This window comes from Ursus arctos, unplaced genomic scaffold (assembly GCF_023065955.2).
Source record: "Ursus arctos isolate Adak ecotype North America unplaced genomic scaffold, UrsArc2.0 scaffold_10, whole genome shotgun sequence".
In the NCBI taxonomy this organism is placed as follows: domain Eukaryota; kingdom Metazoa; phylum Chordata; class Mammalia; order Carnivora; family Ursidae; genus Ursus; species Ursus arctos.
In genome coordinates, this window is record NW_026622764.1 from 37453480 (window position 1) to 37597658 (window position 144179).

General features: G+C 34.9%; 1 long non-coding RNA gene and 1 pseudogene across 1 annotated transcript; both read right to left on the reverse strand.

Moving 5' to 3' along the window:
* Window positions 1-19168: 19168 nt before the first annotated feature.
* On the reverse strand, window positions 19169-102412 carry LOC123000708 (uncharacterized). Its single transcript, XR_006408882.3, has 3 exons — window positions 102287-102412; window positions 52315-52383; window positions 19169-22608 (listed from the first exon to the last, which is right to left on the reverse strand). It is a non-coding gene; the product is annotated as an uncharacterized LOC123000708 (long non-coding RNA).
* Window positions 66054-66168, reverse strand: LOC113251566 (U4 spliceosomal RNA; annotated as a pseudogene).
* Window positions 102413-144179: the final 41767 nt, after the last annotated feature.

Here is a 144179-nt window from a genome sequence, read left to right on the forward strand (position 1 = left end):
GTGTAATGGCACTTAAATATACCAATTAAAATATAAACAATTTGTGGGGAAGTGATAAACTTATTGATATGACCAACCACATAAGTAATGTAATCCACTTTTCAGTGTGAAAATATGGACAGTTAAGGTAAGCTAATTTAATACCAAGAAACAGAATAGATTAAACTTAGTAAAATAGATACATTTAAATAAAGGTTGGTGTGGAAATCATATGCATGTTATTCTGTTTGCGGTAACCAGTTTCTACAGACAATCAGAACTGTGTCAATCTCATCATTACAGTGATTGTTAACTTGGTGTTTTTACATAGTTTAAACTTTTTGCTTATTATGATTTTTGTAAGTGACTATACATTGCTTTACCAAAGAAAATGAACCAGTAGGGGTTATTAAAATAAATAGATTTTCCAATTTTTAAAACTTTGATACTTCTTGCTTGCTAATTTTTGGCAATAATCTTATCTATTCAAAAACAGTTAATACTTTGCTGAAGTTTCACTTAGCATCTTGAGAATTAAATTTTCTCATCTGAAAATTAGATCATCGGATTCAGCCATTTTTTTCATTTCTATTAAAAATTGAACTATGGCTTTAATTAATACTTAGGCATCCTCTTTGGCAGATTTCCTCATACCACCCAACATCCGTCTGGCCTACTTCTTTCTATCATTTGATATATGTTCAAACAGTGCAAATCAGTGTTGACATTGACTCATGAAAAACAATTACAAAATAAACTGTATGGTTCAGTCTCTCCTGACAATGAACAATTCGCAATATCCCCATTGTTTGTATGATCTCTGTTATCACTCTCTTGCCCAGTGTTGATAACAGAGCATTGCCTTTATCTTCTGTGAGGTCTCTGCCTGATTAATTTTTTCCCTTGTGAACTAGAAAATTAACTTTTTTCCTCCTATATCAGAAATCACAAAACAGAAGAACTCTAAAATCTCAATCAGATTATTGGTGTTTATAGTCTGATTAGAAAATTATCCACTTAAAACAGTATGTAGCTACCCTATTTTTATCAGTAATACTACTCTGAATTTTTTTCTGTAGTAAAGCATGAATTTTACTATTTTAACTTTTGTGAACATTGCAGACACATAGTTTTGGGATAATGTGTAAATAGAATTTTTGAAAAGTCAAACAGTGGTCATTTGGAATGATGGTGGTGTTTATTATCAGGATACGTCTTAGAAAAGCTAATTAAATCTAATGCTTATTGATTTTACTGGCAGCCTGTACATTCAAAGACAAAATTGGGTTAAATCGAAGAAATAATGTAAATAATCAGAACTGTCAATCTATTGCTGAAAGAAAATCAAGTTTGGGATTAAAGAGATTGAATTGCAAATTCGCTGACGTAGCCCCCAAATATACCACCTGAGTGGCAGACGAGTGCTATTTGCTCACAGGAATATAAACTAGAACTAGGTTTTGCCACAGCAGAGCAGCTTACCACATTCTCTCCAGAATAGTGCAGAAACGGGGCCATTCAGGATCCTTCTGAAACCTGAACGGTAGCCAAGGAATGCTTATTAGGATATCTAATCCCTCAATGATTGCTGACCCTCAGATATGCTTGCATTTATCCTGACTGACTGCACTGGGCTCTGTCGTCTTATAAAAACTTCAGGAAAGAGCTGCTGTATCAGTGTTTTTGCTGGAGGTATTACAAAAAGACTATTTTACACCATAGGTGGATGTGTCTCGGAGTTGACAGAGATGGGGGAGGTGTAGTTCTAGAAATGCCACATGTTGGCCACAAGACACTTTTTTTTGGTTTTGTTTTTCATATGAAGCAGCCTCATCCAATGCTCACGTCTTGAATGTGCAGCACTCGAGATGCCTTTCTTAACCATATGGCTCTATGGACCTGATGTTTAAAATTTTTTCTTCCATGGATATAAGGTCATTTGGAGGTCATTCAAAATAAAATCCCCAAACTATTTAATGTTACTAATTCAGGCAGCAGCAAATTATAAAGAATCTAAAAGTAATATAAAACAAAATAATAAACCCCATAGATTAGGTGTCAAATGAATAGCCTATGATTTTTGCCTAAGAGGCATCTTAGCTATTTTGAGCGGTAATTGATGGAATGAGATGTAAGCAGTCACTGGCAAGGTGAGAAGCTGGACAGGCCAAGTCTTAAAATCCTGTGAGTTCATGGAGCATTGTCAGTGTGAGCCGTTCTGGGGACAATACGGTGAATCACAGCTATATGATTAATCAAATCAGTCCTCTATTGTAAAAGTACAAAGAGAATGATGTCCATTGGCATCTGATTTGGAATTGGATACTTGTATATTAATGAATTTGTGTAGACTGTGCCTTCCAATGTTTTGCCTGGAAAAGAAATTCATTAGGAATTTGGACGAAAGCAACATTAGATAACCATAATAGAGTTAGAGTAGCCTATACAGAGGAAAAGCTAACACTAAGAAGAATAAAATCATTAATCCAAATAGTATGTTATTGAGGTTGAAACTAATTATTGAGTACTTTAACATGATTAGTCATTACTTCATTACTAAAAGATGTAAACATGCTTTAAACGTGTGTAAAAGCAACTGGCCAAAATAAATCACAGTAATTTCAGCTAAATAGCAAACAGTTTCACAGGAGGAATGGGGGAAATTTGGGGCTCTGAAAGACAAGATCACAATATTCACTTTGGCACCATTATCTCTTTATTTCTAAAACCTGGTTGAAACTAGATTTCCAACACCAGATAATGATAATAGCCGCCATTTACTTGCGTGTTCATTGTATGCCTGGCCTTCTTCTCAACCCTTTACATGTATTAACTCCTTAAATAGGAACAGTGACCTTGTGAGTCAGGCACTATTATTAATATCCCTCTTTTACATCTGAGAAGTGGAATGGTTTGCTCAAGGTCACAGTTCTTGTAAGTGAAGAGTAGTTCAGGACTTGAACCCTCCCAGTGTTCTACGAGAGGCTTTGCTCATAGTTGCTAGGCAATACTGCCTCTTGATTGAACTTTAAGTTAAAAAAAATAAAATTGTGGTGCCATCACCAAGAGTCAGTTATGCCAAAAATAAATTCTTTGTGTGATGGTAAAAAAAAAAAAAAAAAGAAGGACAAAGTCTAACGTGTTTTGTTTGTAATCCCTTTTGTGTACACATTTTGTGTACACATCTTGCCGCTGAGCACATGGCACGACGACGCAGTCGTACCTGAGGCCTGGTTCTTTCCCGTTTACAGAGAACCTTCTTCACAGACAGTACGGAGCAAGAGTAGGAATAACATTTGTATCTTTTCGGCAGTAGGATTCTGAATACTTTTCACCAACAGTAGATTTTAGCAGTGAATTTAAAACATTCTGCTAATCTCAAAATAGAATAAGAGTTTTTTGATTATCCTTTTTTTAAACTACTCCTATCCCATAAGAAGGGAAGTAGAAGAGGGGGAGGTCAAACTAGAATGATAACAAAAAGATCTCTCTTCTGCCCTGGATTAGAATGATGCTTTCTGACTCCTTCAACAATTTTTAGTCCAGCCCCTATTGCTGAATGGGTCAGAAGCGTCATCCACCATCCAGCTCTGCACAACTTGCCAGCTCAGATCAGCAGGGGCCTCTCCCAGCCTGTTTGTAGTGCACGGGGAGAACGCATAGAAACATGCATATAAGTAGTGTTTATTCAATTTTAGCCCTTTTCTCAGGTTCTTTAGTTTTGTCGCCCACAACCACAAAAATTATCCATTAATTTTATGCAGTTCTGTATATATATAATATTTTATTACTGGCTTAATACCTTCTTGCTTAAAATTCTCACAGTAGCTGGTAAACACTTGTCAACCACACGTTGGACTTTCAAGATCCCCCTTCAGTCTGAGAACTGGAAAGAATGATTTCAGCCCCATGGTCAAATAAAATTTCTTTACCCCTGATTCTTATAACGGATGCATTGTGATGAAACTTCTAGGTGAGAAAGTTGCAGTTTTAATTTCAAGTACATTGGAAGGTTAAAATGAAATAGCTAGGATTTAGGCACACACGGCTTTCCTTATTCCATCTGGCAAAGGAGAGTGATTCTTGGAACAACGTGCTAACCTTTCCATCCATTGTGTCTAGTGCATGTGGGTCACCGAATAACTTTCATGAATGCTATTCTTATTTAGAACATAAATTCTGTCACATGCCTAAACAATAAAAAAAAAAATTGGCCCTTTGAAAAGTTCCTTGTTATGAGACAAGCAAATTGACTTATACTTCTAAAAACCTATAGTTTGGGGGCTACAGTTACATTTGGATTGTGTGGACTCAGTTATTATTTAAAGCTTGGTTCGATTTTGGGGCAGCAGCTTTTTCTTGATGACCCTTACTAATAAGCTTTAATTGGCAGACAAATTTCAATTATTCTAATTAAGGAGCAGAATCGAACATGTTGACCGAAGTAGATTCATGTTTCTAGTTAGACAACAAGAATTTGGTAAGGGCATACTTTTAGATTAACCATTGAAGTAAGAAACCTAAGTTTACCTGTTAATTTGTCAGTGAACTAGAGTGGCAAGATTTCTTTAGTTTAAATGATTAAGGTAAGATATTGGAAAAGCATAATTCTTAGATATGAATTCGAAGACATACAGGCAAGTTTACTTTGAACTCAATAACATATGTAAGAATAGAAATCAATTTGTAGTAGGAAGGTGAGGAATGGCTTTTGTATATTTGTTTAAAGAGTCATTTTTAGAGAAGTAATCTTTCTTTAAATTATACTTTTTTAATAATAATTTTTTAGTATGTTACATTAGTCACCGTACTGTACATCCCTAGTTTTTGGTGTAAAGTTCCATGATTCATTACTTGCGTATGACACCCAGTGCACCTTTCTTGATGTAACTCATGTTTAATGAGACCAAACATACAAGCAAACACTTTTAGTAACCTCTATTTATCAGGTTCAGGTAGAAGACTGCCAAACTGTTTTGGTTTTACAGTAGGTTATGGTCTTATGATGGAGTTCCCAATTTGGAACTTGGTTTGGGAACTAGAACCCTGGCCTGCAGACACGACGTGCTGCTTCAGCTTCCTAGGTGACTTAAAAAATGGCCGGCGTTCTCCTTTATTCAGAAACTAAACAGACGAGGCCTCGTGAGGAACTAAATTAACATTGCATCGACATTCTGGGTGTTGGTGATAATTTGTAGTGACATTATGCCTATTGGTTATGATTGTGATAGGCAAGCTCCATCCAAATGGACATTATAAGAGCCAAATTTAATAGTCTTAGTATTGGAAATTTCTGCCTTGAGGAGAGCAGAGTCTCTCCAGCATGAACTTTGCTTTCTACCTCCACAATTATGTATTAATATACATCAATTCTTCGAAGCTGAGGAAGAGCATGAGGGGATGAATGGAACTGGACAATATTAAAGTAGCCAAGTGAAATTTCTGTGGTGGTTTTCCTGTAGGGATGTAGTAGAAAAGACACAGGGACACCAATTCCCAGCCTTTGAACATTCAAGAAAATTAATTAACTTTCCAGAAAATGAATAAAAAGGGAAGTGGAAAACAGCTATGTAACTTAAATAAGTAATTTTTCACAAATATCAAGAATTGATTCAACAAAGAGGTCCAATATTATACGTAGTGTATGCTTTTGTTCATTTAATTACGATCACTTTTATCTCTTAAAAATATTCACAGGAAAGGTATGCTTTACCTGACCACAATAAGAAAATTAGATACAATGAATGTACACAGCAAATCTATTCAACCATATACATATTGCTGTATGAAATGTCTGAAGTGAAAAGATTTTTCCATACCTTACCAAAAGTTTTAATGAAAATATTTTAACTAGAACATATTGAAGCCTTCCTTAATTTCAGCCCCGTTTCCTGCTATCCAGCTTATCTACAATGGCAGTAGAATTATGGCAATATACAGTTGACCCTTGAACAACATGGGTTCGAACTGCACGGATTCACTTACATGTGGAGTTTTTTGATAAATACAGTACTGTCGACTTATTTTCTCTTACGATTTTCTTAACATTTTCTTTTCTTCAGCTTTATTGTAAGAATACAGTGTATAATACATAGAACCCACAACATATGAGTGAATCAACTATTTATGTTATCAGTAAGGCTTCCAGTCATCAGAAGGCTATTACGTTTTGGGGGAGTCAAAAGTTATACACAGATTTTCGACTGTGCCCGAACTCCTGCGTTGTTCAAGCATTAACTGCCTACACTGCCTAAGGCTGTGTATGTTTTCAAGTTATCTGAGAACTTTTTAGCCGTTCTTATTGCAAATTGATAAAATTACCGTTTTAAAATTACTGTATTAGTTTGGCAAGCTCTTGAACCTATTTTTTCATAGATTCCTGATGGGGTGCTAATCTTTAGATTTTTGACAGTATGACTTTTTGGAAAGGATTAATGCAACTGGACAACAGTATGGTAGCAGAGTAAAAATTCTGTAGTGGTTTGTCTGCAGTGAGGTGATAGAAAAGGCAAATGGATGCCCATTCGTAATTTGAGATATCTATTCAGTAGATGATTTATTTTCCTTGATTGCATGCATTTGATTTTTTTAAACTACAAAATGTATTTGAATGCTGTGCACACGTTGGCAGAAGTGAACTGTGGCAACATGAAAATAACTTACTTGGTATCTCTTCTATAGATCAGGCAGTGGATTGTAGCAATTCATCGTATTTTTTAAAGCTTTTAAACATTACCTCTTACAATAGTAATTATTAAAGCCGAAAGGATCAGGAATATGCCAAATGTAAGATCATTTGTAAAAAGTGATTCACAAACTTGATAATCATATGACAATTGAGTGATTGTCATATGGTGATTTTAGGTGAGTTTTTGATATACAGAGTGGCATTAAAATAGAAGTATAAAGTCAACTATAATGATGGAGTTCTAGATGTAGACAAATAAGATGATTGTTTTTAAACTTTCAATAAATTTGTTACCTAATTTACAGATATCCGTAGCTTATGAACCCTTATTTACGTTTATTTAACTTAAAAAAATGAAGAATTAAAGAATATTTGAAGTTGTTATTTTATTTCTAGCATTCTGAGAGAGTGGCCAAGAGACTGGAAATGTCTTAACTTGGTGTGAATGTAGTTAAATGAATCATTGCTATGCTACTGTCCAGGTCTTAAAGTGCAAAGTGTTGAGAAGACATAGTAATTTGCTTAATTAACCCCTGTTCATTTCACAGGGCAAGAAATAAGATTACTCTTTGGCAATCACATGTTACTTGAATTATATTTTATTTTTATTAACCTGAAAGCGTACCAACACACTCACACACACAACCCCTAATGCAAATATGGACGGAAGGAATCCCCCCCCCACTCATAAATCAGTCTGCTTCTTTCTAACATACAAGAAATGTTAGTAGCTCTGACGAAAAAATACGGTGTCATAAAGCTCATGCTTTACAGTTTATGGCCTGACTAAAAGCAGATGACGTCTGCATTTGTGTGTTTCCTCTGCATAGCCTCCCAAATAATATCAACCGACTTCTTGTAGAAAATGTACATGCTTTTCATCCTGACCAATAAAAGGCAACTTGGTGAGTTACGGAGATTGACTGGGTGCTTGACATGTGGTGCTGCTCCATTGAAACAGTGGGCACTTGGTACCGGGGAGGTTTAGGAGAATTTAACTTGCTTGCTCGTTTTTCGATATGTTGATATCCTAATATTCTAAAATTATAAAAATGCAAGTTTAGTTCACATACAATAGGTTTCCTTATATTGCTTTTGTAGTTCATATGTAAAATAAAGAAAATAATGTGCTCCTAGTCATTCTGTAATTGTGTTCTGATATTACCAGGCAGTTTTTGTAGACATAGTCAGATAAACACATTGTTCATTATTTAAATGCAAAATGCATCTTTTCGATCTTATTGCCTAAGTAAGTTTTAGAGAATGATCATTGAGGGGTCCCTCCTCCCACTTCACCACTTTAAGATGGGTGGGTGTGTTCGATTCCTTTTCCGTCCTTCTATTATTAAAAGAACCCTAGGGAAAATATAGCATTTGTTCTCAATTAATAAAAAAAAAACCACCCTGGTAATTATATTGTTTTACTTCTACAAAATAGCCACATTTTTACATACTCCAAATAAATTGTCACATGTAACTATAGGCTGAAAACGGTGAAATGTGGCTGAAAATAATTTCCCTTGTTGTACTACAATGTATGAATAATTATAAATGTAAACACTTAACGTCACATTTACCATTATTCTATAGGTACCATTCACAATACGGTATATTCTATTGCTACTTTGTGAAATGAGTTCTTGAGATTCATAGTAGGGCACTACACAAAGCATTATTATTAAAGAATTATAGGGAAAACTTTCCCAATTGAAAACTGATAACTGAAGGTATTATTTAAAATAAATATACTGCAGAGTAGATAAGTTCAGTGTAGCAATACCTTTCTATTTTGGTCTCAGATTAAGTTTTTATATACACAAAAACAATTTGCCTCAAGAATTAGGTGATCTATTTTAGAAGATTTAAAATAACCAAAATAATGTTGCCGTGTGTTACATTAGTAATTTATCAATAAAAATTATTACTGTTAATAATTGGTAGAATTTTTTCCTCCCTGTGCTAGTGATTTAAGTTGATGGGGATTTAGTAACATGTATAGGGATGCATCTTAATATCTATATTTGCTGAACAGTGTAAAAACACAAAACTGTCCTCATTAAAATGGACTTTTGTACACTATAATTTGAATTAAGTAATGAATATATAAAGTATTTAAAAAGTTGTATATCAAAATGTATAACATTCCATTTTTGGCTATATTTTGTAAAACATTTTTGGTGTAATCAGTATGACTCTCACATATGTCAAATCAAGTATTTTACTATTTATTTAAACAGATATATACCTAATGTATTTGGAAGCTTATTGCACTCATATAATTGTATATATTGTGGCTTCAAAAGTCTGTACTTATCCTTGCTTTAAAAAAGTAGTATGTGCATTTCTTTCCAATTTATTTTAATTAATTATATTAAGGAAAACATCCTTTACTAAATGTATCTTAAAATTCACAATAAAGTTTCAGAAATTGTTTTGTACAATGTTGAGATTTTGTGTTGAATTTGTTTGTGAGCATTTTTTGAAATTGTTCTCTGGTTTTCTAATAAGGGTTCCCTGAACTTAACCGTATTGATAAAATGATGAGTGGCAACACGTGGTGTGGTGAATAGCCAGCCCCCGGTGAATCGGGAGGCTGTTCTCCTAAGTGGTGAAGTGCTAACACCTGTGGAACCTTGGCTAAAAGACACCAAATGTCCCCCCCACCTCAAATTTCTAGTAACTCATCATGTCTAGATTTCTGCATTGGGATGTCAAGCAATTTGGACTCTGGTGCCCTAGAGGGCAGAGAAGCAGTTACATGGAGGTAATGTGGAGAAAATATATGCAGGTCTGCTCATCAAACTTGTTAATTTCTATTTACAGAACTTAAATGGATATTTAAGAGTTCAAGTTTGGCGTGTTACCTTTGACATCCCATTAAAAAGATAAGGCTAGACCCCCCCAAATACAGTAAATATAAATATCCATATTTGGTTCAGGTTAGTTCACTGAGGGACAGACTCACTCATTTTGCTAAGAAAATTCAGGTTTCTGAAGCGAGGAAAAGGCCTTTTCGTTGTGAGTTCCCCACAGTCCTCCGGTCACCCTTGAGGTCTGTTACGACACAACCAGTTGGCTATTTCCACATGAAACACATAATTTTCTACCTTGCTGGATGGGGATAAATATGCGTTTCATGTTTAGATTTCCTACGATTGGAAGTGGGGAGCGGAGCGAAAATTTCATAACCACTTTCCCAGTTGCATGTTGATTGTTTTACACATACTTGTTAAAGACAAGCAAAAAAATCATGAATGTCCTTAAAAGGTCCCGGCATTCTTCACGTGAAAGGACTCCATTTTGTAATGATACTCATTTGAAATAGCAGAGATGAAAACTTTCTAATCATAAATATGGAATGAGTATTACAAAATTGCTGTTGCTCTTAAATTTGTGTTTTAGCCCAGAGAGACTTAGCCCATCTGCCCTATTTGCAGGTTTTGTTTGTGCAGATGTTTGCCCCTTCAAAAGAGTAAGTTGGTCAGGTCCATTCATCAAATGGAGTTGAATGAAAATAGTTTTGCCTGTGCTGACATTCCAAAGCTACCCATAAAACAGAACACTGTTTTACTTTCCATTCATGTAATGAAAAATCTTTTGAATACTGAAGTAGTCAAATGTGAGGACTAGGAGCTGGGCAGGTGGCTTGTTGGTATCTTAAATATTAAACAGCCAGGGGAAACGGGGTCCTTTTTCCATAGGAGAAGTGAAGTGATTCCAAATATGCCTTTTCCTCTTTGCAATTGTTTCCTGTTCTAATGCTATCCAGCAGTTATATCCATTTCTTCTTTTATATTTTTTCAGGAGATACAATTCCTTACAACGATTTTACTCACTTTTTAATTCATAAATAGTGCATGTTCTGTTAGTTTATTAAAGCACATTAATACAGTACATTATTGCAAACCATTTTCACCACTTAATTTCACCTCAAACATGCATTCTGATATTAACTTGCAGGGTTAATTAAGAATTATTGGTCATATTTTAGAAGATGCAAGTGATTTTTAACAAGAATCGGTGGGGAAAAAGGAATGAGTATTATTCCGATACATTCTGACCGACAATACCAGCTAATGTAGTCTATACTTTTAAGCATTTGATGGCTAGAAATAAAGAGATGTATTTGGGTATATGTTCATACATTTATATATAGATAATTTGTGCATATATGTATGGAAGAATATATATGTTTTTTATTTTTAAATTTTTTTTATTTAGGTAGATTGAGAGTGATTGGAACATTAATTCTTCTATACTGTAAAACCTAATTTTCGTTGTTTATTAAATGATATAGGCTACTTATCTATTATACAATCCGATTTTAATACATATTTTAATGCCAGAAATTACTTTTGACATTATTTAAATAAACCTATCAGCTTTCTGTTTTAAATTTTTGAATAGAGCCTTTGGCATTTTTATTAATATTTTTATTAACGTAAGCACCAGAAGCTGAGGTCAGTATTTTTATATAGCTGCTTTTGATATTTAAACATATTTCTTTTAGTAAATCACAACACCCACTTAGTTTTTGAAAATGGACAAGTAACCACTCATTCATGAATATATAAATCAATTCAGAGTTTTCCAGCTAGTGTAAATGAATCCTTTATTTAACTTTTTTTTTTTTTTGGTGACTTTAAAATGCTATGTCACCAAGGATGATTCCACACTTTATTTAATACATACCTCCTGATCACCTATATGATGGTCAATGTTTTTGCCAAATGAGTCTTTACGCATAATTTGATGTGTTTCACATGCTGTACTTAACAGCCTTCGTTTGTAAGGTGTCTAGGTTTTGGGGGGTGAAGGGGATAAGACAGAGTTTTGTATAGCAAGTGGGACTGAATAATATGCTGCATATTGAAAAGAAATCTGGCAGAGTTCCTGGTTTATAGTAGGAACTCAAATACATTATGGATAAATGAATGATGGAAGACTCCTGATGATGGAGTTGTTTTTATTAATATAATAATTAGTTATACCTTTTTCAAGTAAAATTTCGGTTAATCTTGTTGATAGCAAGATGCATGCTAAGATTAATTTTATTTCATTTCTTTTTCCTCAATCTACTTGGAAGATAGAAAAAGTCTGTTCCGTATACAATGGGAAAAATAATGATTTTTTGTTTTGTTATACACAGTGCACACTTGGTATTTAAAATAAGTATTGTCCTTACAGCCCAGAAAAGTTATCATCCAACTATTTGCCATGTTGAGTATAAGTCTATATTTAATAAAATGGTATTCTATTTTTAAAATATTGAAAACAAATACTGGTAAACTTTTGATAAACCAGTGTTATTTGCATTATTACGTCATGTCTTATATGGAAGAGTAAGGGTGTTCAAGTTAATCCATTTATACGTCATAACTATTAATTGGTACAGTTAAGGGATTATTCTTAAATATATGGATTAAATGCATACATGTGATATTGTGCCTTTTAGCAATTACTTATTTTAGTCATTTTGGAAATATGCAGTAGCCTCAGCATATAAATGGTTATTAATATAACAAATATATTTATTAGTTTAAATATTTCATTTTATAACCAGCAGTGCTTAAACTTTCTGTGTTCTGACTCCATTGAGTATCATTTAAAAGCTGTAGGCTCAATCTCCAGAAAAATTCATATATATATATATATATTTTTTTTTTTTTTTTTAAATTGTAAATCATTCAGAGTTTCCACAGACCCTGTGAAGCCCATCTATGAAATCTGTCAGGGACCTATGGCCCTGGGTAATAACCAAATACATGTAAATTATTGGACTCTCTATGCAACTCCTACTAAATATTCTTTGAAAATAGTTTGAAGTATTTCAAAGAAAAAAATGTAATATTCTTTTTTCAGCACTATTTCTTAGAAAATGAACTTTTTTGGGAACAGTTGCTCCTATAAAAATGGATAGAGCCTAGAAATATATTTCCTTCTTTGTACAAAAAAAAAAAAAAGATAAAATGTTAAAAACATACAGTTTTGCCATAGGAATACATTGATCACATTAATAAAATGGTTTTCATTGCATATATAATTGATGCTGTTAGCAGACATGCAAATAAGCAGCTAGACAGCCAGCCAAATGGAATAGGGCAGCTTTAAATTTAAGCTCCCTTTGATGTATGCAGTCCTCACAATTTGTTAAATTTGGTTTCTTTTTTATATTTTGTCCGTTGTCCTTTTGCTGTTGTAAGGTGCACAGAAAATTCCTACAGAGTGACATCACACAGGTGTAATTTCCTGTTCACCCTCACATTTCTAACCTAGATTTTGCCTGTCATTTTCTTTCTTCTTAAAAAGGGAATAGTAAAAACAATACTTTTTTTGCCTATAGCCATATAAATTTATAAAGTAATTTCACATAAAATAGTGTGTTTGAATTCCACAAAAAATGTGTGAATTTGGTTTTTATCCCCAATTCTGAGAAAATTAAAGCTCAATGTTTGAGTCGTTTTCAAGGCCACACAGCTCCTATGTGGCTCAGCTAGGATTTTTTTTTTTTTAATCTTCCAACACTCATGCCAAGAATCAGGATCGATTTGAAAAAGAGTCAAAAGTATGTTAATGACAGTGATATGAAACATTGCATATATATACATCAAAATGTATTTGCCCAGAATTCATCTTTGAAGATATGTTCAAAACTTTAAGGAATTTATTTTAATATTTTAATAGTATTTGTCGCATATGCAGAGAGACTTTTTACAATACATTTTCACTATCCTCTAACCCTGTCAGAGACATTTCAAACTTGGTGAAGTCATAAGGATTTCTGTCTTCTTGTCTGTGTGTCTGTCTCTGTCCCTCATCCTTCCCCTCTCCCTCCCTTTCTTCCTTCTTTCCTTCCTTCAAGTGTGTGTCTTCTGCCAGAATTAAGAGATAAATGTAGTTTCTCATCTTTCATGGGTAAGAGGTCCTGAATGAGAATACTAACCAGTACAAACTTATTTCCATGTTCTGAGTAGGATTCTTTATCAGTCCATTTTTTAAGATGGATTTCTTTCTTTATTCCCCTCCTGTTATGATTCCTCTTTAGTTTTGGCAAATTGATATTAGTACATGAACTGCTATATGTAATAATTATTATGCATTAAATACATTCCACACATTTTTTTTCAGGGATTTTTTAAACCCTCAAAACAACCCTATGAAGTAAATGTTACTCATATCCTCAATTCCATTGATGAGGAAATGTGAGTTTCATAGACATTAAGTAATGTATCTAAAAAGTTTGTTTCAACTTAAGTAGTAAATCACTTCAACTTTCCTTTAAAAGTTAGTGATCCTTTTATTTTTTTATGATTTTACTGAGGCATATTATACATATCATATTATTCACTATTTATATTGTACAATTCCAAAGTTTTTAGTAAATTTAGCAACTTGTGCAACTACCATTATGTCACTTTTATAACATTTTATCAGTCTACTGAAGTCTCTTGTGTCTATTTACTGTTGATCTCTTCTCCTCAACCCCCAAACCCTGGCCCCAGGTAACCACTAATTTACCAGCTGTTTTTGAGATTTGACTTTTCGGGACATTTAGTATACATGAAATCATATCATACGTATGATTTTTCTCTTGTATTTTGCTTTTTAGTGATTATTTTTGACACTTTTAAAATAAATACATCTTTATTACAATTATTAATACTGAAAATATAATAACATCTACCTATATTCCCATGAACATGAACCATTCCCCCCTAATTGGACTCGATCCTTATACTTCTCAAAAAGAACTGATAGGGGATAATGCTAAGTGAAATAAGTCAAGCAGAGAAAGACAATTATCATATGGTTTCTCTCATCTATGGGACATAAGAACTAGGATGATCTGTAGGGGAAGAAAGGGATAAAGAAAGGGGGGATAATCAGAAGGGGGAATGAAGCATGAGAGACTATGGACTCTGAGAAACAAACTGAGGGCTTCAGAGGGGAGGGGGGTGGGGGAATGGAATAGACTGGTGATGGGTAGTAAGGAGGGCACGTATTGCATGGTGCACTGAGTGTTATATGCAACTAATGAGTCATCGAACTTTACATCAAAAACCAGGAATGTACTGTATGGTGACTAACATAATATAATAAAAAAATATTATTATAAAAAAAACAACAAAACAAAAAAAAACTGATAAAATCAAATAACAAATTATCATTATTGCACCCAAAACTGGTATTTACATCGTTCATTACCTATTAAATAAATAATAGACTACCTATGAAAAGATTCATTAAAGGATCTCAAAACGTATGAAATTAACAATATCCAAAACATTATTAATTTACCAAGTGGGGCTGTACTTACTGCATTTTTATAAGCATTTTTTGGTAGTGGTTTGGATGTGGCTCTGATGACCTCCTGTTATGGAGATTCCTAAGTTGATACAAAAGATCCACCTTCACTGAAACTGGCAATACTTCCTTGATACATATCACACCATTGTAATTACAACCGGCTCACGGTAGACATTCCCTCCTTTATATTAATGGTGTCTCTTCACTATGTTTTTGAGATATGTTGGTTTTTACCATATTTCTGCATGTATTCGAACTGCACAGTGGTTCCAACTATGCCACTCTTGTCAAAAAAAGTTATAGAACCATAAAAACTATCAGTTCTCCCTCAGGAAGTTTCATGAGTAGAAACAAACTACTTGCTATGTCCTTGCAATTATTTATAAAGATCATTAGAACAAAAAACTTCAAATTTAAAGGGCAATTTAATAAAATAATAAATAGGAATATTAATATATTTGAGAAGCAATGATAATATGTATTACAAAATAGCAAATAATCCAATTATATGTGCTTTTATCTTAAGATGGCATTCCTGGGTTTTGGTAACAAATTTAATTCCTCACTTGTAATTTTTGAGCAAATATTTCAATGATTGTATCCTCAGCAAATATTAAACAGGTGGTAATATGAGATGACCAGAGATAGTCACTAACACATAAATAGTTCACTGAAGATTCATCATACCTATGAAGAATGAAGTACATAAAAATAATGGAGAGGAAAGTGAAGTTACAGAGTTTATTTTTGTCTTCGTGCTCACTACTGAATTTTTGTCTTTGTCCCTTGTTTTAATTTGGAGCCAATGATTTGTGAGTGTCTTAATATTTGTGAAATAGAGAAATATTAAATGTGTTAACGTTTTTATAATGCTTATATGAGTGCAATAATCAATAAATTAATATTTGAAAAGGCTTAGAATAATGCCTGGGACATGGTGAACATCATAAAGTGTTTAATAAATAATATTGCTAAAGAAAACAAAGTTTTCCTCTCAATTTAACTTTAACAACTATTTTTGTTTTAACAGTACTCTGTCCAATCAGTTTTTTAAAAAAGATTCATCTTGACTCCTGTGGGAGAAAAGAACAAAATAATCTAAATGTATAAAATTTGGAAGTTACATTGTTTCTCGTTCCTGTGTGTGTATGTGTAACTTAAATATCAGTGACACTGGAGTTAAATGCTAGCCCTGTTTGTATAATAAAATCTGATTTAACAGAAATATTTAAAACTAGCTTCACTTCCATATAAATGTGGACAGAATTAGTAGAAGGTTGTTGCCATGGGGATTTAAAGGAGACTATCAAATTGAAAAATTAAAAGAGCCTCTTTCTGAAACGTCCATAAACTCAGGTGTAAGCTGCTCTTTCACCATGACTTGTAATTAAAATTTTTCTTTTGTCACTTATATGGCAGTGAACTGAGAATATATATCCAAAGTGATCTACAGAATATAGGCTTTGCATGAAAGGTTACTTATTTTTATGATTGATTTCTTTTGGAAAAAACTCCTGTTTTGGACTTTAACAGATAGGAAATAGAGTTTGGGATTCAGGTTCACTTCCTAACTTCATTCAACATCAGATCGGAATTGAGATACTGTGTTTTTCTGCATTTACTTATATCAAATATAATGAAACGTAAATAGAGGAAAATGTGATAAATGACTATGCAAAAGGAATTGTGAAATGGAAGGGATGAAGTCGTAAGGGAAGTGTGACAGAGACTTTCTTTTTTCTTCTGTGTGTGTGTGTGTGTGTGTGTGTGTGTGTATGTGTTTTCAATATCAATAGCACACAGCATGATGCCTTAAATACAGTTGACCAAGAACTAAAGCTTCAAGGAAATGGAAGATCTTAGGATACTAACCACTCTGGTATGGGATTAATTTATCAGATACCTTTTTCACCCAGTTGAAGAATTTATCCTAGAAATAGTCTGAATCTGGTGTGTCACTGGATATATGCTTGATTATAACCAAATGCGAATTTAATCAGGCATATATGAGCGCACTCATAATGCCTCCTGCTGTAATTGGGTTTCATGTGCATGCGTTCAGTTTATCTCTCTAGTTTTTACAAGATTAAATTGGGTGCTAACAAATTGGGAAAGGAGCAATATGAGGAAGGAGCCCACAACAGAACTGGGCAGAGAAGATGGTTCCTGCTAAAGAGTCTTCCCTACTAGCTATTTGATGGAAGATATTAGAATTTTGCATAAACCTCCTTACAAACACATGGAAGTCATATATGCTTCTGGTAATAAATAGTTCAATGACCAGGGTATTTAAATTTAGTGGTTGTAAAAGTCACAGCTTTAAAAAAAAGTTGCCGCTTTGTACACAAAAGTAAGGCAAGGGCTATCCCTCTTATAGAATATCTGCTTTATTTTATTTTATTTTATTTTATTTTATTTTATTTTACTTTATTTTATTTATTTTGTGGTGGGGAGCAAAGCATAGTTTATTGAGTGATAGTTATTGAGTAATAGTACAAAGCTCCCGAAGAGGGAGGGAACCCAAGAGGATTGTCCTATCTGTGTTATTTTAAATGGCATCTCCTGGGGAATCTGCTTTCCTTACAATGATTTCTACTTTTCTGAGTTTAGCCATTAATGCTTAGTTATTCAGCTTTCCTTCCATTTCATGAGAAAGCCCAGGACCCTTGTGATACATTTTTAATTCTACCCCTCTAGTTTTGAATTCATTTTCATTAAGTCAGACTGGGTTTGTTGTTGTCATTTGGAATCCAAGGATTATAAAAGCCTTATCAATCTGGGGAGTTTATATTTATAAGGTTAGGCAACATATGATGGCCAAAGGTTCTATAGTCCACAGGTTCTGTTATTATGACTGGGATGGTCAGGAAACCCTCACAGAAGAAACTTAAGAAGCGTCTCAAAGTTTAGGTTGGTAGTAAAGTATTTGTTTAGTTTTTAGTCTTTTTATATCACTTTTTTTAAAAAGATTTTATTTATTTATTTGACAGAGATAGACAGCCAGCGAGAGAGGGAACACAAGCAGGGGGAGCGGGAGAGGAAGAAGCAGGTTCATAGCGGAGGAGCCTGATGTGGGGCTCGATCCCACAACGCAGGGATCACGCCCTGAGCCGAAGACAGACGCTTAACCGCTGTGCCACCCAGGCGCCCCTTTATATCACTTTAATATTTATTCTCTCAGTTATACTTAACACATGGGCTTGGAATGTCAGGTATTTTTTTCCCACATCTTATCGTTGACAAAATTAAAGTCACTGATGGGATGCATGGTGGAAAAGGAATATATATTATATTCTTAATATGTACTAAGAACTGTGTTAATCTCTCTTAAGTCTTCCTTTTAATCATAGTTTGATTTGACCCAATTTTTACAAGTAAGAAATCAAGGAAGTGACTTGCCTAGGGTCACATGGAAAGCAGATAGTTCAATTCCAATAAGAACCCCTTGTTTCTGATATGACTCAGATACGTTTTTTCTTTCTTATAGTTTCTAGAAGGAAAATTAGCAGAGGGGGAAAAAGGGGGAGAGAGAAAGAGAGAATGCTCTTGGGAGATGCCTGAGGAGAGATAATAGAGTACAGAAATATATTAACAGAACTGAGGGCTTCAGAGGGGACGGGTGGGGGATGGGGATAGGCCAGTGATGGGTATCAAGGAGGGCACATATTACATGGTGCACTGGGTGTTATACGCAAATAATGAATCATGGAACACTACATCAAGAACTAAGGATGTACTGTATGGTGACTAACATAACATAACATAATAAAAGATTATTATTAAAAAAAAAAAAAGAAATATATTAACAGTCTAGGTGAGGGGCTGCTGGTTTGGCCAAGCAGAGATTTGTGCAGAAAAGTGGTTAGAGGTGCCCCTGAAGTAACACACTGGTGTTAAATTACAGTGAGCGGCAGAAACTCTCTAGGTGTTTCTATTGTTTCCAGTGTTTTCAAACTGAAGTGTGGGGATATGTTCCTAACATGTAAAATTATATATTGTTTTCTTCAAAAACACTGGAAATAGTTTGGGCCAGTAGAAAGCAATTCAGGATTGTGAGCAGAAGACAGGGACAGAGTAGTAGACTGTGGAGATGAACTCTTCAAATTCATTCAAACACGTATCAAGTATTGTTATATGCTTATCAAGCCTGTTATATGCTTGAATCTGAGACAACAAAATGAGCAAGACATCCTCCCTGTGTTCAAGGACTTTCTATTTTTCAAGGCACATACATTTTCCCAGGATTTTACATTCTAGACAGAGAAAAACAGTGGTTATATAATGTGCATATTAGGTATACATAGGTATATATTTGTTTTACTTATGGAATTAGGACTTAGCTCATAGTAAAGATTAAAACCTCTAAAAGTGAATTATTTTCCAAAAAAGGAGTATTTTCAGAACATTCACCAAGTATTAGTGGTTATTAAAACATCAAAAACATATTTCATTGCTTCGAGAGATTTAGTCTTCAGAGATCATGTATGAGTGGAATAGAGGCCAAGGCCTTGAGAACTTCTTGTGCAATCATTTTGCAGTATTTTTTAGTAAGACAGAAAATAGAAATTACCAGTGTGACATTTTCCCCCCCATTTTCTACTTATCTATAAGAAGGCCAAATGAAAAATTAGCTTTCATTTGACATTTTTAAATATTACTGAGAAGAATCAAGAAGTTAAGGGATATAGAACACTAAAAAAGTAATGTGTATTCTAACTAAAAGAGAAAAATTGAGTTTTCTGCTGTTTCAAAATATATCATTTAAAATTACAGAAATTTTTGAATTATAAATAGTAACACTATTCATATTTTAAAAACTTTGTTGACCAATCTACATTAGTTAATGCGTTTGAGCACTTCTCCTATCTATAATTACTAATTTTACATGAGTAGATTTTTACTTGATTCTGACCACCCAGTATGTGGGATTGAGCATTTTTAAAGTAATCCAAAATTCTGTCTTGGAAACTACAGTATTCAATTTGCTAGTTTATCTTTCTCAAAAGGATACACTAATTACTCAATTTCCTCTAGATACTGAATTCATTATATATACAACAAAATAAAACATTTCTTCCTAATTTAAGTTATTAAAGTCTTAGTGAACTTACTGGAAAGAAATCTGGTCGTTTCAAATCTGGGAAAAGTAAAAGTTAGCCCTACGACCATTCATCCATTAACTCATTAACTTAACAAACATTGATATTTTGTTCACAAGTAGTGTCTTTGCCTGTCTTATTTTTTGCTTATCTAATGTCTGAGGCATTAAAAATACCCGGCTTAGCACTATCATGTAATAAGCAGCAGGACTGGAGGTCGAAGGGCCTAGTGGCAGGAATGACATCGTATCTTTACACCTCGGGTTCTTTATCTGTACAATCAGAAATTTTGAGTAGAATTTCCAAGATTCTTTGGTTATTAATATTCAATGAGGACCTCTTCAAAAGTTTTGAATAGCATTAAGCCTTACAAAACGAGATTGGCAAATAAGTTTTCAGTTGATAAATGTCAATATCAAGAATGGCAGAAGTGTTTGATGGGCCTTTGTGGCAGTATCTAAAGTTGCATCAGTTTTGATCATGTTACTTTAAGAATATTTCATTTCATCTTATTTTAGGAATATTAGTTTCAGTGGATTAGTTTATATCCACTAATTGCATTTATAGAGATAAATTAAAATCTCATGCTTTTCTTTTGAAGCTAAGTTACTTTTTCCCTGCCGTATTAGCATAGTAACCCCTTTTTCTCTTCCTAAGTTCCTTATCTCCACTTGGAACTTTTCATTTTTTTTCCCCAGATTGCCATGTGGCTTTCTCCCTCACTTGATTCACATCTCTGTTCAGTAGTCCCCCAATGCTATCTATCCTTTAAAATTATTATCTTTCATAACATTGCAATTTATTTTTTTTAACTGTATGCATTTTTGTGACTAATGAGAAACAAGCTTTATGAAGCTGTTTTTTTCTTTATAGCAAAGCCATATCCCTATTGCCTGGATTTGCTTTGCTGTCCAGTAAAGTTAGATTTAGTTAAGAATAAATAATATGAGAAAAATATTTCCCCAGTCACAGTAGTCACATATCTGCTCCTCAACAGTCTGACGTGGCCAGCGGCTACAATATTGCAGAGTGTAGACACAGAACATTTCCATCAGCCCAGGAATTGTTATGCTCCACACCACAGTGACTGATATACAAAAGATGCACAAAAAGTGCATGGTCAAAACACAAATCTGAAATTTTAGTGTTTTGAATTAAAACCTATCATTTTTTGTTTTGTTTAGATGGAATTATTCCTAGGCAGTGAAAGATAATATAAAAGTGAAAAGATGAAGCCTATATATCCCAGGCCCTTGTTTACCAGTAAAGTCAAAGATTTCCAGGGCAATTCACTCGTTCCTTCTTCTTTTCAAGTGTGATTACAAGTATTTCATTAAAAGAAAAAATAAATTTCTTTGTAGATAAATAATTTGCTAAGATTAGCAGAAAATTAATTTGTTAGGAAAACAGAATTAGTGTTAACAGACATGATCACGTGAGGAATTATACCTCTCTTGCCAATTAGAAAATACTTTTAATAAAATCATTTATTTTATGAATAACAGCATTATCAAAATAAAAATCCCCAAACCTTTAGCTTTAAAAAACTACATTTGCTTCACATTAGTAGGCTTAATAAAGATTTAGACAAAATTAAGAAGATCGTAATGGGAGGGCTGAGTATTTATGACAGCAAATAACCTCTTTTATAATAATATTACTATAAGTTTGGTGATATAACAAAGTAATGAGTAAAGGCAGTAAATTATTATCAACCAAAATTATTATCACAAAAGTAGTAATCTTACACGGATGCATAGAAATTGGTATGATAAATATAATGCACAGATTTTTTCCAATTCTGTTTAAAATTCAACTTCATTAGTAAATCATAACATATAAACTGGCTTGTTAGCTTTAATACCAAAAATTTCTTATAAGCTTTTTACGATGAGATTTTACTCTTGAAATTGACTTGTTCATGTGAAGAACATGGGCTTTGAAATTGCTGTATTGTGGATACAGCTGCATTTTCCCTTAGCCTATATCAATAAAATAAAATGGATGTGATTTCTAAATTTTATTATAATTTATAGGCATATACGTGTGATCACATTATAATGATACATATTTACAGATGAGGTCCTATAAAATCTGTGATGCAGCCCAGGAACATTTTCGATCAGCTGTCCATTAGAAAAACAAAATGTTATAGATACACCATTTAAAGACGTTGGAAGGTCTTCTGCTGGAAACAGAAACTTTATCTTGGAAAACCCATTATCTAATCTTCACAGGTTATAGCAGACCATACTGTGTAAATCAAATCCATCCGTGGACACTTTGGTGTACATTTCTATACACTGCCTTTCCTCTATCCCCAGAGGTTCAACAAGATTCAGGGAAAGACAGTTATGATTGTTTTCAGTTACTGAAGAAAGCAGCTTTTATATTTACGGGGAGGATCAGAGAGGCATCGTGCAACCTGGAGAGCTCCCTTGGCTCCAGATTTTAAGTTGTTGGGGTGTGTTTGTTCTTTTGTTTGTCTTTCAGGGCTGCATGGAACAGCATGACCATCATGTTCAGCTTTGATGCCTGTGGGAGGGATAGGTTAGATATAAAACACAGTACAGAGGAAGACAGATGCTTGCTGCATTTGTATTGAAAAGTTTAGAGGAAAAACATTAAAAGCATTTGGGTCCACCTAAATTGAAACAAACAAACAAATGAACAAACAAAAGTACTTATAAATTGCTGGTCAAACTATCAGTGGTTCCTCTCTTTTAATTATAACATATACTATAGAAAATGGCCTTAATAGTTCAGATATTGCTTTGTAATACCATTTTTTTATGCAGGCTTAAACTCAGCCCAAGCATTTACCATGTCTGAAGCTTAGTGTGTGTGTTCTTTTTGGGTTGTACCAAACCCATGAGGTAAGAAATAAGCATTAGTATATCTAACTATTGTTATACATCAGTTAATGTTATTATCCAGCTGATTTTTGACCAGATCTTTCACTTTCTCTTTCTTTTCTTCATCCTACTCTTTTCCCTTTGTGGTAGTTCATTAAACCTGAACTAATTCTATTTAAGGTCTTGCTACTAAAAATGCAGACCTCGCATGGATGAGAAACATCTGCATTACCTGGGAGCTTGTTTGAAATGCAGGCTCCCCATTCCTACTGAACCAGAACCTGCATTTCAGTAGGATTTCCAGGTGATCTGAATGCATATTTAAGTTTGAGAAGCAAAATTTTAATGTATACATTATATTGCAATAGACATATCCTAATCCTAATAAAGTTTTGATTCCTGAAACGAAATTATACTTTTCTATTATATAAAATCATCAAGATAGGAATTTTTAACTTCACTGTTACTCAGCGTGCTTGAAGGTTAAGTCAACATAAATTATTTTAATAGTATACTTATCTGTTAGGATCTAGATTGTTAACTTAAGTATATGCTTTTAGGATTCAAGAGAGAGTGTGAAGTATAATTCATTCCAACAGCAGATTATTTCATTTCTCTTGGTACCTTATTATGTTTTTATACACTAGAACAAATTTTAGCTTTTGAAATTCTTATTAAAAATATTTCCAACTAGTTAAAGAATATCAATGGTAGAGTGTCCCCATGATACTAAGAAATTTTTTCAGAAGATTTGAGATCTGTGGTCTCAGTGTCATGTCTTTGAGCCTTAAAAATAGTAGATTAAATATCTGAGCCAATTAAATATTTCAAATGATTGATTTTGGATTATTAACTACAGCTTGTTAGCCTCATGTATAAAGATTTCTTGGCCTATTGATGAAGTACATTGTTTTAATGTATCCTTATTTCATATACTGCAATCACTTATACCATATGTTACATATTTATATATTAATATATCTCGCATGGACAGCTATAATCCTGATTCATGACATCACGTCTGTCCTCTCACACCCAAAATATGAACTTTGAACCTATATTCATCTCTTCTCTTTGTTCTAACTTATTCATTTTATATAGTTTGAGTAATATTTCCTCCTGTCATTTTTAGCTATTTTTTTTAGTTTGAAGTCATCTACACATTCAACTACTTTTAATCTGTGAAAACAATTTGGAGAGGAATACCATTGTAATTTGTTTATCAAAGACCTCATCATTATTTATAAAGCACAATGCACTTAATAAACATTTATTTTAAGTTTAACAAATCATTTACTTCTTTCTGGGCCACATGTCTTCAACTAGAAATCAGAGATATGTTGGATTCTCAGAGTACAAGATGAAATTGTATAGACATTTTCAGAATGTCATAAAACTCTTTTCATAAATCTATTCTATGTATTACATAAAGTAATACATAGTTCTATATTTTAAGAAGTTTAATTATAAATAGCTACTAATTATAACACTAGCTAAATATTAATGTATTTTATTTATGTGCAAAGTAAAGTAGACAATTTAATTTTTAAGTTATTATTTTATATTTTTCATTTAGAGTTGGTGATAGATTTTCACTATTACCCAGTAAACACATAAAATACATAAAATTAGGTACTGAGAGTAGAAATATGTATGTTAGAAATATTGTTAAAGAAAATGTCACATAAATTGTCCTTGGTGGTGGTGATGGTGTTTCCTTACTGTGTGTGTGTGTGTAGTTATGGTAAGAAAACTTAACATGAGATCTGCTCTCTCATTGTGCATTTAGTACCAAATACTTTGTGCTGTGTTCTTTTTAAAAAGTGAATTACAAACAACACATTTATTTTAGTTGACAGTCTCTCTAATGGATCAAGAAATTAGTATAACATTCATTCACGGCTCTCAAGGACACTGGTAGGTATTAGATAGAGAAAATGAGTGGACAAGTAATTATTGTAGAAGGTAGTATACGACAATGCCATAAGGGAAGTCTTGATTATGTCATATGGACATTCTGTAGAAGGAGTTATTGTGGTCAGCTGAGAAGACCAAAAAGAAATGCATTAGGATGAGGTTTCAAAGATGAATCACCCTTTGACAGGTCAGGAAAAGTCACCCTAAATGAGTGGAAAATAGTGAAAAACTGTTCTATTTCTACGATTCATGGTTTTATTTGCCAAGGTAATAAAATTACTTTCCCTGATAACACAAGGCATGAATTTTATAGGGTAGAGTTGTCATTTACAATTTATGAACACCCTTCACCCTGCCCATGCCTTAGTTTTAAAGTCCTGTACCTCCACAAATTCAGAGATCTCAATGGGGATCAAATTAGATTATCACTTGGACAAAGGGCATAATTTGTTCAGAATTAGCATAGAATCCATTGCATGAAAAGGACCTTGACCTCTTTTTCCATTATAACTTTCATCTTCACATTTTTTGCTCTAAAAGAAGCTGTGTGATTTTTATTTCCAGTTTGTTCCCTGTGTCACATAATAGGGTGTTCAAACACCAAACACCTGAAGGAAATTTTATCATGCATTTCCACTGATCAGGTGGTTGTGAAGTACTGAATAAAGAAAGAGACACTGTTCTCTTTGTCACTTGAGCATGAAACATGGAAAATTTAGCTACCCGTGCAAATTACTACATGTTTTAGAAAGTGGCAAATACAGCACTGGGGCACAAGTTTTCTCACTAACACCAGCCAGTAAAGTAAGAAAAGTATCAATGCATCGTAGAATGATTTACAAATATAGACATGAAAAGATACTGCAGATCTATATCTCATATCTTCATTTTAACCACTTACACAGTGTTGTTATTTTGTATCTTTACTCAAATTATTATTTCAAAATGTAATAATAACTCGTGATAATGTTAAAATTAGTCAAACTGCTTAGACTATTTCTCTTTTACCTCAAACATTAGTCGTAAACTTTTTTTGGCTTTTGAAAAATAAAATATACAATGTATGGGAAATTTTGTAATTAAAAGTGATTGCCTTTATCCTCTGAGGCACCCTGCTATAACAATGTCCCAAAGACTTAAGAGAAACATAATAAAAACAACAACTAAGATATTTGGAGTGATGTTTGGATAAGAAAGAAAGAAAGAAAGAAAGAAAGAAAGAAAGAAAGAAAGAAAGAAAGAAAGAGGCAAACAGACTATGGATTCAGGGACTTGTAAGGGATCTATTTTCAAAAATATATTTACCTACATGGTCCAAAGTTCCACCTGACATGCTAACTTTGTATTTTTTCCTAAGTAGTTAGGAATTCAGGCTTAGAGTCAGTAGAACTAGATTTCATTCCTGCTAATTGTTTGCTCTCTGGTTTTAGGCAAAATTTTACCCTCCCCCCCCCATACTTTCTGAAATGCATTGTACTAAGGTTCAAATGGTACTCAATACATAGTAATTATTTTTATTATCATTGATATTAGCTATAGTAGTAGTAACCATAGTTGTAGTGATCATTCAAATCTGTGGATAAATTAATTGAACCCAATTAATTCCTCTCAACATCTAGCTAAGAAAGCTACACTGAGGAAACAGAGACATTCTTTTTGTTCATTTTACAGTTTCAAGAGACTGAAAGGAGAGTCATTTTAGAATTTAGATCCTTCCTGCCAGGGCACCTACCAAACATTCTAGAGAAGTTGGGGGTAGTCACGAGGAGCTTGGGGTATGAGGAGAACACGTCAGGACAGGGACGACTAAAGTAGGAGGCTCCTTCAAAATAAATTTTATCTATCTCCTAACTTTTCCAGGAAGGGCTAGTAAGCACTTTGACTTGCTTCAACCAGTGGTTCCTTAGTCAGAATGGTGAAAACTTCCTCTCTCCATGTATTGAGGGATGTTGACGAGTTGAGGAGTAGGCAGAGATCAATTCATCTAAGGTCTAATCAGCAAAGATTGAGATTGTATTCTGAGTGGGAGGAAGAGTGATTAGACATTTTCAGCAGAGGGATAGCTTGATGACATATGACTTAAAAAAAATCATTCCAATTACTATGTGAGAACTGACTTTAGTGGGGAAAGAATGAAAACAAAGCTAGAGATAATGGTAGTTTGGACCTGGGTACATAGCCAAGGAGGGGTAAAGAGTGGTAAGATTTGGGATGTTTACTACATAGATAGTAGAGCTGATATGTTGACAGATTAAATATAGAAGTTCGAGGAAAGAGACGATTTGTGTCTAACCTCTTGATTCCTTGGTTTTTGGCCTGAATGAAAGGGGGAATAGGGAATCCTGGCCTAGCGTAGATTGAGGATGGAAACTAAGAGTCCTGTTTTAGTTAGAAGAAGTTTAAGATGCCTATTTGATATCTAAATATCAATACCAGGGAGGTAGTTTAATTAATGAGTCCTGAGAGGGGAGGGAGGTTGTATCTGGAGCTATATACTGGGAATCCATCATTGTATAGTTTAATGCCCTGGTAGCATGTGGGAGAAGAGATTCAAGGGCAGTGCCCTGAGACATGCCCACATTCAGAAGTGGGACGAGGGGAGCCACCAGAGTACACAGAGAATAGGGTGAGGGACAAATCGAGGACAGTGGTATCCTAGAAATCAAGTACTGAAAGTGTGTCTGGCGAAGAGGGTGATAAACTGGTAAAATTCTGCTAAGGGTGCATGGGTACATTAAAAGACAGAAGGGACCATCGGAAGAGAGGTGGTGATCTTCAGACGAATGGTTCTAGAACCTGTTTCGTTGCAGTTTTTTCATATCTTGCATTTTCAGTCACTTCCCTTTAATGACTTTGAAAGAAATAGCTCAGTTACAGTGTCCCTACATTTCTCCAGGCTTAACCCACATTATTCTGATTCTACACCCAGATATAGAGCTGGCACACACTGTTATCCTCACCATTTTTAGGATATTAATGTGGAATGTTTATATTGCCTCTGTTACACTATTGCCTACGAAGATTCAAATGCCATCCCAACTTAACGAGTTAAAAAAATTATCTTAACCTCCAAATGCTTTCCAGTTATTTTCATATTCATTTTATAAACCTTTTTTGAGAATGCTCTGTATCCTTTTTCTACCATTTCCTCTCTATTCTCTCTCTCTCTCTCAAACCTCTCGCAATATGAATTTCCTCTACAGCTCTCCTGAAATTGCTCTGCTTAATGACACCAATGATTTCTTAAACACTGAAACCAGTGGCTTTTTATGATTGTTCTCTCTATGCAGCTACTTTAAGTAGGAAGTTGAAAAAAAATTATTTGTACTATTTGCAAGTTTGATTTACCATGACTTAAATTTCAATAATAAATCCCCAGGAACTCCTTTTTGACTTAAGCTTTTCATAGACCCTAGTTTGAAAGCCACTGATCTAGAAAACAAGCATTATGCTAATGTCTTCTACAGAGGACAACACCTAAGGTAAAGGCCAAGCTGATTGTCTCTGGGTTCCTACACATCTCCCACGGTTAAATTTCACATTAATTTGAAATTGATTTTTAGTAATTAAAATCACAGTTATATTAGCCTCTTGACACAAATTTAAAATGAAGAGCTTTAACTTTATAAACGATAATGCTTATTGCAGTTGATGGTACTAAAAGGTAACAATACAACTCTGTAAACACATTTGGAGTTGCTATCCCTGAACATGAGCCAGCATCATAATCTGCTTATCAGTGAGAAATGTGCAGGGAGTGTGAAATTCAACAAGACAAGCCAAAGAAAATTAATTCAGACTTGCCTTAGAAATGCCAATTGACCTAATCTTCTCAATCTATTAATTCTGAAGGTAGAAGGAGCAATAGATGGAAAAGCCTAGGGGGTAATCATAATGACACAAGACCTAGGAGCAGCTCACAGAGTCAGCCCTGCTCCTGAACACCAACCAGGGAATTCTGAATAGTTATTTTAAATGTGCATAGGCCATTCAGAGTCTTATAGGTCAAAAGCAAAATCCAAAAATCAATAACAAAAAGTGAATTAGGAAACTTGAAGACATAAATAATGTGATGGGGTTGATTTAATACAAGTGACTCTCAGAGTTGAAGGCATCCTATAATAATAGCGGTGAGACATGCAGAAACCCAACCGTGAGCTCGATAGTGAGCTTCAGTAGCAGATTCGTAGATAATAAAAGCTTTGAATCATAATACTTACAAAATGGCATAACTGTAAAAAAAAAAAAAAGTTCCTGCAAAGTAGTGCCAGTTACATAGCGTGCAGAGTGTGGTTGTGAGTTAAAGTTTGTAGGTTTCACGCTCCGTAGCCTGTCCATTCTTTTATTTTCCAACACAAATAATAAAGCAGAAAGCATCTGTAATTAAGAGATGAAACTGATCTTCAAGGAAATATTACAGATTGTTAAAAAGCATCTCAATATATCATACTTAAATCAAATATTCATTACCTATTTCATCTAACCTTCAAGCAATCAAGTTTTGTAGGAAGAATTTCAAAGAAATTATATCAATGGGTTGTTTGGAAATTTAGAAGAAATTCTGTTCTAGGTGTCTAACTGACCATAAATACGTGCACTGATAGATATATTTTGGTTTGGAGTTTTCTTGGGTCCCTGAAATACAGACCATGGATTTCTTAGCAAACCATAGTTTTAAGTCTGTATCTTAATCAATATTTGGTTTCCTGTTCTATTTCTCTTTTCCCTTCCCCTTAACCTTGACTTTGAAATAGATTTTAAAAAGATGATAGAAACAGATTCCCAAGAGAAGTAATGAGAGCACATCTAAGAAACTGGGAAGAAATGTTGTAGCCTAGCTTAATTTTTTATCATTTTTCTCCAAAATAACAACTCTTGGTTAAAGAAGATCTATGAAATAGTTGCTTCATAAATGATGACCTCAAAACAACTTCTGGTGTTTTTAGCTTTAATTCTAATAGAGTATGACAGGCATAAAAACTAGATTTAATACCAGTAATTATTATAATTATTATAAATTAAATAAACAGCAGTTAACACTAGAAAGCTGTTTTTGCTTAACCTGGTTTATTTGATGTAGTCCCTGTAGTTTTGATTTGACCTATAACCTAGTTACTTTAACAACCCACTTCATGGTCAGCAGTTGTGCGCTGAACAGGCTTCGCTGCACGGTCTGTGGCTAGATTGCCATGGGTGTATCACAGCCGCTGTCTTAAGCCTCAGCAATCCCCTTACAAGGACTACTCATGCTGATGCTTAAATAAAGAAAATAAAATTTCTATATGGACTTTTGTTTCTGACAATTTTGAGCGAGTGCTGGCTCTGACAGTTACTATGGGCATTAGGCAATAAATAGATGTTCTCTGAACCTCTGTTTTCTTTTCTATAGAATAGGGATTTTACTACCTCACTCATAGGAGTTAAAGGACACAAACTCAGTACATGGCCTGGGATGTAGTAATAAGCGGCCCCTTATGTCTTCAGGACTCAACAGTGTTTACTGTGCATTACTGTGTACCACAACTCTGTTTCACTGGGGATATGGGCATACGTGCACAAGCTTATATTTAAGTCTCTGTCCTTGTGCACTTCAGAGTAGGACTGGGGAAAATATTAAGCAGGTCTTTGCATTTTGCTCTTTGTGATCTGTACAGAGTACCAGCGGGTTTTATACCGAGGGATCTGTTTGTCACTCTACTGGAGCTCAGGAAAGTCCTTCTCTAACGTGACATTGTTTTGAGGAATTTAAAATGAAATTATTTGTATAAATCTTTATTCGGTACCTAGCATAAAATAAGCACGCAGCAAATATTACCTGTCATCAACGTGTTTAAGATGGACCTAACTGGCAAAGACGGAGGAGGGATGGGTGATTCGGGAAGATGCAGAAGCAAGTGCAGAGACCTGCAGTGAATGAGACTGGCACTTGGAGGAGCTGGGGGAAAAAAGGCTACTGCACGTAGTAACGAGGTCAGACTAAAAGGGGTGGAGTATAAGGCTAGAGTCATGAAAAGGCCAATGATAAACTAAGTTAAAAAGTGTAGACATCAAATTGTAGTGGAAATTCATGAAAAGTTTTTAATATGAAGAGTTGACATAATCAAATATAGACAAAACAATGATAAGGAATGGTTACTAAATATTAGAATGAACGGTGACTGCATGCCAAATATATCATTTTATCCTCCCAATATTCAATGCCCTTATTTTACAAGTGAAGAGATTGAGACATTAAGAAATAAGTCATTTGCCCAAGATCATACAACTACACTGGTGAAAATGGAATTCTAACCTATTTTAGCCTTGTCTTTAACTGCTATGATACATTTTTCTTCCATCTTAGTGATCTTAACAAATCTCTTTCTGTTTACCGAGAGGTAAGATAGGATTTGGCAGCAGTAAGAATTGAGGAAATACTGTCACATGGACTAAGAGAGTAACAGCAAAATAAGAGAAAAGGACAGGCTTGAGGGAGTTCAACAGCATTTGATACCTGAGTGTATATCGTGTTTGAATGAGAAGGAGGATTCAAGGATGAGCTCTAGGCCTGGCTTTGGCATTGGGTGGGTATTGCTTCCATTGAGTGTACTAGGGAAAACATGAAGAGGACTGGTTTTAGGGGTGGAGGTTAAACATTATGGGTTCATGTTTGGACATGCTGAGGTTGGGACATATCCAAGTTGAGAGGTCCAGTGGAGTAAAGTATGTCTTCCTGTCTGAAGGCTGAGATTTGAGGACCATCAGTAGTAAATGGTAACAAATACTAGTTGAAGTCATGCTCTACAAGAGGTTGTAAGAAAGAAGAGGACAAAGGGGGGGAAACATCAACACAGGAGATAAACACCAATACTTAAGTGTTATACACAGAGACAAGATTGTGGAGCTGTGTTTTCAGACATGGACAGAGGTATGGAGTGGGAGGGGGGAGGGTCTAAGGTCAAGAAAAGGAATGAGGATCAAGGTGCCAAATGCTGCCAAGATACTAAATAAGGTAAGGCCTGGAAAATCAACCGATTGGGTGCAAGAACTCCTGTGAGAAATTTCGGCATAGTGGTAAATTCCAGACGGCAGTCAGGCGCTTGAGCAGCAAGTGGTGGTGACAAAATGGGGAGGGAATGGAGATAGTTTTTTGTTCAAGAAGTTTGATTCTAAAGGGTGGAGAAAATATAGAAGTTTGGAGCAGTGACAGGTGGCAGAAGATTTTATTTAAAGACAGAAAGTGTTAATTATTTAATAACAATAAATGAGAGATACTCTCAATTTTAATTTAAAAAAGCAGACCTAGGTTTTGAAAGTAGTTTCAATATCTGAAACTTTTATGACTTATAAGTAATAAATCATAATAATTCAAAGGAATAATAAAATAATAAGGCAATAATAAAGGCACTTAATCAAATGCTTACTATTTACTAGACACAATATTTCATATTAACAATAGACTAATTCTTATATCAGCCTATTAAGAATGTGTGACTCTTGCTCCCATTTTTAGAAATGGAAACATTATAGCTATGAGAAATTACAGTTAGTAGTTCAAAAACTGCACTGTCTTTCCAATAGCAAATTGGTATAGGGTATTTTTCTTTAATTTTTTTTGAAATAGGATCATAGGAATAAGGTCTTACGAGGGTAGAAAAAAGTATCCTCACACGCTCTTAAAAAAGGGAATGCCTATGTCAGTACAAAAAAAAAAAGTCCCACGAACGAACCAGGTATGTAGTAAAAGAGATAAAACTAGATAAAGGATAAAAATAATCTATTCTTTTTTAATGTTGTATTATATATATATATATATACATATATAAAATATCATATATATTCTATACATATATATACTCAATGTTATATATATATATATATATATATATATATATAATAAGTGAAGCCGGGTAGCACTGTCAGTTGAAGCTTCTCTGAATATGTTTTCAGTCCTAATAGAGACTTTTATTTTTGCTTTTTGTTTTTATTTCTGGAAACCATTCAGTAGACACTTTAACAATAGTGCTTTGATAGTAGAGTGATTTTAGTCAAAAACTTTAACATTGAACGGAAAGTGCCTTTTAGTTGAAGAGAAAATAAATGAAGAGAGTGGGGCAAGATGCATGTGCAAAGATCTAGGCAGATCAGCTGGTTAAGCATGGGGGACTGGACCTGAAAAGATTTACGGGACCCTGAGCAATTTGCTTTAGGCTGGTAATAATTGCAACGCCGCTTCCTCCCCACTTCCCTTATTCACTTTCTCTGCATCACCGCTCTTTTTGAGTTCATCCATCTTAATGAAATATCCATCTTCTGTCTTTCTTTCCCGCTTTATATTTTAGACCTTATAGGGGATTGAAAGTTGTTTTCTCAGCTAGACCCACTCACTAGCCAGAGGCCAACTTTGCTTCCAAGTAAGACTCCATGCAATTTCCCCCATTAGGCATTTGTTTCATTGTCTACATGAGAGCAATAAAACTTATCAGCTAGCTCAATCAAACACATCAGCTGGAAACATCTTCTCGCTGTGAATGAACAGATCAGTTTGAAAAATTAAAAAAAAAAAGTTTCCCTGGATTTTGTTGTTAGAACAGTGTGGATCTGTTGTTTGAGTATTAGACGTGGTTTCTATGTCTACATATTTGTGCATTCCTAAAATCTGGTGCTGGTATTTTAAAGTACTATCATAATTTGCTTTATAATTAGTTAAGATGTGGGACTGGAGGTCTAATTTTAGGTGAGTTTTAAAAGTTATAGAAATAAGTACTTTATTCTATCTGTAACAAATCTGAATACATAACCCCTCTCCAGCAACAATTAAGTTTCCATTCTCTCTTATAATAAGGGATAATATATTTATGAGATCTCTTTCACTTATCTAAGATGCTCCCTGAGCTTTGAATGGGAGGATTGTTGGTGTGGGTGGTAACAAGTGAGGGCTTAGGAGAGACAGTTGTGGAAGCAGGAAGCTGGGTTTCACAAGAAACAACCATTAGTGTGTGTGTGTGTGTGTGTGTGTGTGTAAAAGATATTTAATTTTCTCACAAATAAGTATTCTTGTTATTTTAGTGAGTGTTTTATCTTGCAGATTCTATGGTCTATGGTCTATGGGATATTAAATATATATATATATATATATTTTTTTTTTTCCCCCCCATTTTATAGCCTGTTTGTTCCAGGCCCCCTGCATATGGTAGTCTCATGGATAGTTAGGGTGGTTTATATGTGAGAGTTCACATCAGATAGCTTACATATTAAGATCATTTATTTATAATGAATCTTGGGTTGTGGTAGGTAGAAAACAACCAAAACCCCTTTATTTCTGGGGTTGTGAAAATTACTTTTCTATGATAGTAATAATTACTTTTCAACATTAAAAAGCTAGTTTCTCTGAAGAATATCATAAATATCTCAGGCACAAGCACCATACTGTCCAAGCTTAGAGGATCATTAAAGACATATTGAGTCAAATAAGAATGAATGTTTGCTTATGTTCATATCTGGATATATCATGCAAAAGTGTTCAAAAGCAAACTTCCAGGGCACCTGGGTGGTTCGGTGGATTAAGCACCTGCCTTCAGCTCAGGTCATGATCCCGGTGTCCTGGGATCGAGTTCTGCACTGGGCTCCCTGCTGAGCAGGGAGCCTGCTTCTCTGTCTCCCTCTGCCTGCCTCTCCCCCTGTTTGTGTTCTCTGTCAAATAAATAAATAAAATCTTTTTAAAAAAAGGCAAACTTCCAATCAACATTTCAATAAGTGGAAATGGCTCTTTATAAAAAAGAGCATTTCACTTTATTTAGATCAAAGTCAATGAATAAGTATTTTTCTGATAGATGCTTAATTTGTTTTCAAATATATAGTAACTTATTACACATAAATTTGACATTAACACAGATAAATAAATAAAAGACCAGTTTAAGATGGAAATAAGAAATCTAGGATGGACACATCAGCCTTGCATTTAATGGTGTGGGATCTCGCCCACAGAGATCCAGCCTACCTTACCTTCTGCTTACCCGAAGGAATGTAGCTTTAGCTATTAATTCAATGAACAGATAAATTTATTATTAACAACGTTTATAATCCATAATAAAAGGGCTATTCATACCTGGGCTTTCTGTACATAGGACCACCATAATAAACAATAAATTTCTTTCCTCCTTCCATACCTTCCATGCATATATGTATGTACACATGTATGTATGTATTATCTACTATCTGCAGTCAGTGGTATATTTCAAAATTAATATTTTATATATAAGTACACAAGAACCAGTTGTATGTATATTTGGAGTGTGTGCATGGGTGCGTGTGAAAGAGATATTTAATTTTCCTACAAATAAATATTCTTGTTAATCAATGTTTTGTCATGTAGACCATATGGTCTATGGGATATTAAAGATGCTTTTTTCCCCTCCACTTTAAAATATAAAATAATATTAATAACTTAATTATAAATTTTAATGTCTATAAATTATATGGATTATTAACCTTTTGTCCACTTTAATGGGTAGTTTCATTTGACAAGGAAAACCTGTCATCTAAGTTGTTGGGATAAAGTTAGCTTTTGGTTCTGTACAAAGTGATTTTTTTTTAAAGCACAAATAATTCATGCATACAACTCTACAAATCAAGCCTCTTTGGAGGAAGTTTATGGTTTGATAAGAGGGTGGTGGGGTTCTGTTTTATTTTTGTCTTATAGCTGGAGGCATAAAACAGCATTTTCTGCCTGTAAAGAGTACTTAGAATTCGAAATTCAAAACATATCGAGGCACACACTTCCTGCTGCCTTGCTAACCTATTTTCCAGGGTCATTTTCTTTCAAGTGCAGTTAAATTTTTTCTCTGTCGAACTGAAGTATGTACCAGAGGCTCTTGGGATTTGAGTTCGCCATTCCAGACTTTTATCTAGAGCAGGTAGCCTAAGTGAATTTTCCATCTTGTGAAACTCCTGCAGTGAGGCCTCAGAGGGGAAAATGGAGCTAAGTACTGACAGATGTGCCACAAGGCCCCAGATTGTGAATCAGGGTTGCAGTTGGAAAAAATACATATAATTTGCTGATCTTACAGGATATATCTTTCAAAGGGCTAAGCTATTCACCCTTACATTTTCCACTTTAATATTTTTCACTGGAAGGTTGATTCAGTGCCTACACTTCTCAGGTGACATGGTTCTCCACCCTCCACCTCTTCCCCCAGTTGTTTTTATAAAGCAAATTGCAAAATCTATTTATTCAAGAAGAGCACTATGGGGGGAGGGGGACCCTTCATATGGATAACTTTCAGTGTTCCCAACTCCTGCTCTAGTTTTTTGGTCTGTCTGTATAAGGTAACCATAGTGATCTAAAATTCCTCCTCTTGGATTCTTCCTTAAAGATGTTTTTATTATTATTCTTATTTTGAGTTTACTGAGCTATAAGAAACAGTTTCAGAGAGTTGAGTGACTCTTTGTTATTCAGATTTTAGCTGCTGTGGCTGCAAAGGTATGAGTTTCTGCTTGAGGTCTGAATACAGCCCATAGATTTATTTTAGTTGGACTTGCAAGTGTTTTACATTTGAATTAGCTGCCAACATTTAAAAATTAACACATGTTAGCTTTCCTTGAATGCTTGCATGAACCAGCATCATCACTCCACTCTTTTTTTTTTTAAGATTGATTGATGATTGATTGATTGATTGATTGATTTCACAGAGACAGCCAGCGAGAGAGGGAACACAAGCAGGGGGAGTGGGAGAGGAAGAAGCAGACTCCCAGTGGAGGAGCCTGATGTGGGGCTCAATCCCAGAACGCTGGGATCACGCCCTGAGCCAAAGGCAGACGCCTAAGGACTGCGCCACCCAGGCGCCCCAACACCACTCCACTCTTGAATGGCCACAAAACCCTTCAAGAATTGATCCCCAGCTACCACTTTAGAAAGCACAGGCTCCCTCAGATTTATGGGTCCTACACCGCAATATTACTCCCTCCACTTGAGGCCACATCCCCACTGCCATTTTTCTCTTTCTCCCTGTTTTAGCTTCACTTATTTACTTTAACTACCTGCTCATTGAAGTCATTTGTGTTTTCTGCTCATTCTACAAGGGAGGGCAGAAATGTTACAAATTTTCTACCAACTCTTATGAATTAGGATGTGCTGCCTGGAGGGATGTATTAAGAATAATGCTGGGGCTCTCGCCTAGCAGCAAAGTATGCCTTCCAGAATTACACTACCTGCCAGGGGAAGCCAGGAAAGTAACCATGTCAGACATAGTTGACACACACGTGAGATGAAGGACAGCAGGGCTGCCTGAGAGAGTTCCATTACAGCAACTGGAAGAGAGGCTGGTGCTTACTGAACATTTTGCTTCAGACAGATGAACACACAGTCACAGATCTTGGATGCATAATAATCTTGTTAGGCCCAATTTACAGATAAGAAGCTGAAGTCCAATGTCTCATCTGATGTGATAAAACTAGTAAATGGTAGTCTTACGTTTTAAATGTACATCTCTGTTTATTACATTGTACTTCCTTAGTATTTTGAAAAGTTTAACTTTTTTTTTTTTTTCCAGCAGCCAGTGAAACCCACATACCTGTAAGCAGAGAATTAGATGCTAAGAGTAAGGCTTTTTAGAGAAATCAATTCCACTGCTCTCATTTATTGAGGGCTTATGCCGCATCCATCACGCCGCTAGGTACTTTATAAAGGTTATCTCATTTACCTCTACAATTCCTCAGTTTGTAGGAAAGTATAATCATTACTTTATAGAAGAGGAAACGTGGCCTCAGGCAATATATCTAAGATCACAAAACTAATAAGTCACTGAGGCAGGATTTATATCCTGAGGGATAATTTCTTCAATGCCTAGTTTCTATGCACTATACCATTAAAGGTCTGTGTTGAAATGTATAATAAAATGAGGATATAACTATATTACCAAAGATAAATCACTACCATCACAGTGTTGCCCATATCTAGTTCTTAAGATTTTGGATGAGATCATAAGTAACTCAGTATCTTGGTTCACTTCTGACAAATAGGGAAGAAGTATATCAACTTGACGCAGGATTGAATAAATAGAGTTGAGTTTTAATGATTGATGACAGTCTAGTACCCACAAAGTCTTCTGCTACGAATGGGAACAGAACTCTAAGATGTAACCCTAAGCTAGAAAAGTCAAGTTACCCTCATTTTAAAGTTTTACCTCAATTTGTAAGTATTTATGCTGGCCTTTACTTAATGTAGAGGCCCTATCTTCACTTTTATCTTTTAAATATTTTTTGGGCTGGAGTACATACAGTTAATTTAAAAAATCATTCCCTGTAGAAAAATTTACTTGGCAAAATTAAAAATGACAAAAATCACTCATTAAGAACATGGAACCAGTTCATGGTAAATGGATTTGGGTATGCTTTTTTAATGTTGGAGAGATAAGTTGCTTGGGCCAGGAGTGGTCAAACTTCATGACATCACTCCTTGATACTTCCAGGGATATGGTGGCCATATTTCTCCCTCACTCATGATCACATATGACTTTTAAATTATCTTCCTGGTTCTCATTTCTTACTTCTGGTAAGTATATTCCAAGATGCATCCCCATTGTTGCTACATTATAATATTCTAATGTTATATTGTAAAAGTTTGATTCTTAAGGGAGGACCTCTTATAGAGTTTCCTTTACTATGGCAAGTCAAAATGGTATTTCTCATTTTAGACTTCTTGTTGTCCTTTCTGGACAGCCACTCTCTATATCTGGTATAAAAACAATCCTTTTACCATAGATTTTACTCAGTTTTAAAGTAACTTTCAGCAAATGTTTTTTTGAAACCACTTATGTGAAATGTAGTCTTCTGTATTAGGAAAATAATCATGATCTCCCTTCACAAGCAAATAGTTATTATCTAGAGAAGTGTTATATGTATTGCCATTTCTTTCCAGTGGACACTAGGATACATGATTATGTAAGTTTTACACTTTCTTAATGAAGCATTAAATTCAAATATGAATACCAAAAAGAACTTTGCCAAAGAATGTAAATAAAATAACCTGATACCTTTACCATACCATAGCACAGATACCTCTGAGTAACATGAAACAATTCTTGCCCTTAAAGAATGTAGCATCGAGAATGAGAGACCAGCCTGTAGATAGGCTGATACCTATTATGTAATAAATGCTGTAAAAGAGGAACGGGATGATAACGGGATGCCCTACAAGCATATAGTGGTGTACCTAATCTAATTTCTGAGATTTGGGGAGCGGGATGTGTTGCTAGCATTATAATTCAATATAGTGAGATACAGCAGAAAAAGAAGCAGAGACCCATGTGAGATGTTCGGCAATGAGCTAACTGGACAAAAAGATATAGAGGGGAAAATAAGTGCTAAAAAGATTAATTTACTTGTTCAAGAGCACTTACAGGGTTAATAGAAGAAGTTTTTATTAATCATAAAAAATGTCATTTTATATATCTTGTCAGGAAACTACACAGATACTTTGTTGTTGATGTTTTTCAGTAGCATAGGGTTACTAAGATTCTGTGAGTTGACATTGACATGATCATTTCAACAGCTAAGGATAAGTCTAAAGTTTAACTTACAAAATAATCTCTTAGTCCCTTTAGAGCTTTTTGGTGATAATAATTAAGAAATGAACACTTCACAATCTGCTATAAGATTCTATTTTAAAGAAGCCAAAAGAAGTGTAAACAGCAATAATGTTATGAGTAAAATCTGTCAGAGCTTTCCTTAACAACAACAAAAACAACAAAATGGAAGAAATTTTCTATGGTAGAGCATTGGAACACATCAGTGTGTAAGTTTTTAATTTTCTTAATGAAAGAAAGATTTAAATACAAATACCACAGTGAGCATTGCAAAATAAATATAACTAATTTGAACTGATTTTAGAATGTTATAGCTTTGATTTCCTTAAAATGTGAATTTTCTTTTTTTAATAATAATTTTTATTATGTTATGTTAGTCACCATAAAATGTGAATTATCAATAGTTGCACAGTTTTTGCCTCATATTTGCATTCTTGGTTTTTATGTCAAATGCAATAATCTGTGTGAAAAATATAACTGTGGTCTTCATTTACAAACAAGCATTGATTTTCTACAATGACTCTGATGACTGCCGGTGTCAACAATATGAATAGAATACTATCTCCACACTCGAGTTTGCAATGTCTTGTGAATGTGTGAGGAGTAGGGAAGAACAGATAGAACATATATTAATAAGTACATGTTCAACGAAGATTTGTTTATTTATTTATTTTAAAGATTTATTTATTTGAGAGAGAGAGAGGGAGAGGGAGCAAGAGAGCACAACCGGAAGCGGGGGAGGGGGGTGGAGAGAGAAAATCTTTCTCTGTGCTGAGCACGGAGTCCAGCGTGGGGCTCAATCTCATGACCCCAAGATCATGACCTGAGCCAAAACCAAGAGTCGGATGCTCAACCGACCGCGCCCCTCCACAAACATCTATTAACCATCTACTGGAACTAGTGCTTATCCTCAGAAATACTAAAATGATCCAGACTCACTGATAAAAGGTGTCCTAACAGTCATTTAAAAAGTGTTGTATAGGTTCAGAGGAAGTTGAGCTCGTTCAATTTAGAGATAACAAAAGTTTAAAGACTGAGATAGCATTTTATATGAATCTTGAATAATGGTTGACAATTGGCAGTCTTTTTTTTTTTTTTGTATTTTTCTTCTGTATTATTAATATTCATTTTTATAGTCACTGAAGACCTTTTTAGTATTCTTGGTATAGATCTGTTTCTCTCCTCATATTTCCTCCTGTTTCCTGTTTATTTCCCCATGGTTATGAACATTCTGTATCAGCCTTTAGAATCAATGTTCTTGAACTACAGCAATAGAAGATGGTGATATGATGCCAAAGCTTAGCTGAGAGATTATATATTGAAATCATTTTCAAATCAGATATCCTACATTAGAAGAAAGCTGCAAGAATAAAGGTTTTGTCACAACTTGTCATAAACGTGAATATGGATTGCCACCTGCTTAGGATAACAAGTGATTTTCTAGAGAAGTTGTCTACAACATGGTTGCCTTTATCAGTATGTTTTCTTCTCTCCCGGCATTGTATTTGTCATTTTTAATATGGGCTTTTGTTATCTATTGCTGTAAAGCAAACAATTTGTTTCTGCATGAACTAGTAAGGATGTGACCTCAAGTTCCCGAAGACAGCCCTGCCTCCTTTTATTTTTCCTTGGGTGTATTAGGAGAAGCTTCATTTCTGACTATTTCATGTAAATCTAAATCCCTCTATACATTAATTTTAATACATTTGCTAATAAATTGGATTATGAATATAACTCCAGACAGCTATTTGTTCTAAGTTTGGGCATAGTGTGGTAACTAGTATTATGGCATAGTCATGAAGAAAAGGAAAAAAATAAATGTTTCAATATATATTTATTTATTTATCTCACTTTTTTTTAAGTTTATTTATTTATTTTTTTAAATAATCTCTATATACAGCGTGGGACTTGAACTCATGACCCCAAGATCAAGAGTTGCACACTCTTCTGACTGAGCCAGCCAGGTGCCCCGAAATATTCCAATACTTAGATGGAATGGGGCTTAAAAATATTTAAAAGGTTTTTGAAAATGAATTGGAAATGGATAGATGCCAAAGCTGGGCCTGAATCCGTTATTTAAAGCAAGTGACTCAAAATGTTGATTTTCCTGCCACAGGGGAATGTCAACACTTGTAAAGAAAAAGATATTGACTTAAACCAAATGAGTTAGAAGGCTACATCAAAAGCTTTTCCATGGTTAAGTGAAAGCTTGATGAAGAGTGGCTTTTCTCCTTATGAAACAGTGAATTTGACTTTATGTACTAGAGAATTATATGATACAGTCCTTACCAAAGTCAGGTACTGTCCTTATTGTTTTTATATTAACATCTTAAATCCTCACAATCACACTATGAAGTAAATATAGTTATTAGCCTTATCATTTTATGAAAGGGGAAATAGAGCCCCAAAGGGTTTAAGTAATTTGCTGAGAGCTGTGCAGTTATTAAGTAGTAGAAGCAGATTAAAACTTATATAGTCTGGCCACAGATTCTCTCTGCTCTTAGCCATTTCATTATGCTCTCTAATGATACACATGGTCCCTTTTAAAGTTAAATAACGTAACTTAATATTTTACACTTAGATAGGACAAAGTCTTAAAAAATCATAATGAATTCTTATGGATTTATTATGTTGAAGTAGAATAAAGAGGGGTATTGTTCTAAGGCAAGAAGCCTGTATTAATCACTAATGACATAGTTTTTAAAACCCTTATTTTTCAGTGATCATTATAAAATATGTGATTATTAATGTTATGTAAAGACCTTTTCAAGTTAGTTTATCAAAGAAAATATATTTACCAGATAGTGGAAATAAACGTAAAGTTGTGGTCTACTGGTCAGAAATGCTGTCAGAGATAAACATGGACTTGGACCACTCATTGCAACATTATGTATTTTTTTATCCTGATAGGGAAAAGGAATTTTATTTCTCCTATTACTGTTATAATAAGATAGCACAGAAAAAAAAAAGCACAACAAAACAATCAAACTAAAACAAACTCAAAATCCTTAAAAATTCTTATTGGGTACACTTTCTATATGAGTCTAATAAAATAAGTAGACACTTCCATTTGCCAAAAAATATCAATTATGTTGTGTTACCAACTTTAGTTTGTTTTAACAATGTACTAACCAAATAATTTATATAAACTCATTACACTCATAGTTTATGTACATACCTAAATATCTACATTTTGTATAATATGAAATTAAATTTTCAAAGAGGTGAAGTGACTTGTTCAAGATTATGTAGTATAGAGAAAGTAGGTTTTCAGTTCAAAGGGATGCCATGAGTGCTGTGACTCAGTCTATTCTCTTAGCCTCCTGCTCTAGGCAGCCATCTTTTGGATGCCTGATCCATATGTATCATAGGTGGTGGGTACAGCACTAGCAAACCGAGACTCTGCACTCATGGCACTTATCTGTATTTGATAGAAGAGAAAACCAAATAATTTATTGTATGTCATGTGCTCATAAAGGTCAAAGGTGAATTAAAGAAGTATAAAGGGCCAGAGAGTTATGGCGAATGTGGAAATTATTGTATATGGAGTGGTCAGCGGAGGCCATGCTGATAGGAAAATCCAGAGAAAGCCATTTCAAAGCCCCTGATCTTAACCATTCAGACAAATTGACGCCACCTTACAGCATTTTCCACCCAGGAAGAAACAGATTCAGAAAGTCTAATTAATCATATTGGCTTAAATGTGGTTAAGCCATTACTTGCAATATGTGTATGTAAGTCTGCAAAATGGGTAGAATTATGGAGCTTCTAATTAACAGAACGTAATAAGCTGTTAAGAAGTAATCATAAATCAACAATCTTCAAATAAGATTTATTACACTAACAAAAAAATGCAAATGCCAAAACATCTTGGAAAATTATTCAAATTTACTAAGAAATAAAATTATATTAAAAAGGTAAGATAATAATTAATGCCTACCTACCGGTCAAAAATACAAAATGAAGTATCCAAAATTGACTTAGATTCCAAAAACTTAGATTCTCTGAAAGGGCTGATGGCAATATAAATTAGAATAACTTTCTTTTTCCTGGAAGGGATGGCTAGATGGATGGATGGCTAGATGGATTGATGGCTAGATAGAAAGATAGATAGATGATAGATAGATAGATAGATAGATAGATAGATAGATAGAATAAAACGTTCTCTTTGAACAGGGTTCAATCTGAATTCTGCCATTTAATTTTAAGGTAGTCTTGATAATTTATAAAACAGAACAATATCAGACTTACTGAGAACATAGATGAAGTAATTAATGTAAGGTTTTAACCCAGAACATAGTGTAATAAGCACCCACGAAATATTAACTAATACTATTGTAAAATAAATAATTATATTCTGCTGCCATAAAATTCAGCTATGAGTTCAATGGCATGCTGAAATTTTTATTAATATATTATGGATAAATAAAAATTGCAAGTTACAGAACAATATTTATGGTATGATTTTACTTTGTAAAAATAATTATATTAATTTTTATCATGTATAACCACATTTGTTTCACTATTTAACTAGATTAAACTCTTTTATTTTTTTATTATTTTTTTTAAAGATTTTATTTATTTATTCGACAGAGAGATAGAGACAGCCAGCGAGAGAGGGAACACAAGCAGGGGGAGTGGGAGAGGAAGAAGCAGGCTCACAGCAGAAGAGCCTGATGTGGGGCTCGATCCCATCACTCCGGGATCACGCCCTGAGCCGAAGGCAGACGCTCAACCTCTGTGCCATCCAGGCGCCCCTAAACTCTTTTATTATCATAGTTCCCTAATGAAACAAAAGGAATGAGAGAAATAAATAATACCAAAGGAATTAACAGAATTTATTTCTGAGTGATAGGATTACATGCGATTTTTAATTCTTTTTTCATTTATTCCTTCACATATTGTTTTTCAACTCACATTATCAAGTACCTACACTTTGCTAGGGCCCTGTTTCAGATGCTGTATTGCTGTGGTCAGTCAGAGGGTCAAGGTCTCTGCCTGATGGGGCTTTCACTGAGGGGCATAGTTGACAGGTAAAGACATTCATTTGTAAGATTATTTTCACAGGGTTAGTGTTACAGGAACATGAAACAGAGTAAGGAGGCAGAAAGTGACTGGGTAGGGAGTGGGAGGCAGAAGTTCCTATGTATAAAGCGTGGTTACAGATCTGAGGAGTAAGAAATAAACCGAGACCAGGATGAGGAGAGGAAGACACAGGTGAAGAGCAATCTGGTCAAAGGCCTGAAGGGGAAAAACAGCGGAGCTCTGCCCAGGTGACAAAGGGCGAAGGGCGTCACAACAGAGGGCCCATCTTGGAGGGCGGTGGAGATCTGACGGCTGGAGCCAAATGCTAGTTCTTAATACTCCTGTTGATTTTAGTATTTTTCTTTATAGACATGTTACATATTTCCAGATATTTTAACTGATAGCATTTATAGATCTGTGCTGTTATAAGGGGCAGACATAACAAGGATAAAACCGTTTACAGACAAAATGAAAACGGCAGAAAGTGAACTTGGAGATGTATTCTAATGGCATGGCGTGCAACTGCCCATGCGTCTGGGCAACGGCTAAAAGATATCAAAGCACATAATTATGTTTGAGGGATTAATAACTTTTTAAAAACTAAATCCTTTAAGCTTTTAGCTAATTAATTTTTTACAGTAAGGTAAGGGAAAAATCATGTCATTTATTCCCTTCACAAACTTCAGGAACCCCTTTTATCTTTTACTTCAAAATTCCTGTAGGCTGTCATACTTCTCCTTATTGTAAATGGCCTGGTTTCAGATTACTAATAAACAAATCTGGACATATTTATTGATAGTATTGTTCTAAAAAATAACAATGTAAGCCACTGATTATTCCATAAAGAATTGTACAGTTTGGCCACCTCAGTATAAGTGACGAAAGGGACGCCTGGGTGGCTCAGTTGGTTAAGTGTCTGCCTTCCGCTCAGGTCATGATCCTGGAGTCGCAGGAGCGAGTCTCGCATCGGGCTCTCTGCTCGTCAGGGAGTCTGCTTCTCCCTCTGCCCTTCACTCCACTCTCTCAAATTAATAAATAAAATCTTAAAAAAAAAAAATAAGTGACGACATATCTTTGCAAACTATTATGCAGGGTTTAAATTCAGTTTAAATTCAGCAAGTTTTAGGATGAAAAATAAACTTTCTTTGGTCTTCTTTGACATATTAATAACTAAAACCAGAAATTATAATTACCGCCTGAATAGCTTCCTACAAGATAAAATGAAATGTCACCAGATTTGAAGTTAGGGAGTTTAATGTTTTTGATGTGACCTGCTACAATAAACTTGCACTGAAATTTTAAATGGTTGGAATATAATGAGAGAGAGGCAACTTTAAGATAGAAAAGTTAGAGCACACGTAGAGGATAATTTTAATAACTGCGTTTGACAAATGAGATTAAAGTACCTGATCTATCTTCTGAAAGCACTATTCGAGATTCTACATATTACATATTTTTAAAATATGGGTTTTAGATATTTTTAATACATATTATAATTGAAAGTAGCTTGATTCCTATCTGCTGAGGATTGACAAATTCATGAACAATTGTTGTATGGCAGGTTTCTATAACTTTGTCCTATGGGTAACAATACTATACTGTACCCTTAAAAATCTGTCAAGAGAGTGGATATGCTAGGTGTTCCTACCACGATACCATTTTTAAAAAGAATATAGATGGATTTTTATAATACCATGATATTAAAATAAGAAAACAGATTGATTCAAAAAAGAAATTATGAGCAATTAGTGCAATTTTAATTGAGAGCTGTGGTCTTCCACATTTTTATTTATTAGGGCTCAGATCTGTGTGCACTTCTTTATATGTGATTCCTTTTGATTCTCATTCATGCACATGGAGTTGCTACAGTAACGAAACATTGGAAAGCCCAGAGTTGGTTACCTCTTTGATTTCATATGCGGGAACTTAAAAGTGTTACTATTTATATATGGTAACTAATTAATTGTCCTGGCTACTCCGCGTCATGATCTGAATGTGAAAGAAATGGAGAGTGATAAAAGACTGTGAAAATACACATACGAGATCTCGCCCATGTTTTCTCTTTAACTTCTACGTTTCCCTACTAAATTTAATGACATACTTAAGAAAGATTTTCTTTTAGCAGCCTCAAACCAGAGTGCCGTTTTCTCAGTTTAGAATAGTGCAGGTAGTTGTATATTGGACAGTTAGCTTTTTTTCCGAATACATTATGACCGAATACAGTCATGTCTAGGGGGTGCTTGATCAGTTTTCCTTTCTCTCTGACATGAAAAAAGATGTGAAAGACTCTGAAGCCCCTTATCTTCTCCCCTCACTTGGGAGTTTTAGAAGAGGGCATTGAAGTACGGCCGATTTTATTTTCTGTTGCAGAGTCCTGCAGGCCAGGAACTGGGTCAAAAACTGCTGACCTTCCGTGAACAATTTCTTCTGGTGATCAGATAGGAAAGGCTTTTGATGCTTGTTCTGTGAGTTAGGAGTCCAGCAAGTGGAAGCCAACGCTGCTTGTGGTCTTTGGCATGTGAACTTTAATAAAAATATTTCACACAGAAAATCCCGAGAGAATCTATGTAGTCCACTTTAATCAACCGAAATTTTGAGACTAAAGTTCTAGAGAGAAGCTTTCAGACAGTCAGATGCTTTCAAAGTTAACATGTATTTTGAAATTGTTGTATTTTAGGAGAAATCCAAACTGTAATTCAACCTGAGAAAGAGACTGGCATATCTTTCTATTTTATCAAAAGTAATAATTTACAAATGTTAGTTTTGTGCAAATGCACATGATTTAGGGTAGCCAATAAGTATTAATAAATGGAAGGAATAGAGCCAAGGAAAATTTAGCCTGAATATGAAAAATTAATAACACTAAAAATTATTGGCTTTATAATTGCTTCCCAGAAGATGTGGCAAAATCTCTACTCCTAGGATCATTTAAGAAGGCTGACTTGAACAAAATGCTTACACTGTGGGCTAGGCCAGCTAATAGGTTTTGGCCCTTTCCAATTCCCAAACACTGTTGACTGTACACAGACTATCACGGTTATCACTTTAGGAAGTCCAGAGAAGGGCAAAACTCTCTATAATCCTTGGAGGAATTGTGGTGTTGCTATTATTACAATGTCTTCTCTAGTCGTGAAACTAATGGAAGAGGCACAAATTACAGACATTTGGCAAGGGGAATAGTTTCATTTTCTATTATTCTCCCCTATTAGCTCCCAATTCCCGCTCCCTACTCACATTAACCCTGCCTGACAGTCCCTAGAAATTAAAGTGTTTATTAGGTCCCAGGCTTCTATACACTGTCAGTGGTACTTTCTACAGTAAACAGTTCCCCACCATAAATAATAGCTCCACATGTGGGGCTGTGACCTGCGGAAAGTGACTTACTCCTCTTGGAGTTCAGTGGCTCTCTTTGGAGCTTACCCTCAGATAAGCTGCAAAAGCCTTGGGCTCTGTGGATAAATTACGTTGAGACCAAGAAGAAAGAAAGAGATGTAGCTATTCAGAGGAGGCTGGAGTCAGTGAGTCCCGAGCCAGGTGTTTCTGTCATTGACGAGCTTTGAGCATGGAAACAGCAGCATGGCAGCAAAGCAAGACCTCCTGAATAATTCATCACTGCCCCATGCTCTTTTGAGCCTGTACTCTTATTTATGAACATAGATTATACTGTTATTGATTGCAATCCTCATGGAGGCATTTCATTAACTAGGAGGTTTGTCTGTTTGCATATGCTTTGTTTCCCTGAGAGTTTCCTTGTATTTGAACAGAAATTTAGAGCTGAAGTAAAATTAAAGAGAATTGTCTAACAATTCTGGCTCATTCTGCAATCAGGAAGGGGATTGGAAATGGTTTCCTCTAGATACCCAGGGTGTTAAATCATTTTATTCCATTAATTGTACTGTGATCTAAAAGTGTGATGAAAAACACCCCAAAAAAGTACTCTTCCCAACAATCTCTCTACCTACCTCATTTACTACTGTTGTTCCAGATAGATTATCTGAAATTTCAAATAAATTTTCCCATGGTATTTGGATTTCAGAGATGCTTAAGATATCTAAGTGACTAGACAAATTGCTCGAATGCTCCACAAACTAGCTCCTAACCACATTAATTCAAAGCGTGTGAGAATTCATTTGTTCTCAGCACTGCATGAATGCTCAGAGGGAATCCAGAATCTGACTCAGTAGACAAATTGTTCTCTTAGGTGCCTCTGAGCAGAAGCATCCTTTCTTAAAGAGGAATCCTGAATGACGCTCGCGGCACATGATGTTGCAGGAGCTGGTTAAAGTGAAAGGCTAATTTATATCCAATAAAAGTGCAATGGTGTAAAGGGTGCCACGTGTCTTGAATCATGACATTCAAAACATGAACCCTAACACACGAACAGCATTAGACTACGTGCGATTGAATCAAAACAGAAATATGAAGACAATTTTTTATTGCAGGAAAGGAAAATCAGGAAACTTCTGGAGTATTTGTTTCTGCTGCATTTTGTTGCTGTTGTGGATGATGATTTGTTTAAACCTGTACGTTTAAAAAGAAATGAATCACAAAAACTAAGAGGGGTCAGGATTTCTCAGGTGGCAGAGATGCCCATCTGGGGAAGCTCTTCAGAATGTCTCTGAGCTGCAGTACTTTTTTTTTTTTCATGTCATTTAGAGTTTATTTCAAAATGCACTTCTTTTTGAATTTAGAAGTTCACTTTGTTTTTTAAAAAACTGCTCTTTTATCATTCACATATCATAATTCATCCATTTAAAGCACATAATTTAATGGTTTAGTGTATTCACAGAGTTGTGCAACCATCACCACAATCAATTTTAGAGTATTTCACTCACCCCAACTAGCAGTTACTCCCATTTTATTCCAGTCCTCCCAATTGTAGGCAATCATTAATCTATTTCTGTCTCAGTAGACTTGCCTTTCTGGACATTTGATATAAATGGAATCAAGCAATATTTGTTCTTTTGTGACTGGTTTCTTTTATTTGGCATAATAGTTTCCATGTTGTAACATGTGTCCATATTTCATTTTTTTATAGCTCAATATTCCATTACATGGATATACCACATTTTGTTTATCCATTTTTTCAGTTGATGGACATTTGGGTTGATTATACTTTTTGGTTAAGAATAAAAATAAGTATATTACTATGCTAAACAAAAGCATAAGAATGAGCATAAAAATAATTCTGCTATGAACATTCATAGATAAGTCTTTGTGAGGGTATATGATTTCATTTCTCAGGGTATATACCTGAGAGTGGAATTGTTGGATAATATAATTCTTATGTTTTAACTTTTTGTGGAACTATTTTACAATGAGCTGCAGTACTTTGACAATGGAAGAAATAAGAAAGAAGTTCGTATCAGGATTTGATTCACTCGCACAGTTACAAAGAAACTCAAATTTCTAGCAACTATGCTAAAAAATAGCAGGAAAAAGTAAACAGGAAAGGGCTTCTTTCTTACAGAAAGAAAATATTCTGGTTGCATACTTTACTTATTTATTACAATATTATTGGTTTTATTTGCACTAAGTCATTCTTTTTTTTCAACGTGAAGTTTATGTTTTTTCTGAATGAACTTGTTTTCAAGAGTTCAATTACTGAATGAATTAATTCTCTAAGATATATTGCCAATTGTTAGGCCAAAAGTTATTCACGACCTGTCCCTTCAGTCATTTCTCCAGTTATCTTAAAGGTTTTAAATGGGAATGTTCAAATAAATTGCAAATCTAAAAGAATATTTTATCTTTCAAAAAAATTTCACCTTCACCTTTTGGGGTGTAGTCTGACCTCCATTCTTGTGGTTCAAGAACTCATCCCATTGATTTTCTTTTTGTAAATTCCATTTGATTTCCACCAGTGCTATGAAGGGCCAGTGTGCCAATAGTGTGCCAAATGTGGCGGACCACCCTGTCCTTGAGTCAAGTCGTGTTACTCCTGTGTTAAAACACTTCAGTGGCAAACCTTTTCTTTTGGAATAAATTCTAAACTCCTTGGCATGGTTTATATGTCCTTATGTAGGTTGCCCTGCTCTCATCCTTTGTCCATGACTGTGCCAGGTTAGCCGAAAGTCCCACGTCTCCATGAGTCAAGACAGTTGATCACTCTACATGTTGACCTTCTTCTCTAATATCCTTCCATTCAAACCCCTTCCTTCCTGCCTTCCTTTCAACAATTTCCAGTTGTACGATCTTGAAGAAATCATCTTATTTTGCTGATCGTCAATGTCTTCATTTGCAAGAGAGAAGTAATACTATTTCCTTTCATGGCTTTTTTTTTTTTTTAATATTAAAGATAGTGTCACCGGGCTGGTGTCTATCCTATTGTCCATGAATACAGTGATACTTTTTCTCTTTTTCTCTTTTCAAGTGTGATATTATTTTGGACTACAGGCAGATGGTTATTTCCTCTTGCTGACAGGAACTAAACTAGTATAATTTCAACATGGCAGTCTGTGTATCTTTTGCCTACATCATTCATTCTGTGCTCCTAAGGTTAGATAACTATAGTAAAAACACCAGAGAAGGCAAGTCCCACTTACCATATCTCATAAATGGTAAAAGCTGTAACAAAAACTATTTTTTTTTTTTTTGTACCCATGCTTTGGGGCCTTTCATCCTTTGGGATAAAAAGCACTAAAAAAGAAATCTGGTGCTTCTCATTCCTGCTATTTGCTACATAAACCTTTGAGCCCAGGATATGGAAACTAATGGACATTTTGTTCTATTAGCTTATATGGTAGTCCCCTCTTATCCATGGTGGATATGTTCCAAGACCCCCGGTGGATGCCTGAAACCATAGAGAGTACCCAAATCTCTCTATACATTGTGTTTTTTCCTATACATACCTACCTATGGTAAAGTTTAATTTATAAATTAAGCATAGTAAGAGGTTAAAAGTAATAATAAAATAGAACAATTGTAACAATCTACTGTAATAAAAGCTGTGTGAATGTGGTCTCTCTCTTTCAAAATATCTTATTGTACTGGATTCAACAGTACTTGCAACGATGTGAAACAATGAGATGAAGTGAGGTGAACACAGACGTTGTGATGTAGCGTTAGGCTGCCATTGACCTTCCGAGGATATGTCAGAAAGGAGGATCATCTGCTTCTGGACCGAGGTTGACTGCAGGCAACTGAGACCTCACAAAGTGAAACTGCTGATAAGGGGGCACTGCTGAACTGTGTGAAACAACATGAAGAAGTAGATGTATTTACTTTCTTTAGGCCTAAAATAAGCGCTGATACCCTTATCCTTGTAACTTGTCTCTCAGGAACATTAAAAGGTCTAGTGGTACCAATTATGCCGATTGTAGAATGTGTGTATGATGTACTACAGAAAGACATGGTAGTTATCGTTATTTTAGAGAAAAGCATAACATTCTGACATTCGGTTACCTTTGTAAGAAGTTTACTTTTAAAATCACTTCATCTCATTTGGCATCTAAACCCACCACAGATGCTTCATGATTTTATGTTTTTAATTAATGTCAACCCCCAGGTTGCAGTGAGAGTTGTCTGATTTCCCTGCCAGAGCCCAGACTGAGAGAATTATGCTGGCAATGAAGAAATGATGATGCCCATTAAGGTTTCAAACTCAAGTTTAAAACTTTAACAAAAATCTGGGTCTGTTCATGTGCTACTCTTAAGGTTGTCTTCTGCTAAGGGCCCTTCTCTGGTCACCAGAGAAATTTCTTTAATAAATATTATCACTGAAAAACAGACTACCTTCATAATTATATTACTACTTCACTATCTCACATGGCATGTTTTATTTCTCATCCAATTCCTATTCAATAAAAGAAATTATTTGGAATTTTAAACACTTTTGTATGACCCTTACAAGGGTTGGAGAGTCAGTAGAGTTTACTTACAGTGTAGGCTAGTGCTGTCATCATATAGGTGCCATCTCAGAGACTTTCAGAAAACTGACCATCCTTAAGCTGCGGGGAAAAGTAGAAATAATCATTCTTAAATTTGCTGTTAATGTAATTTACATTCATTTATTTAATATTATTTGAGCACTTAGTGTATCTATGTCTTTGAAACATGAATACCTCAAAAATAAATAAAAGAAAACCCAGCTCTCAAGAAATTTATAGTTTAATAGAGGAGATTTTTAAATTACATAAAGCCAGAGAGTGATAAGTGGCCCAGGTGATGTGTATATATATATATATATATATATATATATATATATATATATACACACACACACACACACACACACACACATACACACAGTGTCAAGGGCAAGGACAAATATAAAGAGGTATGATGCAGTTAAGATCTATTAATACCCATAAAGGAGTGTGTTTCTTCAATCAATTAATATTCTATATACGTCAGGCATTCATGTAGGCACCAAGGATACAGAGGATAACATAACAGATAAGCAACTTATTTTATAAAGCAAAGAAAGAAATAAAGAAAAAAATAGTATCAGATAACATTAAATATTCCAAAGAAATGTGTTAGAGATTAAAAGGAAGGACATATGATACAGGCTGGTCTCCTTAATGATGTGGTACTGGAGCTGAGGCCTGAAGGACGAAATTGGCCAGCCACATGAAAATCAGGGGAGTGGGTGTTCCAGGCAGTAAGAAGAGCAAGCTCAAAAGCTCTCAAACAGTCACATGTTTGCCAGTTGTATTAGTCTTTGAGTTGGATTCTTAGTTATCGATATATTTCGGACACCCAGAGGCAGACGAGTTTGATATTGCCTTTTTTTAAATTCCCACAAAACAGCTTCCTTTTGTTGGTTATTTCAGAGTCCAATGTTTTACTCCTCTTTGTACAGTTCTTAGTATTCTGGATATTTCCTTTAGGGTGTCTAGCTTCTGTCAACAGTGAGTAATTCCTCAGCAAATACAGAAGGAAAAAGGGGACTGCCCCTGGGAGGTAAAGAGAAGATGGCTTAAAAATAAAATCACCTAAGGGAACACATCATGCATCTAGCATATGCTCCCTTGTTATAAAAAATACAAGAATATTTGCTTTCCATACATTTGGTAATTACGACGAAGATTATAATCCAATTTCAACATAAATAAATTAGGTTTTTTACACCTCTCTCTTTCCCATTTGGAAATCTTCCCATGCTTCTGTCATGCTCCAGCCTCTGATATAGTAATATCAAGTAATCGCTTAACCAAAGCCTTATAACAGATTTTAAAATATTAGAAAAGCCTGAAGCATTGAACTATCTCTGAAAAACTTTTGAAAGATTTAGAAATGATGCTGGAATTACTTGGGCCTGCTGGCCTGTTGCATTCAGGTCCAGAGAGTTTTAGTTTGCTCCTGAAAAATAACTGAGATGAGTTTTAAAAGGCCAAGTTAGAGAGAAACCGTGAGATATCTGATAAGCTGGGAAAGGATGCCAAAATACAAAATTGAAAATCCAATGTATAGAAAGCAAAACCCCTTTGACAAAAGACACATTAAGAGAATGCACTGAAAATTAGGTAAAAAGAAATCGCTACAGGATAATATTTCTTAATACAGCGGAAGTTACCAAAACAAGATAGTATCTCTCGCATATTCTAAACTGGCAGTGGATTATTTTATACATTTACTTTTTATATCTTATATGAGGAGAACTTTTTGTCATTTCAAGTTTCTGTTTATTTTTATTCTCTTCTTCCTTACATTTCTTTCAATTCGATGCACCAATTCTTTTTAAATTAGTTGCGTAAAACAATATATGCCTTGAGCAAGATGCCGAAGTGTATGTGTGTGTTCCTTGTGTGTCTTTAATTCTAAGGTCACAACAAGGCCAAACGAGACTGCCATTGCTTTTGTCATTCATACAAAATGATTTCCTTTGGCGATTTAGTTATTTCAGGGTGAACTAAATTTTTCATCAGTGCCTATTATACTGTAAATGTATTTTTTCAGCAAATGGTAAATCTCCAGTAACTGTAGATAAAAGCATCATAGAAAGAAGAAACCTCTGGGTAAGCAAAGGGATAGACATTAAAGGGTTTTTTTTTTGTTTTTTGTTTTTTTAAATTGTATGACCTTCATCAACATCTATGGAATACCCTAAATGTGTAAGGTATTTCAAAGTATACAAGGATGAAAATGACACAGCTTTCATAGGTGAGAAGCTCATACAGCTCACAACTGTACAAATATAAAGTATGTTTAAACAAGCTAAGTATGTTGTGAGAAGTGATGTACTTTTGTTTGTTTGTTTTTTGTTTTTTTAATATTGTGGAAAGGACAACTAGCTCTGTTAGAGAAGAAGGTTTAGAGAGAGGAATCTGGCCTGGGCACCGAGGACAAGGAGAGAGGACGGACGGCATGGCCGTAAAGTCCCGAGGTGAGAAAGAGGCACAGGGCAGGTCCAGGGGCCACTGATTAGGGTTAGTTGTGGAAGTATCTGGAATGCCACACCAAGGTTTGGGGGCCAAGGTGGTAGCTAACTTCATCCACTTCAATAGGAAGAGAAGGAATCATTTATTCATTTTGATAGAACACACTGCCGCACTGAGATCTAAGCCTCGGTCCTCTAATTAACATCCTAGATTTATTCTTCCTAAGTATTTACAACGTAAAACTCTCTCATCTTCCTCATTCTTATTTCTTGAGTACAATTTAAAACAGGTTTCCCCAAATAAAGCGAGTTTTAAAGTAGCTTTAATGATGATTCTTTTTCATATTGATTGATAGAAGGCTTTATTTTTTTCATCTTGTTGGGGAAAAAAAAAGGTGCCGTTTTTGTTTTAAGAGTATAAAGACAAGACAACATGCCTTTGAACAAAGCTAATATTCCTTCCTTTCCAAAAGGGCATCAATCATTTTGAGGCAGCAGACATTTTCTTGAGATGCTTAAGTGTGTCATGTCTAAGGGGATTTAATCAGAGATTTAGAAATATTCTGTTATCTACCCAAAGAGATGATGATTTCAACTGATTTACTGTTGTTGCAAAATTGAAGAAATGGTCAGAGATTTAGGTTAGAAAACCTATGTTGCTCATGATTCTTTCTTCATCAATGAAGTAAAATCAGAAGTCTAGCAATGTCATGCTTTTTACTCTGAAAGGTACAGAGAGGCCTTAGGCACAAGTGGATTTCTGGAAGCAGTAGATTCCATAAATTTGAACTAAATTGTATCAGGCATGGAGCGCTGCCAAATTCTAATTCATTAGTTCACTGTTTGGCAGAGTTCCGCATCCCATCAACAGTGAAGCATACAGGTTTCTTGTGGGGGCATGGAATGTTCTCACTTCCAAAAGGCAGCTTGTGCTTTTATTTAATGTAAAAAGTGATTCTTAAAACAAGTACAACACAAAAAAGTCTTAAAAGTTCTCTACTTACGAGAAGATGAAATTTTGGGGAATTTGTGAAATATTATAATTTCTCTTACGTAATTTGGGATGAGTGTTTTAAGAAGTGAAAAAATATTCTTAAGAATCTTTGGCTTCACGCGCATCATCTTGCAACAAAAGAATTCTCTCTTTAGGCACAACGATGATAGGGGAAGCCTGAGTGCACCTGAGCCATCGTGACTTAAAAATGAGTGTGGTCCGGAATTGAGTAGAGATGTTCCCTTCAGCTCTACTCTGGTCGTTACTTCCTGAGGTCTTTACAAGGCCTTAAAAGCTTAAAGTCCCTGAGCTTAATGACATTTTTCTCCTGATTATTATTTGCCTCAGTTTTGATCAATTGGAAAGATAATTTTTTTTCTTTCTCTAAGTATTGAGCAAAAAGCTTTCCCAGCTTCTAAAAGGGCAGTTTCCACCATTGTTAGCTGCTGTGTGAAATGAGGTCCTTGGATCAGATGAGGTCTTCCAGTTCTAACATTATAGGATTTTAGAATGCAGTTCTTCCTCTTAGATTTCCTACCCAAGTCAGAATCATGCCCATTTCTTTCAAACCAAAGAGGTTATAGCTATTGATTTGCCAGAAGAAACTAACCCTGTTCCCCTTGCATTGCTCAGACACATACACCCACATCCAGCAACCCATAAGCAGAAATGGCAAGGGAGTTAGGAAATACGGCCATGTTCCTTCACTACATTAAATATTAATAGCCCTAAAGAGGAAGGAAGAAATGTTTTTTTCTTCAAGTTTTTTTTTTTTTTTTTTGGTCACCTGCTATATGCAAAGTGTTGCATTAAACTGCAATGGGAGAATATAAAAGTGAAAAAAGATTCTGTCTTTCTTACCAGAACTTTGTCCCTAGTAGCAGAAGACACAATAAGTGGCCCTATTTCAAGACAGTACAGGGATAAAACCCACAAATGTGATTTAAAACAAAGAAACAAACAAACCAGGATCCCTAGATATTCATAGAAGGAATAATTTTGAATAGAAAGGCCAAAAAGACCCTCAAGAAAAGGATGAGCATTTCACTGGACTTTGAAAAAAATGGAGGACTTGATGGGTTAAAATAGGTAAAGGCAGAGGACAAGACCATGTACAGCAGAAGTCGTATACGGTGAATGTTGGATTCGGTTTTTCCATAGATTAAGTTTTGTTTATGGAGTGGACAGTGGAGAGTAATTGGAAGGTCTTGTGAAGGCGAGAGTCACAATTAAAATTGGTGAGATAATGTAGCGTAGCAGGTAGATTGGATTACAAAGGATTAGTTACTAACTCTGTTTGCAAATAGTTGTGCAGTGGAAAGATACGGTCTTCCAGGAGTTCTTGTTAGGTGAGGGAACAACACTGAATGCTTGTGCTTACAAAGGGAAAGTTCTAGTTACTCTCTTTTCCAGTAGGATTTTGGTTTTTTTTTTTGTTTTTGTTTTGTTTTTTTGTTTTTTGTTTTTTGTTTTTGTAAATTAAAACCAAGTATGCACTAGCTGTAAATGGTTTTCTACTTATTTACAAATCGTTATTCTCACTCCTTGATATAATTACGGGCACTTATTTTGGTGTATTGTGGTTAAGAATCACATGACTTAAATAAATTATACATATTGATTTAGCAAAACCAAGGGTTGGGGAGCAACATGGGCCACTGAAATGAACAAGAAACCAATGATTATATTTTTTGTTAACATTCATTCAAGATGCCTTAATTATGCGTTCATTTTACTTGTCAATGCAGTCAAAATACGGCTTAATAAATGTAACAGTCTCTATTAGTTATGATTTTTTGGACTTGTTATGGAAAGCAATACCTTAGACTTTTTGTTTTGATTAAAACTAGAATTTTGTTTTGCCATTAAAATAAGGACTGAAAATATTCCTGTCTACATATAACCCTTATAAATATTTATTTTCAGAATTTTGGCATTAAAGGCGAATATTAGATATTCTGCTGCTAAGGAGTTCTGTAACTTTGAGTCTTAGTTTCTTCATTTGTAAAATGGGGATAAAAATACAATCCAGGGTGTTTGTAAGGATTAAATACATTAATTTGTGTGAAAGTGTCTAGGTAAAAGCAGAGTTTTAAAAACTATACCAATGCAATTTTATTACTACTGCCATTGCCTCGTTTTAAAGTTAATAATTTTAGGTTTTAATAGGAAGTAAAAGCTTTTAGGTTTTCTTTATGGAAGTAGAAATTGCAATTTCTTTGTGATTTTAGGGTAATAAGTAATCATAAAAATATCAAATAAAAACTCATGGCTATTAATATTTAGAGTTTGATTTTCCCTTTAATGCTACTTTGTGTTTTATGAAAGTGGATGTTGTTCAGGTTTGTTTTTTTCCTTTCTTGTGAAAATAAGGATGATGACCACAATAACACAGGTGCTGTGCTTGAAATAAGATATCTCATTGAATTATCATCACACCTGTAAAGTAGGCACTATTGTACACCTTTCATAAATAAAATGAGACTTAGAAATATTAAAAATGACATGTTTGATATGACAGAACTGGGGGTAGAAGCAGAATTCAGCTGAGGCAATCAGCAGTAGGAGCCCATATCTATACTGTATTATGCTTGCTGTCTTCATACTGATAGTATGAAGGTAACTTTTGCAGGCTCACAAATTCTAGGACAGATCTCTGTCTTAGCACTTTTCCCACAAAATTACTCATGTTAATATTCCCTCAACAGATCTAGCAACATTGTTGGCACATAGTTGCTCCATCAATATGGTTGCAGGGTTACTGGTCTCATATACTAGATGAGGGCAGAGAGCTGGGTGCTGAGGTTTGAGTACCAACCTGAGGGTGAAAACCATGGCTCCACTTGTGTCATCCTAGCTGCAGTCCTGTAGTAGATGTTTCTTTGGATGATTCCATTCTTGATTAGAACTGATAAGATCATGGGATAGTTTATATCCTATGAATCACAAACGTAATATAAAATATTTTTGAAGATCAAAGGAACTGGTTTATTTATTATATTCATCGCTAGATAGTTTTCCGTTGCTGTAGTTTTGCAATTTAACATGTAAGCTCAAAACTTGAAGAACATGAAACCTCCAGGCCTTGATCAATTTTTCTTAGGCTTTAATGGTAAATAAAAATGTCTCTATGACAAGTGTAAAGAATGTGGAGAAGGACTTCAAAGGACCTGGAAGAAAATTATGTCTGAAGCAAGAAATGCCAAGTTTTAAATGCAAATGAATATGTTGATTGATTCAGAAAAGTGGTAATTTTAAAGAGAATGTTGGTTTCCTTTGCCTTAATCTTTTCATTTAAAATTAAAACTCATACAAGCATTCTAACCAAATGCTGGTTATTGCATATAACAAGGAACAACATAATTACTTTTTTCTTTTCTTTTTCTTTTCCTTTTCTGTGTCTCATTGCACATGTGCACACTGCTGTTACCTAGGAGAGGAAGCAGTGTACATCAGCTGTAAAAATCCAAAGAATAGAGGAAATTCCTATAATTGGTCCCTAACCGTCTGGGGAGAGCTGCTTCACACACAGAAATGGTCTTGAACAAATCTTATTCTGTAGTATGTTTCCTTCAAATCACAAAGGGGAAGAAAAAATACAAATTCCAATTAATGTAATTTTGCAGGAAAAAAAAAAGACATGGAAGGTATTCTTAACATCCTAGATATGCTTATAAATTCTCAAAGCCACTGAGACTTAGTGACTTCTGAGGACTTAAAGTATGTTAAAAAGATAGACCCGCATTTAAATGCTGATCTCAACTTTTCACTGGGGACCACTAAAAAGCCTTTCAGAAGAAAAGACCAGGATCAGCAAAACATGAAATCATTATAGCAGCAGACTTTCTAGGTCTGCTTTATATTATACTTTTGAAAAGGACATTTGTTTAAGGATATGATAGTTTTATCCTGCATGTAATGCATGCTCATTTACTAGGGAGGATGGAGTGGGTTGGAGGGGTGGGATGGAATACTAGGACAGTGAGTTTACAGAACGAAAATGCAAAATAACTGGCCCAGACCCCAGCTATTTCTTAGCAATTCATCTGTGAAGGCATTTTTCTAATACCGAATGAGGGCAAAAAAGAAACAATAGTTTCAGCTTGTAAATGCGTCCCTGAAATATAAGGAAATGATTTTGGCTTTTGAAAAGTTGCCTGTTGTAGAACAGTCCCCAAATGTCCTTGCCTTCCTTCAAAATCACTTCATTTCAGTTGTTATTCCTTTTTGGTTAACAACAACAACAACAACAACAACACTGAATATGGTACCCTCTTCAAGCTCATTAACACAGCTGTGAATATTAGCCAGAGGTCAATTTAAAGTGAGACAAGCGTATCCTCCCTCCAGCAACAGCGCAGAGCGTGTGGTTAGATGTGACCCAACAGCACTTGCTATCCCATTAAATACACGCCATGGACTTGTATGTGTGATGTAGACTTCCTCTCACTCTCTCCTCTTACCCCACTCCCACCTGTGCTGTTAAAAAAGAAAAAATACCATTAATAGATTTAAATTACCGCAAAGATAAAGCCATTTTATCTTTCCAAAAATTGTCATTCTCACTCAAAAAAATGAAGGTCTGATAGAAAGTTTAAGCCTCGAATTTTCAGCTGTCGAAAATAAGAAATTGAATAAAAAAGAATGCTAAGTCTAAAAACAATGGTCTAAGAAGTCTTTTCAGATCAACTGTAATACTTGCAGAACAGATAAAATGCTGTAGGCTAAGGGAGGGGAGCAGAGAAATGGTCCATTAGAGCATCTTTCCTCCATTGTTTATCTACTTTGTATGTATAAAAATGCTTCTCCTTGCCTCTGGGCACCTATATAACAAAATTCAGAACCTTGAAAGAATAACTAAATTTAAAACAGAAAGCCAAAATCACAGTTGTTCCTTGCCAAACTAGAATCTCACTTCCTATCAGAAAAAAAGAGAGGGGGAAAAAAACCCTGCTTCACTATTTACTTTATGAAATGTTTAGAAAAAAAAAAAAAAACTGCTCTTAAGTGGAAGTTTGTTTTGACTGAAGAAGGCTTTTCTGGCAGAGTATGTTTAATAAAAGAGAAAGAAGTTGCCAGTTATCCACAAGCATTGAAAGCATTTCAGAATTGGACCCCTTTCATAAGTCCTTAATGTAACCACTACCGCTTCTAAATGTGAACAGTCTCAAAGATTCCTGGAAGGATCTATTTTGGAAAGGGTCATTTGCTGGTTTCCGATGTTCCGTGCATATTTTTTGTGCACTTTACAAAATTTACTGAGCAGATGATTTTTCAAGATTTCCATTGACATAAATAATGGCAGAAAGCCTGAATCAAGATGTCCATCTGAGCAAAGCAAGGATAATCATTCTGGTTTGTTTGTTTGTTTTGTCTTGGTTTGTTTTTTAGGAATTTGGTTTCAAAATTACACTAGAAATTTCATTTGGAGGAAAGAACATATGGCATGTGTGATAACCTCCATTGTATAAATCATCATAAGTCCACATATCAATTTATATGCATTTTATATATGCTTAGTTTTGTGACATCTTAATGAGTCAAGTAAGTTACCATGAGCATGTAGCTTCATTACATAAAATCTTAGGAAAGGCTTTATTAGAGACACGGATTTCTGCTGTTATTCAATATCAAATATAACAGAGACTGTTTAGCATGAATTTCCTGGAAACATTTGAAGACTTTTCAATGTCATTTTATGTTGACTGAAATGGAACGTAGACTATTTCCTCAATTACCTGCCTAAAACATTCAGCAAAAAAGAGACCTATTAAATCTGAAGATTAAAGGCAAGCCAGCTTTATAGCAGACAAAATTAATTCTTAAACTTATTGCCTTGCAAGAGCAAAAGACTTTCTGATTATAGATATTAAGATCCTATAATGTCATCCTTCAAAAGCACGTGTTAATCTAAAATCCTTATAAAATATGATTTTGGTGTCATTTTATTGACAGATATATCATCTCTTCTGAAGTTTGAGAAATGTCATTGAGATGACTTTCTAAACACTTTAGGGAGACTTTTCATTCATTATACTAGTATATTTTATATCCTATAAAGAATAGTACAGTAACCATCATGTAGTAATTTGACTTTGAACTGGACTACTTTGCATTGATTCTTCTCTTAGTCTCTATCCATAAAAGGTTCCTGTTACTTATTTCTGGATTTGAAAAGTTAGGACATGCATACCTGAATATATGACTGAAACTTCAAAAGGTTTTCTTTGTGTAGTCCACTATTTTATGTCATAAAACCTATAGTATAAACTGTAGTGTGGCTGATAATCTAATAGGGTAAAATATCCTTTCCTATTAGGCATGGAGAGTCTCTTCTTGTTTTTGAGAAATCATATTTTGTCTTAATTAAGACTGTTGAGCTTCTCTGGTACTAAATGAGGTGCCTAAAATCCCTCAATATTCCTATCATGTATGAAAAAGGAAGAACAAAAAAATTTGACAAGGTAAAAATAATTAATTCAGAACACTTGGAAGAAACCTAAGAATCATAATAGAGAGATACTTCATTTATAAGTATCTTGTTCAGACCAAATCATGAGTTCTTGAAGAATTCTATTTCTTTGGTGTTTGCTGCTAATATTTGGACAGTCTTCCAAAGAATGCTTTGGGTAGTCATCAATGCATGTTGGAGTGGATTTTTTTTTTTTTTAATTTCATCATTACATTGTACTATGGTGCGTAAAAGATTTTTCCTTTAAGGTCTTTCAGGGAGACTAATGAATATCAGATTTAACGTAACTTTCATTTTCTGGTTGTTTTTATGTCAAACACCAAAGATGGGGAATCTGAAAATCTGTGAACATTCCCACCCCCCAATTAAGTCTATGGATATACTTGTAAAGTAGTGATTTAGTGTGTAGAGGAACTAATTTTTGGAATTAAAGGGGTCAAAGTGACAGGTGGGCTTTAAATAACTGACAAACATGAGAAGTTTTAATTTGAAAGAACGTGATCGCTGAGATAGTGTTTCCTACTTCATCTCATTTTTGTGTAAGGAAATACATAGTGAATTGCAGAACATTTGCATGTCCTCTTCGAATGTTTTTCTCCCTGATGCATACCATACTCACCTTCTATCAACAGCTTTAAAATGTAAGTGGAATGAATCACGAGGAACGTTGGATCTGATATACAAAGGTGTTCTCTGGACACTCTATTAGCATTCTTTTACAGTGAATGATAAAAGTCCTTCACACAGGGATTTAGCATCGTTGACATTTTTACTCCTTCAATGTCAGTTTGGTATATAGCAAGTGCCTAATGTTTAACGCTTTTAATATGTGTACTTGTTCCCAGAACTATAGATATTTCCTAGTATGAATATTTTATAAATTGTATGAATATTTCACTAATTAACTGAGGTGGTTCAAGATTAATAGACACTGGTTCTTTATCTGGACTGTATTTTCTTTAGCAATGACAACACCGATAGTAAGATACATACGGCAAGGCCCTTCTCATATGAACACTGTTCATGAGGACGAAAAACAAGGATCACTGTTCCTAAGATTCTTATAAATTTTACAAAGTTGTAGCACCTACCCTGTCCTTCATTTTAAAACATTTTCTTCTTGTTTCCTGACAAAATAAGCCCGCTATTTTTAAAGCAAATTAAACATCTCTTTTGGAAATTGTGTGGCAAAACAGAGGTTAAGAATTGTTGCTCTAAAGAGTTCTATTTGCAGTTCCTCTTTACACATTTTTCTGTTAGAAAGCTCCTAAAAGGAGCTTTTTTTTTTTTTTTTTTTTTTTTTTTCCGTTCTTAGGCTGGGGGGAGTTCCTCTGTGATAGTTACTATTGCCTTTCAGGGGGATATAGGACCCGATTTCTCATGAGAGAAAATGGGAAGTGTGTTCTCTGACAGGGTTCAGTCTCCCAAAATACAGGGTGCTTAATGCTTATAATACACTTACGTATAAAGATGCACTTCTTCAATTTCCCTTTCATAGTCTGCCTGAGCATGTAACAGCCATGATATCTTCAAGTGAGTCTGAATTGAATAGGACTTCGGTTGGAAGCCTCTAGCACTGGGGAGGCTACATGTATATGATGATATATCTCTCCCTTTGTACCACTCCTCCAGAGTTCAGCCTGCTCTTCTGTCTGGCCAGCAGAGAGTCCCCTCCCTTCCTCCCGTCCTCCATTCCTCCTTTCCTTCCTAGATCTTTTGTGACTTTTCTAAACCTGTAAGCCCAAGAGTGAAGGAACACCTTCTTGGAGAGCTCTCCTACTTTTTCCAGTTCAGATACTACAGATGTCTTTTTTCTTGTGCTGGAGCGTTTATGTTAGATATATTTGTATCTTATGCTAGATGTATCTATATTAGATATATTTATATTTTATAAACATCTCCATTATGAAGTCAGTGTGATGAGAACCACTTTTCCAATAACTAGCAGAAAGGAGCACTATACAAAACCCCAAACCTGGAGCAGATCAAACTTTAGCCACAAGACTTCCTAATTCTAAACCTTAGATTCCTTAATGTTAAATTCTATGTCTATCTCACAGAATTGTTGTGAAGTTCAACGGAGGATATTTTTGAGAAAATACAAAGAATAAAACTGAGTAAAAACGAGTTCTTAAAGTCTAGTCCTGTTGCTGTCCAAGATGCTAATGATATATTTGATGAAATAATTTGTTTTGATGTATTTAATACATATTTAAGGAAAATAAGTCTAATTTTTCAATGCCTAGTTTCTCATTTTATTTACTCACATCAAATCTACCATTATTTCTAAACATTGCAAGGATTTTAATTTCAGAAACTAAATTCAAATATGCTAGTATCTATTTGTACTTCTTTATTCTCTTAATATTTTAATTTTACTTTTCCTTAGTATCACATTGCACTCTCAAAGCGTATCTTTGTTAATTCTGTAACATTTTCTTGAGCATGTGCCAAACACACTCAACTGCTAGATAGGAAGTAGTGAACTAGGCTGCCATCTTTGTTTTCATTTAAAATTCAAACGTCAGGTATGAATGGGGCTATTGAAACTTGCTGATTTAAAAGTCACACAATCTAAATGAATTAAAACCCATAATTGTTAAAATATCAGCTTTTTATTAGAATCAGTTTGAGCCATTTTTCTGGTCTTTAATGCAGAGCAATTTTATTTCCATATTGAATCAATGTAAGATCTTAGCAGAGGCAATTAATGTTGATAAATGGAACTATATAAAAGTTTATTAAAACTTATACAGGCATACCTTGGAGGTATTGTGAGTTTGGTTCTAGATCATTACAATAAAGCAAATATTGCAATAAAGCGAGTCAAAAATAAGCTATTTGGTTTTTCAGTGCATATAAAAGTTATGCTTACATTATACTGTAGCCTATGAAGTCTCTTAGCATTCTATCTGAAAAAATGTATATTCCTTAATTTAAAAATACATTATCAATAAAAAGTGCTAACCATCATCTGAGCCTTTAGCAAATCACAATCTTTTTGTGATCTGGAAAATCACAATCGTACCTCTGTGGTGATGGCTTCAAACTGATCAGGGTGGTGGTTGCTGAAGATTGGGTGGCTGTTGTGATTTCTTAAAGTGAGACAACGATAAAGTTTATGCATCAATTACCTCTCCCTTTCATGAACGATTTCTCTGTAGCATGCAATACTGTTAGATAGTGTTTAACCTAAAGTAGAACTTCTTTCAAAACTGGAGTCAGTCCTCTCAAATGCTGCCACTGATTTATCAATTAAGTTTTTGTAATATTCTAAATCCTTTCTTGTCATTTCAACAATCTTCACAGCCTCTTCACCAGAAGTAGATTCCATCTCAAGAAGCCACTTTCTTTGCTCATCCATAAAAAGCAATTGCTCATCCATTACATTTTTATCATAAGATTGCAGCAATTCAGTCACATCTTCAGGCTCCACTTCTAGTTCTCTTGCTATTTCTACCACATGGGCAGTTACTTCCTCTACTAAAGTGTTAACCCTCTCAAAGTCATCCATGAGGACTGGAATCAACTTCTTCCAAACTCCTATTAATGTTGATATGTTGACCTCTACCCATGAATCAGAGAGGTTACTAATAGCATCTACAATGGTGAATCCTGTCCAAAAGGTTTTCAATTCACTTTGCTCAGATTCATCAGAAGAATCACTATCTACAGCAGCAATAGCCTTCTAAGATGTATTTCTTAAATAGTAAGATTTGAAAGTTGAAATTACTACTTGATCCATGGGCTGCAGAATACATCACTGTGTTAGCAGGCATGAAAATATTAATCTTGTTGCACATCTCCATCAGAGCTCTTAACTGACCAAGTGCATTGTCAATGAGCAGTAATATTTTGAAAGGAGTATGTGTTTCTGTTTCAATTAGCAATAATTGCGCCTCGGATAAACCTCATTGGCTATGATACTGCCACTGCGCAAAGCTGAAAGGAGTATGTGTTTCTGAAGAGTAGATTTCAACAGTGGGCTTAAAATATTTAGTAAGCCATGCTGTAAACAGATTGGCTGTCATCTAGGCTTTGTTGGTCCATTTATAGAGTACCTGCAGAGTAGACTTAGCATAACTCTTAAGGGCCCTACGATTTTTGAAATGGCCAATGAGCATTGACTGGCTTCAACATCAAGTCACCACCTGCATTAGCCCCTAACAAGACAGTCAGCCTGTCCTTTGAACCTTTGAAGCCAAGCACTGACTTGTCCTTTCTAGCTTTGAAATAACTAGATGGCATCTTTTTCCAATAGAAGGCTGTTTCATCTATCTGAAAATCTGTCGTTTAGTGTAACCACCTTCATTAATTACCATAGCCAGATCTTCTGGATAACTTGCTGCAGCTACTCCAACAGCACTTGCTGCTTCCCCTTGCATTTTATGTTATGGAAATGGCTTCTTTCCTTACACCTCATGAACCAACCTGTGCTAGCTTCAAACTCTCTTCTGCAGCTTCCTCACCTCTCTCAGCCTTCACAGAATTGAAGAGAGTTAGGGCCTTGCTCTGGATCAGGCTTTGTCTTAAAGGAATGTTGTGACTGGTTTGATCTTTTGCCCAGACCACTAAAACTTTCTCCATATCAGCAATAAGGCTGTTTTGCTTTCTTATCATTCATGTGTTCACTGGAGTGGTACTTTTACATTTCCTTCAAGAACCTTTCCTTTGCATTCACAGCTTGGCTAACTGGTGCAAGAGGCATAGCTTTCAACCTATCTCAGCTTTCAACATACCTTCCTCACTAAGCTTAATAACTTTAGCTTTTGATTTAAAGTGGAGACATGTGACTCTTACTTCCTCTTGAACACTTGGGAGGCCAATGTAGGGTTATTAACTGGCTAAATTTCAATATTGTGTCTCAGGGAATAGGAGAGAAGAGAGAGAGAGAAAAGAGGATAGCTGGTTGGTGGAGTACTCAGAACATACAACATTTCTGATTAATTTGTTGTCTTATATGGGCACAATTCATGATGCCCTAAAGCAATTATAATATTAACATCAAAAATCACTGACCACAGATAATGAATATGTAATAATAATTTAAAAGTTTGAAATATTGCTAGAATTACCAAAATGTGACAGAGACACAAAGTGAGAAAGTGCTGTGGGAAAAATGATGCCAATAGACTTCCTCAACACAGGGTTGCCACAAATCTTCAATTTGTAAAACAGAAAACAAAACAAAACAAAAAACGAACCCAATTTCTGCACAGCACAATGAAATGAGGTATGCTTATCAATATACTAGACTATACAAAAATTTAATTCTGTTTGATTTTCCTAAAACATATAGTACCAAAACAATGGGGATGTAATGGCATTAATTGTCCACATTCTGGATTCAAATGAACGTATTCTGATATTTACATGTATCTTCCCAGACTTTTATAGCAGACTTGTTTGTTTTATTGATGGAAACATAAAATAGCAGTCACCAATATCACTGCAATACTTTCTTACCCAAAATGCATTTAGGTAGTCATCAAAAATTGTTTCATATAAAAATGTGAGCCCCATATTTATAAGTGGTAAGAGGCAAGTCTTACAGCCATTGAAAATACTAGTGCTTTGTAAATGAAGAATTATTGATGCAGAAGGGACTCCATATGATGATGTTGCCAGAAACTAAGGAATTCTAGAGTTGGTGCAATCATTTTCTTGAGATTCAGGATCATGGTTATTCCATGTAATCCAAAACTCGCACACCAGTTTGCTTCCCTTCCTCTCTTCTTCCCATTATTCAACTTCCATGTCTTCTGCTTTCCAATTCTTGTTTCTCCTTTTCCCACCCACTCATAATACTTAGCCTGCTGTTCCTATTGCATATGTGCTCTTGTCTCTCTTTTTATTTTTGATAAGAGAAGAGAAACATTTATCCTGATGGTACAAATGCAGATCGTTGGAGAAGGCATATTGGAATGAACCAGGGGCTTTTAAGAATGAACCAGGGGCTTTTAAGAAACATTATAGGCCCCATTGTAGATCAGTTAAATCAGAATTTTTGTGGGGCGGGGGACCAATAATTCTTATTTTAAAAAAGCACTGAAGGTAATTATAATGTGCCCTCAGGGTTGAGAACACCTAACATAGGGTAGAGAGGACTGGTTCCTCGACTTAAAGCAGCTACATACCAGATGTATGTGCTTGACGATATTATTCCCCAAGGTTTTCTGATTTCTACATCAAAGAGTTTGAATTAGATACTTTAAAGGGTCTTTCAAGTTTGCAGTATTTTTCTCCTTATTCTTTTACCAGTGGACTTTTACCTCTAATAGTTCTCATGTTGCACATTTTCCAGAAAAAGCTAAGATATACATGGATGGCCACCTGCGGTCATCATAATTAATGGCCAATTCTTCAACGTGAGCCAGACACTTTGTATGACTAAGTTCTGGACCCAGGAGGTACATTTAGTCTTCCAGACAATTGACTCAAAGTGCTCGTCATAAATCAGTGACCATTGACGCTAGCGAGCATGTTCTTTTATGATTTAACCCTTTCTTAAACCCCAAGAATATTGTTGTTTTGAAAAATAAGGCAATGGGGAGTGAGAAGAAAATACCATTTTTCGGTTGCAAAAGAGAAATCAACTGATGGAATGACATTATGAAGAACGTATTTCAGATAAAGAGAAATACCCAATCCTGTCACATAACCCCCAAACACCAGAAAAGATCACTTGAAAATAATCCAGATGACTTAATTATTGACTGTTTGTCATTTGTGACCAAATGTCAGCTGATGGAAATTGTTCTGAGGTTAATGAAAGCATAATTACTTTATTTCAAGGGTTCATATCCAGAGTCAGATTGCATACTGTAGAGCAGGTGTCATGCTATGGTGCAACCTGAACCTATTACAACGATTTCCTCTCAACTGGATTGGGTAACCAGATGTACAAGTCATATACCTTGAAAAGCAAAACTGCTGATTGTTGGGATGCTTTTAATTTTAAAGTAATAGTGACATATTTTGGATACGATCAAATCCTTGGTGATACTGGATATTAATAGCCATGGCAAATTTAGGAAAATAGCATCTTATGAGTAAGTTTGTATGATGGTTTCATTTTTATTCCCAGAGAAGTGGAAGAAAAGGAGATGAAGTTAGAGAATTTTGTATTATCACTCTGTTAGTTTCATTGGTAACTTCTGTGCTGGAATCAAATGGGGGAATTTGCTCTGATTGCAATATCCTACTGTGCTGAATCTCTGAGCGATTAAGACTTGTTAATAGTAGTGAAGAGTCAGTAAGACTGCTCATAGGTTTGAATGGCAACACTGAACAGTCAGAGCAAAAACTAAGTTATTTTAATAAGCAAATCTGAGTGGCACATAGTGTGACAGCTGATGTCCAAAGAAAGTCTTCCGTTAATGTTTCAGATGGTTATGTTATTACTTGGGTGATTTGACAAGAATCTACGATGCCTTATGCAAAATAGGACATGGCAGATGTCAGGACAGCAGAAGATACACATGTGATAGTCCTGACTAGAGTTTTGCCCTTGAGAACTGGGGGGAGTGTCATTTCCTTCCCAATAAAGTTATCATCTTAATGCTTTGGGTTCTCAAATAGGAAATCCTGAATCACACAGAGGCGCACATTGTTGATATTGTTTTATATTATTTTACTTTAAACCATAACTGTTCCATTTTGTTTCCAAGGAGAATTTTGTGTGATTTGATCAAGGTATTTAGTTACTCTGATCTATACAGGCTATTTTCAGTGATACATTAACAGATTACCATGAATTTAGTAGTTTAGATTAATAGAAGACACAGACTGTATGTAATAAAGCCTGAACACACAAAAACCATTACCATATCTTAAACATATCATGCAATTTACATAACGTGCATAAATAACGGACACTATGTACTGAGTACTATGAAGTGTCAGACAATGCACTAAAAGGTCTTAATAGTTCACATCATTTGGTCCTCACAACTCGATGAGAAGGGCATGTGTTATTTTTAACCTTCTTATAGAGGAGAATACTAAGCCTCAATGAGACAGAGTACTTTGCTCAGAATCTCTCAAATAAATAGTAAATATGGGATTTAAAGCCACTTCATATGATAAATTCATGCATTTTCTATTGAGCTAAAATGTAAATAATGCTATAATGAACACAGGGTGTGAATATCCTTTTGAATTAGTGTGGTTTTTTTTTCTTTGTATAAATACCTAGAAGTGAAATTGCTGGATTGTATGGTATTTCAATTTTCAATTTTTTGATGGAACTTCCATATCATTTTCCATAGTGACTGCACCAATTTACATTCCCAATAACAGTCCATTGCTAAATGGCTAAAATGGACACCTCAGTCTTTCTCTGTTTCTCTCTCTGTCTCTCTTGCACAGAATATTTCCTTATTCTCTTACTGTATCATCTAGCATGACTACTGAAAATAAGACTGGAATCAGATTATTTGTGGGCACTCCCTTCAGCTTCAAATTTTTTAAAGAAATTTTTGATATGGAATTGAACAGATTTTCTCTCCTTTTTGGATATTTTCAAAGTTGTGCTTTTTAGTAAAAGCCAAGTATTGATTGTGAACAAAGATAAACAAATAATCCTTGTGGTTGATGACATTTTTAGGCCGAGCAGCTTTTTGAATAGCTGGAAGAGACCTCCAGTGAAGAAAGAACTCCCTTCTGCTTCTGTATATTAATAGCACATAAGTAGCTTTCGCAGAATCTGTAACGATAGCACCACCTCTCACTATTGCAGACATAGCTGAACAAATGTGGATAGGTTAAATGTTCTAAAATGTATTATAAAATTACATGTCACAGCAGCTGAAAGCCAATTTCCATTACAACATAGCTTCACTGTGCCGAAGTTGAGTCATCTCTATTTTGGTAACTGTTCTTTATCACTAAAGATAATTCATGCTCTATTTTCATCCTCATGATGGAGGCAAGAGGATCACCCCAAAGTTTTGACCTACAAAATTGCACTTGATAAAGCAGACTAAGGAAATAGTGATAGAGACTCTCATGCTTTCATTGAGCTTATGGTTGTAGATTTCAATAGACAAGATTTGATTTAAATAGATTATCAACTAGTCTTCATCCTTACATTATTATCGGAATCTGACTTGGCTTCCGTGTATCGGTTTCTGGCTCTTCATAGGCAATGATAGAATATTTACTGAGTAAAATGAATGAATGAGAAGTTCTCGCTTCTCACATTGCCTCTTATGTTGCCACACAATAACATTCCAGGGCACATAAATACAAATAATTTCCATAAGTCATTTTACAGAGCCTTCTATTCATAAAGACATTGTATAAAATTTGTGGAAAGAAAAAATGGAGCCACAGATATTTTACTGTTCTTTCCTGTTATTATTACCCACTTTGTAAAATGTTAAATTAGAGTCCAAGTGATTGATTCAGATTGCAACTTTAGTCTCCATTTCAAGAGATTAGACAGGGCTATTCATCTGAAACTACAGCATTATGTAAATAGTTTAGTTACTTTTCATTTCTAGTGGGCGCAATTAAATATAGCATATCAAATCCTCAAAATATATACTCAGTATCACATCCCAACCTGCTTTACTTCAGCACTATATGATGATCAGAGGACCAACCACAGGTCTAGGCTATGATGCCATCTAGAATACGGGTAATCCTAAAGAGGACCAGGTGCCGCAGTGAAGAACTGATTCATTCTCTACCTCATTACTTGTAGTTAGAATTTAAAATATTCAGTATGGATGGAGAGGAAGTAATAGCAATTCAGGAGGCACCATAGCAGACACATCAGAGAAGCCCTTTCTTGCTTTTTAGGGACAGGCAATGTTATTGTAAATAAGGACAGCACAACTTCACTATAGTCAACACTACCAGATCTCCTACTCTCCCACTGTCCAAGAAGAGAAAAAATATGGTGGGAAAACATGCCAATACCTCTCTCCACTTTTCAAGTGGACTACAATTTCTTCCACTTGTATTTTTCTGTGTTTTTTTTTTCTTTTCATTGACCCCTGACAAGTTTACTGCATGTGTTTTCAAATTCCTCTTGACTATTCTCATTGTACAGCCTCCCCTCAGAGCACTGCTCTTTATAAACCACTAGTAACTCTTAAATACAGCCTACCAGGGTTCTTAATGTGAAATTGCCTTGGCTAGTGAAGTACTGGTATTTGGTGGAATATTCTACCTCATAATTTTAGAAAACCTTAAGCTTTATGTGAATGAAAGTGAGACAGAATGAAAAAAGTTGGGGGGGGAGACAGGAAATGTTCCTTATAAAATGATGTCTGTGGGAAGAAAATGGAGGGAGATGTAGAAAATATAAATTGATACATGCAGCTAGAGATTAGATTATTTTTTCCCAAGCTGGGCTCTGAAGCCAAATATCCAGTTTGAGCTGCCAATGATACCCCTGTGTGTCTCTGCCCTATCCTAACTCATAGCATCATAAAACACCAAACACATTAAAAAGTAGAAAATATTAATGTATTTTAACAATTCACAACAGATGTTTTGATATTTCTGAAATTGTGCTGCATCTTGAATCATGGTATCTTAAAGCTAGTTGATCACATTTTTAATGGCACATGGAATTATAGTACACTGTATAATTGATGGCATCTTAGAGTCAATGAAATGCATTATTATTAGCAACAATAGTTAAGAGTAATCTTTCCTACCCAGGAATGATTTTTATAAACCTATGCATATTACACAGGGGCCTGGAAATTTCTTACCCCTCACATGTCATTGCTACCTCATAACTGTGGCCTCTTTTCAGTTTCTTTGGCATAATAACTAACTGGCCCAATGTGACTTTTTTTCCTCTTTAAATAACCAGTTGTTTAATGGAGTTTTAAACATAAATTTGGGTGAAGCGTTGAAAAGTTTAAATTGCCATGTCACCCATACCAGATGCCACTTTCACATTGGTTTAGAAGCTCCTGGAGTGTCTGTATAGGTCACTTGTTTGTTCTCATACATGTTGCTAAGTTTATATATGCTGCTGTCTGGAAGTATTTTCAGATGAACTGTAGTAGCAAACCCTGCAATTCAGCCTGGATTCCTGAAGAATGTGCTTTTGAAAAACAAAAACAAAAACAAAAACAAAAACCAAAAACCAAAAAAGGGTGGGGAACCCCCAAGCTTTAAATAAAGAAGCACACATATGTTAGCAGGAGGGAACTGGCTATGGGACCAAGATTTCAGTGACTCTGATTCTCCAGGGTCATCTTAACTGCTGTATGAGCAGCAGGGCTAGTGATTCCAGGTCCCCTTTGGGTGGCTACATATATGAACCATGGTGAATTAGAGTGCTGAAAAGAATGGCTTATTCTGGATTATTAAAACAGCTAATTCTGTGATAAAGGGTGATTTATATCACTTATTACAAGTCTGTGTTTTTATCTAAATGAAATGACCTATATCTAAGAACCTCAGGGAGTGTCTTGAATTTTAAATTCTCCTGAATCCTGATCTTCGCTATTTGAAAATGGGAAAAGAAGAGGATACAACGATTAGGGCTTTTGTTTCTTAAATTGTATATTTTGGTCAACACTGGGTTTCAGAGTTACTTTGAAAATACTTGGAAGCTGTCTTAGAAGGTTTTATGAAGAAAAATCACTTTTATTAGAAGTTAAATTGCTCAACATGAAAATATAATTATTGGACATAAATATTTTAAAATCTTCAAAATGCTATTGATGTAAATTTTCAAGTGTGGGAGTCTTCCTGACCTGCTTTAATAAATGTTCATTGCTATCTCCTTTAAGAGACATCTCTGACTGTGAACATTCAGTGGTATCTTTAGGTAGAAGTCTTTCTCATACTACCCTCACCGTGGACTTTTTAAAAGAGCACATGAGACCTCCATGTATTCCTAAGCTTAATTAATCCATGTAGCAGGCACTGTTTCTAGCATTGCTTTTGATTAATTTATTGCATGAAGAGTCTAACATTGACTATTAAGATATTTTCTTAGTGATGTCTCTTTATAACCTTTCATTTGTGGATGAGCAACACAAGAAGAGGTAATGCGCTCATTTAGATAAAACACAAAATGCTTGCCAGGGAACCTGGGTTTGTTCCAAGTCTCCTCTTAGGCAAGTCTTTTATCTCCCTTTGATATAGACCAGGGTTCTATAGAGTACTGAACTAATGAAAAAGGGCTGTCTTTTTCTCTAATGTTATGACACAGAATTTTGATTTGATATTATAGAACTGTGGAATTGAAGATGACCTTATAGTCATGTAATCTAACTTTTCAAGCAATGTAAGAATTCCGAGTCAGAATTCCTTGCGTGCAATTCTTCTTTGCAAGTGGATCCAGATATATAAAACTCATCATCTTTACAGGGAGCCTATTTTACTACGGGGCTTCAGTTACAAGTCAAGCTAAAATCGACTTCTCTCGTACCTTTATCTGTTGGTCCTCTTTCTACCCTCTGGAAAAAAAATGGATAGATCAACTTTTCTCCAACTTAAGACCCACCAAAATTTTGGAGTAGCTTATTGTGGCCCTTTTCCACTGCAGATAGATCAAGATGTCACATTCCAAATTTAGTTTATTTTTTATTTTTTGAGATCTTGCATTTCTTGTTTGAAAATCTGATATGCAGATTTTATATGGGCACAAGTTTGCCTACATATGGTCTGATTGTGGCAAAGTACTTTTGAAGTGTTGTTTCTCATGATATGGGTACCCGATCTATGAATGTATCTTTTGAAAAGCATTACTGAAATAACCTACAGAATATGTCATCCTAAGTTCTGGTACACAAAATGATTATTGCAGAAATTCAGAAAACACAAAGTACTCAGGATAGATTTCCTACGTATAATTGCATCTGAGTACGGCCTTAAGGAAAGCATAGATGTTTAACAAGAAAAAAGGATCAGGAGTATCTTCCCTCTGTCTGACAAAACACTTTGTATTGAATTCCTGAATTTTATTGACCTGTCTGATAAATTAAGGACCTCAATCTTTTTAATGTATACTTTGTCAACCATATCTGTAGCCATATATTTAAAGTCACTTATTTTTTTAAGGCTACGTTCTGTCGTTGGCATGAATTACTACTAACTTCTCTGTTGTTGATTTTGACCCACTATTATAGCCTGTGAAAATTATTTTGAATTTTTGCTGTTATCTGCCATTGTTGCTATGATCTATGTGATACTTTCTTTTTTTTTTTTTAAAGATTTTATTTTATTTATTTGACAGAGACAGCCAGCGAGAGAGGGAACACAAGCAGGGGAAGTGGGAGAGGAAGAAGCAGGCTCCTAGCAGAGGAGCCTGATGTGGGGTTTGATCCCAGAATGCTGGGATCACGCCCTGAGCCGAAGGCAGACGCTTAATGACTGCGCCACCCAGGCGCCCCATATGTGATACTTTCTATTTGATACACATACCTTCTGTATCTTAATTTATTGTTTTAAACATGGTGAAAATGGAAGGTCTTTGAACTGCAGTTTCAGTCACATAGGTACCAGAAAGTAAACTCGATTGTGAGCCCCTAAGATATTTCTAGCTGGAGAAATCAGGAACAATTTCTTGAAAGGCATAACCATTTGATTGTGGATTGGAAGATGAGAGGAAAAGAGAATGAGGAGTATATTTCAAGTAATTCAAATATATTCCTGGAGGTGAGAAGGTACGGTAACATGGTGAAATGAGAGCATTGGTTGCTGACAGAGATGAAATGAAAATTGAGGCTGAAGTAATATACATTCTTTCCTCTTTTCCCCTGATCAGGCAATCAACTTTAATTTTCTAACTCTCTGATCCCTTATACTTTCATATAACTTACAAGTGAAATTTAAGTCATATCTATAGGTACAGAAAGCAATTTGGTAGATAATTAAACTGAAGTAGACACTTGCATTTGTAATCCCTGTGAGAAGAGAACACCTCCTTCCTGATAACAGCAGCAGAAATCCCAGGTAGGCATCTGACCGATTTGGTGTGAGATCACAGAATCGAACGTGTGGATAGGTGAGTGGGCAGCAGCTGAGCTCTCATTGAAAGGTGGTCTTTTACTATCAGAACAAGGGTGGGGTTCTGCAGGCCTTCACAGGGTCTGTTGTAAGTGTGATCCTATGTTTCTCATACCTATGCTTCCTGTCTCAGAGGCACTTGGTCTAGGCGGTACTGTACTGTGTAGTTGAAGATGACCCCTGACGTAGGAGCTGAAAGTTGTGTGAAAATAAGACAAAGTAGTTTGCACTTAGTTTCTTTGGATTTTATTTATCTTCCAAACTTTTTTTGAACTTCCCCCCATCCTCATTTTTCTGCAGCATTTCCCTGTAATTGTTATTAATGCTTTCTCATAAGCAATATCGCAAAAAATCATGTCACTGAGATTTTGTGAATGTAATATTTTCTATCCTGGCTTAACCTCAGAAGCAACAAATTGTAGGGTTAGCAACCAAAATGCCAACAAGTTCAGTAATCTGCACAAAAAAAACTGGAAGAATTTGCCATGTTAAATCACACATGTTAACCCTTTAAGTTTAGGAACAATGACTGTAAAGTGTGCCTTCTCCTTTCAAATCCATTCCATTTTCCAAGAGCAGTACACCAGTCACAGAGAGGCAAAGAATCTCTGATGATCAGTGGAGATGAATTTATTTAACATCCATCTCCAGAGAGGTAGGACTCCTGTGATATGGACACTTCCTGGATCCTTTCTACAATCCCTGCTTGGGATAAATAATATATTGGAGACCACAGGTCCAAATGATAGTTTAAATAAGTAGAAATTTCATATTTAATTACAAAATATATCATCAAGCCCAAACTATAAGTAATGTAAGTAAGCACCAATTTGAATTAAACATCTAAACATCTGATTTTTCTTTTCATTGTTCTCAATTGGTATTTCTACATTTTAACCTGGTAGCATATTTATTTATTTGTTTATTTTTATTATATTTATTTAATAAACATATTATTTCAGTGTTCTCACCGCAAAAAACATCATAGAATATGAAAAGCGATACAATATCCTGTAAGCAACACAACCACTTCAGAATAGATCTATGAATTTTAGATAATTCATACATTTTCAAAAAGCTGAAGAATTACTTCACAACATATAGAATTAAGGCCTTATATATGATGGTCATCTTCTAGTTTTGCTTTTTGTTGTTGCTGTTTGGGTTTTAAACATTTATTCATTTTAGAAGTGTTTTGTTTCTAATAGCAAGATGGTATCAGAGATACACTGAAATAATCCTTTCCTGCAGAGCTAAGTGACTACATCTGTCTCCTGTTTCTTTCTTTGTGTGTGCAGAAAGTGAAAATGCCCATTCATAATAAGAAAATGTAAGTCTGGTAGGCACCAAGGTTTTAATATTTAATTTTCCACATTATAAAGCAGACTCTTCTCTGCCTTCCCATAAATGCAGAAATGGATAAGATTAATTAAACATTAAACCATTATTCTTCATAAAAGAAAAGTCCATTGCCAGTCATGTTTGATATACTTTCTTTCCAAGGTGATCTTTCCCAAGTCTGAACTCTCATCCCTTCTTAAAATTTTTAAAATAATAACAAGGAATGTAGTCATTTTACTGTCATTTTTCTCTTTTATTTTTTTCTTATATTATTGTGACAGACTTTCATATGAATTGTGGATTGATTTCAGAATAGAGAATTTATTTGATATTACCTGACTTACATTGTAGTAGAATTGTCTGCAGGATAGAAAAACTAATTTCTTTTCTAGATCTCTTAGCTATAGAGAATAAATATATGTCATATATTTACACAGTATATATTCATTGCATATTACATATACATGTAAATATATATTTATCCTTTGTTATATATATATATATATATATATATATATATATATATATATATATTTGATTGGAGGGAAGAGCAGATATGTGAACACTTAGTGGCCAATCATGCTGACATGTGTGATTATAGTCTTTTAACAAGTGACTTATTCCTAATAGATTCTAATAGGTATTAGACACAAATATACAGTTGAAATAAGGCCAGAATATTGGATTGAAACACACACATGTGTACATGCACACATTTCTCATGCATATAATTTCTATCATGCATCGTTACCTTCTACACCTATAAACATAACTCATAATTGCTTGCACTTTTTAAACCACAGGCATAATTACCATGAACATAATTATAGCATTTGCCAGTTTCTGTATATCATAGAGAGGTTTCCTTTCCCTTTCTCCTCTTCTTTTGTTATGCAAGGTTATTAGCTATTTTCATTGTCAGATGATGATACACTTTCTGTATTTTACAATGATATTGAAGAGAATCCATGGAAACATTCAGCATAAAATATGCATATAACAGAACTGCTAACTATTTTTCGTGATTATGTTATAATTGTTCTCAGAGGATTGTCTTCTGTCCTGAGGTGCCATCAAGTTAAAAAAAAAAAGTTTCCAGTAGTCAAGGTGTTCCATTAGGCAGGAGCATATGTCTGCCAATGGGAAGAGACAAAATGGACAGGTAGACGGAGATTAAACTTCCTCTGCTATCCCCTTTTAACTCGTTCTGAGAGTAGGTAGGGTTTCAGTAAATTATCAAACTCATGTACTGGTGAGAATTTTTTGAACAGAATTGTGTCCTAGCTGTTCCATCCTCATTCCTAGGTAGCACCTCAAATTGGAATGTAGCTGTGGAGACTCAGTATCTCCTAGGGGAGTTCAAGAAATGGAAAGAGATGTAACGCCAGTGTTTATCCATAGAAACCTCAGTAGTAACGACATTCTACATCCTCATTTCTAAACAGCAACTGAAGCAAAAGTTTACAACCAATAATACAAACTGGGGGTGAAATGCTAGAGGGAGAGCAGAGGGTGATAATAAACCCACTGAGTGTATGAATTAAATTAAATAAATAAATAAACGTAGGGAAGACCTCTGTGGTACCCAACTGCCATAACTTTGATTAACCTCACTGTGTTTCAGCACTGGGTCATGCAAGCCTTTGACACAGTTTCTTTGAGATGTCAGTCACATTTCAATAACTTTTCAGCATTGGCTTGTAAGTCCTGTCTCTTCATTGACTTTGAATGAGGCAGGCTGCTTAAGAATGCAGCTTGAAGTGTCACTCAGAGATACTTGCATTGTGTTATCTTTGATTGGCATGTCTGGGAGTTGTGGAAAAAATTCCAGCATATCCAAATGTGCTTCTCTAAACACTGAATATCTTTACACAAGTGTTTTCTCCAGGAGAATCGGCTCATACCCTTATGATGATAATCTGTTATTGCAGTGTTCCCTCTTACTATAGAGAATGTATATCCTGAAGGGGTAGCTTTATAGGACTTGGGAACTCAGATTGCGTTTGCAATTCTGATCCTACAAGCCTTTGGGGCTACAATTTAACTAATGTATCACATTAACTGCCACATGCAGAGCCTATCTAACAACCTAATTACTTTGATGAGAATACCTGTGTAATATCCTTCTACTTGGCAAAAACAAGTGGTGCTAAAAAGATCCCAAAGCATCTACTTCATCTAGAAAAAAAAATAATAAAAGCATTCCCTTCATTAACAAAATGCCAGACATATAAACAACTGATTTGTGAATGATCCTTACAGACAAAGAAGTGCTCTTGTCCCCAGTACTGACTCCCTTGCAACAAATGACACAAGCTGTTGGTATCCACACTAGGGCAGTTAGAGAAACTATGGCTGGATATGTTAAATATACATACATATAACAAAAGCAAAAAACCTGAAATGCATAGGGGAATTGACCTCTAGATGGCTGAAGCAAGGTTATGCTCAAAATCCCCTCCCCACAGCATAAGCCTTTGTTCTGCTGTAGTGCAAAGAGGGCACACACGTGCATGTGCGCGCACACACACACACACACACACACACACAAACACATACATACATTAGCACCCAGCAGTGTACTGGGTTATCAAGGAAAGAGTCACTACCAATGTCCTTCCAAACTCTCATCATCCCACAAAGAAGAGTGCTTAGGCTGGACACAGCTAGACCAAGCACAACAGGGAAAATGCTCTAGGAGGGGTTCTCCACCCCAACAATGCTTTACATGTTAGATACCAAGGGACAGAAACATTTGGACAACCATGTACAGGTAAAATTCTAGACTGTCTTGTCAAAAAAGTGGCCTTGGAAGGTGACACCTTCAGAGAATATCATGTCCGTCTGCTCTTTCATTGAGCTCATTGAGTCTGTTGAGCAAGCTTTTTATGAAACTACCAAAAGCAGGGGGAAAAAATCTGCCTCTAGGACCATCTGGGTTTTCTCTCCTCATTAAGAGACCAAATTCAATTAATTTACTATTAATGTTGGTAAGGGGTATCTTTTTATAATATAAATATATCTGGGTCCATTATGGGACAGTTGTCAGTTATATATTGTTATTCATTTAAAGTCTGAACTCCCACCTAACACATAGCAAAGTTCAATTGGTTTAATGAAATAAAAATCTCGATTGCCATGGAAATGAAATATGACGGACTAAAATAGCTTGAGGACACCAGGGATATTTGGGAAGTACCAAAATCAGATTTCAACTGTTTTAAATTTTTGCCTGCCGTCAGCCCTACTCCTTTTTTAGGAAAGGGAAGAAACTTCTCTATACTCTTCTTTGTCATACTTTTCTCCTTGCTGCCAGGACATAGAAACATTAATGCCTTAATTAATGACTAATTAATAATGGATTAAACAGACCTTTATAGCTATCCTTGACATCTAACCATTATTTATAATATTGTTTCCATATCCTTGACATCTAGCCACTATTTATATTATTTCCATAAATAACTGATTTATAAATTAAATCTTTAAAAAAACCAATCCATTTATAAACTAATATCTTAGCTACATTGATCTAATGAGCACTTATTTAACAGAGGCACTTATTTCACTCTATGAGTATACTAGAGTTTACTACAGAACAATGTTATTGGTTGATTAAGATGTTTAAATGAAAAGTGGAATAGCTTCAGCATGTTAATTAACTTCCTGCAGTGTATCACCTGAAAGCCCAGGCTCAGGAACCACACAGTCTAAATTTGAACCCTGATTATATATTATATTAATAATACTAAGTCAATAATTAATAACAACTAGGTATATTTCAATTTAAAAATTAGGCTGTTCATTTTAAACATAACACCTATTTTGTAAATCTTTTATCATCATATTTCTCAAAACTCTCCACTGTTTGTATGTTAATACATGAAGGAAAATGTAAAAAGAGATGCTTTGAAATTCTTAAAATACAAAGAATGTTGAGGGATAGGAGATTAGGATACTTAACATGTTAAATCATGTTTCCATTCTTCTCAGCTCAGTATTATATAAAATTACACATACAGACATATAATCTTTAAGAAGAAACTTTCTTTACTTGAAATATACTTGACATATAACATTGTGTAAGTTTAAGGTACACAACATGTTGATTTGATACATTTATATATTATAATGATTGTCATTATAGCATTTAGAAGAATCTTTTTAAAAGGACACTATATCAGAGCAATTTCTTCTGGAATGATTTTTTAAATTTAAATTCAATTAATTAACATATAAGGTATTAGTGATGTCATATCCATTTGTATATAATAAGGACAGTTAAAATATTTTCCAATAAATGTTGAAGAGTGAAAAAAAGGACACTATAAATGGCCAAACTCAAAGGTAGAAAATATGAAAATGTCTGGTCAATCTGAGACAAATTATGCAAAAGTAAGTGAAAATATAAGAGACAAGCCCAATGGAATATATGAAAGGTGATTATAGGTCACTCACTCTGCATTTTATTGAGTTTAGGACTAAGAATAAATAAATTTGAAATGCATCATAGACTGGATGATGGTGATACTGATAATGAAAGAGGTAAGTGAGATATAGGTTCAAAAATTTCCAGAACTTACTTCTCCTTCTTCATGTATTACCATGTCCACAATTATGTTGTAATTTTTCTGTAGCTTAATATTTCTGTAACACAGGGAAGAGAAGAGATTCTTACTTTCCTCCCATGTTTTTGTTCTCTCCTTCCTCTGGCCAGGTAAAGCCAAATAGCTTTTATTTTAAGCCATGCCCTCTACACCACACCAACACAAAGTGTGGGTATGGGCAGACAGAATTAAGAATAAGGGATAAGAATTAATTGTTCCCTAACAAGGTTGTATTATTCTTGCATCAGCAACACTAATGTACATGCACTGTGTTCAGGCTGCAGAGTCACCGAGGTGCTGCAAAATAGGACACCATAGGTCAAATCCATGTCTGTATAGGGCCCAGTGGCATACCATGGAGAATACTGATCTGGGAGCTAGGAAGGAAAAGAGGTGAACATTTTATTAGTGTCTGATCTGTGTCAGACACAGATGCTTTATTTCCATTATTTCATTAAATTTTCACACATTTCTGCACATTTCCAATTTTGCAGACAAGAAAGAAACTAAGACTCAAAGATTTGCCCAAAGTCAGAAGTTTCATGAGATGCAAAGCGAGGATTTGCACTCTGCACTGATTCCAAGCCCAGGATCCTCCTTCCACACAACCTGAGTTCTAGTTCCAGGCTTGCCACTGGCTATGTTGACATAAACAAGTCACTTTCCTAATGTGTTAATTTAGATACTTGTACCAGGACCCATCTGGATCTTGGGAATATCTAAATTAGTAAAACCTAATGGGGTGAAACTAAATACATTCATGCCACTGACAGGAATGCACCACTCAGAAGGTGCACAGTGATTTCTTCTCAACACTAGTAAAAGGCTTTAGCGTCACAGGGATAAAGGTTCCTGAATAATGTATTACTCTCCCAGGTCAGCTGAAATCTAATGTAGACAGCAATGACTATGGTGGGGTGGGGGGGAGAAGAAAAATCAAAGAGAATCCAAAATCTGTCTTCTTTTCCCACTTCTTCTAATTCACTGTGTATTTCAAAAGAAGATTCCTTTTGTTTCCTCCTCCTCCACATACTCCTCCAAAAAATTAATCAAAACAAGAGAGAATTACTGCAGGTGAGGTCAATGATCTACATCAACAAATAATACCACAAGAAAGGTAGGGGTGATACTCTAGTAGATGTTAGGTTATTCAATTTAATAAAGAATAATGTAGCTTGAAAAGTGCTTTGGGTTTGTCATAAATTAATACTGGGCAGCCAACAATATGTTTATTGTTTTACAGCTAAGAACTGATTAAGAAGTCTCATAGGACCTTCTACCTTGTTACAGAATTAATTTTTAACATCCTTTTCTACTTCACAAGATTGAAAAATGCTTGAGGAAAGAGAACAGGTTGTTTATAAACCCTTATTTTTCATTATACCTATAAGATTCCCATATACATGTTGGATACTTAGTAAGTGTATATTAAAGTCTTCAAATGAATATATATGCCTACTACATTCGAGACCCTCACTAGTCATTTATCTAGTTGAGTTTAGAGTTTTCATTTGCTGTATTTATTTGTCATAAATAACAAAGACCGGAGCGTACTTAAAACTCAGTTTGATCTTGTCTCCAGTGGATAGCAGTATGGCATACTACAAATGCCATTGCTTTGACAATATTCAGTAGTTACGGAATGCATGCATTTTACTCTTTTGAGACTGTGGATTCATTATTATTTAGTATTTGAAAACAAATAAAACAAAGTTATGATTCAGAATAATTGTATAAATTATAATAAAAGACTTACATGCAGTCATGGCTAGGCACGATAGCAAGCTATTTTTTTGTTTAACTCTTCAGATGAAGCATATTTTGAGAAGTAAGATAGTGTCTGGGGTGATTCTTTAGTACTGATTGTTTAACTAGTTAATCTGAGCTAATTTTGAGCAATAGTATATAACATACATATAAATAACTGATGTTTTATAATCTGTGACTAGATGTTTTATGAAGGAAACAGAAACTTGGGTATTTTTTAATAACTTCTTGGAAACTTTTCATTTCTTCTTAATATTCAGAATAAGTTGGTTCTCTAATACCTTATATTTTCTTTAGATTAAATAAGAATGAGATGACAGATATTCACTTTAATTGAAGGCACAAACTCTCTCCTAACCATGCTTTCATAATTTAATAAATATACTGAAGACGGGTGTCATAAAATTGCTTTAAAAAGAAACATCTGAAAAAAGAAAAATCAAAGTAGGGCTTGAGCTAGTGCTGAAAACAAAAAAGACAGAAAGAGGTAATGAAAGTATTTCTCTTCAACCAAGTATATATTTATAAAGGATGGAGAGCACTGTTTTCTGCCTTAAACATGTGAATAGAGGTGCTATGTTAGAGCACAGCCACGTGTTGATTTGCTCTAACTGGGGACAGGCTAGGAGAGGAAAGGAGGGTGTTCTGGGTAGTTACATTTCTCAGCATTTCTTGCAGGAAATATGCTGCCATACGTCCATTTAAAAGTAGCAAACCATGGCAGTCTTGATTTATTTGCTTTCTACTTATGGGAACTTTATTTTGTGAGTCAGGTAAGAATATAAAGATGGGTAGAAAGAGGTCCTTTACTGCAACATGTCCATAAAGGTGAACAGATTTGTCTTTCCAAGTTTAAAGGGCAGATTCAATCAAATTTAAAAGCAGTTATATTAATACCTGAATGAACGAATGAATGAGAAAGCCTACGACAAAATTAGGGAATTTGCATACTAACTTTGATAAGCTACTTACGTAATCGTTTTTTTCAATGTTTGTACCACTAACAAAATAGCAACAGAATTGTTTCTCAGAAAGAATGAAATTAATTTCATGGGTGAACTAATCTATACATTAAAAGCAATATTATTTGCCTCATCTCTTTGGAAGATTTCTGGTATGGGAAAGTTACATTCAGGTGAGTAGGATACTTGCTTCCTGTTACTTTCACACTGAGCCTCAACTTTCTCATCTGTAAAATGGTGCTAACATATTCTTCATGAGGTTACTGTTAGCAATAACCTAGAAGGTATATATAATGTGTAGAAGAGGTAAGACATTTCAGAGATATTGATCCCTTTTGGCAGGCATCTATACCATGTAAAAAAAAAAGCTTGATGGTTACAGTTAAATGCCACATTTTATTTATGTAGACATTAATTTCCTTTGTTGCAGTTGGAATTATCAATTCTGTAATTCAGTTATTCATAAATAAGAAAAATAACAACAACATAAAAACCCAGTTAGGAATCTAGACCATTTAATGGATGTTGGGAGAGGCCTTGTCAATAAATTCAACTTGGTCATCTTAAGATAGATTCAAGTTCTTAAAAGTATTTAGAGTATATTTACCATGATCAATTATACGATTAAAAAAAAGAACAAATAATCCTAGAGCTAGGTGAGAAAATTGAAGCCCAGGCAACTACATGAGTTCTATAAGATTACATACATTGATTTAATGACAGATCCCAAGTCATGCCAAGTCTCTTGCACTCTCAAATCCAGACAACTTTCCACTATATAACACAAGATTTTTTCCTACAAAGAGCAATATTCATATAATTTTGCATCAAGAGGATTCTCTTCATTGCTATCACACAAGGACTTTTTCTAAATAAAAATTCTGAAAGGGGTATATATTTAAGTGGCATTCTCTTGAGCTTACTGATAGTATATAAAAAAGATTAGAGAGTACAATACAAAGTAATGTGGAAAAGGGCAGAGAAAAATAATTATTCTGTATGATGGAAAAAAAAAGTTTAAGATACCACAACAAAGACATTAAAAGTTAACATTGCTCTAGGCGGCAATATGTTGCAATTCTCTGGCAGAACACAGAGCAGATCTCCCCAGTCCCAATACAGTAGCTCATGGGGCCTGCAGGTTCAACACATTTTAAAATAATAACTCATGCTCATTGTTTGCTTGTGGGACAAATAGTGGATCTTCTAGGAGAAGCAAGAATAAGAATCTGTATGTCTCCGACTACACAGAGGCCAAATAAATTATATTTGAAAATCTTATGATGTCCATTGATTCTGATATTTTATAATAATTCCCACATTTTAAAAAATAAATATTTATATAGGAGTACCCTGAAAGAGATGGAGATTATTTTATGATAGCTTTGTATATTTGTCTGTCTCACTGCTCAATTCTGAGTTGTTTTGAGGGACCAACTTTGTCATTAATTGGTGTCTTCAGAATCTTGCAGAGTATATGGTAAGAAGTCAGTAGTTGTTAAATAGATTAATAAGTAGATAGATTCTGTTAACAATGGAATGTTCCTTCTCAATGGAAGGCGCCTCTAGGCCAATTTCCTCTGCAGTGGTCCAAGTAATTTCCTAAAAACAAGATGTTTTTAAGCCACTCAAACATATGCTGACTCCTTATTACAAAATCCATATTTTTCTGTCTTAATACACGAGGAAGTAACTTGAAAACTATAATATGTTACATAAATAGAAAAAAATATCAATTTATTTTAGCGAGGTTTTACAGAGGGCTTATTATATGACACTGAGGACTCAAATGTTAATGAGACCTTATATTTGTCATATTGGACCAAGTATTCCTGTGACTAAACACTGATACGATGTAACTGAACTTTGTGTAAAGTACTACGTAAGCAATAATGAGAAAGCAATTTGGTTTGTTGGGCCAGGGAAGAGTTAAAGATAATTAGAGAAAGTCATATTTTAAGCTGGATCTCTAAAATTGAATGGTACAAAGATTAAAGGATAAAAATGGAGAAGCAAAAGGAGAGGGTCTGTGTAGGGAAAGCCAAGTTGTTGAGTGGCAGAGAGAGGAATTCAGTCCTCATTTCTAACCCATCATTCTAGGTGAGGGCCTTGCATGAGGGCTAGTGAAGATTCACATTCATAATGAATAGCATCAGCACCCACAGGGGTGGCCTGTGTACAGAGAAAAATCTATATTGCACATTTCATCATGTAATTGCATAGAGATCCAGAGTAAGAACAATGACATAAGTATTAATGCCTTTTCTGGAAGCACCATCAGCCTTCTTTGGTGCCTTTATAAAGATTCTTCTCTTTCAATGCACAGGCATGATGTGTCATAGAATTTAGACTTGCTTTTAATTCATACACTACATACAAATATAGGGTTGCAAAAAATAGAAAATCTTCTTAAATTCTTCATATATTTAAACATATTGTCTGTTCTTAGGGACAGCATGAGATTATTAAGGAGGTGGCAAATGAAGTTATAAAGTTAGAGTAAGATGAGTACATGATCGTTGCTTTCTGTATGTAGTTACACATTTTCTAAAAAACACATAGACAGTGAAAGACCTGGAGCTGTAAAACAAAGGCCATTAAAGTGCTTAAAACACAGTCTTCTAAACCAAACCTCATGACCATCTAGCTCAGTATCTTCCTAACTAACCTGCATCATCCTTTGAGGTCTTGTGGTTATTTTTCTGGCTCACTCCTGCATACCCTATCTTAGCCATTACAAATCATTGCTTAAACATTTCTAAAACATGTAGGCTTCCATATTTCAGGGTAGATCATTTGGTCAATCAGTACCTAAGATTAAGTTCTACTCCTGCATCTTGAGGGAACAAATGAATTTGTGTCATTTCCCAATGTAAATCGCCACAACTCCAGATTGCGCAATTTTTTTTTCTGTATACTTGACCAAATTTTGTTCTGTTTGAAAGACACTTTAATAGTCACTTTTAATTTTTTTTAAAAAGAAAGATTTATATGGAAATGAAATAATCTTTCCTTATTTACTGATGTAATGGTAGTGTTCAGAAGGAAGCGGAAGGTGTTGTGTTGATCCTAACAATTGTAAGCTCTCATAGATGATTGCTTACAGACAATATAAGGATACAATATGTATTTTATTCCAGGTTAATATCCAAAAGATCCAAACCCAGTTAATTAAATGATAAGGATCACAACAACAACAACAACAACAAAATCAATAACCAAACTCAAAAGGAAAACAAACTTGTAAACCTCTTAAGGCTTTAGGCCCACAATGGATTTTAATTTAAGAGGCAGCCTTTTACTTTTCCATCCAGTACAGCCTTGCTGAAAGGACATTCTGTTTCTTACTTGATATATTCTAAACATGATCTTAACCGTGTGTGCTATAATTCACTGTTATAAACCACCTGCTACGGCAAAGAAGATGTTTTAAATCCCAAGCACAACTATATTAATAATCGTATGATGCATGCCAGGTCATCTAGCTTTTTTTCTGACCAAATAAACTAATTTAAATAAGTTACTTGTTCTACATTTAGATGCTGACCCTGGTAAATTGTGGTGACATCCAGAAAATTACTTGTTAGGAAAAGGTATTTAGGATAAATAGGTTGTAGTGTGAAGGTGCTGCAATGCCATAGATATAAATATTTAGGAGCTTGATTAAATTTTGATCTTTAGTTCAGGCCAATCTGCGGTCGAATACTATCATGTTCTATGGCTTCATCCTTTCCAGGAAGCTGTGGCCACTTGGAAAGTTAATTTAAGGTGTACGTGTACATTTCACCTTGCTTGGCTTGCAGGGAGTCATGTTTATAATAGATCTTTCACAAACAAAGAAGAAATGCTGGGAGCTCACTTTAATGAAGCACAGATAAACAAACAAAATCCATTGTGCCATATGGCAATTATGCCATATGATTGAATTTATTACCAAATAAAACTGTTGGCTTATGCATTTCACAGTTTTTACTCTACATATCCAGGGTTTTTTAAAGAGGTTTTCTGTAGGGTTATTTGCCCAGAATTCAACAAAAAAATAACAATGTGTCTTTGTTGCAGGAAGTGTAAGAAAGTGAAATCCAACTAGAACAGTGAATAAAATTACAAACTAGTTCCCACCCAGCCTTATTACAAGTGCCAAGGGCTATGAAGACATTTAACCTAATGCATGTAACATTTTGTTTGGTTACGGAGAGGTATATCTTTGTATCTAGTATCCACAGAAAAAGTTTCTGTAGCATATAATCTTTTGCTCCTAAAGAGAAAGTAGGTATTTTCTTACCTTAAAAGTATTTAACATTGCCCATATGAAGTCTTAACTGCCAATTAGGCTGCTAAATTGTATTAAGCTCAGACAAACTCGGTGTTGGAAATTTAATGTCAGTTTTCATTTATGTAGTGATGTTACACTTTTCCTAATATATCATATATTTTAGTCCTGATCATCCAGTCAGCTTAACCGGAATCCCATAAAGAATACAAGCACGTCCTTTTCTTGGGGAGTAACTGAATAGTTCTTGCGTTTTATGTGAGCTATCTTCAAATCCTCAAATAAGTTATATTTGAGATCTGACATTTTTATGGCTCAAAATTTTTTTTAATTTACACCCTTAATTAGGTCACATTAAGAAAAGTGCTTTTTTTTAAAAAAATCCAATGTATCCATTCATCTGTGAAAGTGGACATTTATATTATTACTTCAGATAAGATTGCTCTCTGTGGTTCAGAGGCTCCGATGCATTTAACAAGTGTAATTTCATAGCATGCGTACATAGACAACATTATAAATAGCATTCAGTGTAACTTTTATTCAGGCTAAAAATTTATACTTTATTCTGTTTTCTTTTTCACTCTTCTGTGTTTCTCATTTTTCATTAAGCCACTTTTAAAATAAACTCAAAGTGTGATGCTTATGTTTAGAACCCATCACAACCCCCTCTCCCAAGAACAAAGCTGGATGCGAACCCCCCTTACTTCCACTTGGATATGCAGTTTGATTTTCTCAATGAAGTTGGCAGTGATCCTTAAGGCTGAAAGGGAATCCTTCAAGGAGGACAATAGTGCTTTTCTTTGGCAGTAGGAAAAGAAGCAAGAGAACACAATTAATTCCCTACTCTTGCCTTCAATGGCTCAATTCAGCTGGGCCCGTTCACCGGCATTTTCAGTGATTGGCGTGGAAAGGAATACAGAAAAGTGGATCTACAGAATTGCTCCTCAACTAAGACAACTCACTTATCTTTAACCTGTCAAATTTGCCACCAATTAGTGTCAGTATCATAAATTCTTTACAAATTTGTCAACACACTTTTTTTTCATTTTTTTTTAAAGATTGGTTCTGCTATCAGAGCATATCCTTAAAGTTAATCCTATTCCAATATATAACTTTCTTCTCTTTTTAAATGGACAATGTAAAATATGATTAAGTTGTGAATAATATTTGGCCCCATTCATGGAAACTTCCTGAGAGGCAACATTAATAATGGGTTGCCATAATAAGTTTGCTAGAATGGAGTTTGACACCTTGATTGCATTTCTGAGGTGTATTTGTTGTTGCTTTGGGGAAAGTATGTACATTGGGTTCAATAGAGCATAGAATTTTAAGTTAACCTCCTATTTTCCTCTTCTGGAAGATAATGATTCAAATAGTATCTTCTTACCTATCTAAGGCACAAAGAAGAAATGGAACAAAGAAGAGTGGAACAAAGAAGAAATGTGTTTGCTTTTATCACCATCTCTCGCCTTATTTCGGGCAGTTCAGCTGAGAGTGAGAAAGTATGAGTGACGGCTCATGCATCTGTTTTGTAGGTCACTTGCCTAAGCCTCATTCCCAAGAGGATTTTTTTTTCTATCAAGTTGAATTCAACAGTAATTTACTCTAATCAGATCCTAAGAGTGGCAATGATTAGTACTTCATTTTCCAACTGGCCTACCTAATCTTTTCTCCCACTCTCATCCCCGACTGGATAAATTTTCGAAGAATCTGGGGAAATCACTAGTTGATTTCTGAAAGTTATCAAACCTTGTCTGGATCAGCTTTGGAGGTAAATAACAAATTTTTTTTGTGATGGAGAGACGTAATTAAAAGTAATTTATAAGGATGAAGATAATATAATACTTTCATCTAATTTCCTCTGATTTTATGTGGCTATGTTTCCAGCATTCTCTAGTTGATACTGTGGTCTGTATCACAATATCTAGATTTGGGGAGTTTTCACATACTAAAAGAAATAATACAATCTCTGCATAAGTCTAAGAGAAAGGGGTTGAATAAAAGAATTTATGTGTTTAACAGATTGTACTGATGCAGGAGAGCTAGGTTCTTTTCTCACGGAATCGAAGAATGAATCTCTCAGACAAAGGAGAGTGAGTGTGATGTAGGAAAGACATTAGGGCTTGAAGCCCACAGCCAAGAAAGAATTCTTGAGACATTTTTGGTGCAATAAAGGTGATTTTATTAAAGCATGGGGACAGGACCCGTGGGCAGAAAGAGCTGCATCGGGATCATGAAGAGTGGCCCATTATATATTTTCAAGTTTGGAGAGAGTTAGGGATAGCATAAATCTCTAAGGAATTTTGGAAGCAAGGTTTCCAGGACCTTGAGCCAGCTAGCTATAGTTGGGTAAAGGTCATTTATTACCGTCTAATAAAACCTTAGTCATGAGACCCTTCAGATGTATACCAGTGGGCCATATGCTTGGGGGATGACTGCCAACATGTATCTTGGAGGGTTCAGAGATAAAGGAAGTTTCCAAAGGAATTTTTATACCCTAAAGTAGACTTACAGGATCCTGGTGGGGAGGGAGGTGGTCAGGCTAGGATTGACTTTTGCCCTTAGCAAAGTATTGACTTTGAGGCCGTTGGGTCCCTAGAGGAATATCACTCTGCCTGTTTCAAGGACTTGTCACTGGGCTCTAGGTAGTAAAGAAATTTAATAATTTTTCTTCTGCCTTTGTTTTCCACATCAAGTAAAGCAACAGAAGTTTATTAAGCAAGGATACAGAAAAAATGCTCTCAGGAGTGAGGGGGTGGGGACAGGGTTGCCTCAGGGATGGTCTTTTATAGGAAGCTAACTAGGGAACTTACATCCTTTTAACATCTCTGTTGATAACACCATAGAGCAAAGACTCAAGCTAGCCATAACACCTTCAATGGCTTACTTCCTTTTTAGGGTCAGTAATTTTCTTGGTCACAAGTAGCTGTTATAACAAGACCCCACCTCTGACACCTAGGACAGGATGGTCTGGTTTGTTCCCTTATTTCTGGTTTCCTTTGATCTCCCACATTTTTGAATTTTGTGAGCCTGATCCTGTGGCCCCCTACCTGTCTCTCCCCACCTAGCCCCATCTGTCCCTTACTCAGTATCATTCATCCTGAGAGGTCACCAAATTAAAACATGTTGGAATAAGGCAGGAAGGAAAAAAAACCCAATATTGTCAGTCACAAGCAAAGAAAAAAGAAAACAAGTTACAGCAACTCAAATATTGCTACTACTGCCATTGCTACTCCAAGTAGTCCCTAACATTTAGCTCCAGCCATTTGGCAGTCTGACTTCATTGCATTTATTTTCTCATTTACTCATCCCCCAAATCCCATGAGATAGGAGCTGGTAGTGTTCCCATTTCACTGATAGGAAACAAAGGCATATTGATTTAAAAAAAAATTATAAGGAAGTTAAATCATGCAAACCCTTTGTCTACTGCTGAAATGGATACTTGGAGGATTTAAGTTGCCAAAATCATAAAGCTGGCAACATCTGGATTCCAACCCAGATGGTGGTCTGACTAGTGTCTTTGGTCCTAAAAACTATGCTGTGGTGCTGCTCCTTATTTGAGTTAATAAAGGATAAAAAGTAAAACAGGATACAATTATTACTCTCATCCATATATAAAATTAAAACATGCCAAAGATTTTTTAAAATTCATTAATTAATGAGGGAGCCATTGAGTTATTACATGTGGTTCAAAGGGGAACCCCAAATTCTTCATATTAAAGTCAAATAAGGAATGCTGGAATAAATCTACAAACTGGCCAAGTAGACCAGTCACCAGAGGGGCTTAAGGAATTGCATTCCACTGGACACAATTTATATTTTTATGGATGAGAATTATTTGTATTACTATCTCTATTAATGACACATTCATCCCCTTGATTTTTCCACTGCTGAAAGGACCCACAAGAGTCACTTATTCTTATGGGATAGCTTTATTACAGGCAGAAGATATAAAAGAGCAGCAGAAGCATTTGCATTAAAAAGGGTCCAGAGATATTAGGTAGAAGCTCTTTTGTCCTCCCACTCCTGGATGGGTTGCACGGGACTTAAACCATCACCACAGTATATGCAAAGCCACTCTGTGCCAGGTACCCCAAAGGCTGCTCATGGAGGGAGGCATGCTGTTCACATAGGCACATCCTAGCTATACGACCAGCTTTCACCTTTAAATCCCCACCCACCAAAACTAGATGCAAATCATAAATCCAATTGCTATTTAACAACACTAACAGCTTGATACATCCTACTCCAAAACAACATGTAGACTCACGGTTACAGAACAGCATTTATTCTTAGTTAAAAGATTCTAGAGCATTGGGTCAGTAGCCAAGGGGATTAGTGTGTGGTCCATCCAAACCAGCTGACATGAACTCATGCATTTTTCTACAATTTAAATTCTACCTGTACAGAGCCATTAAAACAAAACAAAACAAAAAACAAAACAAAACCCTAAGCAAAGACAATTAGATAACAATGAAGTAGAGATATAACACAGATGGGTGGCAGGACAAATTTCAGTCTTTCATGATTTTTTCATAGAAAGTGTACTCAAAAGTAAGAAAATTGCTATAAAACACCAGTGTAACCAGATAAAAAGTAAAAATCCAGGCACTCTTCCCCTTGTGTTTCTATTTAGAATGGAAGTTTCTGATACATAGATATATTTATTGTTGGTTTTCTCTTTTTCCCCTTTCCTTGCACATCCTCACCCTCCTCATAGAGACTGTAGTTTACAAAATTAGAATTCACAGAAAGGGGCTGTTGCATAGTTTCGGAGTTAGCTTAAAACTTCATTTGTAAATATAGTTTATGGTTGAAATTCTATATTCAGCAATATCTCGTCTCATGAAGTAACTGCTATATATTGATTTAAAGATGGTAAAAAAGAGTTTCTTTGCTTCTCTTCATTCATCTCACTTCTTTCATTTAAAATTCTTTCTACAAAAAAACTGACAGCAGGTTAAACTATATGAACTGGCAAAATAAATGCCTCATTGAAATTAAATAAAAATATTTTCTATAATGTGAAACTTTGAACTTTGTCTACTCATACATTCTCGATGGGAGATATAGCTCTCAGAGGTGCTAAAATTGGTTCCTCGAGGGGGGTGGTGAAAAAAAGCCTTACTCTTTGCGTGTATAAAACACAGATATACATTACAGGAACACTTACCCCCTTTATCTGTGGCATTAAAATTTCATGGGGTTAACAATTAAGAAAAAAAGCTGTAAAGGGCTACACAGGGGAGAAATGAAAAAAAGGTTGGCAAACCAACGTCTGTTTAGTTGATAGAATAGTGAATTACAATATAGTCAATAGATGATTTTTGTCTTTTTTTTTTAACACTGAATTGATCAATTGTTTTGACTTTTAAGTAGATGAACTCAGACTTTGCTGGTAAATTGTAATTATGCTATGTTATGTTCTCTAATTTGATTCAGAAAAGTAAATAAATGAAACTTGGGTTACACTGTATAAAGCATTACTCTCCGTGATGTACCAAATTGAACACCTTGACTTTTAATTAGCTCTATCCAGCAAAACAGGAACATTTTATTGCCTACCTCAGTGATTGCATTTCTCAGTGTGATCCAGGTGTTTGATGGGCAAAGTTTTGGCAGTTACTGTATCAGAAGGAAACGTGACTTGGCAATGCACAGACTAACATAAAGCGTTCTTTCTGTTACCATATGGAACAAAAGTAATTATTAATGATGGAAGGTAGAGCAATTTTATCACTTGCAGTTTGTTGAGAAATATTCTTCGCAGATGACAGTGTTGATGTTGAAGTTGTAAGATGTGGAATATTGGAAGTCACCTGTGTTAGGAATGTAAACAATATTTTCCTTTGCCATTTTCTTTACAAAGGCAGAAGAAATATAGTCACATTTTGTGTGGTTTTTGTTTGGATAAAGTTCTATTTATGTAATTAAGATTATGGGCTGATTGGATCTACTTCACTACATCTGGGTGCTATACTTTTACTTAGTATTACATTGTGGATTCAAAATTAATTTTAATGAAGTTTCAACCTGAGGGCAAAATATTAATAAGGAACTAGGGTCTAAGAATAGGAAATAAGATCACACTGAGGTCAGTAATATGATCTAACTGGAAAATTAAATATTCTAGTGATATTGGGCTAACATCACAAGGCAACAGATGCCCAAACAGACATACAACATCATCTTGTAGAGGCTTTACACATTTTTGCATTTTAGTCAAATGACAAGAAAATGTTACTCAGTTTAAAAAAAGGGAAAACTTAGCTTCACTTATTCTTTTAATTCTCTGCTTGGATACTTAATTAGTGTATATACTCTAATAGGAACAGCAGATCAGGGCAAATGAGAATCCCCACCCTGGAGGAGTTGTGCTGCTGAGGGCAAAAAAAACAGTGTACACAGAGAGTTACAACAGAACATGTCTGCTGTGGGTGTGTTCTGTCGCAGAATGCAGTAACACATGGGTCTAAATGTGGATCCTTCCCATGTTGCCTGTGTGTCCTTGGAAAGATGTGTTACCTCACTTATTGAATGACAATCATGATAATTATATCATAAAGCTACTTATATATGTACTAAGGCAAATACATATAATGTAACAAATACCCTGCCTAGCACAGAGTAAATGTTCAAAGAAAGTCTAATGTTAGGGATAAAGAAAATGATGATGATGGGAATGATACTAATAATACTTGTATACACAGCCGTGGAAGGTATACTGAGCAGGGGCATGCTTGGAAGTTGGGGCCAGAAGCTACTCTAAGTTGGTTATGTCTTAAATGCAGAAAATGACTCAGAAATAATCTAATTGACATTATCCTGATGTCAAGTTGCACTACTAAAAATGTGTATAAAACTGATGTGCTTGCTCATACAGCAAGAAGAATAGTGGCATGACTTATCTAATGGATAGACTAAATGCATCTAAAATTATGTGTCAATTTCCTGAAATTTAGTTGCAGGTTAAGACAGTAGCACCATTAGTTACATAAATATATAACTTTTTAATAAATGAACAACAACGGCATCGTGGGAGGCTTAATTAGCACAAAGAGGTGAAAGTTACATATAATCCACATTTTTGTAGCTATTATAGTTATATATCTACATTTATATTTATTATATACTTATTTATAAATTCAATATATATTTATATATTATTTATGTTATATATTATATATACATGATATGTACATATATTAAAATATTACATGTTAATAGTTATTTTATAGTGGGTAATTAAAGATCAGTAATGTGACAGTGAGTTTTAAATTTCTCCCATATTCCTTAAGAGGAAAAAAATACCCTCTTTGGTAGTGTTGACAGGAATTTGCAATTTTCATGATGTTTCATTCCTTGGCTGGTATATATTATTTATCCCTTGCAATAGGCCATACATACATAGTACAATTTAAGAGTTGCTCTTTTGGCCTACTGCTCACCTCTCCTGAAGAGGAATATGTTTATTTTATGTAAAGCTCTAGCTTCTGAGCTCTTTTACCTAAAAGCATAATATGGAAATACTGCATATTAATATCTCAGATGATAATAACTGTATCTAAATTCCACATGTTACTAGACTCATTACTTCTCTTACTTGCTATCCTGGGTTTACGTGTTTACCTATTAGACTTGCTTTACAAAAAGGGTCTGGAAAATATGAGATATAGAGACAGAACTAGAATTTTAACTCCCTTTGGTTAAAGAAATAAAGAAATGTTGTTCCAGGAAGTCACCTGAAAGAATGGCAAGCCAGATAATGAAAGGGCGATGAGATTCGGTTAGTTCAAATTGTTTATTTATTTAGACAGTCAGTCAGTCAATATGCATTGAGTAGTCAATGTGTTCTATATGCTGGGAATACAGAAATCATTGACTTCATGGGAAGAAAGAAAACGAAGCAAGGTAATAGGTAAAAATGGACTGGGTGGGAGTGCTTTACTGGGGAATAATATAAAAACAAGCACAGGCCTAGAGTCAGGGAGGTAAACAGATACATGTATCAGTCAAGGCTCAGCCATTTCCTGAGTATGTATGTTACTCAGGCTCAGTGAACTTCTATTTCCTTATCAATATAAGAAGGATCACACCAACCTTGCAAAATTGTCATGAGATTACGAATATTATGTGTATAATACCCGGTGCATTGAAGGTCTTCAGTAATTGTAATCATTAAAAACCATATAATGAAAGACACGAAGATCTCTCATGTGGTTGTGTCCCGTCTATAAGGTCCCTTAGAATTGCTTTCTCAAAGGCCTCATAAACTAAATAAATAGTCAGGTATTTTTATTTAACTTTTAATTCTCACTGTAAATGACATAATTATTCTTTGGTCAGGAGTTTTTACTCCTCTACAAGGGTGAAGAGAAGGTGGTGACATGTTCATCGGGTATTTTGGGAAATTACTGATCTTGGTGAACCTGGTTCAGAGGCATTACTACCAGCTTGCATTTCAGGGGCCACCTGGCTTATCATCTGCACAACAACAGGCAGTGTGACGTTAAAAGAATCATTTCCATACTTTAATTTTCTGTAAATGAACGTTTTTGCATAGTAGTTTTCCATATGAGGAGCTTAAACCTAAATTGCAAGGACTCTCAAAATGTGCACTTGCTTAGATGTTGCTTTGTCAGTCTGTCTATTATTAAATTCTGCTGTGTGTATGTAAAGCCTCCTCCACCAAATTGTCAAGCCTCTGAGATCAAGGACTCATCTACTTCTTTAAAATATTATGGAAATGTAGTACACAAAGTAAGTGTTGTGTACATAGTAAGGGTCACTTGTTCTGGTTAAATGTAATTATGTTATATGATGCACTTCAAGTGGCATGTTGTCATTTCACTAGGGGTTCATCACAAAAGGTTTGATATTTCATTTTATAAATAAGAAATCAAAGCTTCAAGATGCAAAATAGCCTGTCCTAAAACCAAACAGAGAAGTCTGAAGCAGTTTTCATTATCCCAAAGAACTATTTTGATCTAAAATAAAATATTTCACTATTTCTAGAAGAGCCTGAAAATCAATTTAGCTTTACTGGAGAATGAGTTTTGAAAAAATTTCTTATGTCATTATGATACTAAATATCAGGATTATCTAGAGACTTTTATTCAAATGGGTGGTATAAATATTGATTGTGGGTTAGAAAGTATTAGGCACAAATTTTAGAGAAACCTTTTAAAAAATCAGTAATGAAGGTTTATGTGTGCTTATGAATAGGGAAGATGTCCAGACTATAAGCATACCAATTAAAGACAGATGCATTTGAAAAATGAAATACACCAAACTACGTGATTAGGCTACATTATTGGCTTACTTAGGAAAATGAATTTGATCATTTTCATAACACAATTACTTAAATCCCATTGACAAAATAGAACTTCAAAATAAATCAAGACTATAGCTGGTAAAATGTTAGGTGTGGATCTAAAGTAGGAAGAGGGTCAGGAAGTGAGGAGGAAAGAGAAAAAGTGGCAAACTCAGAGAACCCTCTTTTAGTAAATCAGAGATCACCTTTTATTTTTTCTTTTGGGACACGATTAATCTCCATTACCTCTTTAAAATTTCAGATGTGTGAGTCTGCAGTGGGTTAGGAATTACTGTAAGAAAATTTTATAAAATGTACATATTTTTCAATTTGCATAGATGTTTTCTAGACACAGGACTGGACCACTTATCCCATTTCAAATAGGTCACATGACTTTGACTAAAATTAACTGAGTATGACATGGCAATGGTATTGAACAAAACTGCTAAGATTATGCAAAAAAATTTGGCAACCTGATGAATAGTTTTGTGTGTCCATACTGCAGTGTTATTCTTTATGAATTGTTAAAATGGAAAATGGTGCATATTTCCTCAAATACACATTCATTGGTATAAAATTGATATGATTATTCAAATTTATTAAAATGTTCACCTTGTCTCCATCCAGTTATTTAATATACTGCCCAGTTTAATTAAAGTTGTATATTTATTTGATAAATAAATGGTGATTTTCATGTTTTTATGCACAAATTTAATCAGTCCTTGCTGTATCCTTGTATATTCTCTATTCCTGTAATAAATGTTATATCAGGCTATATGCTTTATGGTAGAAATGGTACAAATGGAGATGAGCTCTTCCTCTAAACCAGGAATTTTTATTGTCCTAAAGTGGGATTTTTCTAAACTGAAAATGACAAAATAAGTTGTTTATCACTTTGGCACGAGTGTATTTTTTTGGCACATCTGCCTCATTCCCACTGTCACAATTTAAAACATTATATATTGCTTATTATGAATAATCTTCAGTTTCCCATAATTATGCTATCAGCTTACTAGTAATTTGTGTGTATCATTTAATTATTTTGAAAGACAATATCCTGAATCAGAACTGCATTACCCTTAATTTACCATATTAAAATGAGAATTGTAATACAGCCAAATTAACTTTCATCATAAAATATGAAATAATCACAACCCATGATTAACCTGTGACTTTTCACTTAAAGATGATACAAACCTTTGTTACATTAAATACAGAGCAAGTCCAAAAATATAGTTAATGTTTAAGATAACCTTGATGACCTTACATTTATACTGTATTTTATACAAAATACTCTTATTTTTATTTATTATTTTTTTAGATTTTATTTATTTATTTGACAGAGAGAGAGACAGTGAGAGAGGGAACACAAGCAGGGGGAGTGGGAGACAGAGCAGCAGCCTTCCACTGAGCAAGGAGCCCAATGAGGGGCTCGATCCCAGGACCCTGGGATCCTGACCTGAGCCAAAGGCAGACGCTTAGTGACTGAAATACCCAGGCACCCCTAAAATACTCTTTTAAGGTAAAGCACTTAGAATATCTAGCACACAGTAAGTACTTAACATGTATATGTTGGATGAATAAACAAATGAATAAAAAGCAATTGCATGTAAAGCAGGACCCCAAAGGTTTTCATAAATTATCCAATGTAATTCTCATAGTGACTCTGACATAAGCAAGGGTACTTTTATTGACCGTCTTCCACACGTGAGACACTTTATATACTTAATCTTCATTAATTCTAACAGCATTATCTTCAATTTACTCATGAAGAAACAGATTTGAAAAATTGGATGATTTGGTCAATGACATCATTATCTTAGTGGTCAAGTGAGTATTGATGCAAGTTCTAGCTGACTCAGAAGTTCATCAAAATTTCTTTCCTTATACCACAAACTACTATACGTACTAAATATATATTTTGAGATTGTTAACTTTGGTAATGGATAGAATTACATGTCATGTATCTGATACACTAAATATATTTACCTTGGGGCTATTAATATATTTCACATTTAAGCAATTGTGAAAATACAAGCTTTAGAGCTTAATAAATGTTATTCAATTATGTATAAATTTAATGACAGAAAATAAAATGAAAACTGCTCATTTTAAAAAGAGAGAAGATGGGGCACCTAGGTGGCTCAGTCGGTTAAGCCTCTGGCTTGGGTCATGATCCTGGGGTCCTGGGATCTAGCCTCACGTCAGGCTGTCTGCTCAGCATGGAGCCTGCTTCTCCCTCTCCCTCTGCCTGCTGTTCCCCCTGCCTGTGCTCTCTCTCTCTCTGTCAAATAAATAAATAAAATCTCAAAACATAAAAAGAGAGAAGAAACAAAAGACAATAAAAACCCCAACTCTGTCCCTTAGTTTCCAAAGATACTGTATCATTCCTCTTGTCACTCATTTTCTTTTCTCTTCTTTTCTTTTTTTTTGAGAGAGAGGGAGAGAACATGAGTGGGGGGTGGGGGGGCAGAGGGAGAGAGAGAGTCTCAAGCAGGCTCCACGCTCAGCCCAGAGCCCAACCCAGGGCTCTTTCTCATGACCCTGAGATCATTACCTAAGCAGAAATCAAGAGTTGGACACTTATCCAACTGAGCCACCCAGGCGCCCCATCACTCATTTTCTAAGGAGGCTGCTTTTATGCTGTAAAATTATATCATTTCTGAACTTATATAAAAAAATCATAAAGTCTTTCAAATTTTTATTAAAAAGCATTTATTTCACAAATAGGCAAGTTTTATAATAGTTAATTCGTGTGCTCACTTCATCTCTGGATACACAGAGAATTTGCAGCTAGAATTATTTATTTCAGCACTTCCCTGTCAATGACCCATTCTTTTCTGGTAATCTAGCATGCAATTCTCAAAACCTATAGCCGAAGAATAGGGTGTTTTATGGTCTAAAAGAAAGTGTTCTATTTCTTGTGTTGTATTTCCAAAGAGTTCCTTTGCCCAATAGTATTATTTTAATTTACTAAATTACTGACAGGTGAAGGAAGACTTTCCTTTTACCTGATTTTTTTCTTAGAACAAAAAATAGTACAATCCTTCATATTTTTCATCTTTTGCCAAAAAGTGTAGGCAATGTCACATTATCTTCTTTCCAAATCAGTTGGTGATCCAACTAATGAAAAGAGACATAAAATACTGAAGGAATGGAACAGCAACTCAAAGACCAGGTGGTTTCAATTTTAAGAGTATTAGTGGCAAGATACGTGACTGTAGACGTAGCAGTGTGTGATGAGAAGGGATGTGAGTTCAAGAGTCAGGTAATCTTGTGTAGGAAAAGTTTTGAAAGAAGATTCTAGAGAAGATGCAATGGTTTTTATTTCAGTGAAGTTGAACTGATTTAAAAAGTGAGATTAAAAATTCTCTTTTAGAAAGGGGGAGATCCTAAAGGTGGTAACTATTTCATTGTATAAACAGATATGATTTATATGCTTAGCAATCCAAAGGGATCGTTTGTAAAGTGTCATGCTAAACACATTTGCAATCAGTTTAAAATCTATATTGTAACTGGGAAGGAAGATAGGCCCAAAGGGAGGTGGGGGAATGTGAAAACAGCCCCTATCGTTGATATAACTGGCCTGACAATGCTCTAAATGTCTAACAGCCCTTTAAAAATTCCATGTGAGTTCATTATTTTTGCCATACAATTCTGAAACATTTGAGTTTCCAGCAGTTCAATGCATAAACAGGCTAGGTAGAAGTAAAAAGATTTGCATTTCTGTAATCCTCACAGTAAAACCTAGCCTAAACTCAACATGATAGGTTTAAACTCTAGGACCCAGATTTTAGATGAGGTACTTACTGTCAGTTGCTTCTTCACGTGAACTTCGTGCCATTCTTTTCAAGAGATAATCTAGAGGGAAACACAAAGCTTAAAATGTTTCTGTATTTCACGACTTTTTGATAGCAAGCCCTAACTTTGAATATCTCATATAAAAACTATGTATTATTCAAGGGTATTTGATTATCTTGAAATGTCTAATGCAACAGTCTAAAGATCACTAAACTCTAGCCACATCATCACTACTGTAATTTGATCTCAATTGGCCTCTTTGCAACTAGATTCAAAGTATTTCACTTAGCCCTGCACATAACCATCAAATTGACTGTGTGAATTCCCTGCTCAAAGAACTTCAATGGCTCCCCACTGCCTACTCAAATGACAGAAATTCCTTAGTCAGGCATTCAAGTCCCTGTGCAATTCACCAGTCTCCTGTGTTTTCTATGAGCTAAATTATCTTCTATGAGTACAAACTAAATTATCTTGTTTCTTGTCCATCATGCATCATTTCTGTTTCGACATAATTTAAAATACTTCCTCTGACTGTGTAAGTAATACACACTTATTGTAGATTAGGAAAATATAGAAAAGGAAGAAAAAAAAAGAAAAGCACTTGTTCTGCTGCTTGAAGAAAATCAATATTAATTGCTGATATTGCATTTAGCAAGTTTGAAATTATATTGAATTTAGAGGTTTGCAATACTTCTCTTAAGTAGTTTCTTTTTTCTAAAATTTTATAATATATACATTTTTGTGAGCATCTCTAATATACTTGTAAATAAATTCTTGAAAGTGGGATTACTGAATTATAAGGTAAAAAGATTTGAAAGCTTTTCAATTTTTATCAACACCTTGTCTGCAAAGCAGGCACAGTGATTAGCCTCCCAAAATGCAAGGGTGTGGTTTTAATTCCCCAACCCTCCTCAAATAGGTGTTGGTATTTAATGTTTTAAACTTATGAGTGTTTTTTTCATGGATATCATCATTTTCCCAGTACTATTACTGTATTTTTATTGATTTTAAAGATCCCAATATATGCATAACACTTTGTCATATATCGTGACATTTTCCCCAGTTTTTTACTTAAATTTTGCTACATTTTATAAACATTTAAAAATATTTGTGTAGTGGAACTATCTTTTTCTTTTATGGTTGTTTCCTTTGCCATAACGGTTAGAAAATATTTTAGGCAAATCCTTACCCTATTTTTTTACGTATACATTTTATTAAGTATCAAAGTGTTATTGTCCTATTCTATAGGGGCCTTGTTTTGGTATGTGATGAGAGGTAGAAATATAACATTGTCTTTCAAACAAAGTCATCAATTGCCCAGTTTGTACATATTTTATAAATTAATGGTTTCCGCTGTCAATTTAATTATGAACTAAATTCATGTGTATGCTAATCTGTTTCTTTTATTTTGTTTTTCATTTTCATCTGGCAAGTATTCTTTTAGTAGTACAGTGGGTTTATAATATGTTTTATATCCAATAGCTCAAATCTAATCATTATTTCTTTGCATCTCTCCCCATGGAAAGTAAAGCTTGAATGTGTTTTTTTGTTTGAGTGGTATGAAGGATAAATAAAGATGGTAATTTGGTCATTAAGTAGTTTTAGGGTTTTTTTTTTAATAGTGTTCCATTTTTTTAATTTTTAATTTAATTTTATTTATTTTTTAAAGATTTTATTTATTTATTTGACAGAGAGAGAGAGACAGCCAGCGAGAGAGGGAACACAAGCAGGGGCAGTGGGAGAGGAAGAAGCAGGCTCCCAGAGGAGAAGCCTGACGTGGGGCTCGATCCCAGAACGCCAGGATCACGCCCTGAGCCGAAGGCAGACGCTTAACGACTGAGCCACCCAGGCACCTCAATGTGTTTCATTTTTTTAGACCTTCGACTTCTGTTGTTTTATATGTAAAAACGCAGATGTTAGGGCACACTGTTGGCAACACTAACATTTTTGAATGCCAGTGTTTTATATCTGCGTATCATTCCATGTTCAGAATATGTTCAATTGTAGGTGTAGTTTGACTACTTTACAGATGAGATCACTGATGCTCAGAATGATCTCAAGATTGCAAAATCCAAAGACACTCATGAAGGAGCCCTTGTTTTGCCTGTGTACAAAGTCTGTCATTACTCTGGTTTGAAAACAGCTAAGGATCATGGGGCCTGAAGTCCAATTCTCACAGTTTCACTATGGCACAATGCAGAGTCCCTATGTCCTTCACACCTGGTGCATTTTAATTGAAGCTCTGGAAGACTTACAATTGTTTGATCTTTTAATGTAGGAGGATGACTTTTGAAAAAAGGACCTCTCTGCCCTTTTATGATAGAGAAGTCTTATTAAAAGGGACATAAATATTATGGTTACTACAGAAAGAAGCATTTTCACATAGGCTCAGTATTGGGACTGAGATATTGCGGAGATTTAGAAATTTGTGATTATTTAACAGCATTGGTATTCCATTGAGGCATTCCAATCCATTCCATAACAAGCATTGGTGTTCCTTTTAACAGTCGTGGTTATCCATTGTTTATTTTTATTCTTTTTATTCTTTTTTTTTTCCCTTCACTGTCACTCATTGATGTTTACCTTGGAAGAAGACTTGTGTCATAGCTGAAAATGGTGTAACATAAACCTAGACTTAAAAATCAATAGTTTATTCTCTCTGGGGTTAAAATGCTCATTGAGTGATACACACAAAAATATTATTTGGGATGTGTACGTCAATATAAAAAACAAACAAAAATTCCTTACTGTAGTTAGGAGTTACATTATTATACATTGGCTGGTATTCTCAATTTTGTGGATACACTTATAAGTATGTGTGTATTTTTATATTTATGAAAATAATATATATGTGATACACATATATACGTGAGTGCATATACACGTATGCACATGTATGTAAACACATGTATTTACAGGATGCTAAATGGGTGATGCAAATTTATATCCTACTTCATTGGCAACCTACTTTTTAATTTCTTCCTTTTTCTAAGATTTTATTTATTTATTTGAGAGACAGACAGAGAAAGATAGACAGCACAAGCAGGGGGAGGGGAGAGGAAGAGGGAGAAGCAGACTACCCCTGTGCATGGAGCCCAACTCAGGCCTCGATCCCAGGACCCTGAGATCATGACCTGAGATGAAGTCAGATGCTTAACTGACTGAGCCACGCAGGCACCCCTGCTTTTTTAAAAACTTCTTAAAGAACCCCCCCTTTTTTTAAAAGAAATTGCTTTTACATTGTTTTTTAGAAGAAAAGCTGAAATACCAAATCCCAGTGTTTTCTATTCACACATAAAATATACTCCCTTTACTTCTTTTTTTCCCAGCTGTACAGAAGCTGATTCAGTGAGTGATGATTAAGTGGCAGTATACATCACAATTACAGTTTTTGTTCTTGCTTCCAACCAGATTGCATTTAAACCATTTTCTTTCTGGAATCATGAATGAAAAGGTAGGAGTTAGTGTTTGATATTGTGTTTTACATGAAACATTTCCATTGGTGGGTGGTAGTGGCATGGGTTAAGGGTAAGGCATAGCATTGTTCTGGGGAGCTGACAAGACACTTGATATCAGTGGTTCTGCCTTCTACAGATCGGCAATGCTTTTCCAGTCTAATGGGCATGGTTAGGCACCTGCTGACACCCTTCAGAGGTAAATCAGAGATTCTGTTCAAGAGGTACTTTGCACACTAGAGAAATGTACCCATTCTTTGAGTGATTACATTACTTTCTCAGCGTTGTCTCTCATAGCTCTCTTTCTGTACTTTTCATTGTGCTACTTCTTCAGAGGACTTTTTCTATAGCTATCCCATAATCAGGCTAAAGACAGATGTTCAACCTCAGCTAAATAGGTTGAGAAGGAATAAATTGTTTAGAGCAATCTATAAGCAACCAGGCAAAAAAAGGAAATTCTCAAAGTATTTGCTGATACTAGAAGACAATAAGGAAATGAGTGAGAAAAGACAGTGACAAGTATCTCTGAGGAAGAAAGAAGCAACTTTCTGAAAGAAATTTTTTTAAAGATTTTATTTATTTATTTTACAGACAGACACAACAAGAGAGGGAATACAAGCAGGGGGCATGGGAGAGGGAGAAGTAGGCTCCCCTTTGAGCAAGGAGCCTGGTGCAGGGCTCGATCCCAGGACCCCGGAGGACCCCGGGATCATGACCTGAGCTAAAGGCAGACGCTTAAAGACTGAGCCACCCAGGCGCCCTGAAAGAATTTTTGATAAAGCTAAGATAGAAACTGCAGAGACTACTTTTTTGGTACTTACTTCTGTAGTTTCTTAGTATTAATTCTTACATTAAATTAATAGTATTCCTTAAATTCATACATATATTTAAGATATAAATATTTCCTGTGTTTCAGCAGGCTTTACTTTAATAGAGATAGTATGAATCAAGACAGAAATATTTCTGTGTGTTGTGCTTGATGTATACATTTAAGGGTAATTTATTTTGTACTCTCCAAGTATTTTTGCATTTTAATTAAACTAAATAATACATATAAAACAGTCCCTGGTACATATGGGGTGCTCAGTAAATTACCTCATTATTATTTTTATTATTACTAAGGGTATATTATATCTTGATAGTATGAGGATCAAAAGAAACCAATAAAGTTATAATTTAATTAATTTGTTACAGGTTAGCTGACCTAAAAAGCATTAATGACTTAAGCAATGTCAAGTTCTTTAGGGACTGTGAAGAGGGAGCATTAATGAAGATGTCAACCACTTCAGAGGCAAGGGCAAAAAGCCACAGACTTAGTGACATATCTACTCTAATGTTTTCTTTTATTTTCTTTTAAATGTAGTTCAATGATTTAAAATCACTAGGAAGAGTGTGTTTGAACTTCTAGAGATGTGTAATAGATGTTATACAGTGCCATGGAGCACAGGGACCCATTATTATATTTCATTGTCTCTTTTATTACCTGAGGGTAAGTGCAGGCAATAGAACAAGGTGTCAAACTTACTTTTAACCTTTGCTAGAGGAAGAAGTTAGATGAAGGGTTGAAAGGTATTTCTAAGTTATTATCCTTAGAGACACCTCACTTGCTGTCCCTTTGCAGCTACTGAGCACGAATGTTATCCAGTCTGTATGTCAGCCCCTCATATCAAGTTCTACTTAGTCCTGTTGTGTTCTCCACGGGGCCATTCACCCGAGTGCCTCTGCTTCATCTAATGCATTGTAGATGAGTTAGCTTTTCCCACTGTGCAGTCTAGTTGGATGAATTGTACTTAACAACACAATAAATTCCCTTTCTGAATATGTAGAAAAAGTTACTTTTTTACATCATTTCATTTAGGACATTCTGGATTAAATGTCAAATTTACTGACTATAGTACATTCCCTTAAGTTAGATATATATCTCTCTCTATATATGGTGAGATAATAAAAAGTTAATATTGGAAGTCATTGATATTTACCTCATTTATTTTAACTGTTACAAATTTAACAACAGATTCTTAAAAGCCCACTGACTTTTAACTTAAATGGATGGTTTCACGTGGTCCACATTAGTTACCTGACATGCAGTATACATGAAAGGATGTAGAGAACAGTCATTTAGTTATGCCAAGCCAGACCAATTCAGGGAGTTCTCAGATAATCTTTCCTATGACCGGGAAAAGGAAAACTAGAGCATCAAGCTAAAGTTCTAAAATATCTGACTGATGGCAACTACCATATTCACATCACAGCATTTCTAGGTTTATGTAAGTTGATTCTAACCTTTGATAACTTTGTTGGTGTTTAGTTGACTCGCAGGAGTAGAGTGAGAGAATAATGACGATATGAATCCACAGATTTTAGCGTAAAATTCTAGATTCAGAGGGCCCAATTTGAGATCATTGTTTGCCAAGGATTAACTGGCATGACACATTGAGGGGAAATGCTTTGTGATTTATCCAATATCCACTTCACTTCTAGAAAAAACTGGAACAACCAGTCTACTCACCATCACCCACTTTCTAGTTAGGAATCAGTTTTCCTGTTGCTGTTTCATTGCCTTTTTATTTTTGGCATTTTAACTTTATTATTTATATGGGTTTATGGATATTTTAACCAAACTTTCCTATCATCCACCAATAATAACTTTACTTCAGCAAGTAAGAGCAGGTTGTGGGAATACAAATTTTGTCTATCTCGTTGCCACTCTTGTTTGTAGTACTCTTTTTAAATTCATTTTTTCTAATACTTTTGGCATAAGGTAGCTATGCAAACTATAAAACTTAAAGAAAATTTGAAGAAATTTTATCAGAAACAGGATTTAGACAAAGATTTTAAAAATAATTGTGCACAATAAAATGCATTGTTTATAATCAGAAGATGTAAGGAAAAAAGGCACTGCATTTAGGAGACTTTGAAAAAGCCCGTCTTTAACAAAATAATACCTAGATTTTTAAATTTCACTTAATTTTAATAGGTATTTCCCCTAAGCATTTAACCATTCTTTAAAATTATATTATTCCTAGATGTATAGAATTACAGAGCTGGGCAATGCTTCAGAGATCACTTAGTCCCATTACTTAACAGATGTGAGTGCTTACAGAAATGTCATGATTTAGAGATGATGTAAGTATTTTGACATTCTGCAAAGTTAATATTTATATATTGCATACTCTTCTATAGCTCTATTTGTTTGGGTTTTTTAGTCATTTGTTCCTCCTGTGTCTTTTGTTGTTCTTGTTGCTGCTACTATCCATGTTGTTTTTAATCTTGCAAATAATACTATTTTTAGTTTTCCAGTGATATTCTTCATGATCAGAAATTGTCATGTGAGTGTTTTGTGTGTATGTGATTGTTTGTGTGTGTTTAATCCAATCTGCAAGAGTGGTTTTTGAACTGCTTTACCTTCTGAGATGTTTTTTTAAAGTATTTTTTATTCATAAATTTGTATAACACTTAATTTCACAAGGATGTTGTCTGGAGTAGCTAATTAAAAACTACTTAGCACATTTATAATAAGTAATCTGAAGTCCTTATCTGATAATGTTTCCCCACAACAGTGAACTGTTTAGCTCTCAATTGGTTGTGTTCCTTGTTTTTATCACTTCTGGGTGTGTAGTTTTTCTTTATATCAGGAATGTATAAATGCTTTTTATCCCACAAATTTGCTTTAGTAAGGGTTCCAGGATGCTAAAATAAAATAAAAATTAATTTTTTTTCCTTTACTGGAAAGAGTAACTATAGATCAAATGACCACGAAAGCAGAAAATTCACTTAATGTTAGATTGTAACAACTTTTTACAAAACTCCTGTCCTAAAAGGTCCAGTCACTATTTTAGTTATAATGAATCCCCTTTTTTCCCTAATAATAAATAGCTTAGCAATTAAAGTATTTTTTATCAAAAAAAAAATCCTATTGCTTTACTTTGCATTATATTTGATAGACGTATTTTCAAATTGATTGGTTCCTAAGAATAGAGATCACTTATTTTGTAATGCATGTAAAATTCTTCAATTAAAAAAAGAAATTAACAGGATAGCTTGTAGTTAAACCTGCAGTTATATTTTGAAAATATTTCAATTACAAACTTCTTAAAATATTTTTTAAACTGTGCCAGTCACACATTTGATAAGGAAAATGATCATTTTAATTTTACATGGTTTTTAAAAATAGACTTTTTTAGAGCGATTTTTTAGGTTCATGGCAAAACTGAGCAGAAAGTACGGAGTTCCCATATAACCCCTATTTCCACACACATAGAGCCTCCCTAGTCCTACCCTACGCCAGTTTTACATAGTTTTTACATTTACTATGAAAAGAGAAAGAAAACAGAGATGGATAAATAATGCAGCAACACAAAACCTACAGCAGTACTATGTCAAGTATGGGTCCTATCCTACACTAGGGTTATCTTCAGCTAGTGGTGTAAAAGAGAACCTCTGACAAGAGCAGCTAAAGAGGTGTGAAGAGCATTTAAAAGTGGTATTTTCGCCAACCTGATGTAATTAGGATCCTGTTCCTTGAGTTGCTGAGGATTCTTGTGCTATTGCTGAGAATTATATCCTTCCAGGGGGAAACTATCTACAGAAAAATAAATTTAGTTTTTATGCCTTTTGGTACAATGAAAATATATTCTAGAGACAAGATCTAAATAAAATGAATATTTTTTTGAAAAAAAAAACCTCTTCTGAGTCTAGGAAATGGAATGTTTTTCAAATGAATTGGTTGAATTTTATGGGTTATACCTTGTCATGGTATATTGTATGATAATCTAGTTAAAACAGTGACAGCAATACTACCAACTGATAAGGAAAACAAAATATAAGAAACATTCCCCCAAACACACACACACACACACACACACACACACACACACCCCATTTATCGTGTAATGCCTCTTTATTAATTTCTCCCCAATGTAGATATTAAGTAAATACTTTTCCCCAAATAGGTTAAAACCTGTTTAGTTTCTTTTTTTTTTAACTTTTTATTTATTTTTATTTTTTTTGATGTAGTGTTCCATGATTCTTTATTTGCGTATAACACCTAGTGCACCATGCAATATGTGAAAACCTGTTTAGTTTCTTAAGAAAAATTTATTTTCTGTCAAATATTAACTATATTTCAGCAAAAAGAAAGCACTATTACATGTTAGCTTATCTTTACCAAGATAATGTACATAATTCTAAAAGTTAGCATTCTTTTCCTTACTGGCCTGAGTACAGCTTCAGTTTTGGCATAAGAGAATCAGATTTGCCTTTTAGTCAAAGGTTTTTAGTTTCTATTTAATTGTGGCTTTTTTGTGAGGATAAAGATTACAACTGCAGTTATTTGGGCCAGATGTTGTTATATAGCAAACCCAACAGTTCATGATAAATAGGGTATTGTCTGAGACCTTGTTTTAGCTTAATTTAGCCAGGGAAAGGAACTAATCATTTCTTTGGTGAGAAAGACTCAGTAGGTGACAAGTGCTATGATAGGTACTTTATATACGTTATCTAATTTAATCTTCACAACAAGGAGTCCATTAAAGTGAACGGAAGAGCAGAAAGCTAATAATGCTTCTAAAGACACATAGCTATGAATGACAAAGGTAGAATTTAGTAAAATGTATTGCCCTGATGACTAATGTGATAACGTTTCACTCTAGTCAAATATGCATCCTCTCTTCTGTCTTAACAGAGGCTGCCATCCTGAGCTGTGTTTTCTCATCTTGTTTTTCTTCAGTCTAATTTACCCCACATGTGCATATGGATTGACCTTGAGGATCTTAAATATATTACCTTTTTAAAAATAGAACATTTAAAATCTTTTCTGAATTTGGTAATGATTATAAATAATCCATGACTTTGAAGTAATAATCAAGAAACACCTTGGGTCCAAGTCCAAACTGTAATCATTCACATGCAATCCAAGTGAATTCTATACCACAGTATACAGAGTATTTAAAGAAACTCTGAAATACTTCTTGGACACAGCTATATTCCATGCTGTCTGAGTAACTGGAATGCAAGTAACACTCAATTGAATCACCCACAAGCCTAAGACTAATGCCTACTTCTGTGCTATTCATGCTTCAGTGAAGGTGGTAAAAATGAACAAAACAATTTGAAAGAATATTTGTCTTTTGGAAAAAAAAAAACTCTCAAGATTTTAAATCAAAATATATGTCATAAGGAGGGCCAAATGTTTCATAGTTTTCCCATCAGCTGAGGGAGACAACTTGATTTTCAACCAAGGGTTGCTTTTCGGTCCTTAAAATATTATTTACTGATTTTAGTCTGAGATTTTGGCCAAATTCTGGGCTCAGAAGACAAATTGCTAAGACATCTGAAGGGAGGGGTGCCTGGGTGGCTCAGTTAGTTGAGTGTCTTCGACTCAGGTCATGATTGCAGGGTCCTGGGATTGAGCCCCACATCAGGCTCCCAGCTCAGCTGGGAGTCTGCTACTCACTCTGTATCTTCCCTCCCCCCCAACTTCCACTCATACTCTCTCTTTAATAAAAAAAAATAAAATAAAATCTTAAAAAAAAAAAAAGACACCTGAAGAGAATGGACCATTTTTAGTTGGAAGGTAGCAATGGTAAATGGTTGGATTTCCCCAAGAATGAAATTCAGAAAATTCATAAGATTTGGAAATTGTATAGAAGAGATTCATGAATCAAAGTACCAGCTTGACATTATTTTAAAAACAGAAGGAGAGAGAGAGAGATTTATGCCTGTTTTATTATGTGTGTTTATGCAGGCAAAAAACCAAACAGGAATGTCTGAGGTCTTTTTTTGTAGGCAAAACAGCAATGCCAGACATGGGTTTATCTTGGTATTCTTATGTCACTGTATCACTTTGGGCAAGTTTACTTAATCTTATTTCCATAATCTATAAAGAAACACAGAACAGGAATCAGGGTTAAATGCTACAAAAAATCTAGAGCATGAAACACATTGAATGCCTTCCATAAATGTCAGTTTCATTCTTTCCTCCCCTATGGGTGCAAATGATGACACCAACAAGAAGGTTTTTTAAACTTTGCGAAGTTACATTAATAGGAAATTGAAAAATGAGAATAAGATAGAATGATTGAAATGCTTTTTCACCAAGAGTTCTCACTACTCCATTATTTGAATTCATGCCCATCACTGCTACAGATATTACTTAGGAAAGTCCTGTTCTGCTCCTGAATATCCAGAAGTTCTAACTCTTGTTTGGAAGTGTATTTACTATGACTTAACATCGCAGTCAAAGATTAGAGGAGTATAAAGATTTTCAATCATACAAACAAAAATATTGTTGTAGTCAATAGGAGTCTTCAGAGTGGAAGAGTAAAAAAATTCTTGTTCCATTTTCTCTTTCCTGCCAAACCTACCCATTCCATATCTGGTACCTTTCCTACCACCTCACCTTCCAGATTCCCTAAAACTAGAAAGTGAATTTACTAAGATAAATTGCATTAATAATATTGGAATTATATCCTAATTTCATCTAATGGCCAACAGCCCCATTCATAAGTCCCATTGTCTGTATCTGTAGCCACCTCCAGGTCAGTATTGACTGTAGGGGCTGGAATCCCTGCAAATCTGTTGTATTGAAAATAGGTATATTAGTCTCCTCATGGGAAAAAAGAAGCAAGTGATGATTTTCAGAGAAATGATTAGCATACCTGTATCTGAAGTGTTACTCTGAGGTTTTTTTGTTTTTTTTTTTTTTGGTTCAGAGCCCTGAGATTACAGTTGATACTTGTGCTCTTTTATGTTTTTAAAAAGATTTTATTTATTTACTCATCATTGAGAGAGAGAGAGAGAGAGAGAGTGCACAAGCAGGGAGAGCAGCAGGCAGAGGGAAAAGTGGGCTCCCGATGTGAGACTCCGTCCTAGGACCCTGCGGTCATGACCTGAGCTGAAGGCGGACATTTAACTGACTGAGCCACCCAGGAGCCCCTACTTTTGCTCTTTTAAAGACAAATTAGTCAAATCTTATTTTTCACTAATAAACTAAACTTCGCTAATAGCTACTTCTTTGGGTTTCAAATGGTAACAAGTTCTCTTTGGGGGTCAAAACATGCCTAGCTCAGGTTTTAGTGTGTTACTGAATTGTGTAATTACTGAATTTAAAGTTACTATAGATGTTTCCCCCCTTACCTAGTGGCCTAATAATCTACACCACTAAATAACTGAAATTCTAGTCAGTAAGTGAATCTAATAGCTGGTTGGGCTTCAGAAATGCTGAAGCCAATATGAGAAGCTCATTCACATTTGCCCACATTATTATTCTTCTGTAAGAAACTTAATGATGTTATAAAACTGAACATTACAGTTGGAGAGTAAAAGTTCTGGCTCCTAGGATATTTCTCATTGTGCTTTTTATGGGAAATAAAATGAAATAACATAGGGGAGAAATCATGTGGTTTAGTGCTGTTGAGATGACAACTTTAGCAAACAAGGTATGCTACCATCAGGGAAGGCTGGAGAGGCATTAGGCATTATAACTGTCTCTTCAGTTGGGGGAATAAACTATGTGGAAAGAGTTACAGCTGTGGCAGTAGTTCAAATCTCTATGGGCCCTTAAATATGAGATTTTTGCTTTTCTCCTTTAGGTTTTTGCCTGGATTCTAATAGCTAAACATACATCGAGGTACCCTGTGATTGAGTCATTTTCTCTACAATTCGGTACAGGTTTAATGAAGAAATTAATAATAAGCCATGTTATTGAAGTTTTGACTTTGCTACAGATTGAGCACTATTAATCCATAGAGTAAAAAGCAAAATCCTAAAATAAAAATCTGCCAGTAAAGACTGGGATTTCTTTCCATGTATGTTTCATAAGTTAGATATAGAATACATCTTTGATGTGAATATTAAGAAATAGAAAATAAAATAAGAACCATACAAGTAAGTGGACAAAGGGCTTTTTGTTACCTTAGAAACAAGATCAGGATGAAAATAAGTTCACTTAAAACTGATAATTTCAGTGTAGAATCTCTAGAACCATTTTTGACATCTATCCAAAATCTTAAATCTCATTTCTGTGTTTTAGATGTAAGTAAAACATATTCCCTTTAAAGGATTACATTATATCTCAGAAAATAATTATAAAACAATTTAAAAAAGCATGAAACTAAAAAAAACAATAAATAATACTTAAAGCCATTTTATTGGGAATGAAAGCACATGATTTATCATGAGTCACTAGCTAATAGATACTCTAAGTGATATCAGGAAAAAAAATGATAAGGTTCTCTGACATACCCGAGGCAATATTAACAGCAAATATCCACCACAATTTGAACCATGCCAGAGAGTTAAATAGCCTACTGATTTTTACATGTTTTGTAAGTTTAATGTTCATGTATTAGTTTCTTCATTATGCAAATGAGGCAATAAAGGGTAGATCAGGATCAGCTGTGTGTGACATCAAAGGCAATGATCTCACAGCAACAATATAGTGCGTCCTTGCAGGAGATACTGAAGGCACAATTGTATTGGTTATAAAAGTAAAGAAAGGATGTTTGAGTGCCCGTCTATATCTGATATAAGTAAGATTTCTAATATGCATAAAAAATAACCATGGTGTAGTGAACAGCAGTGGGATTTTGATTCACAACCCCTGTATTCAGAATATTTCCCTTTAGGCTGTGAGCCTCAGTTTTCTCATCCGTAAAAAGAAGAATTCATATCACCTTCTGGTTGATCCATGAAAGCCATATATGTGTTTTGTCATGTATGTGTTTTGTCAATTACAGAGCACATACAGATGTTGATTTTTTATTTTCATAACTATTAATTACCCTAGCAAGGAGGAAATCAGGAAGCAATTTTAAAAAGTGTTCCAACACTGCTGTTTAAACTCAAGCTTATATCGTTCTATTTATGAAATTATTTCTTAGGATGATTGAAATATAGAACATTTGTCTCTAATAATCTGATGAATGTAACGTTGGAAGATTAAACACATGACAAACTAAAGTGAATATGAACAAATTCAAAGGTTGTGGCTGCCATCACAGATTCTTGGGCATGTAAGCTAAAATCCGCATGTACTAGTAAGAGAACGCCACTGGCAGCAAGTCCTACAAGTCATGGCAATCCTCATATTCAACAAAACATGATAATATTTGTAGCTGGGGTTTTATAAACTTTAGCTTTTGTAACTTTGAACAGTGTAGATTTAAATTGGCAAAATCTACACCATAATAGCTTTATCTCTTGCATTTTTCATGAGGGTTTTTGTGTAGATAAAACATAGATTTTGTTTTGAATTTCAGTTTTATGTACTTTTATAATATTTAAGTCATTTAAATAAAGAACATATGTGATTTTAAATTTCATTGCACCAAAGGGATGTAGAATTTATTTAAATTAATACTTGAGTTCAAACATGTTATGAATTTACAAATTCACTGGAGGAGGAACAAAGTGAAACACTGTAGAAAGCATTCAAAGGAGAAAGAAGTTGAAACTGAGTCATTTTATAACCACTGTCACATATAACATCAAGGATTGAGGAAAAAGTACAATGAAGTTCTAAAAATGATAACACACTTTTAGATCTACAGTCTCTCTAATGTTCAAGAAAAATAATTTCAGAGAAGATTATAGAATTACTTTATGTGAACACTGGTTCTACCAGTTCCTAGCTGTGTGACCCAGACCAAATGATTTAACCTACCTATACTTCCATTTTTTCATTATAAAATAGTACTTGTCTCAGGTTATTTGTAAGAGTTAACAAATGTGAGCATCTAAAATGTGATTGATTCAAGCCTTTTGTGATTGGAATACACCCTCGATGTAACAGCATCTGTTCTTTTTCTCATATTTCTATCAAGCCTACCAATTTTCCTTCATTTTTCTTCTTCAGCATTTCAGAACTTCACTGTAATTTTATACAACCTTTGCTTTTTAGCTGGTAACAGTTAGTATAGTTAATACTATTTTTTCTCTTAAAGTTGCACAACATTCTTTATTTACCCTCCAGTGAATCTATAAATTCCTAAACTCTAAAATGCCTGCCACGTGATAAGTACATGGTAAGTATCAAATATGAAACAAGTAAGTTCAGTGAAAGATTATGCCTTCTAATGGATGGTTAAGCCAAGTGTTTACAGCCAACAAACATGTATCCAATAATAAGATTTTATAGCAGTGCCCCAAATTCCTCCTATATAAAGTGTTGATGAGGACCAGCAATATTAGTATTACTAGAAAGCATGTTAGAAATGCAGACTATCAGGTCCCACCTCAAAAGTAATGAATCAGATGCATTTTCACAAGTTCCCCCAGATAAGTCACATAAATACTAAAATTTGAGAAAACCTGCCCTAAAACATTTTTGTGCAATATTGGTCATCATTTAATCCACCCTTCCAACAGATACTTCTCAAGTGCCTATTTTGGCTTCTTGAAATTTTTCCATTCTAATCACTTGAGGTGATGGTCAATGCGAAGGGGGCAAAGGTTGATTTGGAATGACCATGCTAAGTCCTCTGCGGACGAATTAGCATCTTAACTTGAGCTAGGGGAGAGGTCACAGAAGCAATTAAGAAAAATAAGAACAATTCTGTGAATTTGGGATGCTAGTTAATTGATCCATGACAGGTGTGACTGATTGTACTTACAGGTATACTAATATCTCCAGGAACAAATTGGGTTATGAAGTGACACCAAATATGGACTTGGTATTTTTTGCCTAGGGACCTCCATGAACACTTGAAAAGGGACCAAAAGGTAATGTTAAAATGCAGGTAAATGTGGGGGAGAATATTTATGTTCTAGAGGACTCATTATTTGACCAAAGAGGTTCTTTATAAAAATAGTTTCCCTTGTGTATTTAGAATAATTTTATTTATTACATGTGACTAAATAGTTCTATTTCAGGAATTAGTTATTTGTCACAGTATAACTTTTTATAAAAGGAAATTACAAAATTTTCACAAAACTCTATATTGATGGAAGGCAGAATGAAAATTTGCTTCTCCTTCATATATTCATGGCCTAGCGCATTACATAGATATCGTGTATGTTCAGAAAAAAATTGTGCAATAAAAATTTATTGAATGGAACTTAACTGAAGCCTTGGATTCATTCACAAGAGACATAAAGTTCTTCAGATATATTGCTGCTATCTCATCATTGAAGAAAGAACCACTGAGGTTATATATCTTGGGCTTTGTAAATAAGTAGCAAACTTAGAAAAAGCCAAATAAAAATATAATTTATATAAACAAGCAATTATATTTCTGTACTTGCATATAATTAAAGTGAAAAAGACAAGTGATATTTGATTCTCTAATTATACATCCTCCACACACACTCTTCCTTCCTATTGTTATAATATTCTGCCTCCGAGTGTGGAATTGGATATTAGGAAATAATGCACACAGTATTAATGATTTTTACTCTTCTGTTTTTTGGCATATATAGTGTGAAACAACCTTAAAACTTTTCTAGGTGAAAAAAATTTGAATGAAGGCAATGAATATACAAAAGAAGATAGAGTGTGTTTATTTTATATAGAGTAAATTCTGTCATCTCTCTAGTTATATTACCTAATTTTATAACTACTGTTCTTCTTCCATGCCACAAATTAAATATGATTCTCAGGCACCTGCCTGGCTCACCCAGTAGACCATGTGACTCTTGACCTTGGGGTTGTAAGTTCAAGCCCCACGTTGGGTGTAGAGATTACTTAAACATAAAATCTTTTAAAAAATTAAATATGATTCTATTATTAATATTAGAAATACTTGAAATATTAATTCAAACGTCAGACTTCTGTGACAATCATTGATGTCCTTATAGCATTCTTTTCATTGGAATACAGCTAGAATTGTGTTTCTAAGCTACTCAGTAATATTTTTTAAACATATGTTTGATAATGCAACCAGTCTCACAGAATTCAGAACGCCCAGTTCTCAACGCAAGCACTCTGAACCCTAATACTGTGTATGTTTCAAATTATTAAACTCTTTGTTTTCTGTTGGATGACATAACAATTATATTCTCTGCCAAGTTTTCTTAAGACCTCCTAGGATATAGCGATAACCTTTCCTTTTTAGGGGAGAACAAGTGGCCCCCTGTCAAAAGTTTAAACATTATTAGTTGAAAACATAAATAAATAAATAAATAAATAAATAAATAAATAGACATTATTAGTTGAGATACTTAGGGTTTTCTTATGACTTTTGCCAAAATTCTAAGTTATATTATGTCAGCCACTTAAGGAAAAATCTGGAAGAAGATATAAAAGAAAAAAACCCTGTTTTGTCACTACTGGATTGTCCATGGAAGTTGAATCACTGCTATGTAGTAAGTAGATGCTTGACAAAATTTGGTGAATGAATGGATGGCCTGCAGACTAATCCTGATGTAGGATATCATCTGAATTTGTTTGCATACCCATTTCTAGAAGCTGGGTAAAACTGAACTGCCGTCTAAAATGATCTGAGATCCAAGAAACATGGGTTAATATAGTACATTAAATAACACTAGGACCTCATCCACAGAACTAGAGATAAATGTCACATCAAGCCATTCAAGCTGAAATTCTTGTTCTTTAGGCAGTAACTCTACGAGGAAAAAAAAACCCCAAAATGATGAAATAGACCAAATCCCCTATCTTTCACATTGCAGAGTAGCTGCAATTCCTAATAGTGAGGCTCAGCAGCTTTGGGGCTGATCAGGCTATTTTGGTGCTATATCAAGAGAAAATTTTGACAGTCTTGGCTCGCAATTTAACCTCATTCAGAACTGTTACAATCTGGTGGGGGAATATCCACGGAATACTAACCATCTATCTTGTTTTAAAACCAGCCATTCTCTCATAAATAATAGCTGTATTTCATGCATGATCCTCTTTTTGTTCTGTTGCTGCAGAGGCAGCCAACGAAGCAACAGAGGAAGCAAAAGTAAACTAACATATTCCCAGTTCTCTTGGCATCACTGATGGAAATGTCTGTGATGCTTATGATGATCCAAAAGGCATCAGAAGAAAAATCGTGTTGGCTCATGCTGTATAAGTAAAGTGTGTGTAACAGGAGGACGGAGCATGGACAGCCAATGTTTGCCAATTGAGAACAAAGCTTGGAGGGAGAATGTGTTACGGTGCCGCAGCGTGCTGTAGTTCACAGAGACTAAGAGATGAGCATTGAAAATATTTTTAACACTCAGAACTCGCATTTACCATTTATATTCTAGTAATGGTTGAATTACTTACTGTATTAAAATTTATTTCTTAAGGAAGATTAGAAAGTATAAACCTTTTTCTCTGTAGATTAGAATAAAATGGGGTTTTCACATATTTGTAAAATTGTAAGAAGATTTATTCCTATATCCGTTAATCTTTGCTCTCATGGAGCATATCAAATACTTTTTTAAGGCCTACAAGTAAGAATCCCAGGGGAGGGTTTTAGCACAGGGACTAGGAAAGCCCCTTCTTTGACATACAGGCAGTCCTGGTGTTACACACTCGGGAAGGACCTTAAAAATGACTGTTAACTGAGGTTCTGCAAACAGGTCTTAATAATTGGATATTATGATATCCAATAATGGATATCATAATATGATCGTTCTGTCTCTTTTTTCCCCAAACATTGAAACTCTCTTCCTGATGGCTATACAGGTATAGGGAAATGAACAAATGGTAAAACTACTATTTATTTAGTACACTATAATTTAAAACCTTAGAAACATGGATGATTAAAGTATTTTGTCTCTTTGCAAAAACAAAACAAAACAGAAACAAAACTTTCTAAGGGTAGTTTAAATAGTGCTTGCCTTTTTCATCTCATCATAGAACTTGGAGTACATCTTTACTATGCCTTAGAAGTAGCATCTTTACTATGCCTTAGTGAATTGTCATGCTCCTTTCCAAGTTTGGATTAGCTAGCAACAGTTTATCCATTGCAGTTTCAATGCTTTAGGGTCTCTGAGAATTCCATTATTGTGACCTTTTTGCCAGACTCACTTCTTCTGGGACATCGTCATCCTTTCTGTCACGCTACTTCGCTCAGTTACGTTAATAATTTTGCCTCCCTTAAGTTCCTCTGGCTGTAGATCTAAAGTATCTTGAAGAGTAACAGGATCAACACTCCCACACTCAGTTATTTCTTCTATAACTCATTTATATTCTATCCAAATTTTACTTGTAATGCTATCACTTTTTGTTTCTTTGCTGTACTTTCATCTTTGTTGGCCAATTGTGTCTTTCAGTTACCGAGTTCTGTAAAATGTCACATGGGTTTATCACTGGGAGACAGAAGGCAACAGAACTATATGCTTTGCTATCTGTGCATTTTAAAAGAAATACCAAGATTGGTTACTGATAAATACATAGCGATTTGTGGACTGAACAGCTAGCAGCAAAGTGTGTGCTGTGTAACTTTACAAACTGTATGTCAGCCCCTGTGGTATCTGAGATTCAAGACATGTTGTTGGGAACACTCGTGTTATTTAAATCATGGTAACTACAATTCATACATGTAGGAAATGTATAAATGACCCTCCCTGTATAGATAATTTGTTAATAAGTTATATGATTTAAGATGCTTTATACTTGTAGAATAAATTCTTTTAGGTTCTTTATCAAAAATAAAAACATTGAACAGTCTATAGGGGATATATCATTTGTTCTCAGCCATACTTATGCCTAGATAGAATTTGCCTGAGTAGAGTGTTAATATTTCCCATAGTTATAAAGACGATTCAAAGAAAACTATAGATTATATCCAGCTTGGTGTCACAGGATCAACTACTAGGGTCCTTTTGGGTCAAGGAGCATTTTGTTTTGTTTTGTCTTGTTTTTCACCTTACAGATAGTGAAACTTCACTTTAACAAATGACCTGTAATAAGTGATGAGGCTCTGGGGCATTCATTTTTGTTAACTAGGCTAATAAGAAAATACCAATTTGCATCGGGAGATCTGTTGACCCCAACCGTTTGTTCGCATTTGGCAGTTCCTTTGGACAAACTCATTCAGTTAAGAGGTAAATTCATTTATTGGAATATTGCCTATTAGTTATAGAAACAGAATATATTAAGAGTTAAATCTCGAAGTATTTTCTTCAATCAAATAAGCACATTCAATAATCTGTCTCTCCCTATTTGAGAAATATTTCTTTAGATCATGGGTACCACTTAAAAGAATAAGCACTTTATAACCTTGGTGTGAAATGAGTATGGACAAACTTTAAGTTTCCAATGCTTATTTGTCAACAGTGCTTATTAAAGACCAAAATTAATTCATTTTTAACTCTTTCCTTGTAAATACTTGAACTTTACACTTCATATGGCAATATCCTACATATATTTGAAAATTGCCTGCACATTGAATGTGTATATTATTTTTTTATCTTTTCTTTGCTTCCTTTAGCTATTTTTGTGGTTCTTGTTGGTAATCTTTCTTTAAGGACCTACAGTATTGCTCCTTGTAGAGAATAAAAAACTTAGGATTCTGAAGGGCAATATTTACAGAACACAACACTGATTATTTTTATACTGGGAATATTTCCATCAGGAAGCCATTTTAAATCATTGGTTAAGTCTTAATTCACAGAATGACTTTTTCCTCTGAAAGGAAAACACAGAAAGTAAAATTTTATAACTTTTGACCCCCCACAGTAAGGGTGTTACTAAAACTTATAACTTCTAATTAGTATATATACTCCCAATTGTAAGACTAAATGACAACATATACCAGGAACTAGTGAGGCATAAACTTTAAATACAGGCCCTACATTTAGATGGAATTTATATGGGCTAGAAAATTAAAATAGACTAAAATTCTCTTTCAAACTAAATTGTCAACCTGTTTCAAAATAAGTGTTCCCAAGACATGGTAATAAATTGAGTTGCGTCATGTTTATATCTGGAATCTTATAAGGGCGGGTTTTGAAACAGCTTTCTCTGGTGTTACATGGATGCAGCTCTCAGAGTGTCTTGTACTAACATGATGTATTCTCTGACATGTTCCATTTACAGAGCCCTTTGTGCTCATTTTTCTGCTGCCCACTTCCTTGTCAACTTTTCTTCTTATTACTAGATGAACAACACTCTTGATTTAAAAAACAAAAAAACCCATATTGGGCTCATGATGTCTCATAAGGATACTTAGTAATGAAAAGCCACGGAACTGATTATTTTCCTGTAATTCTCTGTATATACTTCATTTTAAACAGTCATAATTTCCTTTTCCCAGTTGTAGGCTGGTATTTTAAATTAATATATAGACCCTCTTTTCTTAATAATGCTAGTGACACATTTTTTTTGTTGCTCTCTCTAATTAGTTATTTAAGGCTGATATAGGAATGCTTCCCACTAGACATCACTAAATGTACCTAACCCAGTTATGTTTCCAGACTGACTTTTGTTATTGTAACATGATTAAAATACCACATTAATTATGCAAAACTTTATCAAATGGAATTCAACAGAGGTAATAAATGCATATTAATAAAACATAAATTATTAATCTGTATATTCTGTTGAATGAGATGCAGAATATATTTTCAATTCATAGAGATTAACTGTACTTTTTATACAGTTATTATCTTTAATCTAATCCAGCTAAAAAAAGAAAACCCTTTTCCTGGTTAACCAGGATTCAAGATCATTGTCATTAATTTTATTTTAGCTTTATAATCTAATTTGAATAATTACTTGGTACATTGGAGAGCTCCAGAGACATTCTGGTATTTTTTTTAGACTTGGGTTTTCATTACACAAAAGAACAAGTAGAAATCGATGTCTGAAAAGATAGAGTTTCGGAAGTTTGCTGGCAATTTTTATCTAAACATGGCACTGTAAAATTATTTGGTCTATATATTTAGGAATTTGCATTTGGGTATAGCTCTCTGCGAACATACATTTGTGGGGGTTTCTTTCTTTTTTTTTAGAAGCAACACAGACCAGGGATGATAAAAAGTACCATTTGTAAACTTGGCTTTTTAACTAGGTAATCTTTCTCCAAAATCTGAGAAAAACTCTGAAGTCTAGAATAAGGGATAGTAGAACACAAAAAAGAAATAATTGGTGAAGTTTTGATTTAAAAATCAGACCACAACTCAGAGAAATATTAAGCAAAGTGAAACAAAATTTGTGAGTGTACAAGACCTAAATTATATCTTGTCAGAGGCTAAACAGGATCACTGATTAAAAGAAAGTTAAGAAAAATCTGATAAAGTAGGGGCGCCTGGGTGGCACAGCGGTTAAGTGCCTGCCTTCGGCTCAGGGCGTGATCCTGGCGTTATGGGATCGAGCCCCACATCAGTTTCTTCCGCTATGAGTCTGCTTCTTCCTCTCCCACTCCCCCTGCTTGTGTTCCCTCTCTCGCTGGCTGTCTCTACCTCTGTCGAATAAATAAATAAAATCTTAAAAAAAAAAATCTGATAAAGTAAAATAGTTGAACTCCTAGTTCTAGTCAGTCTCCAGTAAACTATTCAGTAGAGTAGAAATGTTACATTTCCGATATTAATAATAAATTTAATACTAAACTTAGGACAGGATTTTACATTTTAAGAACAGAAGATTTGCAGTACAGGGAAGTGAATACAGATTACATTTGTAGGGTTTCAACATACCCCCAAATTAATCATATAAAACAACATCCTGTTCTATGAGACTGTCATTAACCACAGATGGTACTTGCTTAAATGCACACAAATCAACACAAACAAAAATCATTACATTGCTTTAAGTATTATCACCACAAATAACAGTTTATTACACATAATTCATTCTTGAATTACCAAGGTTCTCTATATCCTTGTCATTTCATTTCTTTGAGTCAGTCTTGCTATTTTCAAATAATAAATTGAACAATGTTTAAACTCCAGGACAGTTAGGTATGAGTATTTCTTTTTTTCAAACTTAATTCAGAGGTTTCTTTTATCATCACTACTACCTTATTATAAGTACACCTCATATTAAGTTAGATAGATTGACAATACTCTAATGGTTTGCTAATCAAAAAGTTACTGTACTTTTTGCAAAATAATGAAGTTTATTCCATTTGATTTAATAACAAGATCACACAAATAATTTCAGGTGTTTATTATGCACTGATAGATGTATCACAACTAATACTTCACAAATGGGTTAATTCACAGGTTATGCTTTTGTTGACACTTCTGTTATCCACTCAGCACTTACTATATTTGTTGATTACCATCCTAGTAGGCTGTTAACATTGGGCAGTTGATTTCAAGGCAATTTGCCTAAATATTAACATTTTGCTTTTATCGGGCGCCTGGGTGGCTCAGTTAAATGTCTGTCTTTGGCTTAGGTCATGATTCCAGGGTCTTGGGATTGAGTCCTCCATCGGGCTCCCTGCTCAGTGGGGAGTCTGCTTCTCCCTCTCCCTCTCCCCTACTCCCCTGCTCATGCTTTCTCTGTCTCTCAAATAAATAAATAAAATATTTTTTAAAAATTGCTTTTATTTTTTAATTCCTTCTGAAATCCCAAACTGTTTTATTGAGTTTGATTTGCTAATTCCCCTTAATACAGAAAGTGGTCACAGTTACATGACAACAGCATTAGACTTAAAACTAACACTTCATAGAAATATAGTTTAATAAATGGCCAATTGGAGTAGTACATAAAGAGGGACCTTTGAACATTGACTACTAGGCAAAAAATGGTGCTAATGTAGCCATGTATCCATTAGAATTGTGATTTTGAAAGTTTTAACTCAAAGAGCCTTTTCACACATTTTTCACTAAAATCCCAAAGCTGTGTTCTGAAGCCTATGTGAAACATATGAATAAGAATAAAATATTTATTACAGTTTATTGGGTACTTGGTTAAAATTTTAAGTGCTTTGACAATGACTTAGGAATGATAAAATCATGTTTTATATTAGTGCAAATTTTATTAATTTACCAAGATAACGTTTCTTTTCCCATTTAAGATAACACATTTAGAAACTATTTTATGTTTCATACAGTTAATCATATTTTTAAAATAGTCTTTTTTAATTTTATTTTTAAGTAATCCCCATACCCAATGTGGGGCTCGAACTCATAGCCCTAAGATCAAGAGTCACATGCTCAGTCAGTGACTGACTAAGTCAGGTGCCCCTCATTTCATCCTATTTCTAAGAGTAAAATAGGAATAGATTTCTAAAAAGTATAATTTTTTTCTAAGTTTATTTATTTGACAGAGAGAGAGAGAGCGAGCACGCACAAGCAGGGGGAAGGGCAGGCAGAGGGAGAGGGAGAAGCAGGCTCCCCACTGAGCAAAGAGCCTGATGTGGGCCAATCCCAGGACCCCAGGATCATGACCTGAGTGAAAGGCAGACGTCTAACTGACTGAGCCACCCAGGTGCCCCTGAATATTATAATTTCTTAATATAACTTTTCTTTCCTACATGATAAATGTATTCTATTGCCTTGCCTTTTTCACTCTTCCAAAATCCTTGATTCTATTCCCCTCATGCTGATCTTTAGTGTTTATTTAACATATTCTAGGGGAATAGTAATTATACTACTTACATGTAAACTTTGTTAACCACCCATGAACCTTCAACTTTGTCCACTAGTGTAAAGTGAAATTTTCTTAGCTTCTGGTTTGTGGACCAGATCCAGACTGGCCCCTACATAACTCTAATAGAGAATTGCTTTCTGATTTGTTGGAATGTTATGAAAGATTTAGACATAAATGTGAAGAGGGGCTCTAGATCATAAATAGGACTTTATTTTGATATGCTAGCCTCATTCTCTCCTAATAAAGGATCTTCAGCATCCAATTCATCAAATATATACTGAATTTCTAGAACTTCCAAGGTGCTGTGTTTACACTTTATGAAGATAAATAAGACATGGTTCCTACCATCAAGAGGCTTGAAGTCCAATGGGAGGATGAGATATTATATAGGAAGAGCTATAATAAAAGACTTTTTTAAAAAGTTCACAAGTTGGAGAGATTACAGAGGGGATATATATGAGGCACAGTTGAGTCCTTGAGTTTGCCACTTTATGGCCAAGTAAGATTTAGACTAGTAGAAAGAAAAAGGAAGGCATTGCAGGAAGAGCAAAGACTGGTTGAAATTTACACCTTTGATGATCAGTGAACCAACATTCTAATTTTGCAAGAAAAGCAGGCAACAAGATCAGAAGAGATCTATGAGAGATTTATTGAAGGATAAAGAGTAAAGAGCTTGGGAAAGACAGGGAGAACCTAGAGGTCTCAGATTCAGGTCTCAAATCTGAGGTAGGTAAAGGAGGACTGGGTAGGAGAGATTCAGGACTCAATGCAGGTCTGAGAAAAGTGTGGCCAGGCTGATGGCACAGCTGGGAGCCAAAGCACTGGCACTAGTCCTCCTGCCACTGTTAGCCTTTGGTAGGAAGCAGCCCAGGGAACCTTGGCTTCAATATCAATGGACAGCTGCTAAAGACTATGCCCAACTGTGGCTCCTATAAAAGTCTGAAGGAGATCTGAGTGGCTGATGTCCCTTGACATCACCACCATCTGGAAGAAAGCCAAGTAGTTTTGTTAACTGGAATATATAGAATATAACACAGGTAAGGAGCTACCTCATGAGGGGCCTGAAATGTCATGCTTTGCAATGTGTACTTTATCTAATGGAAAGGCATTGAGAAGTTTTAGACACTTCTATAGAACTATCATTTAGAAAGAATTAGCATTTGGAACTATATCTAGGTTAATATACACACAATGAATATTTATAAGAGGCAGGCTAGCTACACACACAGACTCAGTATCTGTTGTACTAACTCCACTGAAAAAAATGATGCCCTAAATATTAATATTAAAAGTTAATAGCTGTGAGTGAAATGCAATGTTGACAAAAGAATCAAAGACTCAGGGAGAGATAACAAGTAGGATTAAAGAATGGGAGGGAACAGAAGTGATTTTGAATTTAAACCTAAATTTCTCAAAGAATGTTAATGTCATCCATTTACTCATTCAAAAATATTTATTGAGCATCTACTATGTGCTGAATACTATTTTGGCCACCAAAGATCTGGCAGAGAGCAAAAGGGGACACAAATTACTTTTTAAATGGAGTTTACATTTGAGAGGGAAAAGACTGAAAATAAAGGTAAGATTTTTATCAAGCGGTGGTAGTGTTAGGAGAAAAATCAAGCAGAGAGTGCAGAAAAATTAGAAGTGCCAGGGAGGTGAGGAGATTAGCTGCTCTTTAAAAAAGTGATCAGGGACACCTCATCAAAATGACATTTGAGAAACAAACACAGAAATAGCTGGAGATGCAGGCAAATGGGTACCCGAGGAAGAGTGAGGGATAGAGGAAAGGCAAGGGGAAAGGCCCTGAGGTAAGAGCATTCTGTTATACTGAGTAAACGGCAAGGGAGCCAAGGAGATTAGAGAAAAGAGAGTGACAGAAAGAAGGGGGAGAGAAGGCCAGAGAGTGATGAGTGATGATGATTATGGGGTGGGGGCAGGTATCTTTTATGACATGACATCAAATTAAAGGTTGTCATTTTTGAACAGAGCAGTGACATGATCTCACTTTGGTCTTCATTCTGCTTATTCTTTTGAGAAAAGACCACAGGAGAGCAATTTCAGAAACAGGACAACCTCATTCGAGGCTCTTCATTACCACACAGGAAATGTTTAGTAATGAATGTGGTGCTAAGAATTCAGATTTTGGATAAATTAATCAGACATGATCAGACATTAAACACTGCTACCCTGTCATTTTTTGCACATTCACTTCTCAGAGGTTGAAGCAATGGCAATAAACATGTCTTAAGTTACTTTGAATAGGACAATTAAACTCTATATTGTGCATACATTGAGTCTAGCTGGTGATCAGTATTGAATTAAATGTACTGTCATTTCTCTTCCTTTAGTTTTTGGAAAAGTAGCTTCGTTTCATGAAGTTTTATGATCAGTTCTATCAATAGTTTTCATAGAAACTAAAGAAGACTTTGTAGATGCAGATTCATTTGCACAAACACTATTTCCTTTCCTCACAGTTTTGCTGTTGGTTTAAAAGGAACTTCAGCTGAGAAGTCTTTCCTGACTGAAAGCCCACACCACATCTGTGCTACCACTCTGTGTGCCCACAGCCTCTCTGTTTTGCTTGTTATGGCACCTATGCTTTGTAGTGCTTGCTGACTTAAACTTCCACCTTCCTCTTAGCTGACTAGCCTTTTCCATTGAATGAAATTCTTTCTTCTGCTTCATTACACAGCTATTTGATTTACCAAAGCATGTTTCTAGTTCTTCACATACCAGAAAAGCGTAGCTTCTCACAAATGTACTAAATGTTATCTATTTCCACAAATCAAATGCCCCACTGTGCTAAATCTCTATATATGGACTCTCTCCCAAACAAGAGATTTGCTTTTATTCTTGTCTATAAAAGCTCTGTAACTAAAATAATGCAGGTAAAGTACTCAGAGCAGTATTTGGCAATGGAATGTGCTCAACATGTTTTGTTCCCTTTATTATAATGACTATAATCATTTTCTTTTTTTGAAATGGTTGGAAGAATAGAAGTTATAAGTGGAGTGCTTTGGACAATCCACATATTTGCTTATTTTAATTATTCTTTTTTTCTTTAAACTTTTAATTTAGGTTAAGCTTTTTGTATATGAAAATTATATTAATAATACATTCCTATCACTGTCTTGTCAATATTTTTTGTCAATTCTTTCCAAAGCTTTCCAATCTCTAAATTTATAGAATTGCATAATGGGGCTGGATAGTAGTCCACAAAGTAAAGTAGGAGTTTCTTACAGTTTTGACATATCATGCTGTATTGGGCTTTTTATTTGTTATTAGTAGTGGTCACAGTATTGTCATTCACTTAATCATTATTTTCTTGAATTAAAAAACACATTTGAAAAATTCTAACTAAAATATTCAGAGGGAGTGTTTTATCTGCTCATAGGGAAAACAACGGATATTGTTAAAAAGATCTTAAAATCTAAATCAGAGAGTGTATTAGGTTGTGTGTGAAAATATAGAAGAGCACAGAAATAAATATATACGTATGATGAGTAATAGTACAGAAAGGTGTGATGGAATTTCAGCTAGATGGGAAAATAGATGGAGAGATTTTAAGAAACGTTCTGAAATGTGCCTGTCGAAACTACGAGAGAAAACATTAGTGATTTCTCAGTTCCTCCAGGAAGAATGAACTGTTATTATACTAGAGAAGTGAGAGCTGGGGATGGCAAAGCAAGTTTGAAAATGCTTCCTAGGGTATCTACTCCCTTCCCTTATGAGAACCAGATTTTTAAAAATCACATTTTTCCTTTAAACAATTAATTGAATTAACTCAAATGTTATACTGTAAGAAAGTAGGAATTTAAAAGGAAAAGCGTATTGAAAGGAATGTCCTAGAATCCTCTTGTAACTTACTCAGTGAGCATTAATAAAAGCTACATCTATCAGATTGGTTTTTTGTTGTTGTTGTTGTTGTTGTTGTTGTTGTTTTAACTTTATATTTCCAGAAAATCAAAACATTCCTAGTTCCTTTCTTTCCCTCTTTCATAACTGACTTCAATAACCTTCCTCTTTGTGCACCCACAAGAAGAACAATAATCTTTTTTCCCCAAAGAAAAACAAATGTACTGAATTAACTGAGAAATTTTGAGCAAAACAAACTACTTCAAAAGAGAGAACTAAATGTTGAAAATGATACATGTAGGAGAATTATACTGTTTGGTGTCCTTAAATTACTTTCACCATTTGGCTATCTGCTTCTAAGCATTTGATTTTTTTTTTTTTCCTGAGCATTTCATTTTAAACAAAAAGTTGCATTTTTTTTTTCTTGTCTATCACACTAATACACTAAGGAATTGCAAATAGAAGCATGCATGACAACTGATCCATTTCCCATTGGAACAACACAAGGGGCCTAAAAAATGTCTATACTTAGGATAAGCAAATTCTGGCTCCAGCTCAGGTTTATAGTGTCTGATCAGGTTCCAGGGGATTCTCCCATCCTCAAGTGTTAGAATAAACTAATATATATTGAGAACCATAGTTTCCATAAAAGCATTTTCTTTTTTTTCTTAGTTCAAAGCAATCTTTTACATACTGATACTAAAATTCTATACTCAATTCCTTTTTATTCAAAAATTATAAATCACATATTAAAGACACATCAGGCTGCAATACATCCTTCAAGTTTTTCTCAATTTTGCTTGATGTTTATATTTTTACGGTTGAGTAGAACCATTCTATAGCACTTGTCTTGAGTTTTCTTCCCCTGGATAACCTTATAAATGAAACTACCTGTAGGTGTTTCAGGATATAAATACCCTGTTAGATGATATTCAAGATATAACTCTCTTATACTGAATTTTACTCCATAATATTGACTATTATAGAGAGATAGCTAGCTAGCTAGTAGGTTTTTCTCTTATTTACTATTATATAGCCAAACATATTCTTCTTTGTAGAAATTTTGGAATATTTACCTAACACTGCCACCAAATCTTGAAAGTATATTATGTAAAAAATTCCCTTCCTGCCCCTTGGGTTCCAACATGCAGAATCTCACCCTCCACTGTCAACAATATGGGACTGATTATTTTCATAAGGTCAGCAATCACTCCTAGTCTGCTCAAAGGCACATCTCTCAACTGTCTGAAATAAGCCTTATGCAAAACTCTTTACTTACCTCTAGAAACTCAATTACATTACCATATTGTCACTTTGGTAACTTTACTAAGATTTTTGGGGTAACAGATCATCGAACCATATGTTTCTTAAGTATTCTCTTACTACTGAATGGTGTGTGTTAATTTTTTCTTGATACACTTTTAATAAATGTGTTTATCTTTTCTGGGAAAAAATTATTAAAAGTAACATTGCTGGATAAAAGATTATGATGATTTTAGCTTTGACAGATACTATATTACTCTCGCCATTGATTTTGCCAATACTAGAAATAAATTTTGAATATTTAAAATTTTGCCAATCTAGGTGTCAAAGATTGTATTACATGTAATATCCACTGGCTTTTTATAGTATTTGGTGAGTTTGTTTTATATTTCGTCTTTTATGATTTGGAGGGTGGTCGTTGTTCATTTTGTTTTAAAAAAAAATCACTGCAGTAGTTAGGCATGAAACAGGGAAATGGGATTACCAGTCTATTAAAACTGATCATTATGCTGTCATTTAATAATGTGGTTCTTCCTGTTCTATTATGCCCAGGTATAGAGGGCTAGGCAGAGAAAGCTAATTTTCCTTAAAGAGAAAAATCCCTGAAGAGAAAATGCCTTTTGCTTGGGAAATTAGCTGGAATGAATATGTAAATCTGAATGTTCAGATTATTGCTTCCATTTGCTAGAATGACATTTTGTCAAATATATGCCAGATTACCTAGAGTTTAGGGGAGTTTGAAAAAAATGCAGATTACTGCTCCAGATCTTTTGAATTAGAATCTCTGGGAAGTGAGGGTAAGGAATCTGCATTGTAGCATTGCTCATATGCAAACTATAATTTGAATACCAATGCTGTAGGAAAAAAAAAAGAACCAATTTATATGTAATTATTAGATTTTGCATTCAAGAGCTGAATTAAACAAATAATTAGAAATACCTACTACAGACCACGATTTTTTTTTCTAAAAAAGAGAGCTATTAAGATGCATAATTTAAAGAGAAAATATACGTTAAGACTTGATATGATTTTCCATGTCCTCGGCATAATTTAATCAGTGACAATTGCAGTGCTTAGGTGAAGTAGGATAGGCTCAACATAAAACAGTTGTTTTGCTTGTTCTATGCAATCGCTAAAAACAAACACAGCAGGTAGATTCCTGAAACAATTGTGAGCCTGAAGTTTAAAAATAGGAAAGGCAACTTTCATGCAAATTGTAAAGTGTTAATACTTCTCACACTTAACAGTGAAAGGCTGTCCAATGCCCTTTACATTCAATGTTACTGATTTCACAAACCTCCATAATATCTGTTGGCAGATTTAAATGAACTTTTTTTGGAAACTGTGAAGGTAAAAATGAGCCTCTCTTTTTCTTCACAGCAGTTATGCTTAGCAATACTTAACATCAGGTGGAAGTCACTTGTGATTGGTGCCTTTATTTTATTTTAAAGATTTTATTTATTTGTTTGAGAGAGAGAGCGGGGAGATGGGCAGGGAGAGAGGGGAGAGAGATCCTCAAGCAGACTCTGTGCTGAGTGTGGAGCCCAACACGGGGCTCAGTCTCACGACCCTGAGTTCATGACCTGAGCTGAAATCAAGAGTCAGACGCTCAACCAACTGAGCCACCCAGGTACCCCTTGTGATTGGTGCCTTTAAACATTTCTTTTTAGATGACAGAATCAGGGGTAAAAACTTTTTAATTTAGCCCACAATAAAACAAATTACTAATATGTAGCTATTAAAAACCTCTACATGGAAAACAATCACATTTTATTTAAAACATATTTTTGTATTTATAAAGTATTCTATCTTGTTCAATCTTCATATGGTGGCAGGGCTGATAAAAGTCTAAAATCCGCCAATTACTCAGAATGCTCTTGAAGCACTCTGGATCACAGAATGTCAAGAGACAGAGGAAAGCTTAATGGTCTCTGTCAAAAGAGGTTCTTAGTCTTTTACTTGATGTAACATGAATGATGGACGATACTCACATGCCTAACATATTCCTATGAATATACCCTGCTTTTGACAATCCCAGGACTTTTTCAGAGAAGCAGAGCAATTAGCACCACAGATTTTTTTAAATCAATTAATCTGCCTAAATCTGTTCCCATTAGTACTGTTTATTCTTAGCCTCCATAAGGGTAAAAAAAAAAAAGCAAGAATTTAATTAGAGTAAACTTCCTCACAGTAAATACATGTAATGATTTCTTTACCATAAAGAAGTTTTGTGGTCTGCAAAAAGCAGATTCAGAAAGAAAGGAGCTGGTCTATTACAGGGTGTGAAAAGCACTAGCGAGAGATCAAGCTGCTCATTCTCAGCGTGGACCGAGAAGTAAGAGAAGGTTAAGCAGGTTTGAAACCGGCCTGATCCTTCTCAGGCAGGTTGTAATCCTATGAACCTATGATTTTGGTTCAATTTTTTGTAATTCATAGATCTTTAATTACAAAATATTTGAACTTTATTTTATTTCATTTTTAAAAAAGATTTATTTTAGAGAGAGAAGGACAGAGCACACACACATGTGAGTGGGGGGAAGGGAAGAGAGAGAGGAAGATAAGCAGACTCTGTGCTGATCGTGGAGCCAATGGGGCTCGAACTCACAAACCTGAGATCATGACCTGAGCTGAAATCAAGAGTTGGATGCTTAACCCACTGAGCCACCCAGGTGCCCCTGAACACAATTTTAAAAACAACTGCAAACTGGATAGTATTTCAAAAATTTTTTCAGTTAGGTTGCTATTTTCTCCACCACTGAACACCAACACAGGAAATAAGGGTTGCTCTTACTTCAAGTCACTTCTGTTTATTTGGAGTTTTGGAGGAATTGGGGGAGGGGGGTGGAGAAAAATACTATCACATATGATGTTCTCTTCATTAAATAATAACTTTTTTGAAAGAAAGAATATTTGCAGTTATTCAAGAAATTCATTAGAATATACTTACTAATATAACTGATAGAGTAATTATGAGTAATATTAGTTTTATGAAATTGTAAATTAAATGCATTTTATTATATGCCTTAAAAAGTGAGCACTAAATGTGAATCAAGTGGGTTTGTTTAGCTTTCATTTTTATAAAAACATTACTGTAGCAATATCCTCAACTTCAAAATGTTAAGAAAGTTTAAAAATTTAAGGCAGCAAGTTCTGTGTTGTTAAAAAATAAACTGGGTATGCAGTTTCATTTGAGCTTAGTGGGAAAAGCTGTAAGTCCTATTACACTATCAGCTGCCAAGTTGGCCAACTTCTGGCTACTGAAAAAAAATGTTCCTGGCAGTATTTAACAACCTTTTGGAAGTAGGTGGCATCTCCAAAAAGGGTGCAAAGGCCATCACTCTCTCAAGATGCAGAGCCACTCCCAAAGATAACCAAAACAAAGAAGAAAGCCTTAGATAATCCCCAACAGCCGGCAATAGTCAGTAGGGCCCCAGCCTCAAATGGAGTGAAATCCAAATTTCTGTCCAGCCACATTTAGCTGTAAATGGGGTGCAACCCACATTTCTGTTTGGCCATATTTTTGGGGTCCCCAACCTGATAGTTGCCAAGTTAAGTTCTCAGGATACAAAAAGGGGACAAACAAGAAGGCAATAGCTGCTCCTGGGAAAGAAAGGATCAACAACCAATGGGTACCTGAAAGAAAAATTCACAAGCCACAATTCGAGGATCTAATTCGTGCACATGTTTTTTGTCTGTCAATCCGAATTTGGAAAGGAAGGGACAACATGAAATTTTACCTTTTCTTGATCAGGCACCGCAGTAGAAATCTAGGAGAGCTGACTCTGGTAAGAATTCTCACCTTTCGCTGGTTTCTGCCAGTTTTCCCAGGATCCTGTCTGTAGGCTCCAAAGTGAGTGGGCTGTCCCAGTGGGTTTCATCCTGGTCACTAGAAACTGTAAAGGAAGAAAAAATAATTTTTCCTTCTATCCTCAATGGTGAGTGTTTTGTTATGACCCCTTTATCTCTAGGGCACCTCTGTAAATGTTTATCTAAAATGGTTAAAAGTTTTCTCCTGTGGCCACTGTAATTTAGGATTATCTTTGGTAAGGTTAACCTGATTGTTCAGCGTTGAAACAAAATTGTACTCACCTGAGGCCTCACACTGGACCTAGTTCAGTTTCGATCAGACCCAGTCCAACCGTGGACCTAGCTTGGTGTCTAAGTCAGACCCAGTCCAATCCTGGACCGAGCCGGGTTTTTGAATCAGAACCAGTCTGATCCCGGAACCATTCTGACCCTGGACACAGCCCGGTTTCTGAGTCGGACCCAGTCCCACCCTGGACCCAGTCCGGTTTCTAAATCAGAACCAGTCTGACGCCGGAACCATTCTGACCCTGGACCCAGTCCGGTTTCTGAGTCGGACTCAGTCCCGCCCCGGACCTAGTCCGGGTTCTAAGTCAGAACCGGTCCGAGCCCGGAACCATTCTGACCCTGGACCCAGCCAGGTTTCTGAGTCGGACCCAATCCGATCCCGGACCCAGCCCGGTTTCTAAGTAGGAGCCAGGTTGACCTTGGAACCAGTCCTGTTTTGAAGTCAGACCGAGTGAGGAAAAGAAATGCTCAAATAAAGCCTGGAAGCTCATAATGCAAAAGCTGCTGAGCCAGGATCCTAGAGGGACTTTCTCACTACCTCCTGAGGCAGCAAGAAAACAGCCAGCTCTAGGGGCTCAACAGGTACAGCTCAAGGCACTCGATGTTTGTTTGCTCACTGTTCCCAGGGCTATCGGCGTCTCCTTTTGTTAAAAGACAAACTGAGGCATATTAAAAATGTTAAGAGTTTGAGCAAGAATTGATTCAAATCGGGCAGCATCCAATCTAGCAGATAGAAAGGAGCTAAGGGGAGTTGTACAAAATAAGACTTTTATAGGCTGAAGGGAGCAGAAACGAAAAAGTTAGGCTAAGTAAAAGAGCGGGTTGGTTATTGCAAGGTTACTTTCCTTTAGGGGATGGCAGGGGTCTGTCAGGCAGATTACCTCACTAGTGCTGATCCTGTGATTCCTGATAAGATTCCTTTTCTGGGAGAGCTGAAACTAATTAAGGCTTGGTTTGGTGATAGGGGACTTAGTGTAAGCTATCCATTTTGGGCCTCTTGCCTTGCATTTAATATTGTGCAACTACTAGTTTAGAGGATGCAAGTTTTAAATTCAATGAGATGACAAGAAAGTAAGATAAACATTCTGATAGGATTAATCCATATTTTCACATGTTGAGATGATTTAAAATTATAATAGGTGTTCTTACACTTATAGTTGTTGATGAATTAAATGTACCACTTTCGCAAATATTTGAAAGATTATTTTTCCTTTATTGTTTCTGCTTTCAATTTTTTGCTCGATGATTCTAAATTGTAAGCAACATGCTGTTTAGAAGTAAGTTAGAGGTTTGGTATCAAACGCACCTATTCTAAAGCAGGCTTTGCCACTTACCTGTAGAAACAGGAATAGGCTATTTAATATTTCTGCTTTAATATTTCTTTTTTTTTTTTTAAGATTTTATTTATTCATTAGGCAGAGAGACAGCCAGCAAGAGAGGGAACACAAGCAGGGGGAATGGGAGAGGAAGAAGCAGGCTCCCAGCAGAGGAGCCTGATGTGGGGCTCGATCCCAGAACACCAGGATCACGCCCTGAGCTGAAGGCAGATGCTTAACGACTCAGCCACCCAGGCGCCCCTGCTTTAATATTTCTTAAAAAAAGATATATTTATTTTAGAGAGAGACAGCACATGGGGCAGACTCTGAGCTGGGTGTGGAGCCCTAAGTGGGCTTGATCTCAGGACCCTGAGAGTACCTGAGTCAGAAGCCAAGATCTGGTGCTTAGCCAACTGTGCCACCCAGGTGCCCCAGCTATTTAATATTTCCGAATTTCAATTTTCTCATGTGTAAAACGGCAATGATAATATCCAAACTTTAAAGGCATTGTGTTAAATAATGTAGTAAATATGTAGCTCCTAATTTTCTAAACACAATAAATATTCTCTTTGCTATAGCTCGATAGAGATCACATATCAGACATCTTTGAAACTCTAGCTTTTGGTATAATGCATATACCATGTGCATGCAAAGCTAATTTTTGTTGATAACTGCTTCTTGAAAAAAATAAACTTTTAATGAATATGCTTTACATAAAAAATCATCTTCTAGAATATCCTCTTATTTAATACTTGAAGTAAGTTTTTAAAGAAAATTTGAACGAGGTAATATTTTACCAAATATATGTTGATTTTATCAGGACTATTGTTTGTGCTGGTACTATGTAAAATTGGACAATAGTTAGCATTGTTTTGTACTGAGTATGCTTGTTTTACACTGCTTCCTGGTGTTATTCTATTGTAAAATAGATATGTGCAGGAATTGAGAAATTTGCCTAGGAATTAAGAGCTATCAAAACTGAATGCTGTGTCACTACAACTGGTTCTACCAAAAGAGAGTAGTAAGGGACTATAAACTTTGAGTGACCTAAGGATGACAAATCTTATTGGAAGTAACGGAAAACTTTTCTCACTGGGGATTATTGCCATTAAATCCTGACAAGATTTACTTAACCCATGCAATCCAGTCCATGGAGCTAGTTTTCCATCTTAGTTACCATTAGGATAAGTTGCATGAAACCCTACCTCCTCTTCCGTATAGGCCCAGTACTCAAACCATGGACTTCTTTCCCTAAATCAGTGACGTATACCGCCAGACTTTCCTTGCCTGGAAAGTTAATACACTCAGATTTTTGTTTTATTGTTGTTTTTTTAACTCTGGTGACTTTGTGTTATTCTTTAAAATTCCTCTTCCCCCTGGGGCGCCTGGATGGCTCAGTCCTTAAGCGGCTGCCTTTGGCTCAGGTAATGATCCCAGGGTCCTGGGATTGAGCCCTGTGTCTAGCTCCCTGCTCCTCGGGAAGAGCCTGCTTTTCCCTTTCCCTCTGCCTGCGACTCCACCTGCGTGTGCGCGCTCTGTCTCTCTCTGTCAAATAAATAAATCTTACATTTTTTTTTTTTAAATCCTCTTCCCCTTCCTTCTCCTCGCCCCCCCCCCCCCAAAAAGGTTAACAGAAACAAAATTATAAGCTACGGAGTGACTACTATGGGAAGAGAAATGACATTTTATATTAGTAAAGACTGTGCATCAAATAGGAGTACTCATGGGCCACATGTGGTAACTGAGCCCTTGAATGTGGCAGGTTTAAATTGAGATGTGCTCCAAGTGTAAAAATACACAGTTATTCCAAAGACAGTGTACATACACATGTAAATTATGAAGATTTCATTAATATTTTAAATTGATTTCATGTTGAAGAGATGGTATTTTGGATACATTGAGTAAAATAAAGTGCATTATTAAAATTAATTTCACCTATTTCCTTTTGCTTTTAAGATACGACTATTTTAGATACTTAAAATTACATACGTGGCTTATGTCTTCTATAGGACAGTCCTGGTTTAGAACTTAACTTGCCAATTGTGTTTCTCTGCTCATTAACAGAAATCTTCTCCCACAATTAAATTGAGGGACAATATGAAGAAGAATAGTTAGAAATATGAATGAAAAGATTTTGTCTGGAATTGTTGGCTAAAAAGAAAGAAAAGGAAAAGAAAAGCAGCAAGTAACCCTGGCAGGCATGACAGCCCTAAGTGGTTTCCAAATCTTAGCCATTTATCACTCGGAGAAGCAGAGTTCAACACCACTAATAGGCAACAATGCCATTGAGGATATAGATTCATTTACTTAATATGGATATGCTGTGTCTGCTCTGAGTATAATAGTGATAGGTGCAGGAGAGGAAAAAGTTTTCCTCCACCCACCCTCTTAGGGTCCCTTGATAGATCTGAAAATTAAACTGGCAAAGACAGATTAACAGGACGAAAGCACATATATTTGTTTAACATAAGTTTCATGCGACATGGGAGTGTTCATAAGAAAATGAAGACCCAAAGAAACAGACCTGAGTAGTTTTAGGCTGGGTTTCATGAAAAGTGGGCAGTTGTGGAGAGATATGATAGGTCAAAGAGTATGAGGTAGATATAGTAAACTGGGGGGAACTTAGCAAGGCCTGTTTGTTCTGTTGCGTCCCAGCATTCCTTTGTTCTGAGATTAGGATGCTCCTTTCTTCCCTGTATAGAGGGGGAACTTCTCACATGAGAGTTTTATGACCTATTTCAGAGGAGAAGGGTGGGGTAAGGTCATATTGAACTTCCTGCTTCTGTTGTTTCTCAAACCTTTTCAACTTAAAATATTCAGTATGCCAAGGTGTCATATTTTGGGGGTAGCATATTCCGGACCCCATCAAGGGACATTATAAGTGCATAGCCTTATTATCTGATTAGGGAAATGTTATATGACCTCAAATGAGTTGCAACAAAATAGGGCATATTGAAATTGGTCATATAGGTAAAAAATTACTAGGTGTATATTAATGTGGAAAATTAAGAAGTAGCTTCTTTTATTTTATGATAACCATATCCATTATTCCTCAGCAAGAAAAACACTGACAAAATCCCTAGAATTTCAAAATATAACAAATACAAAAAAAATTTTTCTGTATGAAAAGCTTCACTTAAGATTTTTAAATATTTATTTCATTTATTAAAATGACTTAAAAAATAAGGAAAGGAAGAAGTCTCCTGCATATGTGGTTTAAGTTTAAGCATACTTTTTCTTTGGGTTTTCAAACCAACTGAAATTTATAATGATTGCTTTTTAATGACTCCCAAATATTCCACTGAATCAATAGGCTAAAGATGCACAAATATGTAATTTTCATTTAAAAAAATGTTGTGAGGAACAACCTGTGATCCTCAAATCATAGAGCACACACTTTTTTTTTTTTCAAATAAATTTTTTAAGGAAGGGGTGCATAGTGAAAGAAACATTGTAACGTGATTGCTAGAGCCATAGTTTGTGTCACTTTGTACTTTTACATGCAATATAGGAGAGTGACTCTTTTCTAACTATGGCTTCACTAAATTTTAATCTTTCAAAACATATACTGATTTTTATTTCCCAACTTGATGCCTAAGTATTCAAATTAATATATGCTTTATTTCATGGTTTTAATTTTTTTGAAGTAATCTGTATGCCCAACGTGGGGCTTGAACTCTCATTCCCAAAATCAAAAACCGCGTGCTCTTTTGACTGAGCCAGCCAGGCGCCCCTTAATTTTTTTAATTATAAAATTAAAGTACCACAAAAAGAGTAACAAGAGCAAAATTCTTTTCATATCAAATGAAAGAATATTGGACTTGTGTGAGGAAACCTGTTCTGCCCCCAACAACCATATGGCTTTATGATTTTCATATCAATTATCTGAGTCACAGTTTCCTCATTCCCAAAGCAGCAGTGGTGGTAGTTAGTATTTGCCGGTGGAATTTTTGAAGTTCTAAACTAAAATTTTGTTTTAAAGTTGTATCATTTAAACCATACCATAATGGAGTATTTAATGGAATTTTTAACCCTCACAGTTTCCTGGTATTTATATAACATGATTAAGAATCTTCCAAACTCAATTCTATCTCACTCTGTTATGTTGGAATTGAAGTTCAGTTAGTATCTGAGACAAGAATATAATTTTAGACAACCGAATAAAATCTGTGAAGAAATAATTATATCTTTAAGTGAAAGTTTACTTGTTTTCAGGTATTATTTTAAAATTAGATGAATAAAAAACTTTTTTGGGGGGCGCCTGGGTGGCTCAGTTGGTTAAATGTCTGCCTTGGCTCAGTTCCTGATCCCAGAGTCCTGGGATTGAGCCCCACATCAGGTTCTCTGCTCAGTGGGGAGCCTGCTTCTCCCTTTCCCTCTGCCTGCTGTCCCCCCTGCTTATGCGCACTCTCTCTCTGTCAAATAAATAAATAAAATCTTAAAAAAAAAAAAACAACAAACCCAAAATCCCAACCTCCCCCCTTCCAAAAAAAACCAAACCAAAACAAAACAAACGCCCCCCCTTTTTTTCCCCCTAAATGAACACATTCAAACTCCTGTTCTTCTTTTAAAAAGCTCAGATGTGGAGGTGGGAACTTGCATGTTTTTCTTTTCATTTATCACCATTCAATGGACTTGCAACAAAAGAATGATTAAATACATGATTAACATCATGTAAGCATGCTTCATTCCAGTTTCCTGACAAGATACCAAATCCTCTGAGTTTTATGTGAGAAGTAATCCCAAGATCCAATGTCAGCGTAATTCCCCCAAGACAGCTTAAATATTTATCATTCTTTCTTAAATCAAGTAATCCCTTAGGTTTCTTTGGATTGCATTTCTGCAGATATACATATCAATATCCATCTATCTATCAAACATCTATCTCTTTACACAGGCATATACACACATATACAGACACACATGCATATATTTTTTCCCTTGGAATACCCTAAAGGATTGTTGAAATGCTTGCCATTTGTTTTTCTTCATAGTACTCTAATGAAATACATTTTAAAAAGTGTGCATGGTTGACAAATTTTATCTTTTGGGAAAGTCTAAACCTGGAAAAAAAACATGAGGGGAGAGACATTTATTATGATTACTAGACTGGAATCTCAGTAGGCTAGGATTATTGTAAGTAAAATTGATTTTGTCCGTGATTTGATTTTAATCTAGTTTCGCAGAATCATATTCTACAAGGAACAGATATTTAATTTAGTACATTATGATGAAAAGGCTTCAGTTCAAAGAAGTTTAATGCATTTGATGTGATAAAAACACTGATTATTAGGTTTTTAAAAATAGTTATTCCTTATTATTACCATTCGAATACTTTCTTCTCATAATATTTATGTTAAATGTAGAAAATATTTTAGGCTCTCGTACTGGTACTCAGGCTGATTGTCTCTGTAAAATGCAGCACTTCCTTAGGAAGGAATAAATAGAATTTAAAATTTGCTGCACAGTTGTTTTGTTTGATCTGGGGATTTTCAGAGAAACTACTTGCTATAGATTGAGTTGGAGCTGTCTACTTACCAGCTACAGTTGTAAACAAGAGTCTATGGAAACCAATCTCCTGTAATTTTCCAGTCTACTGTTTTCCAATATCAAGGAGTTAGAACACTTGGCAGTTTTGAAGATGCTGCTCAACAGAGGTCTCTAGCACTTTAACAGTTGGGACCAGATGGGACTGTTTTCTGAGGTTAAAACCAAGGCCAAGAGAACTATCCAAGCAAAGGAAAAGAGACAAAAGGGGAAGTTCAGGATGGCATATCAAATTTCTTTTTTTATTGAATAATTTATGCAGAAACATTCTTGCTCTCCATTTCTCCTATGGGCTCTTGATGTTATATAAATATTGTGTCAATTCATCACATTCCCTGAAGCTCCCCAACTTATGTGTAGTACAGCAGCCCCCCTTTATCTGCAGTTTCACTTTCCGTGGTCAAATGAGTGTAGCCTGGAAGTAGATGATCTTCCTTCTGACTTACTGTCAGAAGGCTAGTAGTAGCCTAATGCTACGTCACAGTGCCTCCATCATTCCCTTCACTTCAGCTCCTCTGGTGGGCAGTTTATCATCTCCTCTCATCACAAGTAGGTTGAGTGCAGTACAGTAAGATATTTTGAGAGAGAGCCCACATTCATAGAACTTTTATTACAGTATATGGATATAATTGTTCTATTGTACTATTATTGTCATTCTTACTGTGCATGTTTTATAAATTAAACTTTATTATAGGTAAGTGTGTGTAGGAAAAAACACAGTATATATAGGGTTCAGTACTATCCACAGTGTCAAGCCATCCACTGAGGGCCTTGGAACATACCCAGTGCAGATAAAGGGAGACTGTGTTATATTTTTGAGTTGTAATGAATACAAAGCACAAGTTAAGGTTGTGCTTTCCTTTTCTGTAAATAATTAAACCTGTCTTTTAGCTTTGTACCATTAATTCCTTTACATTTTGTTGTATTAAATCACAAAGTCACATCAAAATGGCTGTATACATGCATCATACATTTTGTTGTTGCTTTTAAGGTGAAGAATTAAGTAGTACCTGAGACCTAATGGGAGACTCCGCAGTACAGTATAGAGAAAGGAGGGTGACCATTGTCAGATAGTAATAGCTTTTTTGCTTTGGATAGCTTCTTAAATTCTATGAGCCTCAGGTTCATTTAGTAAGCTAAATGGAACCTTAATAATGTCTACCTGCAAGAGTTACTGTAGGTATTAAAATTATGTGAATTAGTTAAAGCACCTCCTCAAACTGAGCACTTAGTTGGCCCTTAATAAATGGTGGCGGCTTCTTTTGATATTTATGCTTCCTGACTCCCTTGTGGTTAGATGGTCTCTTGTGAATAGTACACAATGAATTGTGAGCAAGAGTGAGGTTTATTCCTGCTGGGCCGGAGCATGTAATTGCTTGTGTAAGATTGTCCAGAACTCTTTATTTCTCTCTACCATGGCAACCGGTAATGTTGCAGGTAGTAGTTGCTCCATCAACTAAGATCCCAAAGTGAGTACGACACAGAGCAGAGCCTCGAGCTAATCTGTGATGGACGTGTAATATGTCCGAAGAATAAATCCTTTTTATTTGCTTTAAACTACTACGCTTTGGGGGCTATTTACTGCGGCATATCTACCCTATCCTGATTTACCTAACCTTTGGATAGGTATAGAATATAAGACCAACATTATTCTAGCTCTTTGAAACTACTTAACCATTTAGCAACTTCTGACCTGGATTAGGAAACTTTAATGCATGTGTTTTAGATTGCTTCTCTTCCCTTTTAAGAGAAAAGTGATGAATATATCCTATTATTCTCAAACACATTAGAAAAGACCAAATTTACATCAATTTAATTAAGCTGAAGCATGTTTAGCTATTTTCTCCAAAATTGTTGTAGGACATAAATTCACTCCCAATACTTCTGATTTCAGAATA